Source organism: Pollicipes pollicipes, unplaced genomic scaffold (genome assembly GCF_011947565.3).
Source record: "Pollicipes pollicipes isolate AB1234 unplaced genomic scaffold, Ppol_2.1 Scaffold_2555;HRSCAF=2994_pilon_pilon_pilon, whole genome shotgun sequence".
In the NCBI taxonomy this organism is placed as follows: Eukaryota; Metazoa; Arthropoda; class Thecostraca; order Pollicipedomorpha; family Pollicipedidae; genus Pollicipes; species Pollicipes pollicipes.
Genome location: NW_023596136.1, coordinates 22,386,729 through 22,525,480, shown reverse-complemented (window position 1 = coordinate 22,525,480; position 138,752 = coordinate 22,386,729). Strand labels below are relative to the sequence as shown.

General features: G+C 53.7%; 3 protein-coding genes across 5 annotated transcripts; 2 read left to right on the top strand and 1 right to left on the bottom strand.

Moving 5' to 3' along the window:
- Nucleotides 1–34,916: 34,916 nt before the first annotated feature.
- On the bottom strand, nt 34,917–68,309 carry LOC119099211 (N-acetylated-alpha-linked acidic dipeptidase 2). Its single transcript, XM_037222328.1, has 20 exons — nt 67,877–68,309; nt 66,742–66,929; nt 66,022–66,234; nt 49,254–49,410; nt 48,728–48,862; nt 48,198–48,320; nt 45,652–45,835; nt 44,921–45,011; nt 43,554–43,732; nt 42,979–43,101; nt 42,231–42,377; nt 41,691–41,856; nt 41,257–41,352; nt 40,924–41,151; nt 40,562–40,636; nt 38,630–38,755; nt 38,110–38,231; nt 37,427–37,511; nt 36,656–36,748; nt 34,917–36,074 (listed from the first exon to the last, which is right to left on the bottom strand). Exons 1-20 carry the CDS (start codon nt 67,907–67,909, stop codon nt 35,879–35,881), a joined length of 2,760 nt encoding a protein of 919 aa, XP_037078223.1. The 5' UTR covers nt 67,910–68,309; the 3' UTR covers nt 34,917–35,878.
- A 6,124-nt stretch (nt 68,310–74,433) lies between these two features.
- LOC119099202 (protein lines) lies at nt 74,434–81,142 on the top strand. Its single transcript, XM_037222315.1, has 7 exons — nt 74,434–74,439; nt 74,701–74,907; nt 75,869–76,075; nt 76,406–76,555; nt 77,608–77,621; nt 78,165–78,340; nt 78,575–81,142. The coding sequence occupies exons 1-7, from the start codon at nt 74,434–74,436 to the stop codon at nt 79,939–79,941; spliced, it is 2,127 nt and encodes a 708-aa protein (XP_037078210.1). The 3' UTR covers nt 79,942–81,142.
- Nucleotides 81,143–81,694: 552 nt separating this feature from the next.
- l(3)87Df (cytochrome c oxidase assembly factor COX20 lethal (3) 87Df) lies at nt 81,695–89,333 on the top strand. 3 transcript variants are annotated; one of them, XM_037229856.1, is made up of 4 exons: nt 81,695–81,739; nt 82,968–83,014; nt 83,644–83,816; nt 88,282–89,333. In XM_037229856.1, exons 2-4 carry the CDS (start codon nt 82,982–82,984, stop codon nt 88,433–88,435), a joined length of 360 nt encoding a protein of 119 aa, XP_037085751.1. In that variant the 5' UTR covers nt 81,695–81,739; nt 82,968–82,981; the 3' UTR covers nt 88,436–89,333. The 3 variants fall into 3 exon arrangements, with proteins under 3 accessions (XP_037085751.1, XP_037085758.1, XP_037085743.1); XM_037229863.1 differs by having other exon boundaries at nt 81,703–81,782; XM_037229848.1 differs by lacking the exon at nt 81,695–81,739 and adding an exon at nt 82,141–82,226.
- Nucleotides 89,334–138,752: the final 49,419 nt, after the last annotated feature.

Here is a 138,752-nt window from a genome sequence, read left to right as displayed (position 1 = left end):
CGCGACGCACGGGCAGGACGATTTAGATCCGGTCAGATCACGCGGGGAGTTAGAACGACCAGCCGTCATGCGATTCACGCTCCCATGCAACTCGTACAATGGCTGAAGCGTGACGCGTACGAATTAGCGAACATCGATCCACACCTAGGCCACGTCATTAATCGGAACAAGGCACACTATCACGCATGCACGAGCAAAGCGCACAACAAATGTCGGATTTCTTGACGGGTTTCGCCACGGCGGCAAGATTCACCCATTCGGTGGGATCGAGGTTGACGCCGTGCATGTTTGGTTTATGTACATGTACATTTAGCTCCTGCTGGCTCTGACTGACCTCTCTGAGACGGTCGTCGAGATGACCGTAGTGGCGGTTCTTGCGCGTGGCAGGCGCTTGCTGGAGAAGTCAGACCGGGACTTTCGTCGCCCGGGGAGGCGACCTGCGGCGCCTGTGAGGCGTCTGTTTCCTGCTCGGACGCCTGAGGTGATCGCGGCAGGCGCGTTTGCCGGCCCAGACTCCGCTGCTGGCGGCAGCGGTGGTAATACCTGCCGACTAGGTGAATAAGGTCGGGACAAAAGTGTTTATTTTCACGCAAAGCTTGGTGCCAAAAATGCTTTTAAGTGAACGTTTTCGTGACAGCCACGACAAATATTACAGCGCGCACTGCACAACCAAACATGAAGCTTCAATGATTGCACACTGCATCACACAACACCAGCAAGCATTTCCGTTAAGGCCCCTTCGCAGTACCCTGCGTTTTGAGCCTTCCTCCCATCCCGGTGACAAAACATCTCGTGATTCTCGGTTGGTCGTTCGATTCCGCGACAATTCGGTGGCAGTTCAGTGTTATTTCCTATGGCCCGGCCGGGCGGCCGATTCGCTGTTTTTACCAGCCAGCTTGTTGTGCTTCAAGCTTCACAGTAAAAAATGCCGAGAAAGATTTATATATGGCAATTCATCTGGCCGAAAGTGTTCACATTGTCAAAAGGTTGCGATTGCAATATATTTTATAATATATATATATATATATATATATATATATATATATATATATATATATATATATATGTTTATATTGATGAATGGTGCGCTGGTTTAAATCCTTTCCAATGAAAATTATCGGTTCAAGAAGGCATGGAGGCATTTTGTGCGGAAGGTATTTGTGCAGAAGGCAAAATGCGAAAGGCATTTTGTTTGAATCCGTCCTGGTCCAGGCTACTAAAACCATTCTCCTGCAAATAGCGCAGATAAACGAAAGGCACCTAGCGGATGCAGCTATGTCGCAGTTAGTAAAACTTTTTGCTCAAGACAATTGAATGCGTAAAGGAGAGCGTACAACTGGGAGGACTCCGAGGTGAACGCCATGATGAAAGTGGAGGTGGAGCGCGTCATGCTGGGGGAGTTGCGGCAAATTTACAAAGGTTACCGTTTACAAGGGTCGCCCAATTCTTGTTCTGTCAGGATCCACCTGCTCACATGTTCCTCCGGCTACGATGCCGCACAAACCCTGACGGGGTTGAGCTATAACCCGCAAAGTAACGGCAGTACAACTTCGATTTGCCTCAAAACCGCATTTAATGCCCACATTCTGTTCTTCGGCTCGACCTTGCCATGTTGGAACTATCGACTGTTAAACCAAAGTGAAGCCGCTTTCGCCCATATAAACACATTACGGCAGGGGTACACGATCAGATTATCTATTCCAGTCTAAATTCAGAGTACCCTTGGCAACCTATGTTCGTGGGGTAATTGCAGCATCTCAAAGGCCGCACACTTCTCCAAGGCGATGGTGACGCCCGGCTGCATGCTTCTCAGAGAACATGAGCTTGTTTTGTTTGGGAGGATTTCGTTCTCGTCAGGCCGAGTGCATCCGTGATAGACCCCCAGTTTTCTCCTGGAACGAGCGTGCATGGCTTCCCGGAGAAGTGGCGTGGTTGGGCGAAGCTGGCATATGCTGGGATCCAGAGGCGACTTTTGTGACCGACAAGCTCAGAAACACTTTGTTGCCTGAGGACGGCTGCACAATTTTATTGGGACATCCTGAAGCGCGACAGACGCATTTCGCCAGTTATAGGTGATCTGCCAGTTGACCCATCAGATGACAGATTAGCCATCACCTGGTCGCATCGTCAGCGTAGGCCATTTTGAGCCCGTAATTCCGTACTCAATTTCGAAAACGTGATAAACTACCTAGTCATGAACTTATAGACAGATGATCGAGTGATAGTGGCTAGAGTTCACCCTGGACAGGCGGGCTTCATTGGGGTTTTACGACGCACTCAGCTGCTGAGGCTCTATGGCGTCGCGTGCCTCTCACCCTGGCAGGAAGGACGGGCACCGCAGGAAACCAACCCGTACTTCTGGCTTCCCAGACGCGCAGTGGTTAACGCAGACGCGTTAACCACTACGTTACCGGCGCTCTACACAGGTGTCAACACACGGCACCCCACAGAGACGGGCGTCGTTGAGACAGATGATCGAGCAGCCGCAGCTAGAGTCCGCCCCAGACATGCAGGTGTCGCTGAGACAGATGATCGAGTAGTCGCGGCTAGAGTCCGCCCTGGACAGGCAGGCTTTGCTGAGACAGATGATCGAGTAGTCGCGGCTAAAGTCCGCCCCAGACAGGCAGGTGTCGCTGAGACAGATGATCGAGTAGTCGCGGTTAGGGTCCGCCCTGGACAGACGGGCGTCAACGAGACAGATGATCGAGTAGTCGCAGCTAGAGTCCGCCCCAGACAGGCAGGTGTCGCTGAGACAGATGATCGAGCAGTCGCAGCTAGAGTCCGCCCTGGACAGGCAGGCTTTGCTGAGACAGATGATCGAGTGGTCGCGGCTAAAGTCCGCCCCAGACAGGCAGGTGACGCTGAGACAGATGATCGAGTAGTCGCGGCAAGGGTCCGCCCTGGACAGGCAGGTGTCGCTGAGACAGATGATCGAGTAGTCGCGGTTAGGGTCCGCCCTGGACAGGCAGGCTTTGCTGAGACAGATGATCGAGTAGTCGCGGCTAGAGTCCGCCCTGGACAGGCAGGCTTTGCTGAGACAGATGATCGAGTAGTCGCAGCTAGAGTCCGCCCTGGACAGGCAGGCTTTGCTGAGACAAATGATCGAGTAGTCGCGGCTAGAGTCCGCCCTGGACAGACGGGCGTCGCTGCCAGGAGATCAGAGTAACCACCCGTTCATTAATCTATCCATCATGACAATGGATGAGAGTGGACAGGCCCCAGCGTCTGCCGAGGGGCGGCTGGAAAAGTTGACGGCACAACGGTGCCCAATCGCTGTCACCGTCCAGCGTGACGTAGATAGCCCGCAGGGTCGGGCGGAAAGCCGCCAGCCGTGCTGCTTCTGAGGACAGCTCCCCAGTCAGCTGTCGGCATGCACTAGCTTAACGCGCGGCTTTGTGGCATTGTGCCGGTACCACGTGTCTGCCAAAAGTGAACGAACAAGTCCTGAGATCTTCCAGCTGAAGTACCGGGTCGACAGGCTCTGCATGGGAGTGCAGCCCGGATCCGGTAGACGTTTGGCTGTTTGGCTGTATTAGCTGTTTGGCTGTATCTCTTTCGAGTCGGTGATGTCAGAGCGACTCAGTCATCACTTGGCCTTCAATGGCCCGGCCCGCCTGGTAGGTCAATATAGCCCAGATCTTAGCAGGCAGCAGACGGAAGGCAAATTTGCATATGCCGTTTGACGAACGACTGAAGAGCCACGCTCACAAATATTTTAACACCATGTGTGCGCCCTCACTTTTGTCAGAGCATCTTTTGTCAATTTCGACAGTTGCGATCTACAGCGTTCCACCGCCCAGAGAATACACCCGAACCGAGCGTCACCTCAGTGACAGCGTCCGAGAGCTGGCTTAGCATTTCTTGCAAAAACGTTGGTAGCTTGTATATTTTAGTCGAAGTTCTGAAGTCCCGGACGTTCCCGTCCAGCTCGCACTCAGCTAGAGGGGGCCATTAGCCACCTTTGGGTAGATGGGCTGACTCCATTGAAATTCAGCCACGGAGATTTGTCATCTTGTCAGCTAGTTGTGTGGTTTCACCCAGACACGCGGTTATCGATTCTGCTAACTCCTGCTCCGAACGTTGGGCGTTCCCCAGGGTTTATTCCCTATTTACAGTGTTTTCATGAGAGCACTTGCATCAGCCTTATTCCTGGTTGATAGATGAAATGGAGGTGAAAAATGGGGGTGCATCGATATTTCGACCATACGCTGTAGTCAAAACAGTACAATAGCTGGACGACCAGCGAGTTCAAATCTGCCTACGTTTCGTTCATTTTTTAAATTTCTTGAAACATATTGCCACAATATGAAGATTAAACCGCACAGCAGCAATTTTGAAGACGCCAGAGTCGGCAAGGGCCGCAACAGCAACACCGGCAGAAAACGACAGGTATACGGTGCAGGGTGACGTTTAGGGGGGGGGGGGGGAGCTGCGCAACAGGAGGAAAGGCAGAAGGGAAAGATTTGCTTTTGACGCCCATCCCCCCAATTTTTGGGAACCCGATAAATGACTTAGGTATGACTAAATCGGGCACAGGGAATTTTTTACATCAAGAGGCCCGTTTTCTGGAACATGAGATCCCCTTCATGAACGAGGTAGCCCATGTCCTAAATCAGAACACCCGATGTTGTGTTAAGGAGGTCCTTTACTGGCTAGGCAGGCCTCGTTGTAAACCAGGAGGTCCTGTTCTGGGTTAGGAGACACCCTCTATATTCAAGAGGCCTTTCTGGAACAGAAGGCTCTTTTCATGCATCAGATGACCACGGTTCCGAATCAGGACGCCTTGTTTTGCAATAACGAGGTCCTTTGACTAGATTCGGAGAACCCTTTGTAAGTCAGGAGCATCCTGTTCTGGTCAGGGGGGCCCTTCTGTGCATCAGGAAGCCCTATTTTAGGCTACCAAGACATGCTGCTGGATAATTAGAAGGCTTCCATTCTGTTTTTTAATCGTCGACATTTATTTACCTGGATATAATGCATGCAGCGGTTTGATAAAGGAAAATATGCCTTGGTACTCATCTTCCTTGTGTACGATAATGCCCGGCAGGCCCCCCTCCCTGCGAGGAGTCTCATTTTGTCTAATAGGACCCCTTGAAAGCCTTGCCCCCAACTCAAAATCCGTTGCTCCGCCTCCGACCGCAGAGGTGGCGATGGCTTTGGAGAAGAAGATTCGCAAATGGCGAATGTTAGGTACGGGTGTCAAAGCAGTCAAAGCAGTACCAGAACAGTCAAAATGTGTCGTGAGAAGTTAACCTCCACGCAGAAACTTTAAAGGATCATTCAGAAGATGATTGAAGCTGGCATTGGAAAGAATATCGGGTCAGTAAAGATGCTGTTTTCAAGTTTGCACCGCAGAATCATAGGAAATGTCACATAGCACCAAAAATGAGATGGTTGCCCAATCCGCTATCTTCGCTTCTGCCGTCCTGCCCTCGTTCATCCCAGCCAAATGCGCTGGGCTCGGTCTCCTCCAAGGGAAACGATTTCCAGCGCCCAGATGAGCCGATTTGCACACAACCTGGCGCAAAACAATGTCGGGTCCCACTGACGGGGCACTGTTGATGCCATCTGTACCTGAAGGAGGCCAGATGGCGCTGTGGTCGGCCTGTTCTGAAGCTCCCGTTTGCTGTGATCAGGCTGTTCTGAAGCTCTCCGTTTGCTGTGGCCAGGCTGTTCTGAAGCTCCCCGACTGCCCTGGATTCTGGAAGTATGCCCAATCTTGACATTAACAGAAAACTTACAGATCTTACAGGAATGATCACGAAACTTGAGAACTTACAGCAAACTTTCCGTAAGATCAGACAATTGCCCATTGACTTAAACCGCCCGCAAAATAAAAAAAATCCTCACAATTCTGGAGAGGCGTCTCGGGATGCCAAAAGCACGTCACCAACGCTTGAAAACGTCACCAGGGCGATAAAGACATTTTCAGAACAAAAGGACCCCTAGGTACACATGAAAGTTTTGGCTGACCTTGTTGATGTTGAGGAGCGCCCATGGCGTTTGAAAAATGCGCACGATCTACCTTCAAGTCATTTAAGTTTCAGGACACGTCATAACGGCCACACAAGTCTTAAGACCCAGGACACACAAGTTTGAAAACAGAACATCGAAATACCGAAAGCATCTATGCGGAAAAGGGATACTGTGGTGCTTACTGTGCGAAGGAAGTCGCGTGCATCGAAGGATGAAATTCCCGTCGGTGTGATGCATTTAATTGCCGTCGGGAACCACGGCAAGGGTGTCACAATCTGAAATTGGCTGGCGGGGTGGCCTGAGCCAAAATCATTGACCCTGCCTGCGAACAAATCCTGATTTGTCCCTGCATTTCGGTCACTGTGATTTGAGTCCCTGATGTTAAATTTGAAACATAAAGACATTTGATCGGTTCAGAATATTGTCGTAATGACGAATGTCTTCTGATTTGAAGTCAAGGTTAGAATGGTAATGATGATGTATGAAGACTAGGATACTGATAGTGATGCGTTTAGGTACATAGAATACTAGCAGTTCAAACACTTCCTGCATTTCATTTGCCCGGTATTTCCTTCGCTTGCATTGGATGCTTAGAAGAGCGTTGAGGAGGCTGAGGTCAGGATTGGGGGCTCAGACACTTTATTTTAGGTATACAAAGTGGCGCACCTGGACAACGGTCATACATCAATTAACTCCCATGTGCCGCGCTCAGTTCTGCATTTCGATAGCTTAGTGGTAAAGATTCTGTCCCGCCAGCACAGCATCAAGTGCCCTGTGGACTGAAAACAGCACCATTCGAGAAATGTTTTTGTGCAGCCTATTTTGAAGTTATCCAGAGATTATGACGTCATTGAGACTTAAGACGATCTTCGCTTCCGCAACAACCATAGGTTGTCCAAAGTCTAGACAAATATGACCATTGACTTATTTGTGCCTGGAGCACATCAGCACGAATCGCCGCATCAACCACCAGTAGTTGGCCTTCAACCGGCTTAACACCTTAAATGCAGATCTCGATTACGAACCAAGTTTTGTGGTTCATAGTGCAGGTAGTTTGACAGTTTTACTGGTCATAACGGGCATGGGACTGGGAATCGAACGACTTAAGATTGGCGCAGTGACCTAGCATGAAATACGCACGTCAATACGTGTGAACAATCACAAAATCAAACTAGACAAGCAAAACCAGGCTGATGGAAAGCAAGCAATGTTGATAAATGGCATGGACAAGATTTTGAGAGCCTGTGGCGCGCTTGAATAGGATTTTCTGTGAAAAAGTCATGGACGTTTCCCGCCATTATGAAATTACGACTACGCAATACTAAACGACAGGTGTAGACGGCACCTGCGGTAAAGCGATTGATTGATCGAGGGCTAGGCTCACCCTACTCCGTCTCCCTTTCCTCGCATTCACCCTCTCGGTACAACTCTGCATTTTCAAGATACAAGCTGAAGTATACCTAAATCTGCAAAGCTAATATTTTGACTTGCGGGCTAGCACAGAAACGTTGTGCTATGGGACGTGGAAGCACGTTTAGTGGCTTTCTCAAAAGTAGTAGCAAATTTAGAAGCGGCTTGGTGACAAAAACAGATGGAGGAAGCATCGACAATGCAACATTTATGTTGCTCTGCACCTGATTGGGCTGGAGAGAAGCACTCTGCAATCGAAAGTTTCCCTAACTCCCCCTATCAGAAAAGGTTTGGATGTTCCTTTCAGCGTAATTATTACTTGGAGTAAGTATTACATCGCCGAAAATTACAGTAAAGGCGCTAACAAACGGAAAGAGACCGGACCACGTTCCCCAGCGGTGCTGCTCTCTGAGCTGATGAGTCCGCCGCAGTCTGCTGAGCACGCGGCGGTCTGGCGCAGCTGGCGCCCCCCCCCCCCCCCCCCCATCCCGCTCCCCTCGCACACAGACGCCGAGGCTCGCCTGCTGTGGCGACACCGTCGTCTGACCAGCGACTCGGCGCAGCGTGGGAGGTGGGCAAGGTTGTGCCACTGACACCGCCTCTGATCGCTTGCCCCGCTCGCTTCGCCCACGGCCGCGCGCCGCTACACGGTCCGCTCCACCGCACGCACGCGCGCGCGGCTCGGTCATTAGGCAGATGAGCACTGTGACCACGCGAAGCTTGACCAGTAAGTGGCTCAGCGGCCTGGTGCGTTGCGTCAGCGCCGCCTGATCCGTCATTTGTTGGGATTGGTGGGCTAAAGGATTGCGCTGGCATGCACCAACCTTCCGTTTTCCATCGGTTTTCTCCTTGTTCCGTTGTTTGTATTGTGTGCTCGATTCACCTCGCGATTCTGCGCTATGTTTCGCGCAACGTTTACGCCGAGCATTTTGCATAGCACTTGCACGTACATGACATTTTCATTGAACACAACGCTGAGATCATCGTGGTCGACAGCAGGTGCGACTGAACGACGGGGATTAAGCACATATCCGCGAAATGGGCGCAAGGCCCGAAGTGGTGCGCGAGGTTAACTTAACACGCGCACGGGTGGCCGGCTAAATACCCTTCGCTCGCGTGCGGGGGTCATTTGGACCCCCCGCTGAGATCTCGGGAACTAAAAAAGCTAGAGACACCAAATCTACAGAATGTGTTGAACTGTACATGAACTCACTTAGGTCAATGTTTTAAATGCCTAGGTCATGATCTTCGGGTCAAAAAAGGTCAAACAATGTCAAGTTCCAGGTTGGTCTCCCAAGTGCCCGCAGAGCCTAGATAACCATTTCTTAGCAAAAGGTCATATTCTCATTCAAGGTCAGTGACCTTGTTTGATGTTTTGAAGGTCAAGGTGACCAGATCATACAAGATTGCTTTGAGTTTTGCATTTTACTAAGCGACAAAGATTACGCTAGGCAGTGTGTTCCTAAAACACGATTTTGACCTCGGTCATTTTAGGCCAATGACCCATTCTGACCTCTAAGAAGTCCATGGAAGATGTATAATATGGTTCCTGCTATCAATAAACTCGAAATGAGCACCATAAACTATCCCATACAGCAAGCCCTACAATAACAAAACAGGTTGGTTTTGACCTTGGTGTAACCTTCATGCCTGACCTTAGATCAATTTAATTTGCTCATTCAACTGCTATGTTGCCTAAGAAGGCATCTCAGAGATGTATGGCTTCGTCTAACACTCCGTTGTTGGATCAGATTGAAGGATCCCCTAGAAACTACCTTCGCTGAAACCACGGCCTGACTGACCTGCCATAGGTCGACGACCGTACAAAGTACATCTAAATTTTGGATGCCAAACAATCCGCTATTTATTTGTCTACAGCTTTGCAAAATTCTGTGCGGTTACGCCGCGCTGTTCGGAAACCATTCTGGAAAAATCTTTGGAAGGAGGTCAAGATGACCCCCCACCCGAGTGCTTGTTAACAGCAACACGCTCATGACAAATGACCATCAAATATCTCAACAGGAAGATCGAGGGACGAGGCTGGAGAACATATGTACTGACTGAACCGGATTTGGACAATGGGTCATGGGGAATAGGCAAAATCAAATCCGAGTGAACACACCAGTCACAGCAGTTGTAAGATGGTGTACGTGCACGGCACTCTCGCTGATCTTTTGCCCTTTTGCTTTATCTTGAGTAACGCGATTCTTGAGCGCTTTGCGCTGGAGTGCTTGGGTGCTAATGTGCTTGAGTGCTTGGGTGCTAATGTGCTTGAATGCTTGGGTGCTAATGTGCTTGAGTGTTTGGGTGCCAATGTGCATCTTAAGCGATTTTGTTTTGCGTAAAGAGCTTCAGGTAGAGCGCCCCCCCCCCCTTCCCACATTATATCGACTTTGCAACCAGAAGTATTATGTTTGCCGGTGGTTGAGAGCGTGCAGCGTCAAAGTGCAACAACCCATTGATGGATAACGTTGTCATTTCGGAAGCATGGCTGCTGCCAAACAAAAAGCTGCCCCGAGCTTACCGGTTGGTTGGCGTCAGCAATTTTGCCCACCAGTTGTGGAAATGAGATCAAACGGCTTCCTCACACAGGTCAGGATACCTCAGTGAGCCTAATATGGGATAGCGTATATCATTTGTTATGGCCATGAATGTAACCACCACCGGGGCAGGCACGGCCCGGACTCCAGTGGTTTTGGAGCGAATTGGGTTATCTCTGAATGTTGACCGTATCAAATGACATCAAGCAGGAAACGAACTCCAGTAACTTTAAGCATTCGAATATTTCTGGAGGTCAGAACCCGGGCAGCGTCTACCACTCCCTGATGGGGGCTAGAGATCAGGGAATTCACGAGCTGAGTGAATCCATGGGTGTCAGCGTGGAGCGGGTTATATGGCATGATTGGGATGGGTACAAAGTTTTAAAGTTACGGGGACAAGGTGCATCTTTTGAAATTAAAATTGCAACAATCGCAGAAATAACGATTGCAAACCGGTACAATGTTGGTGTCAGCGCATTTTTTGCAAGTAATAAGATGAATGATTACAGGACTACGGGTATGGGTTGCGAAGTTTTCGAAAATAAAAAAAAACGTTACGTGCTGCAAAAAAATCATAGTGCTACTGCTTTTACGCCTCGTTTGGCTATAATTAACTGCACTCACGCAACTACGAAATTTCCGGAGCGAACGAGCAAGTTTGGGTGCAACATACCTTAAAACTTTTCATAATCTAGTGCAAGGTGCAGGAAGAAATGCAGGCGGGTGGGCAACGAATGAGTACTACTGACCAAGCGTGGGTAGCAGGCGGGTATGAACAAAAGTCCCACGGTAGCGGATGGGCTCGGTAAAGGGAATGCTTCCATGGAAAGTCTGCAGTAAAGACCAAGTTACAAGCATTAACAGCAGTCATCCGTTCTGCTTTGTACGATATTTCTGCCGCGCACACTTTTTCTACTTCGCACAATATTTCTGCTTTGTACAATATTTCTGCTCTGTGCCATATTTCTGCTTTGTACAATATTTTCTCTGAATTTAGAGCAATTTCACTTGCCTTTGATGTGGCTTGCTTCAAAACGCAGCCACAACGTAGGACACATCGGATTAACCAAGGCATTTTTTAGGGGGGGGGACTTTACTCCAGAGAAAAAATCTTTTGCAAAAGCCGAAGGAAAAACGTTCCTTGCAAAGTCAATGGAATGCATAAACCACGAACGCGGATTTTTCAAGATGATAACCGATTTAGTCAATCATAACAAAGAATCTGACAAAAACGGGCAAAACAATGCATTCAACCGGTTGTTGTTTTAGATTTATTAAATTAGATTCATTTTTTAGATTATTATATTTTTTAGATTTAGATATGGTTCCAACATATAGAGCACACATAATTTAAATGTCGTTGCATTCATAACTATATGCTTAACATATTGCAATGATGTGGCAGCTGCTGGGCTGCTGACACTGCTTAAGGCAGCTTTGAAGAGCGTACATTTTCTTTCACAGATGCAGGTTTAAGACGCAGGCACACACAAACATGTCCAACCACCTAACAAACAAACAGCAAACCGCGTCCGAGTGAAATGAGCCTTTGTGACCAAAAATCTTCCGTATTTTTGCATCAGGAAAATCACGTCCAAGACTGGACCGATGGAAGCTTCTGGGCTGTATGAGTGCCTGCGCCCTGACCGGTCCGGGGATCGGTGAGCTGGGCTGATGAGCAGCTGCGCCCTGACCGGTCCGGGGATCGGTGAGCTGGACTGATGAGCAGCTGCGCCCTGACCGGTCCGGAGATTGGTGAGCTGGACTGATGAGCAGCTGCGCCCTGACAGGTCCGGGGATCGGTGAGCTGGGCTGATGAGCGCCTGCACCCTGACCTGTCCGGGGCTCAGCGAGCAGGACTGATGAGCAGCTGCGCCCTGACCGGTCCGGGGATCGGTGAGCTGACTGATGAGCAGCTGCGCCCTGACCAGTCCGGGGATCGGTGAGCTGGGCTGATGAGCGCCTGCACCCTGACCTCTCCGGAGCTCGGTGAGTTGGGCTGATGAGCAGCTGCGCCCTGACCGGCCCGGGAATCTGTGAGCTGGGCTGATGAGCGCCTGCACCCTGACCTGTCCGGGGCTCAGCGAGCTGGGCTGATGGGCGCCTGCGCCCTGACCAGTCCGGAGCTCGGTGAGTTGGGCTGATGAGCAGCTGCGCCCTGACCGGCCCGGGAATCTGTGAGCTGGGCTGATGAGCGCCTGCACCCTGACCTGTCCGGGGCTCAGCGAGCAGGACTGATGAGCAGCTGCGCCCTGACCAGTCCGGAGCTCGGTGAGTTGGGCTGATGAGCGGCTGCGCCCTGACCAGTCCGGAGCTCGGTGAGTTGGGCTGATGAGCGGCTGCGCCCTGACCTGTCCGAGGCTCGGTGAGTTCGTACCGCCATGGGTCGGGTGGCGGCTTGGCCGAGCCAGGGACCCTCTCGACATGTGAAGGTGCACGACTGAACGGCACCGGGGCGGAGAACGGGCCACCGGCGCGCGCAGTTCGCCCTGGGCGCCGACTCGCGCCGCATCATGCGTCTGGAGACCGTGCTGCTTCTGGTCACCGGTGAGTGTAGCTGACTGTCTGATGGTCATGCGCCATGACAGCGTGCTTGCTGCGTTGTTGACGGACGGGAGCTGGATCTTCGGTCAACAGTAATAATTGCTTCGAGTGATTCGCATGCGTGGTTTTGGTTTTAGACCACTTGTGAAGCCACAGGCGCCCTGAGCCTATCACAAAACAAGCCGTTTAGATTGACCGGCTGGTTTTGTCTATGGCTGGAGAGGCTACTTTAGGTCGTTTTGCGTGTTTTGCACTGCTAGACTCTGTGTTAGCCGGCCTAGGTAATGCGCCGATCCTTGGCACTAGTAGGCCGTCACGCTTGATTACGACTCGAGCATCTCTTCCTTAGACCACACAGTCGGCGGGGGGGGGGGGGGGGGTTGTTTGTGTGAGAGATAATCCTGTGCTTTCGACCAGTATACTACATTACCCGTTTAGCTTTTCCTCAAGAATCGCGTTAAGCTTGAATAAATCAAGCTTGCATCGGATCATTCTACAGTTCATTCAGATCAAAACCAAACCGATTGCCGAGCGCAAACCTTAAGGTAAATAAACGTGTCACCGCCAGCGCGCAAACGTATACAAATATGAAAAGACGTGTACTCAGGGGCGACGATAAGGTTGAACGTAGAATTACTTTTTCGAATAGTTCACGCCTAGGACTTAAAACTTTTGCAACGCTGTCGATGGAGCTCCCGCAGTATTTCCTCTAGCTCAGGCAATTGCAAAGGGTCACACTTTTGCGTTAAAAGAAGCCCGCCAGCGCTGTCTCGGTCGCTGCCGTCTCCGACGGTACCTCCGTGAGTCGGCAGCCGTCGTCGACCAAAACTCCAGCTCCGACGCCAGCACCCATGGCCGGCGGAGGGTCGCAAATTTTGCACTTGGTATCGCTTGGCGGTGGTGTTTTGACATCTGGAGAAATGCTTTGTTACAGGTGCATTCTCATTGGCATATTTCGTTTTGGTGTGGGCTCTCTGACAGGCCAGACAATTATACCGAAATATCGATGCCCCGGCTTTAAACGTGATTGATGACATGAACTGGTGGCTGCTTATAAAATAAGTCGGAATATGAAAAAACGATCCCGCAACGGAACAAAGCTAAACCAATGTATTTCTGGTCAAAATAATTTGGTGAACATTATCAGGTAATAACAGCAATAACAGAAGAAATGTCGGAAGTTTAGTGACGCATTCAATATCCCAAATAGTTTCATATTAGCTCCCCCACTCCAGTGGTCACAGAAGGACGAAACAATAGGGCAGGAGCCGAGCTTGAACCGGCGACTTTCCAGCACGTTGTTGTCGGAACTCCGAACCCGTAAGCGTTCGAATGGCGTAGCCTTGCCCATTTAACCAAGTGTCCAAGAGTGCCGATTATTACGGTGAGATGAGTAAGAGCGGAGATAATCCCACGGGTACAAGACTTATTTTGGCACAATCGTCGTACTCTACCATCATGTGTAGTTACGATTTACGAGCTACGATTTTACGTAGCTACGAATCAGCTACGCTGGTCTGTCTTCGCAATGTTATGCGTCGGTGTAGACCACCTTATGTTTCTCTTAGTTAAGGAAACCGTTCGCAAGCATTGCCCAAATTCTTTTTAGCACATAAGTGTAGCCTTTAGCGTCTGTTGGAACTGCATTCCAATACGTTACAACAACTAATGCCTTTTTCAAACATAATTAGCAGTTTGAAACAACGAAAAAACATGATTATTGAGTACGAAAGAGATGTGTGCAGACAAAAGTTCTTTTCCGATCCCCATCAGCGATCAATGTGCGAGAATGTGCTCTGCAGTGTGCCGAGCTCAGGTCTGACCCGGAGAGTGGTGCTCTGCCCCGACGGTGATCAATTACAATTACAAGTCAGTTACAGGCCCAGTGTGTCTTTGGGGTCTGACTCCGGCAACAAAGGCTCATTGTAGTCTCAGGTACCGCCACAGACGCGGCGCGCCATCCACAGAGCGGCGCAGGGCCCCAGAATCGCACAGTTCTCATCACGTGACATCCGCCCTGATCACGAGGGTGACGTAGCATCCCAGAGGCGCCGCGGTCCACCTGATCACGAGGGTAACGTAGCATCCTATAGGCGCTGAGGTCCAGTAATAGGGCGCCAACCAGTACCAGGGACGTCCAAACGCGATCCTTAAAGTACCGGGGTGCCGGGGAGGTGCCCAAAGCCCGGCACCTGGCGCCTAAGTAGTTAAGCGGAGTCAAGTCTGGTGACGTATGTACCACGCTGCGCTGCTCAGCTGCGTAATACGTGGCGTGTCCATGACGTTCCAGAGGAAGTCATACATAACAGAAAACATCAAATCTTGATAGCCGTACCCGCCACGTCAGCGTCACGAGCCGAGCTGCCAGTCGTGCCCCTGGTGGCCGCGCGCCGCAGCTCCCACCGAGAGCGTGCTAGCTGTCCCGGCCAAAGCTCGCGCCAGACCCGTGACGTCATACGATCCTGGGCCGTGGCGCGGACTGATCGACTCTGCAGCATTATGTTCCCTTAAAAAACTCGTTGCTCGTCTTTTTTTGTCTCAGTTCATCTCTGAGCCTTTGACGTAAAACAATCCTTGGTGACGGGAGGGCCATTATCTTTAACAATGCTTGTCACGCAGCTTAATGGGCTGGTATTAAAGGGAGCGCTCGACAGTTATATAGTGTTTTTACTGAAATAGCCATCTTGAATATCATTCGGTGCAGTTCACAGGCATGAACTTCTTAAGACCTAAACCCATCCAGTTTCTGAGCTATAAACCCGCGAATAGATGCAGCCTATTTCGAATAAACTATGTCAAGGTCACCCAGGCGTTCATAACGCCATAATAACGTTATTCGAATCCTGCCGTTCAATCTTTCATACGGCGATCAAAGCCTAAAAAATAAACGTCGAGTGACTGACATCTGCTTTCAGGAGCACGATTCCCAGATATAACGGCCGTCAATTAGCTCTCAATCATATCGCGCAAGGCACGATGACGTATCGTGGAGCATATTTACGGAGCAGAGAAATTGTGCTGTCTAGAACAGTCTTTTCCACTTAAAAGTACACCAGTCGTTGTACGTGAGCTCATTTCACCATATATGTTGCTTGCTCAATATCTTCAAATCTGAAGCATTTTCTTTGAGGTTTCACGAAAAGAGGAGGGTGATGGCCCCGGCTCCTCGGTCCCTACAACTATAGCCGGTCTGCGGCGGTACCATGCCTAACTACAATCGTAGGGGCAACACGCCGTACTGGGGCGCCCGATCCTGATCGCGGTGCTGCCACAGTGTCTAAAGTGAGACATCTATTTCATTAGGAGGGCTTTACCAATGCCCGGCGGATGTCCATTTGCCTCATACTGAGCGCCTCGGAGTCTAAATGTCTTGAATTAAATGTCCGAAATTAAGTGTCCCGGATTAAATGTCTTGAACGAAATGTCTTGGATGAAATGTATAAATCCCGTAAGGCGACCATAACGCCCTCGGCCTTACACGTGTGCCTGGTAGCGGCTTGAGCTCATATTATGGTCGGAAGGCTCTCATTTTCTCTGATCGGGAATGTCTTTACGTAGCTAGCTATGAAATGTGCTAGTGGATAATTGCGTCTTTTGACAGCAAGCTCAACTTAAACGGTGACTAAGTTTCAGCATTGTGTACTTGACTGGGCCGATACGGCGCAGTAGTAAAGCTCCCGGAAAAGTGATACGCATGCAATATATTGTTTTCATGTAGGTTTCAGCAGCAAGAATCGCAACTACTGAGGGATATACTGCTCACATTTTATAGCATTCGCATACCATCCTTTTTGGTCAGACAGGGTTCACGTGCAACATTGCGTAGGGAGCCAAATAAGTCTTTTCCGATTCGATGAGCGCGAATAAAATTTACGAATCGCGAAAAATCTTCACAGCGCGGGTTCAAATTGGAGCCAGATCCCAACAAACTGGTGTCACGTGACCTAGGCTAATGCCGTTTGACGTCACAGAAGACGGGCAGCTGTGCTGACTGCACATGGCTCCATGCACCCATCTGGCCAAACTCTCTCGAGCGTAAACGACGGCTATGTCAGCTGTTGGTGTTGTGGAGCCATCAGGCTTACCGCAGATGATTTTGTTTTATTTGAATTATAAAAGGATTCGGCATGCTTCCCTGGCTCATCTGACGTCCTTCTGTTTTCCAAGATATTTTTTGGCCCTGTAAGAGCGCTGCAAATTTTGACCGCAGGGGCAAACCATGTATTGTTACTCATAGAGGGAGAGGTTTTTTGATGGTGCGAAACCCAAGCGTAACAAAGAGAAGCAAGCGGAATGTGCAGCGTAAAGTTACTCCCCAAAGGTGGTTACAAACCAAGGTAACCTAAAGATATGTTTGGGTTTAAACCTTAAAGTCAAATACCGCTAGCTTCCTCTCATGGCTAGTATTACGATCAAGACGTCGTTTTTTGGCACGTTACGTTACTTTAATGCATCCTAACTAGGGAGAGAGCATTTTCACCCGGCGTAGCAAGTGGGTACCCAGAGAGAGGAAGAAGTGGTCAAAAATGCGTGAAGTATTGTACAGACGGTCCCTTGACACCGGTCCTATGAGAGATCAATGTTGCGTGGTGGTTCTTCCTGATGGCAGTATTTTAATCCAGGGCGTTACGGCCGATGGCGAAGTGCAAGATTGGGAATGTTTCTATTGCCTGGGGTTTTATATCTTCAAGGGGGCTGCCTCGTTCGAGGAATCTTTGCTGGCTCTGAGAAACGTAAGGTAGAATTATAACTTTTAGTATAAGGCTCAATTCGTTTAAGAGTTCATAAAGGCATTAGCAGCCAGAGCAGACCATGACGTGCAAACCAAAGATACCATGTGGACATGCGTACCGCCTATAATTCCCGAGATTATTTCGACACCTTCGAACAATATACGAACGGAGATTGGCTAATTTTACCTTTTCAAAATCCGCTGATAGCACAGCGGCCAAAGTCAATATTTGCATATGATATAATAAAAGCTACACATGTGTGTAGTCTGGATCTCTGTCACAAAATATTGACACAAAAATTGACACAAAACACATTTGCGCCTACTTGACTGCAGCCGGCTAAACCAAACCATTTAACTGTGACCGATTTCTTCGATTAAAATTCGCAGGGTTAAATAGCCCTAGTCAGGCAGTTTTGGTGTTATTCTGAATATGCCGCAAACAGTGCATCTTTGCTCACTAAACCCCCGTGAAATATGAAACTTCCAATATATTGATCTGACCCATTGCTGCATGACCATTTGCAGTCGACGCACCGAAAAACTCCAACCTTCCCCACGTGTATGGAATACAAAAGGTGTCTAGCTCCATTAGCCCGAGGATTTGTATCCCCTCCATTATGATAATTAGCACATCTCACGTCTGTTACCACCTCGCACGCTCTACGCCGCACAAGGCAACTTGCTGTATCCAACGCTTTTCATGTTAATCAAGACGTTTTATGAAATGGTACCTCGGTATGCCAGTTCACTTATGCGACAACACCGTCCCAACACCTGCTAGTCGCCACTGACAGCTCGTGCCGGCCGTGTTTCTGACGTCTGTCGGGCTGCGACCGGCGCCGGCTCGTGCCATCAGCGTAGCTCTTCCCACGACAGTTAATCTCGCATGACGTCACGCAGTCAGGCCGACTGCGACGACGGTGATTGACGGCGCCAAATTACGACGCCGTCCTGATTTGACACGCGAATGCCCGCCGGTGCCGACAGCTCCCACCGGCTTTCAACATAAATGCATTTCATGAGTTGCGGCGGCGTAACCGAATTTAGGGAGCGGCGCCTCTCTCTCTCTCTCTCTCTCTCTCTCTCTCTCTCTCTCTCTCTCTCTCTCTCTCTCTCTTTCTACTTCAGGGCGCCGTGGAACGCAGATACGGGTAACCAAAGAAACAGCCTGAGGTCGTTAGCCAAAGTCAGGAGACTGCGCTCTAAGTCTTGTGACTTGGACATGGGAAAAAGTGAAATTGTGTGGCGAGCATGGGTGGATGCAGGGACCAGCGCTGCGGTCGTCCTCCCGAGACCTGCGGCCGTCCTCCCGGGAGCCGTGGCCGTCCTCCCGGAGCTGCGGCCGTCCTCCCGGGAGCCGTGGCTGCCCTCCCTGGAGCTGCGGCCGTCCTCCCGGGAGCAGTGGCCGTCCTCCCGGAGCTGCGACTGTCCCCCCGAGAGCTGTGGCGTCCTCCCGGGAGCTATGGGTGCCTCGCGCGCGTTCCCCCGCCACCGCCTCCACTAATCCCTCCCCGCGGCTAATGATCGGGCTGCGGCGCACACGATGAGCTCTTGCGGTCGTGAGGAAACCTTTTGTGTGGCTGCGCGGGGAACCAGCCATTTACGTGCATTTACGCAACCGGGGCGAGTGACATCAGAACGGTCATAATGGCGGCCTGCGCGGCGTCTATTACGGCAAGATCGAAAACTGATTGGTGTGTAAGTGAGCCTTCACTGCGTCTGCCGCCCAGGCCTGATCCCGTGATCACAGTGCGGTCGTGGTGTTTTCATACCGCTTGGTCGTGGTGGTGATGCCAATTGGGTCCCGCTTTAATGCTTGGTTACGGACGAAGTTAGTCTTCGCATCATGTAACTTTTCCCATATAAAACAGGCTTTGATCCCACTACGTTATTAGGTGCGCTGTGTTTACGTCATTTCACACTGTGGTTTCGTAGCCATGAACCTCACGTCCCAGATATTCAATCAAAATCTGCCCAGATCGGAATAATCGGGTGATTCAGCGCTTGGCCAATGATGATTGAAATTGCGTTTTTAGAACGAGAGGTACTAAAACGTGCCACTTCGTGTTACCAATATTGGTGAGGACAAAGTAACTTCATTCTGTACAAATAAAAAGTAGCATTTCATCTTAGATCCCCACTCCCCGGTCATTTTGGGCTAGCAAGTTGCAGGACACCTCATCTGTGGACTAGCGAATAACTGATTTCAATTCCCTGTTTGTCATGAAGCTTGATTTATCCTTGCGAATCCTGAGTCATTCTCAGAGGTGAACACAAGTAGAGGCAGACAGCTCTTGCCACTCAATTAGGCGGCACTGGATCCCAGGTGTCGGGTGAACGTATAAAAGAAGAAAACCCGAAGGGAGCCTATGTTCAAATCCATCGCCACAAGACCACAAAACGTTGAGGCCCGAGGCCCTAAGAAAAGACAGAAAAAGCGCTATCGGAGCCTGTAGCTGCTAATGCCTACTCCTCCGAAAACTTCCTTGGAAGAGCTCCTTTGGCACCAATCGTTGAGACCCCCTCAAGGTGGGGGCTTCTTATTGAACAAGGCGTTGTGCACACTCTTACTCATGCTGCATGGGAAGTCAATCGCGTTCACTGAAATCCCGAAGTAATCGAGTTCTCGTCCACCGCCTTTCAGTGTCTTTCCATGCCCGCAGCACGGACCAGGCTGCCGACGAGAGCGTAGTCCCGATCTTCCACCCCAGTTCACGTTGCCGCTCGGTTGCCCACGCTATCGCCGCGTCAGACAGGCATCGCTTCCTCCGCACCTCGCCATAGACCCGATTGGCGACCGCCTTTCGCCGCCGGTCGGACGCTCCCGTGTCCAGCGCGACATCGACCGCCTCAAGCTGGTGGCGCTTCAGCCGCCGCTCTGCCCCGCGGCGATCGCGGCGCGCGGCGGCGGCATTAGAGAGGCCCGCGGCGGCGCCCTGCGACATTAGAGAGGCGCGCCGGCCACCGCGCCGCGAATCGGAGCGGTGCGCGTCGGCCGGTGACATAACGCGGCGCACAGGACAGTGAAAGTGGCGCGCCGCTGCCGGCCGCGCGGCTAATGCGGCGCAGATGGCGGCCGCGTCCGCCGATCTTCCCGCCCGGCGGAGATTAATCGCGCTTCTCCAGGCCGACAGATGGGGGTGACAGTTCGACGATGCTCGACGATCAGCCGTGGCGCCGGCAGCTGGCGCCGAAGTGATCCTCATCGCAGCTCTTCGGCAGCACAGAACTTCCGGTGCCACCGGCGGCGGAACGCTTGTGCCTAACACAGAACAGGACGCCTGAACAGGATTGCATTTCACTTTTGTCCATACCATACCACGCTTGGGGTCAATGTTGAACCTGGCCGCAGTCGGAATTGAAGCTGTGTCTTCTCCGACCCTTAACGCTCGCTCGACGTACCCTTACCCCTACACTCGTCCGACGGACCCTTACTCCTACCCTTACGCGACCCTTAACCCTCGCCCAACAGACCCTTGGCCGCCGTCGCCCGGCGCCGCCATTTGTGCACCCTTGACAGACTAGGAAGGCCCCACAGATCCCCTTAACTCACTTTTAAAATGAGGCAGACAGGGGGTCGAAGCGAAAAAAACGTATTGCCCCTTCCCTAAGCGGTCAGAATATAGCCCTTTTGTGTTTCAGGTTGATAAGTGAGGCTCCAGACCACGCAAATATCCTTAAGCTGTCCATATTGAACACGATATCAAATGATCTTACCGGTATCCTTTCTAAACTATTTGGCAAAAGTACTTCCGTAACACGGCTGTCTTCCTTCCTGCCCTCCGGCTTTTTGAAAATGTACGATGTTTGGGTCTGGGTCAAATGAGCGACCTCCAGGTCACGGGAACATCCCCATCGCCGAAATTTCTAATGGAGGGCGGGGTGTATGGTCCCACTACGGGTAGCTGCCACACTGAACAAGATAGAGTGGGGGAAACGGCCGACGCAGTCATCATCGTCTGAGCTTTCGAACTGTCCTTGTTCTCCGTTGGGCCCATTTGTGACCCCTGAGGTCAAATTAGACCGTCGGTGTCACGCATGCCTTGTATAATCATACAATGCAGGCATTTGTGCTTTGCTCATCAGATAATCGCAAGTTGTAAATTCCGTGGTTTGACTCTGACAGGTCAAGGTCAGACTTGAAACGTTTCTCTATGTCTCTTATGATGACCAACCGTGTTACAAGTACGCGATAAACGGTATTCAGCACGACTTGACGAGCTCTTTCGACCGAATTATATTTGAAACTATTTTTAAGACCTGTGCCTGGCCAAATGAAGTGTCACAATGCAATGCATTATTCGCAATAATGTAGCGCTTACGAAATGAAGAGCAGGAGTGAACAAGCGTATCCAAGCCTTACCTGGACGCACATCGCCACTGAAGTTCATTTTACAGGCGATAGTACGGCAGATCAGATGGTTATGCAGACACTAGCAATTAAATGGCATCCCCTTGCTTGAAATTTGGGAAGTCAGTGTCACTTGCGTGCAAGTAGCCATGAGCAAGGGTAGTTGAAAAATGAGTATTCACGAGCATGCACCTCCGCACCAATCATGGTGCAAACTCTGCTTGGCGGAACACACCCGTTTTACATATCCTCTAACCAGCGCGAGTTTGCATGATGCTCGTCCAAATGATGATCACGTGGGGGTCGTAGCGTAACATTCTTGCAAATGTAAGCGCCAAGAACCCCGCATAAAATGCCAGTCGGACATGCATGACCTGGCCTGAGCTCTGACGACTTCACCCATCACCTTTTGACACTACCAGCCTGACGTCTAAATCATTGACGTTAAAATAGATGATGTTTGTAAAACAAACAAGTAGCATATACCATTACGAGCAAGTGAACTGAACTGTCTATTTGGCGAAAAACCTGGCTGACATGACCTTCACAAATAGGGCATATGTACTCGTTTGAATAGCAGGTCACAAGTGTCTTTTCGAAACAAATGCCGAGAAATTGGCAGACAAAATGACAAGGGCAAATTGGCGGCCAAGTTTTCATAAAACCAGCTGCTGAAAAATCGGCCACAAGTCAGCACAAGTCCAGCCATTCAAGCACCAAATTCCAGCAGTGAGCTATGCAAGAAAGCCCCGTGCTGGCGATGAAGTGAGATGCTCACGCTCCCTCCCCTCCGCCCCCCCCCCCCCCCCACCCCGCCCTGTCCAGCGATGGCTAATATCCGGGCCTGGTTTAGATCAGCCGGCACCAGCCTGCCCAGCAGTCAGTGGCCACATTTGCACCTGAATCGGCGTGAATGAAGGCGTCGTGGGTGTCATTTAACTTCGCTGCTTGCCAGACGTGGGTGCCGCTTAACTGATTGTGAGACGTGGGTGCCGCTTAACTCCTTGTCAGACTTGAAACCGCTTGGCTGCTTGTCAGTCGTGGCTGCCGCTTAGCTGCTTGTCAGACGTGAGCGCCGCTGGACTGGTTGTCAGATTTGAAGCCGATTAGCTTCTTGTTAGACGTGGATGCCGCTTAGCTGCTTGTCAGACGTGGGTGCCGCTTAACTGATTGTTAGACGTGGGTGCCGCTTAACTCCTTGTCAGACTTGAAGCCGCTTAGCTTCTTGTCAGTCGTGGATGCCACTTAGCTGCTTGTGAGACGTGGGTGCCGCTTAACCGCTTGTCAGACTTGGTGGTTCAGAGATAACACGTGCCCGGCAGAAGCAGTTCACGTGAGAGAGCGGGGCATTGCGTTTGGTATTAGTGGGACGCGATCCGTGACCCTCAGAGCTTTCCGTGACCTATGACTCTGAGGCACAGGTTACGAATTGAACGGGAAGGAGTGGCGCAGACACCTTTGCTCAATACGGGTGGATCAAGGGGCGAGGGCATACCTCCTCCATGGCATGTGTACCATAGTTTGTACATCATATTTTCGACATATTTTTACATGAAATGACGCCATATCCCGTAGCGTGTCCCGCAAGCGGACCTCGGCCCCCTCGTGATCTGCTACCAAATCCAGCCCTGCCAGAAACACCGAACGACTGTGGAGCTCGTGGGGGCTAGAGTGGTTACATTTTATCAAAATGGGCCAGGAGAGTCCAACTGATGTTGCAATTACACACTTCCGTGAATGCTGCAAAAACACTTCAGCGTACATATGCAAGCCCCAGGTTAGTCTGGCTTCAGACCAGAGAAGCCAACATGCTGTGTTCACCCCAATGACGGCGCATCGTTCACTTGACAGGTGTTCAGCTGGTGGCTGCTGTGAAGCCACCAGACTACCACCGCGGCCGGCCGCGAAGCCCGCCCTACCCGCGCTACCCCCGCTACCCGCTGCCCTCGCCCGAGGGTGGCTACAGTCCGCCCGCGTACGGAGCGGCGCCGTTTCGCCGTCCGCCGGTGTACCGCCGGCCCGGGCTGTTCGTCACGCCGCATCCGCCCCTCGGGCCGGCCTCCGCGGTCCGGGCGACGGTGGCGCCCCCCGCCCCGGCGACGGCGGACGCCGCAGCAGTGGCGCCACCTGGGCCGACGACGGCGGCGTCGCCCGCCACGTCGCGAGGGACGGCGACGAAGGACGGCGCTGTCCGCTCCGTGTACTTCCCGACGCCAAACCTGGCACCACGGAAGCCAGCCGAAGAGGACGCGGCGGCGGTGGAGAGAGTGGTGGGAGCTCCGACAGCGCCCGACGCCGAGCCAGCGGCCAAGACGCCGGTAACGGGGCTACCTCGCAAGGTGGAACCAAGCGCTGACCCGAGCGCTGAACCGAGCGCTAAACCGAGCGCTGAACCGAGCGCTGAACCCAGCGCTGAACCGAGCGCTGAACCCAGCGCTGAACCGAGCGCTGAACCGAGTCCTGAACCCAGTCCAGAGCCAAGTCCTGGGTCCAACTCTGGGTCCGTCACGACGCCGGCTCCCTCCTCGACTCCTGGACCTTCTGCCCAGTCATCGCCGCGGCCCGCGGCCCCGCCTCTGCCCCGGCAGCTGCCCCACCCGAGGCCGCAACCCCGGCCGCCAGTGAGCGGTGCTTACCGTCCCGTGCATCCCGCCTACCGCCGCCAGCGAGCCCGCTACTACCCCGGCGCCTACCCCAACCCAAAAGCCTACCCCAGGCCGAAAGCCTACCCCAGGCCGAAAACGTACTTCGCCTCTGCGAAGAGGCCGGTTGTAACGCCGGCACCGACCGTCGCGGTGCCCGCGCCGGCTCGCGCTGCGGCAGGCGACGTGCCGTCTCCCCCTGCGACGGCCACCGCAGCCAGGGTCGATCCGCAGGGCCAGCTATCGAGCCCGCCAGCTTCGGACGTCACGCCAGGGCCGCAGCCTGTCCCCAGCCAGCCGCCGACCAGGGTGACGGTTTTCTCCTCCAGCAAGCCACCAACAGGGGCGACGTCATATGCGTCGCAGGTCGTCCCCAGCCAACCGCCGCCGAGAGTTCCCACACAGCACCGGCCGCAGCCGGTCGTCCCCAGCCAGCCCCAGCCCAGCAGACCAATCTACACGCAGAGCTATGGCTCCACGGACGGCGATGACAGCGGCATCCCAGGTACGTGGTGCCGGCAGCTGTCCTGGCGGGAGAGTGCTCTTTTACCGCATACCCGCTACCAGTTTTATAAAAAAAAGAACCACAATGTATTTCCATTATAAGTCGCACTCTACCGTGTGGACCAAGGCATGCTTTGATTTGACAACACTTCCTTTTCATCACCGGCTTTAGCACCAAAAAAGGGTCTCCGGTTCATGCGTTCAACGACGTGAACTGAAAATGGAGTCAGTTGAAATATCGCGTTGTGAACCTTGCCACAGGTACATGCACACGCACGTTCGCCACCTCAATGCGGCGCTTTATCCGCCGTTGCGTGTGCTTTGCCGTCTGCCCAGAGGCACGCGCGGCAGCTCTTCTCGGACCGGCCCTGAGTGGACTCGCATTAATAGTGGAGGCATCAGTCGTTTTCGGTAGCGTGCTGCGAGAAGTGCTACCTGGCGTCAGTATCATATTGCCAAAAAAAAAACCCAGTCTAGGGATGTCCTATTCTGATTATGAGCACAAGCATATGCTTTATACTGTAATACTCTCTCCAAGCTTAAGCAAACTTTGACAGCCAAAATGGCAGGCTGCTGCAGCGTTGTCATCGCTCATTCTCTCTACAGGAAACTGCCAACGATTGTGGTTTCCAACGGGATGTGGGTGACGTTAATGACTTAACAGGTGTCTCTCTTGACGAATGGTGTAGCAATTACGCTCCCTATTATCATCAGTAGAGTCTTTTCATCTAGATTCACATTCCCGAAATATGGTAGCCTTTGTCGTCCCGCCACATCGTGAAAAACTGCTTGTTCACCTTTTCGGTCCTGACACTGACGCCATTGAAAACACGAGTATGTTAAGGTGCTAAACGCCACGACACGGTATGATGTGACTTTTGGCAATACAAATAACTATCAAAGGTTTCACTCATTAAGCACTCGATAGACGGGCAAAACTAAAAAAATGCGGAATGTTAAATATGGTAGAAGACGGAAATGTGCTGCATGGAGAGTCAACAGCATAAGTAACTTTCCATCCTTCCCCGATGCTGCTGTGATGCAAAGGTTCCTGATAAGCATCGGAGACGAATACAAATCATTAGCATTCTTACCAGACTTGGTCTCAAAACGTGGTTGGTCTAAAAAGCACATGCCTTCGACAATGGCTCTGGAAAGAAAAACCTGGTCTTGCCATGGTTGGTTTGGTTTGGTTTCACCATGATTTTATTTCCGGAATCGGCCTGGAACATGGCCGTCATCCACGGGCCCGGGCTCGGTTCGAGCTGACTAAAGGACGAACTCATCAGTAAAAAATCACCTCCTGTGCCGCGAGCTGATTCAGCTTAGAAAAATGCCTTCGGAGTCATAAGCTGAGCTATATCGTTGTGACTAAATATTAGTCAAATGATAAGTCAATAGTTTACAATACTGAGCTGGGATAACTCACATGACCCGAGTATCAAACATACCAGCCATTTTGAGATAAAAAAGAGCGGTCGACATTGGTATGATGATATCCGATATTAAAAGGTAGCATGTCCAAAAATAGCAGAGCTTTCAGGAAGTGCTCCTTGCACAAATGGTTGAAATTTTTCAAAAAGTTCGCCTCATAAATTTTTTGGTTGAAATGTTTCGCTTTCGCAAATGGTTGAAATGTTTCGCTTTTGCTATAGCATGCCTCATTTTGTATTGTGTCGCAGTGCCGTGTGATTTTGTGTTCTAGATTCATAGCTCAATCAAACGCATGGCTCACATGCTCACTAGCTCATCTATCACTTACAATTTGAGGGCTGCAGATATGCTATACATAATGTGCAATGCACTATAAATTTTCCATCATTTTTATATTCAGTCGTTCATCACAATTACAACTATATATAATATTCCACGCCTACCTGTTTCCTAAACGCTTTCTATACAGTCATTGTAAAATAAACACAAACATTTAAAGCGACTATTAATTAACAAACGACATGCATAAGTCATCCAATGAAGGGCGTGATACAGCTTGGGTTCAGAAAAGAACACGAGCGGCACCTTACATATGCTGTGCTCTAATCTAGTGCTGCTCCACCAGGCACTAAAGTTAACGGCTTTCCAAGCAAACCCAACTGTTAAGCGTAAGCTTACAAACACTGTGCCATGATAGTGGCAAGCAAAACGTTTATAAAATTGAGATTTACGCACCTGACATTTGATATTGCACGCCAATTTTTAGGCGTTTGAACGATCTGAGTTGCTCGTCAATCTATTTGCACATTTTCAGGGTGATGAAAGTATGGTATAGGTACATTTTCAGGGTGATGATAGTATGGTATAGGTACATTTTCAGGGTGATGATAGTATGGTATAGGTACATTTTCAGGGTGATGATAGTATGGTATAGGTACATTTTCAGGGTGATGAAAGTATGGTATAGGTACATTTTCAGGGTGATGAAAGTATGGTATAGGTACATTTTCAGGGTGATGATAGTATGGTATAGGTACATTTTCAGGGTGATGATAGTATGGTATAGGTACATTTTCAGAGTGATGATAGTATGGTATAGGTGCATTTTCAGGGTAATGATAGTATGGTATAGGTACATTTTCAGGGTGATGAAAGGCGCCATTGGAATTCAGCCTCTTGCAAATGCGCTCTGAATAGAATGTAGCTTATTCATTACGTCGACGAATCTCACTGATGAATTGAAGGGATCAGGGCAGAGAGGAAATCATATGCCAACGATCCGGTGACATTGTTTCTAGGATCACCTGTTCATGAACAGCAGCAGCTCTATCCTGCGTTTACGCATCTGTGAGCTCAGTGCTTCGCAAGTGCATGCCCATAGTGCACGCTCATAGCACTGCATGCAGTCAAAACTGCCCACAGCTACGAGCGGGCCGCGGAGCGTCCAACAATCCTTTACGAAAAGTAAGACGGCGTTGTGGTTAAGTGAGCGACCTAACCTGACTCAAAACTACCAAGTGCCTTCGGCAGGCGCACAAGCTTTGCATCCCATAAGCGTAGAAGAACGGCGTTGCCATGTCATGCCACGATGGCATATTCAGTGTTTAAAGCACGAGATAGTGCCACTCGAACCTACATTTACAAACCTCCATTTGCTATTTGACGACGCGCACGGTATTGTTGAACGAAATTAATTTGCTTCTCGCGTCATTTTTCAAAGGTTTTATCTGAACATTTTGAATGGATGGGTTCCTGGGATGAGACCTTACGCTGATCACTGCCTGCTGTGTGAGCCTTGACACCTACAATCCGATCGTGCAGTTCCAGGCCAACGGCAGAATTTGACGGCGGAACTTTAACATGTCGTAATGCTTGGTACGGTCCGTCCTACCCTCTGACGTCACCTGACCTTAAGCGGAACAGCTGCCACCAGCTGCAGGCCATAGCTATGAAGGGTAAATAGCGAGCGTCTAAGTTGACTCGAACCCGCTCCACCACGGCTGGGTGGATCGGAAGGCAGGCGGTCTAACCAACTGAGCCATCTGGACGAACAAATGCCAATGGTAATACGGATTCGGAACTTGGCCATGCGGCCCGATTGCAGTGAACCCCGAGAAGTCTTAAGGTTTATTTGACCGCGGTCTAAAGTTCGTAAGCTTTTTCTCCGTTGGCGGGCGCCCCTTGCACAAAGTGCCACCGCGTTCAAAGGACCGACAGATCTTCCGGGTATCTTGATAATGCAACGGGACAACATGACCAGCGTAGCGCCCCGACGCAGCCGTACCCTCCCGCTAGCAGCGCCCTGTCTGACTGACGCGCTCAGCGCTCTCAGCAGCGCCCTGTCTGACTGACGCGCTCAGCGCTCTCAGCAGCGCCCTGTCTGACTGACGCGCTCAGCGCTCTCAGCAGCGCCCTGTCTGACTGACGCGCTCAGCGCTCTCAGCAGCGCCCTGTCTGACTGACGCGCTCAGCGCTCTCAGCAGCGCCCCCTGACCGAGGCGCTCAGCGCTCTCAGCAGGGCCATCTCTGGCCGGGGCGCTTGGCGCTCTCAGCAGCGCTCTCTCTCTGGCCGAGATGCTCAGCGCTCTCAGCAGCGCCCTCTGGCCGGGGTGCTCAGCGCTCTCAGCAGCGCCCTCTGGCCGAGGCGCTTAGCGCTCTCAACAGCGACCCCTGACCGAGGCGTTTAGCGCTCTCAACAGCGCCCCCTGACCGAGGCGCTCAGTGCTTGCAGAAGCGCCCTCTCTGGCCGGGGCGCTCAGCGCTCTCAGCGGCACCCTCTCTGACCGAGGCGCTCAGCGCTCTCAGCAGCGCCCTCTCTGGCCGAAGCGCTCAGCGCCCTCAGCAGCGCCCTCTCTGGCTGAGACGCTCAGCGCTCGTCCACACAGCCTCGCAAACTGTTTGTACTGTCGTCCACGGCTCATGGCTACCCGCTGACAGACACCATCAAAGTCGCCCGTAGCGAGTGACTATCAAGTCCTAAAAACTGTATCTCCCTGTGTGCTGGCTGGTCGAACGCGGGGCGCGAGCTAAGACCGCCGGCTTATGCATAAACTGAAACCGGTTTTGTCGGAAAAGTCTGTGGACCGACATTACCGACCGACGACCATGTTGCCGAGCTTGAAGAAAAAGGGTCTGATTTCAGGCCGAGCAAACGTGGACTACCCGACGCTGACCGAGGTGCCCTACACGAGCTTCACGTGCGCCGACAAGATACCCGGCTTCTACGCGGACGTCGAGGCCAACTGCCAGGTAAGATAAGACAAGGCAGCTGCGTAGCGAAAGGGTTGGCTCGGTGCGAGACCGAGGTCGAATAACTCACCTTGATCTTTTGGTCAAACCAGTTGTCTGTACTGCGAGGCTTACGTTTGGTATGAAGAATGGTGGCGTGTGGGGAAGAGGGGGGAGGGGGAGGGCGGGGCATCGGACAGAAGCCGGTCGGAACTGGTCGGAAATGGCCGGAACTGGTCGGAACTTAGCGAGGCAGGCTGGGATGCAGAGGTGTGGCGGCCCCTTTGACCTTGTGACGCCGCACCTGTAACCCCGCCCTTGTGACCCTATGACGCACCTCTGTGACTCAGCACCACATGACAAAATGCCGTTGCCCCAGTGACCTCATGTTGCCGCTGTGGCCCGCATCGTCGCCCCGTGACCACGTGTCTCGTGAAGTCTCCCCGTGATCCCCACCGTCACCCTCGTCACCCCGTGCCGCCACCCATGTGACCCCGTATCTCCGCTAGGTCTGGCACTACTGCGGCATCGGGGTGAGCCGCCAGTCCTTCGTGTGCCCAGTCGGCACCGTCTACTCGCAGCGCACGCGCGTCTGCGACTGGTGGTTCAACGTCAACTGCGCAGCTTCCCAGTCGCAGTACGGCATCAATGCTGACCTGTACCGGCCGGCGCCGGCGCCGGCCATCTACGGGCAGCGGCAGCACGCGCGCACCGAACGCGGCCCGCTAGAGCCGCAGCCGTACTCACTCGGACCCCACCGCTACCACGCGCTGCCGCCCTCGGGACACCGCTCCTACTGACCGCCTGCAGGCGCCGCTGCTGGCGGCGGCGGGCATGCTGACGCTGCACGCCGGGCACCGCTCCTACTGACCGCCTGCAGGCACCGCTGCCGTGGACGGCAGGGGTGCTGACGCCACCCGCCGGGTTGCTGATGGGCGCCAGATGGCAGCAGCGTTGCGAGTGCGGCCGGATACCCGCTAGTGGTGGTCGTTTTGTTTGTTACTTTCGTCGAGCCAGGCGATCATGTGGATTTAGTTTTATTGTAAAGTTGTTTGATGCCTTCAAGGTGTGTTTGTGTGTTTGCGATAAACGAGTGAGGGTGGCCGGACAATGTCATTAGTTTTTTGTTTGCAAGCTGTGTAGGATTCAGCCGTCGGTCATGTTTTATAGTTACGTTAGCCTGACTTTGTTTTTGTCTAATGGGTTTCAAAGTGTACGGTTTTAGATTATCGCATACGTTCCGCAGGCGATTGGGATAAAAAAAAAAAACAGCTGGCAAATCGACAGAGGACGGATCGACATGAACTGACACAGACTGACAAAAGACCGACACAGATCATGCGTGATGTACTGATGAATATGTTCTCATGACGCTTTTAGCCGCTGTCTAGATATGATATGTCACTTATTCGCTTATGTCATATCTTTGCAGTATGTGGCTAATTTACGTTAACCGTGAGTGCATGCACGTACATAATAGTATCTACCTTCATATCTCGTCAGCTAATCATTTTCAGCCTGCCTGACCATGCGTCACGTCACGCCTAGCCCGGGACCACGTCACGCCAAGCCCGGAACCACGTCACGCCAAGCCCGGGACCACGTCACGCCGAGCCCGGGACCACGTCACGCCAAGCCCGGACCACGTCACGCCAAGCCCGGGACCACGTCACGCCAAGCCCGGGACCACGTCACGCCGAGCCCGGGACCACGTCACGCCGAGCCCGGGACCACGTCACGCCAAGCCCGGGACCACGTCACGCCGAGCCCGGGACCACGTCACGCCGAGCCCGGGACCACGTCACGCCGAGCCCGGGACCACGTCACGCCGAGCCCGGGACCACGTCACGCCAAGCCCGGGCCTGCGCCGGCAAACCGTCACGCACTGTCCACTTGACTCAATGATGTTGAGCTGGTTTAGGACATCCTGCCATGGATAACGAGTATGTCTCGCCTCGCCCCGTGCCGAAATGATTTAATTTGGCACGTCCACGCTGACTGCCATGACTAGAGATCCTCGGGAGAAGCTTGTGGAAGGGAGGTAAAGGGGGGGGGGGGGGGTACCAAGTCTGGTGGTTTTTCACATTGGCCCTATGGTGCATATCTGTAACCATCTGCAAGTGCACTGTACTTTGGACTCCTTGGGTCCCGAACCCTCTCGCTCCGAAAAACTTCCGGCATTGGTGGCTATCTGCCACTTCCATTTACCGGAAAGCTTTTTGAAACGCCCCGAAAAATGCGGAAGGCAGTATTGATATAAGTTAAGCTTGTTTTTAAAAAAGTGTTTAGTTTAGGCCGAAAAGTTAGAAGCCATAATAATATAGCTATAAACATAATGTAATAAGCTTCAGCTTGGATGCAGGAAGGAGTTCCAGTCCCTTCTCAGCCATAGCGCGCCAGGTCGATTCAGGCCGTTATCAGGGACGACGAAAACGAGGATTAGCTGGAGAAGCTAGCCTTTCGTTGATAACATTAGCCTTATCGTGTTGCATGGGTGGAAAAGACGTACATGTGGCGTCTACTGATTCCCATCTTGGAGGTTTGCTATCACCGGCATCCATCCTTTGTGTCCTGGAATTTGTTTAACGTAATGGGTCCCCTCAGATAATTGTACTCTAAGAATGCCGAGCAGCCTACCAGTCTTAACTGTTCAGTTAGCTGCTGTCTTCCTGTACAAACTACACAACAACGCAGGTCGCAGCAAAACGATAGGTTCGCCCTCCCAGTCATCAACCATTGTTCAAAAGTTACGACCATGCATGCTACGTGTTCTAAGCTAAATACACCAGTACAAGTTTGACATCGTATTTGCCTGCGTGTGAGCTGACGCAATATATTTATGTGAATTACGCGGTTCTTGACAGACTGTGCACGTTAGACAGCCAAGGGGTTGGCACACGCCAGCTGGTTTTACGGGTCGATTTCACATACGCAAAACAACACGGGGTCAATCCCACCTAGTTCAGGTCCGGGGCAGCTTCAGCCACCTATTCCTTTCCCCATACGTTACGGATTCTGGCGCAAGTCAAGTCATGGTAATGAACGCAGCTCGAGCCAAACAAGGTTATGCTGCGTGTTTGATTGATGCACGTAGTTTTCGCCATGCATACAGTGTGACGAAGCTGGAAATGAAGGCACCGCGCCGCGTACTACGCAAGTCAGTAGAGCTGGAACCGTGATTGAGGTTGCCACTGCTTGCAACATGCAACATCTTGGCATCATCTACAAGTCCAGGGGATACAATTTGAATGAAATGGAATATTGATCTAGTAACGTCTGGTTTCACTCCTTGTTTGGTGAGGTGGACGAGGCTCTGAATAAGATGCTCAATACCGCCAGAAACGCTGTACACGAATGCCACACCCCGGTAAGTCATCATCTTGACTGGCGAGAGGCAAAAACAAAACAAAACAAAACAAAGAAAAAACACTAAGCACGGCCGGAGTTGAATCACCAGGGCGTTTTTACCGCTGTCCACACAGCTATCGTCGCAAAGTTTGCAGAACAGTTTCAGGACACATCCATCACTAATGCATGACGTGCTGTGTGTCGTTGGCTTCGTGACCTCCTGCGTCACAACACCGTGGCCTCTCACCAATCCTTACCGCAAATATGGATCGACGCCTTCGGTTAACGCCGCGCACTTGGCGTTCCCCTGTCGCCGGCATCCGATGACGCCATGCTGGCTGCGTTCCGACCTTTGCTGCGGCGGCGCGCGTGAGAAAAGCGCCCGTCGAGCACACAGGCTCGCCGGCCGCGTCCGATACCGCGTCCGGCCGCGTCATCCGATCAGAACGCCGGCCGTCGTCAGCAGCGCCGAGCTCGGCTATCAGGCTCGGGCGGCGCCCGGTCCCGCGGGCCACGCCGGCGCTCACTGACGACAAAGCCCTCTGCCAGGCACCATGTGGCGTGTCCTGCTCCTGGCGGCGATCGGCGGCGCGTCCGCGGCGGCCACGACGTGGGCGGCGGCGGCCGACGGCTGGCCGCTCTCTGCGCCGCTCCTGGGTGGTGTGCTTAACACCTCGTGCGTGGCAAACTCCACCTGCAACACATACAGCAGCCGCTCCGTCTGCCAGCTGAGCGGCGCCAGCGGCGTGTGCGCGTGCGCGCTGCCAGCATACCCCTTCGCGGACCTGACGCACGACGTGTGCCAGCGTTGGCCGGGCGGCGGCGACGACCCCTGCCTCAGCGACCTCGACTGCTGGCGCAGCGACACGCTCTTCTGCAACGCCAGCGTCGCAGACGCCAACAGCACGTGCGCCTGCCCTGAGAGCGCGCCCCTCTTCTACAACAACACGTGCTACGAGGACGTGCCCGACTACGAGAACGGCGCGTGCGTGGACACGGAGCAGTGCCGGGCGGCGTTCGGTGCGCACGCCGCGTGCGGCGCCGTCGCCGGCCAGGCGCAGCCCGTCTGCCGCTGCACGGACGGCGCGCTGTTCGTGAGCGGCGCGTGCTGGCTGCAGCACGGCCTGCACGAGCCATGCCAGCAGACGCACGAGTGCCGCGTGCCGTTCTCCGCGTGCGAGGATGGGGAGTGCAACTGCCAGGCCGGCTGGCGTGAGCAGCTGGAGGAGCGCACGCAGACATTCGTCTGCGTGGCCGGCGGCTCGCTGTTGGCAGCGCTGCCGCTGATGCCGCTGCTCCTGCTGGCGGCGGCGCTCGGGCGGCTGTAGCACCGCTGCAGCGCCGGACAGCGCACCGTCGCGCCGGCTCAGCCGTCGCCTGCCGGCTGCAGCTCCGACGACAGGAGATGCACACGGATGTAATCATTCGATGCAGCTACGATGCAGCTCTTATCACTCGGCTGAAGCGATGTCTCCATCGAAGACACCCCTCCTCCTGTTGTCTGGGTCATCTGCGTGAACGCGTAGCAATGTGCCTCTTCACTATACTGTGTCAGCCGGCCACGGTTATATGTACCCGACGATTGTGAGGTATACTTGTCAGGACAGGCCAAGGAGCCCAGTAGTGCTCTTCGTCTTCTTTTTGAATCATAGACTCGATCACTTGACTGCATTCTTGGCCACTGCACTCTTCATACCTGGCGTTACGGAGCCGTGCCTCAGGTTACCAGACTATCCTCTACTCAGGCTGCACGTACGAGCAGCGCAGGCGATGGTACCGACACTGTCGACGTTCTTTGCTTAATGCTCCATCCAATAAACACGTGAGAACGAGACGGGAACTTCTTCATCGAAGGCCGTGCTGCGTACGTGAGCGGGAACGCCGACGACGGCGGCCATTTAGATGTCCAGACGCCGCAGCGTCCGCCGGGTCCCCCACGCCGAAGTGGAGCACACGCCGACCTGAACTATTCCGCTCGCATCTCTCCCCCAAACAAGGTATAAGCGGGACAAACGGGAGAGCCTTGCGAGCCAGCAATGCGCGTGCTTCCAACGCACCACGTAATAACCGCAGCCACACTAGCATTCCCATACCGGGATCTGGTACATTTTCCCCCATACTACATCGCTCGTCGGCAGGTGCCGGGAACAACCCCGCCGCCGTTCTGCACTACACCTCGGGCCGGTGGGAATGAAACCCAATGCCAAATGAAAACCCTTTATTAGTCGCATACAATTAGTTACAATTGCTTCACTGACCAGCAACACAACGGCCGAGGCATCGCCTCCATTAGGTACGAAAACGCGGTCGCGCGGGAAAAAGCAGACTCGCGAGTTCATAAAACTGTATCAAGGCTACAATCGTGCACATCGCGAGGTACACAACACAGCGCACATTTGCAGCAAAGATCTTCATATCAACGCACGCCTTGAACGCTTGCGAGAATGCCCCTGGCCATCTATGAATAGCGGGCTCTTCAACACCCGTAAGCCAGTCATCCTGTTATTCAGTAGCGTTGGACGTCGCATGGCGCATTGTGTGAAAAGGCACCTGGCGACGAGAACCAGACGTCCGGTTCTTACGTATGTATGCTGGAAGTCCGACGGTACCACAACATGACACGCTCGCAGTTATTGTTACATCAGAAGCCCTTACAAAATGCAGGAGCCCTTTCACATGCACTTCGTAAAAGCAGCTCCAGATCCTCAACCGCCTCGATATGTGGTTGCAAGCGATGGTTTCTCGACATCACCCGTCCTAGAAAGGCGCATACCCAGCGACCCGCACGCGCAGCTGCACAACCTGCCACGCTCTTTGATATCACAGTGGATCGTGGACTGACAGGCACTCACCTCAGTTGTACCGCGTATTGCATGAGAAGGCGTCGTTACGCCACGCCCATTCCTACCACAACCACGCGCCGGGCCCTCCAAAGCCCTCGCATCAGCACCGACACGACACACGCCTGGGAGCCAACTCAGAGACTGGCACTTGCCTCCCACCAGCCGGCCACCGCTCCCGACCGATAGATGCACGGCTGCTCCCCGGCCGCGACACGCCACTCCACACAGCGCTTCCCTGCGCGGAGACACCCGCCGCCTGACGACGGCGGCGTTGCTGTGGGGCGCCGGCACCGGCGCCGCCGGTGGCCGGTGGCCGGGCGGCGCTACACGTCCTGCGCCAGCCCGTGCGCGGCGCTCCCGATCAGATAGCTCAGTACGGACACGTGCTGCCGGATCTTCTGCCAGCGGGCGGCGCGCTCCTTGGCCGGCAGCTCCTCCACTCCGTGCAGCAGGTCCACCAGCCCCGGGAACGTCACGCCCGTGTAGCCGTCCAGCGAGCTCGGCGAGAAGATCACGTGACTGCCAGGGGAGTAGCGGAGTCAGACACGTGACTGCCAAGGCAGCGGGCCGAGTCAGACACACGACACAGACACAGACACAGACACACGCCGTGGGAGCAGTGAAAACCGCCAGTGAGTGCACGCCGTTTTTAGGCTTTGACCGCAAGACCTGCGTCAGCTGACTCCTCTCAGCTTTCCCCCAATAGGAAACGCATTCGATATAATGTCCATCTGCATGACCCAACTCTGCTCAGCGGCTGCCGGAGCACGATGTGCTGAAAGATCTCATTTCACTCAGTATGCCAAGCTATATGCGACGCAAAGGCGGGCAATCAATTTCACAAAAGCAAAAGCAATACGAGGCATTTCATTACCCACGCCTTACGTCGCAAGCCTATCATTGCCCACTTGAAACAGCGCAATGAAACCATCAGCATTCAGCACATCAAAAGACAAGTAGCCGAGACCAGCCAGCGCCCAGAGTCAGCCCCACACGGCCCGCGCGGTGGGCGGCCGGTTGGAGGCGCTCGGGCCAGACTGGGCGCCGACCCAGCTCCGAGTGTCGCCGCAGTCGGCCGGGCGCACAGGCCGGCGACGTACTTGAATTCGGGCCGGTCGGGGAGGCCGTGCGGGTCCACGAACGACCGCTCCACGCCCATCAGGATGTCGTTGGCCTGCCGCACTGCCAGCGGACTGCAACAGCGGCGCCGGCCGTCAGCCGCCGCCACCGAGACCCGTCGCAGCCGCCACAGCCGCCACATCCGTCACATCCGTCACGTATGCCACATCCGTCCCAGCCGCCGCAGCCGCCACACTCATCACAGCCGCCACGTCCATCACAGCCACCACAGTCGCCACGGCCGCCACATCCGTCACGGCCACCGCAGCCGCCACACCCATCACGGTCGCCACGTCCATCACATCCGTCACATCCGTCACAACTGCCACATCCGTCCCAGCCGCCGCAGCCGCCACACCCATCACAGCCGCCACGTCCATCACAGCTGCCACAGCTGCCACATCCGTCACAGAAGCAGCTGGTTGACACGCCTCCCAAGGAGATGACGACGAAGACAGCACGCACAGGCCACAGTACGGGCCAACTCGACCCATCACACCCGACTCGATCACACACCGGAAGGGTGCTGGCTGACCGCCACTAGGCTCCAAATACACAGAGACGGACAGCTGCAGCCTTTCCGCGTCTAGTACCGTCACCCAGCCAAGCTCGGTTATGGCTGGAATGATGCCGAATTTAGCGCAGACAGCACTGTATATTTTTTTAGAATTGGCGCCTGTTTTCTGATTTTTTAAAGCTACACCACGCCCGCCCTGTAGTGGGGAGAGGCACCCAGAATGGTCATTACTCACTTGTCTAGATCCAGCAGTCGCAGGAAGTGGTCATGGAAGTGGGACGCCGCCTCGGCGAAGTCATCGATTGCGGCTTTGACGTATCCTGAAAAACGCAACTCCTTCCTGATTCTACCCGTGAGGTTATCGACAAGGTCACGGCTTATTTGTACATCTACAGCTCATCATTCCTGCAGTCAGAACGCGCGTCAAGCGTAGCTGACTTCTTGACGCCACAACTGATGCACCCTCGTTTCAACGGGTCAGCAGCATTGTCAGTGAACACAACCGCCAGACGACATGCTTCGGTTACGGCGAGTTTTGTCGGCAAACACAAATGCCTATCCTCGTGAGAATTCGGCTGCTGCTGACATCTGCGCCTTAGGCACGAAAGCTATAGCGGCATGTCCTGTGTCTGTGAGCCCACCGCGTGCTTAGCACCAAACCATCACTACCACCGAGCCACCAATGTCCTTAACACCAATCCACCACTACACCGAGCCAACATGTCATTAACGCTAAGCCAACATGTCCTTAACGCCAAATCACTGCTACCACCGAGCCCACCACGCCCTTAACGCCAATCCACCACTACCACCGAGCCCACCGCGTCCTTAGCACCAAACCATCACTACCACCAAGCCAACCACACCCAGACCTGCTGGGGGTAGGGAAGAGGCGGGGTGGGGTGGCGGGGTACGTACGCAGCGAGGCGCCATTCTCCTCCAGCAGCGCGCCGAACGTGGTGTGCACCGTCTCGAACGACTTCTGCAGGTAGGTGGCGTAGTTGACCACGTTGAACGGAATCACCGGGTCGTCAGCCAGCCTGCAAGCACGGCCGTCTGAGCGGTCGGTCCCGACCAGCCTCACGAGACCCGCCCGCGTGCGGCGGCCGCAGCCGGCTCGGGACGGGCGCGTGACGCCGCCAGGCTGAACAAAACAGGCGTCAAGCGCCGACCCACTGATCGCGAACGCATTAGGATACAACGCCTGACCGGATCGGCGGTTTGTTTCGCCGTTTCACGACTGCCGTTCGCAGCGAGGTTACCTCGTCACCCCCGCGCCATCGAAAGCACAGCCCAGCCTCATCCAGCTTTCACGACGTGAGCAGCGAACGATACAATGCCGTGTGCGACACCGCCAGCTGCCGCCTCCGTAACTCGGCCCATCGCCCGTCGTGCTCTACCGCTCTGCGGAGCCCGTGACGCGCGCCGGTCCACTTACCGTCGGGCCATCTCGCCCCACATCTTGGCGACGGCGGCGGTGAAGTGCAGACCGCGGTCAGCCAGCTCCGTCACCAGAAAGTACGTCTCGTACAGCGTGTGGTACATGGAGTAGGTGCGCTTTCTCCTGCCGGCGCCGGCGCGAAGTTCACGTCACGCCTCGCTCCCGTTCGGCTCGGGCAGGGACACTGCCCCGCTCCCATCCGGCTCGGGCCGGGACACTGCCCCACTCCCGTCCGCTCGGGCCGGGACAATGTCCTGCTCCCGTCCGGCTCGGACCGGGACACTGCCCCGCTCCCATCCGGCTCGGACCGGGACACTGCCCCGCTCCCGTCCGCTCGGGCCGGGACAATGTCCTGCTCCCGTCCGGCTCGGACCGGGACACTGCCCCACTCCCGTCCGGCTCAGGCCGAGACAATGTCCCGCTCCCGTCCGCTCGGGCCGGGACAATGTCCTGCTCCCGTCCGCCCGGGCCGCGACACTGTCCCGCTCCCGTCCGCTCGGGCCGCGACAATGTCCTGCTCCCGTCCGCTCGGGCCGCGACACTGTCCCTCTCCCGTCCGCTCGGGCCGGGACAATGTCCCGCTCCCGTCCGCTCGGGCCGGGGCAATGTCCCGCTCCCGTCGGGCTCGGGCCGGGACACTGCCCCCGCTCCCGTCCGGCTCGGGCCGGGACACTGCCCCGCTCCCGTCCGCTCGGGCCGGGACAATGTCCCGCTCCCGTCCGCTCGGGCCGGGACAATGTCCTGCTCCCGTCCGGCTCGGGCCGGGACACTGCCCCGCTCCCGTCCGCTCGGGCCGGGACAATGTCCCTCTCCCGTCCGCTCGGGCCGGGGCAATGTCCCGCTCCCGTCGGGCTCGGGCCGGGACACTGCCCCGCTCCCGTCCGGCTCGGGCCGGGACACTGCCCCGCTCCCGTCCGGCTCGGGCCGGGACACTGCCCCGCTCCCGTCCGGGGGCCGGGACACTGCACTGCACTCACAGCTTTGCTGCAACACCGCCCTATGCCGGCGACAGGGCGGCTGACAGAAAACAGGGATGGAATGACACTGCTACTGCCTCGGAGCTATTCAACTGCATGTCTGTACAGCGAGAAACTTTATAAACAATACACCCTGCACTCAATGAGCGGTCACAATACGGACCCCCACAACCCACATGATATTACAATGGACAGAACATTAAGTCACAAACCATGACCAGTGAGCGTAAGATCAAAGCAGGCGAATGTGCTGATGCAAACGGGGATTTTGGACCCGATGAAAACTAGAGCCAATTTACGCCGATATTAGTGCAAGTAGAACCAAACCGAGATATCTGGTTCTGACCGTCGTCATGTTTTTATCTATCACACCTGCAAACCAAAGCCGAAATCAAAATGTACCCATCACCTGGAGCAAAAAGGTAACGATGCCCCTCTATAGCATCACCGCAAGACGGACCGTCACCTGCGGTGGCTCGCGCACCATGCAAACGGACGACCAACGGGCGGGGAGACGCCCGGCACGCGTCGTTAGTTAAGGGCAAAACAGGCACTCGGACCATAAGCGAAGCCTTGTAAAATTCAATGCGGAGGGCGGGGCTCTCTCTCTCTCTCTCTCTCTCTGTCTGTCTCTCTGTCTCTCTGAACTGAGCTCCCACCAAGGGTGGAAGTTGTCATTTTTAACACTTGGTGCAATTGCTATTTCTTAGTCAAACAGTGAGCACGTCAGCACAATCAATGGTAGTCGAAGGCCCCTGCCGGAGGAACAAGGCTCCGCCCATGATCCCTGGGATGCACACCGCTGCCGGGCGCGCTACCACGGCGTCGGACGCCGCGCCGGCACATGGCGTGCCCATGCAGCGGGAGGACGTGCGCCGCCCGCCGGCCGACAGCCCCCGACGGGTGCCGGCTGGCCCCGCGTCCGCCCGGCCCAGTCACCTTAGTATAGTACCGGTGGTCCGTGCTGGGGATGCCCTCCACAGTCAGGAACTGTTTGTAGTCGCTGCCCTTGCCCGGCAGGGGCACCCTGCAGGCCCAGAGCGCGTCAGCCCGGTCCGGGTCTGGGTCGGGGTCTGGGCCTGGGTTTCGGTGTCGACCTCGGTCTAGGTCTCGATTTCGGTCTGGGTCTGGATCTCAGTATCGGTCTGGGTCTGGGTCTGGGTCTGGGTCTAGATCTCAGTCTCAGCCTCGGTCTCGGTCTCGGTCTCGGTCTCGGTCTCGGTCCCGGTCCCGGTCCCGGTCTCGGTCTCGGTCTCGGTCTCGGTCTCGGTCTCGGTCTCGGTCTCGTTCTGGGTCTGGGTCTCAGTTTCGGGCTCGGTCTGGATCTCGGTCTCGGTTTCGGTCTGGGTCTGGGTCTCAGTCTCGGTCTGAATCTCGGTCTCAGCTTCGGTCTGGGTCTGGGTCTCAGTTTCGGCCTCGGTCTGGATCTCGGTCTCGGTTTCGGTCTGGGTCTGGGTCTCAGTCTCGGTCTGGATCTCGGTCTCAGCTTCGGTCTGGGTCTGGGTCTGGGTCTCAGTCTCGGCCTGGGTCTCGGCTGAGGTCCTGGCCGGAGAAAGAGCCCCGGCCGGGATCAGGGCCATGCGATGAGGCTGGGTCGGCTCCCGGCGGCACGACGTCCAGGCTGGGCCGCGGTTGGCTTTTACTCACGCTCCGACACTTACGTCGTAGCACACGTCGACGGCGGGTATGCCCTCGTTGTGGATGAAGCCCTTGTGGTCGCTGCCATCGCCTGGTACGTTGACACTAACGACAGACACCGCACGCCTGCTGAGCCACGACGAGCAACGGGCCAACGAAACGGCGGACACAATTCCGGCGTCCAGCAGAACGAGTGCAAAATCAAGGAGCAGCACAACGCACTAAAAAAAGCACGAGCGCAGGCATGCCGCCGGCACTGCTGCCGCTCCTGCCGCGGAGCCTCGCATGCCACCCTGCCGTACGACCCGCCATGGCGGTCTCTCGGTGAGCGACAGCGGTGGTGACCTGGGACCGGAGCGCCGGAGCGCCGGAGCGCCGGAGCGCCGGAGCGCCGGAGCGCCGGGGGCGGAGCGCCGGAGCACCGGGGGCGGAGCGTCACTCACGCCGGCAGGCCGGTCTCGTTGTCGAGCCGGTGCAGCAGCCAGGTGTCGTAGACGGTGCGCCGGCCGGCCGCCACCTCGGCCGGGTTCGGGTTGGCCACGGCGCGCGCCGACTCGAACAGCAGGTCGTGCAGCAGCGGCACGCCCAGCGCGCGCAGCGTCTCGTTGCCTGGCGGCGCGGGCGGGCCGGCGGCTCAACACAGCGCACTGCCGGCCGGCCGAGCCCGGCGGCACGACCGGTGCCGTTCGTAGCGCATGCCGCTTCGGATCTCGGTGCGACTCTCAAGCATTGCGCAGGCACGTCCTCAAGCCCTATTCCACGCACTGGCCGAACAGTTACACCCGTCCACGACGGTACAACCGTTCTTACCGCTTCACCATTACAACGACCGACACTGACGGGCATTCAAAATGAACTGATGAGCAATGCACGCTTCTGACGCTACGTGCTATGTCAGCTCTCTGTGGGCAGCGTCCGAGGCTACGTATGCCAGCGGGGACAGTCACAGCCGCCGCCGACCGACAGGCCGGCCCGCCGCCTACCGTTTATCGTGAGGTCGACGTTGAGGTAGGCGATGGCGCGCGCGGCCAGCTGCTGGCGCCGGTGCTGCACCCACTCAACGGAGCCCACCAGGCCGTACTCCTCGGCGCCCCAGCTGCAGAAGACAATGGAGCGGCGCGGCCGCCAGCCTGCGGACGGCCGGGCGTCAGGGGGCCGCGCCCGGGAGCGGCTCCCAGGAGTCGCCTGGGAGCGACCGGCGCCGGCGGCTGGCTCTGCCAGCGGCGTGCGCTCCCGGAGAGAGAGGGGGGGGGGGGGGAGGGAGGAGCGGAGCTCGGGGAGGCCGTCCCGCACGTCACCGCCCGGCCGCCAGTCGCGACCAGGCGTGCGCGCACACGGTGCCCGACCGGGTCAGCAATCCCTGGCCGTCGCGTCCCCAGCGTCAGACGTCGACCGATCGCCGTCGCCGCTGCAGCACACGCCAGTGTTCATCTCGATGTCTGTCCGCAGGCAGGTTGTCCCCAGCTAGCTCTACCAGCCCAGTCACCCCACAGCACTGTCAGAACTCACCACTTCAAAATATGCTCACGACTACGAGAGCTCAAAATCACACACATGAGGTCGGTAACTGTCCGCATAAGTACTCAAAAACTCACAATGCCCGGAAGCCAGAAGTTCAGGGCCTTCCTTGCCTCTATCAAACCTTCCCATCTGTGCTGACAGGCTGGCCTTTCACGATCACTCTGCCGGCGGACCCTCCTCATCTGCCTCCGTCCCCGGACGGCCCCTCACCCGTGTCCTTGCGCAGGTTGGCAAGCACGCGGCTGAGCTCCAGCATGGCGGCCGTGCCGGAGGATGGGTCGATGGCGCCGAAGATCCACGCGTCGCGATGGTTGCCCACCAACACGTACCGGTCTGTCGGGAGGGACACGCTACAAAGGCCGGGAGACACGCTGCGGAGGCCGGCAGAGGCCGGGAGACAAGCTACATGGGTCGAGGAGACACCCTACAAAGACCGGGAAGTCAATGTACATAACCCACGGGAGTCACGCTACTGGGCTCTACAAGGACTGGAGAGACACGCTACAGGGGCCGCCCCGCGCCTCCCCAACCGTCCAGCCAGCCAGTCAGTCCACCCCACCACGGCCCCAGACAACACACGACTGTGCACAGCCGGTGGAAGTGTCCACAAAACACTCCAGCAGAGGCGACGCGTCCTGTCTACTTCCGTCCTCCCGGGCATCTGTCTGACATGCCACAGGTCCTAAGCCGCCGCTCACAAAAGGACTGAGCTTTCCGCGACAAATGCCATTGCCCGCCGCCGCGGTCGGGCCGGGGTCGCGCTGGTACGCCTGACCACCACCCACCGGGTTCCTCGTAGCCGCGCAGCGTGGCGATGACGTTGGTGGCGTTGGCACGTCGGTTGTGTGTGTGGATGTCAAGCTGGACCGTCCAGTCGGGCCGCGCCGGGCCAGGGCCCAGGCCGTAGGTCAGGTTCAGGCCGCCCACCCAGTCGGCCGGCGCCGCTGCTGTCGGCGGCATCAGCCTGCGCACAGGCGCACAGTGTCACGTCAGCCTGCGCACAGACGTACAGTGTCACATCAGCCTGCGCACAGGCGTAACAGCGTCACGTTAGCCTGCGCACGGGTATACAATGTCACGTCAGCCTGCGCACAGGTGCACAGTGTCACGTCGGCCTGCGCACAGACGCACAGTGTCATATTAGCCTGCGCACAGGCGTACAGTGTCACATCAGCCTGCGCACAGGCATACAGTGTCACACCAGACTGCGCGCAGGCGTACAGTGTCACGTCAGCCTGCGCACAGGCGCACAGTGTCACGTCGGCCTGCGCACAGACGCACAGTGTCATATTAGCCTGCGCACAGGCGTACAGTGTCACATCAGCCTGCGCACAGGCATACAGTGTCACACCAGACTGCGCGCAGGCGTACAGTGTCACGTCAGCCTGCGCACAGGCGCACAGTGTCACGTCGGCCTGCGCACAGACGCACAGTGTCATATTAGCCTGCGCACAGGCGTACAGTGTCACATCAGCCTGCGCACAGACGCACAGTGTCACGTCAGCCTGCGCACAGACGCACAGTGTCATATCAGCCTGCGCACAGGCGTACAGTGTCACATCAGCCTGCGCACAGGCGTACAGTGTCACATCAGCCTGCGCACAGGCGTACAGTGTCACATCAGCCTGCGCACAGGCGTACAGTGTCACATCAGCCTGCGCACAGGCGTACAGTGTCACATCAGCCTGCGCACAGACGCGCAGTGTCGTATGCGCCCCAACACAGGCGCACAGCACCACGACGAGACACGGACAAACGGCACGGCACAAGTCGGACCACAGCAGCACACCAGCTGGCTCTATCACATGGACTAGCCGTCCACGGGCCCAGGAGGGGGACGGTGGGGGACTCTTGTCTCTCCCTGCAGGCGCCAATGGCTGAAAACAGCCCGATGTGCATCGTTGAAGAAAACATATTGCCCAAAAGCCAGAACACTAAGCCGAGAATAAACAGCAAGCACAAGAGTAGACAGACAGCTGCGTCTGGCCACGGCCTCTGGAGGCATTATGGTTGCGATAGCCAAGGACCGCGGTGCGCTGCGATATCGGAATAAAAGGGAACTATGGAACCCAGAGTTTCCATGTAACGTCATAGGAGACGCATGTTTAAGGCAACTGGAGGGCACAACCCCGCACCCTGGCGCCGGCCTCACCGGAGCAGCTGGTAGGCGTCCTCGGCGCTGATTGGCTGCACGGGAATCCGGGGCAGGGTCGCTTCCGACTCGTTCAGCCGAAACGCGCCCTCTGTCGGCGACGAACGGCGCGTCAGCCACGGCCGCCAGTCGCAGTGGACAGGACGGCGAGAGACTGCTCCCCGCCGGGCGCGAGACGGCCCGGCGGGGAACAACGCTGGGGCGGCGCGTCCAGGGCGCGAGACGGCCGGGCGGGGAGCAGCACTGGGGCGGCGCGCACACGGGCAGCACGACGGAGCTTCAGTCTAGCGGGACCGCACCGGCACACGCCGCCGGGCCACCCAGACGCTCCTCGGCGGACGGCGCCTCCGTCGCGACATCGAATCGCGCGAGAGAAGACGGCCGGCGCGCCACCGTTTGTGTGCCGTGTCCGGACACAGATACAGAAGACACACCACGGACCGCCACAGACACGTGATATGTCCGGGGTTTGGGAGAAGCACGGCTCACGGTTCAAGCGTGGCCATCCGGCAGGGGTCCGTTTCAGTATTGGTAATGGAGCGTAAGTGGATCTTCGCCTGCGTCAATAAGACCCAATCTATACTCGCTATCGAGGCGTCAGTAAATCCCGCATAGGTAAGTGGATCCCCGCCCAGGTCGGTCCCGGGGAGCCAAAGGATCTCCATCCCGATCGGTATCGATGAGTCAGTGCAGTGCTTGGAGTCGGCGCCGCGGTGCGGGCGGCCCCTCACCGATGGACGGGTACAGCGGTGTGAGCGGGTCGCCGGTGCCGGAGAAGATGGTACCCAGCTGGGCGCCGCCGGCCGGCAGGTACACCGTGTCCGGGTAGACGGCGCCCAGGCCGTCCGGCGCTGAGTCGGCCGGGTCGCTGTACAAGATGAGGCCGGCGCAGCCCAGCTGCTCGCACATCGCCACCTGTCGCCACCCCGGACCAGCCGTCAGCACCGCAGCCGGGGCGCACACGCCCGCGGTCGGGGTGGCGCGGCGGCCCGCGGCGCCGCCGGATCCAGGTGCGGAATAGCGGTCGGGTACACAGGCCGGTATGCCTTTAAATCACCTGTGAGGAGTCGGAGCCGGATCGTGCCACAGTGCCGTGTGGCGACCTTGCTTGCGCCGGGCTGGGGTTGTTCGTGAACTTTGGGTCGTCGAGGGCTATGCAAAGGCAAACCGAACTGTGTTCTCGACATAGTGAATTTGGTTAGTTGAACACAAGCATAGTATCTTAGGTGGAATAGAGCCCATATCGACATGTCGACACAAAAAATCTTTTCGTGGATCCTGTTAGTTTGGCTGCTAGAATAAGCAGATCATTGCCTTTTTATAAGCAAGATAATAGAACTGATTCGTTCTCGAGTCAGTCATCAACGAACTATGAAAACGTCTGTCTTTTACTTAGCAAAAGAGTAGCTTATTTCTCCATGGAATCGCCGTCTGGTGTATCTCCCATATCCCATGACCTGTTCACACATAGCCTGCATAAAGGGGGGTAGAGCACCTCACAATGCGCATAAGTCGGCTGTCTGCCAGCGACGATAGCAATGCCGTTGCCAATATACAGCTGAAATACTAGTGGCTGACGAACCCTCAACTGCTGAAAAATCGTCGTCATTGCTCTTTCAGCTTCTTGTGGACACGGGCATTTTCATGTAGTAATCTGAGTCGTGCCCAAAGAAAAATGCGTGCACCATGGCCACCTCCCCCCCCCCCCACACACAGAAAAGCAAGGCACTGGCACACTTACTTCGTAGGGGGAAACCATCAACATTCACCAGCAAAGCAACAGAAGGATTACGTACATTTAAGTGCACGTCATTGGAAAGAAAGACGGGATTTATCTACTGCGATATGATACGCCACGGCTGCAGCATGAATGAGACTTATGCCTTTAATTATTTTTGATGAAAAAAAAAATTATCCCGAATGGTTTGTGTGGGTGACTTCGGATTCAGAGTACCTGCTAAGCATAGCTTGTTGCGTGTACCCCGAACCCACCATCCAAGCGTGCCGTCCAGTTCAACAGCTAATTTTGCCTCCGCCCTTTCGCCAGACAGGAATGCGGAGGGTTTTACGTGCCGCACAATGCTGCGACACGGCCGCCTCGGGTCTGGGTTGAACCTCGTTGACCAGTTGCCAGCAGGCCTTTCCATTTCAGTCGGGTTTAACAATGCGCCCACTCTGGGACTCGTACCCAGCGCCGCTAGATTACGAGTCCAGCATCTTTCCCCAAGACCACGGAGGCGGCCTTAGAATTAATGCTGATGAAATAAAAAAGTGAATGGGAATTCACGTTCAAAGCGTGGAAAGGAAACCGTGGTCTCCGTTTGAGAATGTATAGTAATGCCGCATTCTTCCTGCAAACAAAACTGAAGTTACAGTCAGCTGACTATGATCATTTGTATAAGAAACTAACCAACGTGGGGGCAAACATGATGGATAGAAGCAAGAAATACATGGGGTTCTTGTTTTTCAGCATGACAAGCAAACCGTCTTTCCGAGGACAAAAGCGACCTTCACTGTACCAGGAGGCACAGGTTGAACGACGATATTTAGCAAATGCTGGCTACATTGTCAAAACTCCAAGATAAGTTTTGAACAGATAACAAATGTCTTCTTGATACAATTACTCGACAAATATGTACTGGTATACTGTCTGCATTGTCAGCACAAGAGCTCTAAACTGACGATAAAGAATGATCTTTGGCATACCAATTATTGTATGTTCACCGCAAAATAAGACAAGTCAGAATGGAAACAAGCTTTCGCCTTCTGGCCATTAGTAAATCAGTCCATTAACAATGATCTCGTTCAGCTACTATTCTTTAATTCGTGTTTTAGAAATGCCTGGTTTCAGTTATCATCATAATCAAAACATCACTTTCAAGCAAGACGCTGTATTTTTCTTGTGCGGTCATATCAATCGTTTGTCCGGCCCGATAGTTCAGTTGGTTAGGGCGCCTGCATTCTAATTCACCGCCCATGATCGGATGGGCTGTACTCGCTTAAGGCACTTGCTTTTTGCCCCTGACTGGGATGGCCCGCGGCCGCTAGCAGCGGTCGCGCTTAAGGTCAGGTGACGTCAGATGGTAGGGCGGACCGTGCTCAGCATCGCGGAACGTTCAGCTTTTTCCATAAAGTTCTTCCGTTGGCCCGAAATTTTACCATGTAGATACCTTGGTCAGGGCTCAAACCACAAGGATGCTTAGAGTGGGTGTTGATCCAGGAAACATTTAAAAACAAAAGCCTTCGCCACTGCAAAGCGATATCTTCAAACACGTACCTTATTTCCTCGGAATATTTTCCCGTATCTTGCGATGACGATCAAATCCTTGACAGTGATATTCAAGGACGCCAGAAGAAGGAAATCCTCTTCACGTCCATAATTGGCATAGACGATCTTGGCCTAAAGGAATGAGCTGATTACTGTCTGTCGATATAACATCAAAACCAGACTATCAGACTTCTGTCTTCATCTAGTGCAAACAGGCACGCGACACAATTATTGCAATCGTTGACGGAGAAGCAACAGCGCGCACGAAGGCTGAGGAGACCAGTTGGCCTGGCCCTATGGACATGTGACCGCAGAATGGCAACTTATCCAGCCGTCACAGCGGCAGAACGAGACGGCAGAACGTGCTGGCGTCAAACGTAGCGAGCTTGAGCCTCATGTTTACATGCAACTGCTTAGATCACTAACGTCACCACTCGTGGAAGAAATCCGGGACAGCAAAAGCCGCCAGTGGTGAGAACCGAACCCCAGACACATCGGTCCACGGCTAGCCGCTTCATACCGTTCGGCTACGCACGCACCTCGACCTTGCCGGTGGCCGAGTAGGCGTTGAAGTTCTGCGGCACGGTCGGGTCGCTCTCCTCAGGTGCGCGCACTGGTGGCTGCCGGTGGCGGGCCGTAAACACGGCGCTGCCCGACCCGTCCAGCACGCGCACCTGCCGGCCACGGCCTCGGCGTCAAGGTCAACGGCACATGGGTCCGTGCGGGGACACGGCCTCACCGGCAGGGACCGGAGCAGGGGCCGGGGCAGGGCCGCAGGGTCCGTGCAAGGACACAGACTCACCGGCAAGGGCCGGAGAGGACGCCGGACCAGGGGCCGGAACAGGAGGCGGAGCAGGGCCGCAGTGTCGCTTCGCGGGTCTGAGGGGCTTGCCGAGGATAACGGGGACTAGACTACGTAGTGGTTTGACCTCTACACAGGCGGGAGATGGCCAAGGTCACCGGGACGGCGCGCGGGGGAAACCCGCACACCACCCGCTCGCCCGCCGGTGCGAGTCGTGAATACCAAGCGGCGATGGCAGGACGGGGGGGGGGGGGGGGGCTCACCAGGTTAGCCTTCTGCTCGTCCGGGTATGAGAGCAGCACTTCGTACGGCAACACCTCCACCTTGTCCAGGCCCTGGTCACGCCATGTGTCGGCCACGTACGCGGCCAGCCGGTCGTTCTCGGGCGTGCCGGCCAGGTGCGGTCGCCGGGTCAGCTCCCTGGGGTCGCGGGTCACGGGTCACGGACGGAGGCAGGGGTGGTGCGGCGGCGGGCGCCAACAGAGCGTGGTTCAGGGCGTCGGGCAAGCTGGTGCTCGCTAGCGTATCTTCGCCAGAGCGCAAAGAATTCTGATCTATTTCAAACGGCCAACGCGCACTGCACAGTGACCGATTTGACCAATGACATTGTCGAGCAGTAACACTTCTGCAAGCTGTAATAATTTGCTATCCAACCTGACCTTTATCAACACACACTCGTAACAGCCTGTTTACCCTCAACTGAGTAAGTGTAACACTCAAAAAAGACTTAACCAAGATCACAGCATTAGGCAAATTTCACGTGGCGTGGTCGATTTATGGGGGGCACACGGAGATTAACGACGAAATTAGCAGGCTAGTAACTGCAAAAATGTCCATTTCAGCACACAGGCAGACCCAGCCGCCGGTTCGGATCAGCACACAGCCAGATCCAGCCGCATCGTCGCGCCGCGCCGCGCCGGTGAGACGGGACACATGCACGCATCCGGCGATGCCAGCTGTAGCCCTGCCGACCTCACCGCAAGCAGAGACACACCGAACGCACCCAGGCATGCGCGGAGTATTCGTGCGGGGGCAAGACAGCAGCAACAAGGCATGCGTGAGCACGCGCGCCGAACACGGAGCAAGACCGTCAAGTGGGCCAGAAGAACCGGTCGGGATCGGAACAGGTCCGACAAGGCTGGGCCTAGGCTCGGTGGCAGCGTGCTCAGCGTCGCCCGGAGTCCCCGGCCGCATTCGGGACCGGCGCAGCGCCAGCACAGCGGCGCCACCCGAGCTCCTTCCCTCCCCCCCCCCCCCCCCCCGAGTATCGTTCGTCCTCCGACAGAAACGAGCACCGATCACACAGTGAGCAAGACATCTCATTACAGTGGCCACGCTTTCGCGGCACAAGTTTGATTAAGTACCGCTGATGGTGGATCGCGACCTAGCAAACGCGTCTAAGCAGTGCTGGTCACTTTCTAATCTGTATTACAGGGCGAGGTTGGTCACGCCCCTCCGCACGGCGGGACGGCAACAACCGACAACTCTGCCGATTGTGGCCAACTACAGCTGCATCAGGAATCCGCAACACCACATGGTCCCGATCAGCCGCTCAATGAGTGATGCTCGAGACAAGCTCAAGCTTGCAATGAGCACTCCTGACGGCGGCAAGCAGACATAAACACCCTTCGGCCACGGCGGCAACAACCGCCTCGTTGCACGACTCAAACTACAAGTACCATCTAAGTTATGAAGTCGCTTTCCACATGGAAAAGTGAGCCGATTCAAATGGCGGCCAACGCCTCCATCGGAGAGACTAGTGGTCTGCACGCCCAAGCTCTGGAGCTGCGCCCTGCACCCGCCCGTGTTTGTCGAGAGCTTTCACATAACCCAGCCCAGCTCGCCAAGCTGAAGCCGCCCGAGGCCCGGGCACTGCGAGGGAAATCGCACGTCCTTCGCGTCGAGCCGCGCCGCGTGCCGGGGTGCAGACGGACCGACACACGACCACAGCCCGGCCCACCGGTTGCCGAGCATCCACCCCCAGCTGCGCACGACTCGAGCGGGGCAGGCGGCGGGCCGTGGTCACGCTTCAGGAGACCGGAGCGTGCCGGACATATCGCCACATCGCCGGGGCAGCACGTCAAGATCGCCAGGCTCATCCGCCCGACGCCCGAGGCCCGCGGCCAAGTCCAGGTCGTCAGCTGCCAAAGAGCAGTGTGCAGGAGCCGCCGCGTGCGAGATCGTCTGTGTAGACTTATCCTGGCGGCGTGCTGCCGGACGGCCGCATGCAGGATCCACGTAAATGGCGACGTTATCCTGGTGGAATGTCAGCTGTATACCCAACCAGCTGGGGGTCGAAACGCCAAGGGAGTAAGGTCAGCATGACCTGTGGGACCACGCTTCTACACAGGCACAAGGAACCAGCCACATACAAGTCTCCCTGCGGGTAGCATGCCCATTCTACATCGTCACAAAAACCACCCCAAAATCACGACCGAAACACCACCACTTCTGCGGCTTGTTATTTTGGCGCCAGCCTGGTGCCGGCGCGGTGCGAACGCAACCGCGGCTCCTGTGCCATCTCCATTGGCGCCGGTCCGCGAAGCGAGTGAGGTCAGTGACTCCGACTGAAAGCCACCCCACGGCCGGCGGAAAGCCGGCCACATGTGCTTTCATGAAAGTCGGTCACAGAGCCGCCGGCCGGCTGCTGGAGTCGCCTCCCATTCGCCCCAGCCGACAATCATTTACCGCTGCTGCATTGCATCACAGCGGCGAGGCGGCCGGCCGGCACACCCCGCCCCACCGCGGCGACGCCAGTGGCAACAGCGCGCTGTCGCAGATCGCGTCGTTTGCCTGGCCCGGCAGGCTTTCGCCGCGTCACCCCCGCTCAGACGTCGCTCGTCAGCTGTCAAACAGCTGGCGCCCGTCCTCTAAACGTCGGCTATTTACTTGCACATCGCCAGCGCCGGTAATCGTCCGCCACCCGCATGAACCTGGCAGATCACTGGGCGCTGCCCGTGGACCGACGCCCCCCCCCCCCCCTCTACCATTTCCCCGCACAGCTCGCCCCACCTGCCCTCCTGTATATAAACACCGTCTCGGGGCGCAGCGGGGGACGGCGCCGTTTGTTTGGCCCGCAGCCGGGCGGGTGTCATCCCAGCGGTGGGCAACACACCATCCGGCCGCCGGCTCCCGTTCCACTGATGGCGCTCAAAACATCGGCCGTTATGGCCGGCCATTAACGCCCCCGGTGTCGTGTATCGCGGCGCCGGCAGCACGGCTCAGGACATGTGATCGGCCCCCATGGCCACAGACACGTGCACCGCTGTATTCAGTTCGGAATACAACTGCAACCAAGGTGTGTCACTTTTCAAATAAGTACGGGAGCTCAGCCGGCGAGGATGACCTAACCCTTCACTCAAGACCCGATTTCTCCCGGATTCCAGAGAATTATCTTCGAGTTTTATATGTCAAGGATTGTTTTTAACCAGCCTGCGGCACGCTAACTGCTCATTTGTGACTTGTAATCCCCCCACCCGATTGTAAAATCCCGCGTGCACCACTGCTTAGCAATGCGTCAAGCTAGCAAAAAGGTCGGAGGAAAGGTAAAATAAACAGATTTCATACTTACAAAATTCCCGTATATAGGTGACAAGCCGTGCCGGCAGATGAATGTGATTAGCTACCTTTTACTTAAAAACTGCCGAATATTGGTGCATTGTCCCCAATCCACGTGTTGTTGCGCGATAACCTGTCATTAATTGCAGACTGACCTAGTGTATAAAGAAGTTAGAATGGAAAAAGCAGATAAACCTAAAGGATTCTGTGAGGCAGACAAAATGCACGTGAAAGCAGTAGTGATGTCTTCAGATAGACACCCGGTGTACCTGCATTTTAGAGAAGTGCGCTGCGGTTAATTGGCCCGGTATTCCTTTTTTCCCATGTCAACAGGAGAAAGTACTCGGAGGAATATTGCGGGCTCAAGACAGCACTGCGGGAGAGGGACTCGGGTCCCGAAAGCATATCAATTGGCCCCTGACGGCAGCTCAGCACGCTCGCCGCCATGCAGGGACAGCCGGGTCCACAGGTCCTCGCTCCTATGGCTGTTCCTGGAACAGGCGGACCACAACAGGGGAACACGTTCTTCTGCAGTCCGTGCAGCAGTCCCAGGCGAACATGGCCTGTGACGCACGTGTGACGTGTGAACTTCATATGTGGCTGCGCAGCAGACAGTGGGGGGCCCGAGTGTAACGCCTTGACCGAGTACGGGTCACTCGCCTCACCGGCAGTCGCACATCTCAGCACGGCACATCACCGACCTAAAATCTGCTCACACGGGCGTTTGTTTTTCAGGGCGTCGCACGCGAGTACATAGCTCGGGCTATATAAACTGTGAATGTGCCTACAAGTCATACTTGGCTGAGTGCGTCATACTTCTGCGCAGTTGTCTCTGCACCGGTAATTTGTTTTCGTGTCCTATCACCCGTCTGGTCACGCTGTGTAGTCTTTTAGGAAAGCGGGGCCTCATCAATTTGGGCTGCATGCTTCGATGTCTACTAGCACGCGACTTATTTTCGTCACATTTGTAAAAGACTGGCAGTGGCCTATCGATTGCGGATTTGTTGTATGCCTTAATATTCAAGGCGACTTATTTGGATCCTAGGTATGAGTTACATTGCACCGAGCAAGCCCACCTGGATCTGCGTTTGAACACTCTCGGGCAGGCATTACACGCGACACTTTTTCACAAGAGGTCACGCGCTTTCGACACAACACCGACGTGTTTAGAAAAGGCCCCCCCCCCCCAAAAAAAAAAAGGTTCAAGAGGCGACAAACTGCTTTCTGGAGCCCTCAGTTCCGAGAGGATTAAATACGGCTTCTGGGCCAGCGTGGCTTCAGACTGGGCACATTATGTAGTTTCGACGCCAAACGAGCCCAAGTCATTTCCAAAAAAGGAGCCATCGAGCAGCAGACGCTCCGGTGAGCGCTCGATCTCTGCTCTCTGAAATATGCATGGACGTCATGACCATGACCCTCGTGTTAAATGCTTCCTCTTAGTGCCTGAGAAATATCACCACCTTTGGCGTGTTTCTCGCGTGGTACTGTTTGACAGGCCCAGGACGCGTCTGCCTCTCACCACTGAAAAGCAATACGATGCGACATGCTGTGCTCACACTATAACCTATCTTGTCTCGTCTCGTCTTGATAGCTAACGTTTCAGCCTCTCGTCTTGTCTCATCTGCCTCGGCTCGCGTCGCGTCGGTCTCGTTGTCTCGTCTAGTATCTCGTCCGCCTCTTATCTCGTCTCGTTTGCTGTCCCGTCTCGTCTGTTTGCCTCGCGTCTCTGTGTCTCGTCAACTGTCGCGCCTCGTCTCATGTCTCGTCACAAGCAGGGGTTACGGTTCATCTACCACTGGCAAGGCGACAGATCGCCGTCCTTAAGGGCGAGGACCAGCAAGAGAAGTAATACAAGACCAGGCAGACCGACCGACGGGAGTCGTAAGACGCGGCTGGTTCGTGAGGTCAGGTGAGTGGGGTCAAGAATCCAGCAGACTCGCCGGCATCGGCCAGCGGCCGTATCTAGCGAGGCACACCAGCGACGTAAAGCGCGCCAAGACCGACGCACGCATGCGGACCAGACAGCCAGGAGCGGACGGCACGAGCGCAGGCAGGCCGGGCGGACAGGACCGGACAGTCGGCGCGCGCAGGTCGACCCGGGCGGAGCGTTACCTGAGGAACCGCGCCACCGAGGCGGCGTCCAGCTGCTCGGCGATGTAGCTGGCGGCCCTGCTATCGTCGCGGGGCGCGGCAGGCTCGTCCACCTCCCCCAGGAAGGCGAACCGACCGAGCAGCACGCCTTCGGCACGGGGCGGACGGGCGCGGTTGTACAGCGGTGCACGCGTCACGTTCGCGTGCTGCTCACGCTACGGGCGCAGGGCGGCACCGCCAACACGCGCCAAAGGGGTGTGGGGCCCATGCACTGGCTGGCCTCGGAGAGCTGGCATGAGAAAGTATAGACGGGCGCAGACGGCGGCAGATACAGCAGACACGAGCAGCCGACACTCGACTGCAGACACAGGAGAGGTAGATATAGCGAAAACGAACGGTCGACACCGGGCGGCAGACACAGGCGATGTAGATATAGCAGACACGACTGACCGCCACTGAGCCGCAGACACAGGCGAGGTAGATATGGCAGACACGAACGGAAGATACCGGGTAGCAGATACCGACAAGGTGGACATGCCAGATACGAAAGTTGGACACTGGACAGCACACATGGGCGAGGCCAATCCGGCAGACAAAGACGATCCGCATGTAGCAGACAGAAACGGCAGTCAACAAACATCAGACACACACAGGCGCCAAAGGCTTGCGGACTCACACGAGTCAGACATCAGACACAAACAGTGAACACCGGGAAGAAAGCAGACGGAAACGAGACAAGAAATGACGTTTTGGGAGGTGCGCGTTCACTGGCAGGTGGCCAGCGGCAGTGCACCGGAGGCGGCGATCACTGACGTCAGATTAAATCGAGACACGGGCTGCTGCTGGCGGACGCCAGCGTTGTTTGATGCGGCCGCAGACCTCACGCGCCCCGAGAATGACTACGGAGACCCCTCGGTGAGCGGCAACTCCACAGAATGGAGTTCACCAGAGCTGCTACCGCTGCGCTGGCCGGCTATGCGGTGCGCTCTGCCGCCGGTGGTTTACCATCGCCCACAGTTTTAGTGCGAGACGCCCACCTGGTGGCGGTGTACTGCGCTGGTTGGCTATGCGGTACGCTCTGCCGTCGGTGGTTTACCACCGCCCGCAGTTTTAGTACGAGACGCCCACCTGGTGGCGGTGTACCAATTATCGGCCGGGTGTCCGTACGCAGCCCCCGGCGGCCAAGACAAATATACAGTGCGGGTGTCGAGGGATCGAAGCGGCACACCTTGTCCTCACCACGCAGCCAGCCGACTAATGGATGACGCAGGTGCCGACGAAAAGACAAAACGAAAACCGGCCAGAAGACGCAGGGAGCCACCAGAACCGCAGCAAGATGAAGGGAGCTGCCGCGAAACCCGGATAACGTCTTTCCGTCTGGCATGCCGAAGCGGCATTTTCAGAATTGCCAGCTGGAAAATGTGTGGCAAAGGTAGTTCTAAGCACTCGCGACGCATATTGTCATGTCTGTGTGTTAGTTCGACCCAGGTTCCCCGGCTTCGCTATCCTCCGCAGCATGGCGGTGGGTGAGGAGGGTGGCATAGAAGTGGGGTGGGAAGATACGACTATACGTAAATACACATTAGCTCCAATGGTTGGCCCGTCAAATCTGGTCAAATTACATTTAATACGGTATTTGCCGCAGTTACGTATTTTGCTCGCACCCACGGAGTAAAACTACTGTAAGCCAGTGCATGGCCATAAATGAATTACAAGTGGTCATGGGAGCCCGTTTCAAATAATTACACGACCTTTCATGACATTGACCTTACATGATCATGCCCATACATTTGTTATGCAAGACTGTGATATTGCCACACTCTGAAAGGCACTCCTGAAGATAAACATAAGTTTGATCCTAATTCCCCCAAGTTCACAACGAAAACTTCGGCGCACTTCAATCGTGGCGCAACAGGTTTGGGAGTTTTTATGACGCATATTTTGCGCGTGAGCTGAGGTACCGCTGACCTTGAATGGCCCCGAATGAAGGCCACCAGCATTGCTGAGGTCCACGACGTCACAACTGAACACCTTCAGAGAAGCGGCACAGGAAGATCTGGCGAACACTGAGCCAGTAACGCATCGCGGTGCGGCCATTTTCCACATTCTGCAGCACGGACGTTCGCACGCATTCGAGAATAAACCAGGCCAGTTTGAGCGCGAAACAAGGGTACAGAGCTGCATCGATCCCAGCATGACAAAACTTTAAAAGCAGCAGCCATCACCGAGGTGGTGCAGCCGGCACGAGTGCTTTGGTTCAAGCCTGGCGTCCTCCGGTTTCTTTTGGGTCGGTTCCCACTCACGAGATAGCAACGACTGAGGACTGGTCGCCATGCCACGGGACAAACGCTGCGCCAACCAGTGGTCGCGGAATTCGGGTTCGCGACGCGGCCTGCCTTTAAATAGACGCTCCGGTCCAGCGGCCCGCCCCGCGGCGTCCGGACGTGCTCTACGCCGCTGCCCGGGCATCTCTCCTTCCATCGATCACGACGCGAGGACAACACCATAAAGCTGAGCTGTTTCGAACCAATAAAGGGCCGCACCCGATGGGAGTTTAAAACGCCGTTTACCGTAGCTTCGCTTTATTAGGCCGGGTAATGGCGGGAGGCCGAATTGTCCTCCAGTGCCGAGTGTCTGACAGGGCCCTCGGGGTCACCCAGCGCGCTGGCTGAGCCAGGGGGTAAATAACAGGCGACCAGGGGACCGGGGCGAGCCTACACCTGACACCGCCGGTAAAATTGGAAAACGTACTTTGATACGGCCTGGCCACGTCACGAAATATATGAATCTATGGAAGATACGTCGCCCACTGGCTTATTCACGTCTGTGGCGGAAGCCGAGGTCTTCGCAAATCGCCCTGCTTTTGTGGCTACGCCATATGCTGTAAGAAGCGCACAACACAAGCGGCTTCATTCACCATGCACCACCACACTGAAGGCACACTCGCTGGGCCGACATCCGCATCACACAGACGGCGGGGGAAACGGTCAAACGGGGGCCGGACGGGACCGGAGGAAGGCGAGGAAGGGTCAAACGGAGGCCGAACGGGACCAGGGGAAGGCGAGGAAGGGTCAAACGAAGGCCGAACGGGACCGGAGGAAGGCGAGGAAGGGTCAAACGGGGACCGGACGGAGTCAGAGGAGGGCGGGGAAGGGTCAAACTGGGACCGGATGGGACCAGACAAGGGCGAGGAAGGGTCAAATGGCGACCAGACGGGGATGGAGGAGACCGAGTAACTCAACGGCAGGTTAATACCTGACTCCGCAGGTCAGAGGTAAACACAGACCCACAGCGGTGAAGACATTGGGTGTCGTACAGAGGGCCACCTTTGAGACCATCGGGTCACACAAGTATTGGAAAAGGGTATGGCGGAAGACACCAGGTCATGCCAGACAGCGCAGTAGCATGCCAGAAATCGGCACAAACTAAACCGTCGATAAGAGGACACAACAGAGCAGCAAAAGTTGCTGCAGATCAGCACCAGTCACCACAGAACGCAGCATACAGCACGTCAGTATTCACCACGCACCACAAAACACCTGACACCATGGGATGCAAGGTCGACGAGACGTCATAGACCGACAAGTATCAAGTCACTAGTTGGGGACGGACGAGAACAAATCGCACTGTCCACGAGCCAATGCCGGGAGATCTCGCAGCGCCCTCCTATCCTGCGGCACGTATCCAAAGATGCTGTCCAGCACATTAGCACACCAATCGGCCCAAGCCATGATACTACAGGGAGACAAAGTGACAGGCGGCCGCGAAGACGGCGGGGAGACGGTGGAAAGACAGCGGGAAGACGGCGGGGCGGACGGGGTGGACGGGACGGCGGCGCGGAAGGGGGACGGCCGTGGAGCCGGAGAGGTGGTGGTGAAACAGATGGTGCGATCGAGCGGGCGAGGAGCGGGGAAGGCGGCAGGCACTTCCGCTGAGGGAGGCTGCCTACATCAGGCGAAGGACGCGGCGGCGGGACGCCAGCGCACACCTGCGATGAAGAAGGCGATGGAGGCGGCCAACACGGCCGACCAGAGCAGCTTGCGCGGCACCATTCCGGGCGACATCGTGGCCGAACTGAGCCGGCCGCCGACGTACGTGAGCTCGCGCTGCATCAGGCCGGTGCCGGGCGGTCACGTGACGGCGACAGTGGCGCCAGCTGCCGGCGCCGCGCCCAACTGCGCCCGTCACCGCAGCGACTGCGAACGCCAGGAGCGCAGCGCGCCTGCTTCAGGACGTCTGTCCAGGGACGCCGGCGCTGTGAGGCGGCTGTCCGCTTTATGCCCATCATTTAAAGTCGCGTCCATATGCCAACGCCACAGGTCACGACCAATGAAGTGAAGCCTCGCGAAAAACTAAACAGCAGCCGGAAATTTGAAAGTTCGAACGAACACTATTTTTCTATCGGTACTTTCTGATCCCACTTGCACCTCTTCTGGACAGTATCCAGGAATGAACATCGGCCATTCCTTTGGAATATTGAATTATTTTGTCACCAATGCCGCTGAATAGCTGTTGGCAGGTATGGTAGGACAGGACGCGTAGGACAGGACAGGTAGGCAGGACGCGCGCGTATTCCTTCGGCTGCCAAATGCAATCTTGTTCGCAGCCGCGCTCGTCCTTCCATCAGCAGGAAGCGAAAGCCCACCTGGGAACGCTGGTTTGGCCTGCCGTTCCCGCTGGCCAGGCCCATGCTAGATGTCCCATTACAAAGTGGGCACAGCCCACACTGCTCACAAACTTAAAAAGGCATTCGTGCGGCAAACAAACTATTGAACACTTATGCGGAAGAGCTGCGTCTTGCCACTTACGTGCAGTTCGATTACGTAAGCTTACGTTAACGCTCTCTGTTAGGTCAGTCCAGGTCACGATGATTGGATTAAGTGAGGTTCCGACGTGCCTCCAGGGATCAGTCCGTGCCGAAGATGGATCCAGCAGAAAACCCTGAAGAGGTTAATCCCGACCACCGTGAGATCTCCCGAAAACCGAGCACATTTATGGCTTTCCGCGCGTTGGGAGGGCTCATGCCCTGTTGCCCCGTCGACCATCCCTGTGGCATGCCTCTTACACTGGCGGCACCCCTGTCCGTAGCCCCGCGCGACCCCTTCCTTTTGAGTCTCAGGTGCCGAGTGCGTCGTAAAGCCAGAATGCCAGAGCCAGACGCACACTTGTATGGTATAAACGTGGTCTTCCAGGCGGACAGTTATTCTCGCACCCAGGTTATGGTTAAGTTTCCCCCGCCTCTTCCGGCCCCCGGCTCACACAAAACTGCATAGTTCCGAAGTGGCTAAAATGGCAGCGAATCCAACTTCATAAGATTGTTAGGTTTATTTCTTCATATAAATAAAATCACAAAATCATTAATACGGCCCTCGAGACATCACAATGGGAACCCGAGCCGTCCCAACAGATTCCTTGAGACTAAAACAGGTCCCTTATAGAAATGGAGTGAACCCACTTGGATGAAAGGACCCCTATGCCCTCACCCCGCGGGCAAATCCTGGCCACGCCACTGCACATGGCCACCACAGGCGTAGGTTGCCAACGCACCAAGAAATCACACAATCCACAATACATTTCGACAAACCAGGCGTACTTTGATAGCAGCCGGCGAGCTCCTTATGGTCGGCTGCATCCGCCACTAGCTCTTCCCTTGGAAATAACCATCTGTCTCTCTGCCAGGAGGCGTCGCTTCTGTGGGGAAACTCGTCCATATCAGTCTTAGAGGCATGTGGACCCAAGCCTCTCACCCGCGCCCGGTGTGAAATTTCTGAGAGGGATTCTCCGCGCGAATGCGGACAGTGCTGTCATCTCTCGGATGCATCGTGAACTCCAAATATGAACTCACAAATAGTGAAACAGCCCCTGGTGTGCTTGCCAGTCGTTGTTCAGAAGGCATGGGACTTCAAATTAGTTTTATCACATGATAAGGCATGAGAAAGTCGGAAATTGCAACAGTGAACAAACCGCAAGACCAATAAGGCCAACAAAATTATTCATCCATGCATGCCGAGCTAGAATCTACACGATATGGATCATCAATCAAGCTGATGAGGGCGATACTGTGAGTTCTTTGCGCCACTTTCCTGACACCAATTATGCAGAATTTGGCAATGTGCAACAGACAATAAAAGTACATTTCATCTTGTGACGAGGCCGCAGTGACCTGTGTGCCCGGTCCACACGTGGTCCAGGTCAGGTGGCTGCGTCCGGACCTATCATACCTTCCATTGACTCTTAAGGTTAGCAGCGCACCCTTACCACCATGCAACACCACGCACCCTTGGGCCAACCACATTCGGAGTCCGACGCGTTCAAAAAGCAACACGCGTACATGTTTGTTGTAATCCAGTCCACAACTTGTTATCGGTAGTGAGTTTTGTTTTAACTCAGCTGTCCGTTTTCCCTCATTTTCCCGTCCCTTATTTGTTTTCAGACACCTTTCTGAGATTATAGTTTGTGTTACATCGACAGGTTGCCGAAAACAGGTACACGTCACCACCTAACGCCCCGTGTGATCGCTGTCGATGTTGTTGGTAAAAACATTTAATCAAGACAACCACGGCTGCTTTGGCACCACTCCCAGCGAAGGTCTAGCTTGGTCAACAATGCAACAGCGCGATCTTTACCAGCTAACCCTCCCACACTGGCTGTGTCCGGCTGCTGGTCGAACGAGCAGTCGGAGCGGTCCCGCACATCCCCTCCCCCTCCTCACTCAAACCCTGTCGTCATCAGAAAGTCACCTGCTCGATATTCTCCAGGAAATTTAGGACGTCCCCGGCGCGCGACGAAACACGCCACAACCGCGTCACAAAGCACACCGCTATCGTATCACAAACCACGCCCCGTCACGCAGCACGACCCGCTGGGTCCACGAGCACGCGTCAGGAGGGTCGCGGAGCACAGCCGGGTAACGGAGCACGGCGCGCCAGGTACGGGAGCACGGCGCGGCCGGCGGGCGGCGGCCGACAGAACAGTCCGGCGCCGCCGAGCGCGGCGGCGGGCACGGGGAGGGGTTCGGCGCGAGGGCGAGAGGCCTGCGGGAGCCGCGGCGGCGTCAGAGGCGGCCGCTGTTGTTGTTGGCCGGCCGGCGGCGGCGGGCGGAGCACGCGGCCGCGCGCCGCTCGGCGCCCGACTGGCAGCACCTGTGTCGCGCCGCTGTCAACACTTGCCTCGCAAACCTGGCACCCACTGTATCGTGGAGTTGGCCTCGCTCGTGTCCCAGGCGTCGTGAAGGTGTCAACCATTGTGTCGGCGAGTTGGCAGCAATGGTGTCGGCGAGTTGGCAGCAGTGGTTTCGGCAAGTTGGCAGTGACAGTGATGGCGTCGGCGAGTTGGCGGCAAATGTGTCGAGGAGACGGCAGCACTTGTGTCGGGGAGACGGCAGCGCCTGTGTCGGGGAGACGGCAGCGCCTGTGTCGCGGACTGGCAGCGCCTGTGTCGGGGAGACGGTAGCACTTGTGTCGGGGAGACGGTAGCACTTGTGTCGGGGAGACGAAGCGTTTGTGTCGGGGAGACAGCAGCGCCTCTGTCGCGGATTGGCAGCAGTTTTGTCGCGGAGGCGGTCACGAGTGCGTCGAGGAGATGGCAGACATCGTATCGGAACCTGGCAAAGATTGCGTCGGGGAGGTGGAATCACTGAGGTCGGCCTATCGCTGCCAGTCAGCACGGGAGCCGAGCAGAGTGGTGGCAATCGTGTCAGGCAGGTCGCAACACATGCGTCGGAAAAATGCCAAGGAAAAGGGAAAACACCAATAAAATAACGACGAGAAGGCACAACTGATTGTAGCACCTCAGTCAAGGAAACTTTTGGAACATTTGCAACACCCACCCTACAAACAAAGCGAGCTCATGGTGTAGGCTATTTGATCTTCGACCGAGCCGTGACACACGCCGAGCGCGCCATCTCGGCTCCCCGAGCCGGCGGCCGGCTATTCATCCGTCCGCGCGGATTCGCGGAAGCGCTCCGATGACGGCTGCTAGTGAGCGAGAGGTTGCCGCCTTGCCTTGGCAACGTGCGCTTTTATACACCTAATCACTAACGCATGTCTGTGCATGCGTGCGGTGCTGCCTCCGCTGTCTGACACAGCAGCTGAAGCGCGGCAGCAGCTGCTGTTCATGGGCATGACTCTCAGGCTGGACCCGTCCCGCGCCCGGAGCGAGCTCCTGCAGACCACCGCCCAACGACAGCCGCCCGCCCCTCACAGCGCCGGTCGGACCGGCCGGGTCGACATGGCGGCGCCGCTGCTTGTTCCACAGGCCATCAGGAGCCAGGAGGTGTTCCGACCGGCACGCCGGACGACGGTGGCGCCACCCCGGCTCAGCGGAGATGCCGGGGACCCCGGCCGGGCCCGGTCACCCCACAGCCTCAATTAACGGAAGGTCGGGCGGATCCACTCACTGAACAGCAGAGGAGCACTGCGAACTGTAGCTCAAATATTCCCAGCCCTTCTCGCAGCTGGAATGCCTCGCCCATGACAAGGCTGAAACGAATTTTCTCTAGCTCACCGGGCTATTTTCGGATTTCTAGATCCTGCCCAGAGCAATCGCTTCTACCTAGTTCCGACCCCCCCCCCCCCCCTTCCTCTCGCGCCACCGGTATAGTTTGGAGCGCTTTTTGGTCCCCTTAGGCTGTTCTAATGCCAGTGGTGGCCGTTCTGTCCCATGATTTCCATTTGAAATAGTTAACTCACGACAATGGTAGACGCCCTACGAGTACATGGCAGTAGTAAAAGCAAGCGTCCGGTGCTTCAACGGCGTTCGCCCCCTCTGAGGGGGGAGGGAGAAGGGAAGACGAATGACCTCCAAGCACGCTCCTTCGTGTAAGCCACTGGCCTGTGGCACACCTGTGCTGACCGACAGCTCTTGTTGGTGTCTCTTGAACCGCCGCAGGAGGAAATAGGGTTTTGTGAGGCTCAGTCTAAAACTTTTTAACATGACAACAGTTCACCTCAAGTCTTCATTTTTCACCGCATTGTCCCGATTTTCTGGGAAGATTGTTTCTCCACTATCCACAAGAAAGTTAAAGTCATATCATGCCATAGAATAACATGTATGCTGAATTATCCCCTGGCACCTTCCATCACGTCCATCCTCACAAGCCTGACAAGACTCAGTGTTAAACGCAATGGCACGCGACGTCTGGACAATACATACCGGTCATCCCCGGAAAAACGAGCGACAGTCGCCTTGTAGTGTCCTGTCAGTTTCAACACGGACATCGCGGTACACGTCCGGACGTTCAGATGCGGATACTGCCCGTTCAAAGGTACCCGACGTCGACGATGGCGTCCAAATAGCTCGATAACCTGCGCGATCTTAGCTCACAGTTGGAAGTAAGAGCAGTTCGTAACCGACACATCAGCCGTAGCTGCGCGTACTGTTGAGACAACAAACAACAAAACGAACTAAAACAACAGCCAGTTACGGCAAGACTGCTCCACCACCGCCTCTCCAGTTATCTCCATTTCAGAGAACCAGCTATCGCGTTCAACTTGGGTCCGCACCACTCGACCAATGATATGCGGTTTCGCTAGCCGCTATCAGCCTGGGGACCCCATGATCCGACGACATAAAATTCAAAATCGCTGATAAAATAGTATGATGAGAGTCGAAAATTAGGGTTGCTTTTGAAAGTCAGACCACTCACAAAGTAAGCTAGACTGCGCTTCGATCGCAAAACATGGCCAACGCTTGTCATCATCTTACCAATTACGACAGGGGTGAGCTCCCGTAAATTTCGCAGACAAAAAAATGTACAAAAATGAGTCCTCGTTATAATTTTGGCGCCAAAGTCCCCGGTAAGGCCGCAAAGGTCGTTCGAATGAAGCCTTAACACATTAAGGTGTCGAAGCTTGCCTTGCTCAGCGGGTCAAATTGGACCGCTTTGCTAGCGTTTCAGGGTGCCGACCAAACACAGTATTATTTCAAGCAGCGCCGTTCGAAACTTCGGAAAACCCACGGAAACGGAGCTTTCTGACAGCATCGGCCACCGAACGGCATCTCACGGGCCGGTGGATAAACAAAACCATGGCCTCCACGGTACTCGTTGGTGTTCCAACAGAACGCATGTCCAGGTCGGCAGGCCATACGAACCCAGCCAATTGTCTCACCAGAAAGGACCTACGCGGGTTGACATGGCGGTGCCGTACACGCGACCTACGCTGACCTACGGGGGTACACCGGGTTGACGTGGCGGCGCCGCTGCGTCTTCCACAGACCATCAGGAGCCAGGAGGTGTTCCGACCGGCACGCCGGACGACTGTAGCGCCACCCCGGCTCAGCGGACATGCCGTCACATGTCTCACCAGAAAAGGTACATGCGCCCGCAGTTCTACGCACAATCTCGCCATCCCAATCGCAACGCCGATCCCTGAGCAGACCGCACGCCTGTGGCCACCCTAGGCCAGTCCACAGCAGGCGGCGAGACCGGCCGGGTCCGCGGGGGTCGGACCGGTGTGTCAGAGCAGGGCGCCAGGCCTCGCCGCCGGCGCGCGCCCCTCACCGTCCGCGGCGTCCGGAACTCATCGCGCGACACCGCCGGCTCTAAACCCCGCACGGCACTCTTGTTCGAGGAGCCCAGAGAAGCCCTCCCGTCGCTTGAAGAACTGGTCCAGCGACGGACGGCGCGATGCCTGCCCAGCCCACTCCATCGCCCGCAGCTCTCGATCCCTTGTCCAGCTCTGTCATTTGTCACGTCAGAACTCGTGTGACCACGACAGATCCGTTCAGACCCATAGGACTACGGATGATGGGCGAGCGGTGGGACAACACCACAGTTCTGCCGAGTTATCACCGGCACCGAGTCCTGCCCAGCACAGAGGCCCGATCTCGGCGTGTGTGTGGGGTGGAGTGGGGTGGGGGAGGGGTGCCCGATCGACACTCCAAACCAAGGCGACTTGGCTTGGAATGCCGGTTGCAAAACCCTGACGGCCGCGGCATGCTCCAGGTGAAGAAGGCGTGGCGAGGATGCGACATGAAGCAAAAATCGAGGTAGGAAGGGTGAAAATGTGTGGCTCCTGAGCCAAAGCGACCAAAAGGCGGAAGTCAACGCACCAGCGCGACTAGTTTAGCAACGAAAAAAAGTTTATCAGCGAACTTCTCTGGGAATGGCGAAACTGAGCCTATCCCAGGCGGGAGAAGCGCTCGGCGTCCTCCCGGTGGCAGCATATGTTTGGTTATGCGACGTTCACGTTCGATCTGGAAAGCGCATCACATGTCGCATCAACACGAAAAAGCAGCGTCATCCCTGCCCGGCCTGAAGCAACCCGGCCTTGCACACCCTAGCACCGGCCTCACAGCCGCCGGCCGGCCCGTCCACCACCTGCCAAGCCGCGCGCTTCCCAGCGCCACCACCAGCCGGCGCTGGCGTCGCGCCGGACCCACCTGAGCGTCTGGGCGATGTTCTCCGGCCGGACGTCGCTCATCAGTCGCTGGCGCACGTGGCGCGAGCCCATCAGCCAGACGCGGGAGTGGGCGCACGGCGCCTCCAGCGACAGGAAGAGGCCGTAGGCCATAGTGAAGCCCACCACCAGGCCGATGGTGCCGGCAAACATGACGCCGGAGCAGCAGTACGCCCACCGGCGCGGCTGCACGGGCCTGTGACGAGCCGGCAGGGGTCGTCACAGCGAGAAGGCTGGACGCGACTGCGTGAAAAGGACAGGAGTCGCCCCAGGGGTGGCGGTGCCAGGCTTGGGGGAAACGCACAGGGGTCACAACAGCCGCCATTAGACGGGTCTCAGGGACGAAAAGGTGTCACAGCAGGAAGGCTGCACAGGTCTGAGGGCCGCCGGGGGTCACAGCTAGCGCCAATGTACGTGTCTGCGAATGACTTACAACGTGGTCGCAAGCAGAACCAATCTATGGTGGACGAGTGAGCTCAAACCATCATGCCCTCGCCAAATCGATAAAAAGCGTGGCCAGCTACATCCATCGTCAATACCAGTACATCACACGTTATCGCTTCATCTGTCCGCAAGAGTTCCGTGCGTCGCGTGTTTGCCAGTGTTCATCACCGAAGCCCAGCAGACAGCGTACCGGACAAAAGTCGCGCCGGCACATCACGCCCACACACGGTCGTCGCCAGCGGCGCGCGGCTCGACTCGCCTGTCGCGGATCTGCTTGAGCACGCTCTCCAGCGGGTGCAGCACCATCTCGTCCTCCTCGCTGGTCGAGCCGAAGTCCTCGGCCGACGAGCGTCGGTTGCGGTCCAGGCCATAGCCGCGCTGGCCCACCGGACGCAGCGGCACCCGCAGCCCGTTCGCCTCCTCATCCTCCGGGTAGATCATCAGCCGCTGCCGGACAGACCCGCCGGTCGGAGCGGGCGGGACACGATCGCCTATGGCTATCTCGGCGGCCATAAACCGCGATAAAGCACGCGCAGTCCGTACTGTATGCACAAGATTCCATCTACGCTAGGACAGAAGCCACCCGTAACGTACATTATAATTCAGAAATCGAGCATGGAATTTCACTGTCTCGCTATCTCGGTGGCCACAAGCCGCAGAAAGGCACGCACAGTCCGTACTGTATGCGCAAGATCTCATCCACGCTCGGAGAAAAAACTACCCGTAACGCACGTAGCAATTCAGAAAACGAGCGTGGTATCTCCCGTGGTAGAGGATCCTGTTAAATGCTGGGATCAGATGAGATGACCGAATGTAATGTCTCGTCTCTGTCATAGCGAGGAAAGTATCCCGCTGTGTTCTATGCTGATCCAGTGTAAGCCAACTAAGGCGCATATTTAGCCGCTCTGTTTACCACGAAGTCCGGCAACCCGTTCGAAAGGCTGCGATGTGCAGCTGGAAACGCGAGCATGACGTTACGAGGTGAACACTCCCTGACCAGCACATATACGCACCCCAGCGACAGCACTTGCCATGTCACCGATCGCACGTCAGTACTGTGCATACAGCCATCATGGATCGGTGGGTGTCTCACAAAACACCCGGGTCGGAACACCTGCGGGACCCGCGCCGTCCGGGTTAGTTGCGCGCCGACCCTGCTCGCATCGATCCAATCAAAAGCGGGGGGGGGGGGGGGGGGAGGGAGAGAAGTCCGTCTGCCGAGCGCACCACAAAGCACCGTCCTAGGTGCGCAGCTAAGCAGTGCGTGCGATCTGGCAATTTCACAGTACCCAGATCACAAACAATCTCGTCCTGTCATCCTCACGCGACGTTACGAGACCTAAGTATCGCCCCCCCCCCCCCCCCCGCGCGCGCCTCCATCGTCCGCGGCAGACCTTGGTCCAGGTGCCGTTGACAGACGGGTACATGGCGGACGAGGTCACGCAGACGGTGTCGAGCTCACGCGCCGCAGCGGCACCCCAGCGGCCACCGCACGGCAGCGGCCACGCCGGCAGCACTGTGGCCCGGTCAGCAGCGGGGTCAGTCAGCCCGGCACCGCGTCACCGCCTCGCATGTCATCGCTGTTGTCTGGTCGAGCCGCTGCTGCCGCCGCCGCCACCGCTGACTCGCAGGGCGGTGTCGGTGCGACGATGACCGGAAGAAAAACCAGGTTGGCCACTTGCGTTCCCAAGACGGAAAAGCGGTCTTTCCGAGCCCACAAAAGATCGCGTCACTTGCGGCTGCACCTCGCCATTCACTCCACGGCCGTCAGACCGCCGTGCCGGCACTGGACGGTCAGTAACGCGGCGCCGAACCGTCCCCGCGCCCGCTCCCCTGCGCCGCCGCCGCGTGACTCGGCGCCGGGAGCTGGCGCGTCGGCGGCCCGTCCGCCCGGCTAATGCCGCCGCCGCCTGGCGCCGCCCTGAAGGTGAGCGGAGCCCGGCGGCGGCGGCGGCGGCCAGGTGTGCGTCGGTCCCGACAGCTGCGCACGGCCGGCGGCCCTGTCACTCGGGCCGCCGTGAGCCGTCGGCCGGCACGCCCGGCCGGCTGAGACAAACAGCGAGCGGGAGGCAGGCCCACTCCGGGGCACTGGCAGCGCACAGCCGTCACCAGGCACGGACGGGGCCGGGGCCGAGGCTTGGGATGGTGTAGTCTGGGTAGGGACGGGACTGGCTCAGGCTTCTCACTACTTAAAATAGTCCCATCTAAAACATGACCCACCCTAGTTGGACTGGCCTGACCCAATCCAACAAGCCCTAGTTATAAGTAAGACCTGGCAATGTTCAGTCTTGCCTGGCCCGGCATGACCCGGCCTGGCCCATCTGGTCATGTCTAATGTTACATATTTGCATGGTTCACGAGCAGTAACCAATCTTTCCGGACAACACAGTGATAAAGAAGGCACCAGGTAGAATCAGCCTACTGTGGTGCCACCTTGGTTGCCATGCACACTACAAGCTTCAGTTTCCTTTGATAGACATGTGAATGAGGTGCATTAAAGGCACCCAAAGACATCAACAGCATTACTGCTTATTGCAAAGGGCACTCTCTGACACTCATAATGAGATGTTTTCATACAGGACTCTACCCAAACAGGAGCAGGGAAGCTGTCAGCAAAACCCCCAATGCTTGCATGTGGGAGCAGGTGTGCTGGCAGAATGGCAATTCTACCTGCTTGCTATGCTGGATTAGGACCTCCCCAACCTACCAGGCAGAGGGTGGGGCTGGGGCTCAAACATCATCTCATCTCATCTCAGCTCAACATCATCAGAGGCATCCTACAAGGATGCCAGGACATGGATGAACTCTGGAAGGATGCAGGGACCAACACACTTCATCTTTCATTAGCCATCTACCTGATCAAGTGTCAATCAAGATGTTCACTGTTTACCCTAAGGTGTACTGTCAGGTTCCCAGGCTGCTGACTGTGCCTCTACAGGTCAACATCCATGCCCTGCTCAAGTGGTAGCCACTGGCTGGTGGCCACCTGCCACCTGGTAGCATACAGCATGAACCAGGTCCCTTAGCGAGCCTCACCTGTAATCCACATCACAGCTTCAACTGAAGGCCACTGACTTATTGATGCACAGAAATTGCATCCCCAGTCCCCAAAACAGATCTCAGAATTTTCATGGATTACAGATGTAAGCGCCTCACGTAGATGCTGGAGGTGATTTTGAAGGTCAACCAGATGCTGGGATCATGAGTTGGCCATTTGCCAACATTGACACTTTGACATCTCCAGACTACTGTTGGCTATACAAGTCTGTAGTTTGACCATTTTTGGAGTATGGCAACACCATATGCAGCCCCTTTAGCAGGCTGGATCGACTGGCTGGAGCAGGTGCGACAAGCCAAGCATCTTGTCCACAGAGTAAGGCAATGTCCATATCCTGAGAGGGTCTGACTCCACCTGCTCTCGCTGTACTATTGCCATTGGGGAGTGAGGCATGGTTACAATGCTCTTAATGTTTCATGGTGGCATGTTGCCATTGACTGAGGAGTTCCTGACAAGATGCAACTCACAGGTGACAAGAGGACATGAATGGAAGCCAAGAAAACCTTGAGCTAGGACTCCCACACTTCAAAACTCATTCAGTGCAAGGATCACCAATGACTGGAGTGTTCTTCCACCTGCAATGGTGTCATCAACCTCAGGCGAGCACTTAAAATCTAGGCTCTATTTACATGGGGCTGACATAATGTGACATCTCACGTAGACCACACCCCTAATTGAGACTGTCTAATTACCCGAGTAGGAGCCCAAAGGTACTGGAATCGACATCCCATGCTTTTTTTTAAATTCCCGCTTACCGGTAAGGGAAAATGTATAGCGTAGATGAGACGTTTGGTAATGCGTCAGCAAAATTCAGAACGGGTTTACGATAAGCTAAGAAGAAAACATCACCTGTTTCTGTGTTACACTTACCACAAAATAGGATGTTCAGGCATACAGCACCCCAAATCCCACCGCTTCCCACGGCCGTTTTGTTAGACACGCATCCAAATGTATCTTGACACATGCGCACACACACCAAGCAGCATCCGGATGAGCAGATACGTCCACGCACTAATTGGCACCGTTGCGCCATTGTTGTTGATTTGGTAGCTTTCTTAGAAGCGCTGCATAAAAATAGTAAAGTACAAGTATTTGAGGTGCATGACATTTAGTTCAACACATTTATATAAGCTCAAATAGCCTCTTTGACAACGCAATCAAGATAAACGCTTGCAAGTTTGAGAGTGTTTGGAAATTCATCTCAAATATCTACCAAATTGAAAAAACTTTACTGAATAAATATGTTTTCCGAAATACTCTCTTCCAGCGTTATAGCTACCAAATTACCTTAGACATTCCATGCGCGGCTCCCCGCCTCTTCTGCACGCTTCTGACGCGCTCCTATAATTGTCGGGTTAATACTCAGAGATTAGTGGGAGCGACGGGCGTCAAGTTATTGTTCTAAGGGCCGCTTTTCCGAAAAGTGGTCGCATTTGGGTTTCTGTCGTGCAAAAGTCAGTGTGGTTGTATTTGGGCAACCACTTAACATAGCAGGTTGGCATATTTGGGTTATTTTTCGTTACCTGTAAAGTCCACGAAGCGAACGAAAAGGTGAGTAATGTGGCGGTGTGAAATGCGACAATGCTGTTCTATGAATACAGTCCCCCGATGTGAATTTAGCTTCTGTCTTGTTTTCAAAATGAAGCTGTCTATGTCAGGTGGTTTATATTGTGCATGCAATGCTAATGACAATTACAAAACAATGTGTTGGTATCAAACACTCAAGTTCAAATTTATGGTGATCCCATGCATCCATTCCCTGCAGTATCTGCTTATGCCACAAACTGAGGGCACTTGTCAGCATGAGAAATGTGTAGGAAGTGTAATAATGGGCATTGACCAATGAAAAGAGATTATTACTTGGACTCCTTTGATTGGAAGATATTTTTTGGAGCTTTTTAGTTACAGTTGCATTAAATGGTTATATCAACACATGTGGTTAACATGTTTATCTTTGGTTTATTGTTATGTTTATTTGTCATACACTTACTGCCATTGAGCATAATTATGCTCCTATGATCAAAAATATTTGCTTTTGCCCATATCACAAATTATAAGCTCCCACACATTGTGATGGCAACACATCTCATTGTTTTGACAGCCATGATTTATGTAAGCAATTAGTGAGGAATTTGTCCTGCTGTGTTGGCTCAGTGTGGCTACAAATGCCAGTTGTGTTGCAACATGCTTTGACAAGTGCTAGCTAGATATTGAGAAGTGCAGGATAGGTGCTGAAATTAATTGATCTTTAATGTATGTGTCATTACATCAATTAAATACAGGACAAGGTGCATGTTTCCTGTTTGTTGGGCAGAACCCTGCATGAAAGCCCCAAATAAGGCCTTTTAGCTTGACAAAAAAAACACCACAAAACCCCAGACACCATGCACATGAAAAAATGCAGTCAATGCAAGCTAAGCAAATCATATCCTTTTGAGTGTTCAGAAATTCATCCAGTAAAACATGCAGTGCATAAGCAAGCATTCACTCTGCCAGAATCCTGCCTATCCATCCATCTCTGTACATAATATGTTGGCATTTACCTGTTCCTCTTCGATCTCTGATCCATCAGCCCTGATATCAAAACTGCCCAGAATTGTTAAAATTTGTGATTCCCATACTGAGCATGTAATAGCATGCATAACTGTTAACGCAAAACCCAAGTGCCTGAATACTGAAACACTTCAGAGAACTATTTAAGTTCTCTTGAAGTCACAAGGTGAAATGGTCAGGGTGTACTTTCCTACCTAACGTTAGAAAAAATCATTGTACACCATTCGTCGTGTTAATCTAAAACAGGTAGAATCATGCTCCTACCTTCGAATTTCAATAACTTCGATGGCGGGCCCCCGAGCGCCACGCGCACCGCACCGCCTGGACTCCCTAGCGTCGTTTCTGCGTTGCTGTTGCGTAAATACAATATTTCTGCTTACCAAGAACTCTACAAAATGTACGGGACCAAAGTAAACCATTCGTCGTGTTTAAGGCAGGACATATCGTAAATAATCACAAAACAGGTAGATTCATAATCTTACCTTCAATTTTTTTATAATTACGATGGCGAGCTCCCGAGCGCCGCACACACACAGCACCCGCGACAACGGCGCCATTACTGCGCTGGCCACAACATTACTGTGCATCAAGCAGCATCAAAAACCATAAAAATGTACCGGGCCAAGGTAACAAGAATCCATGAAATTTGATACTCGACGCCAACGGGACCATGGGTTGCAGGGGGATTGGGTGGGGAATGTAAAGCAAAATGAGAACATGACAGCTAAATAAAAGCTCACTATATGGCACCTATATATGGCATGGAACATGGACGCCAATGGGATGCTGGGGTTGAAGGGGATATAGGGTGGGGAGGTTAGGTTAGGTTAGGTTAGGTTAGGTTAGGTTAGGTTAGGTTAGGTTAGGTTAGGTTAGGTTAGGTTGGGTTGGGTTGGGTTGGGTTGGTTAGGTTGGGTTGGGTTGGGTTGGGTTGGGGTTGGGTTGGGTTGGGTTGGGTTGGGTTGGGTTGGGTTGGGTTGGGTTGGGGTTGGGTTGGGTTGGGTTGGGTTGGGTTGGGTTGGGTTGGGTTGGGTTGGGTTGATGTTCTGGACTATTCTGGCCTGTGCGTTTCATAAATGTACCTAAACTCGATAAGAAACGATTTTATTTGCTTTATTATTGTTACCTTGGTCCCGTACATGTTTTATGTTTCTTGATAAGCAGAAATATTGTTCTTTCGCAACAACGCAGAAACGTCGCTTGGGAGTCGAGGCGGTGCGGTGCGGTGCGTGCGGCGCTCGGGAACTCGCTATCGTATTTATTAAAATTCGAGGGTAGGAGCATGATTCTATCTGTTTTGAAATTATTTACGATATGTTCCGCCTTAAACACGAGGAATGATTTACCTTGGTCCCGTACATTTTGTAGAGTTCTTGGTAAGCAGAAATATTGTAGTTACGCAACGGCAGCGCAGAAACGGCGCTGGGGAGTCCAGGCGGTGCGGTGCGCGCGGTGCTCGGGAGCCCGCCATCGAAGTTATTGAAATTCGAAGGTAGGAGCATGATTCTACCTGTTTTGAGATTATTTACGATTTGTGCCGCCTTAAACACGACGAATGGTGTGCAATGATTTTTTCTAACGTTAGGTAGGAAAGTACACCTACAGTGGTGAAATTACCTAAATATAAGGAGAAAATGCACTTGAGTGTAGGCAAGGATGATTGAACCTGATGATGTGTGTCAAAGCTGATGCCAAAGAAGCAAAGTAATTAATTCCCAGGTGACACCCTCCTTAGGTTTTAACTTACTAATCATAGCTTCAGTAATTCACGCACATTATGACACATTTGTGCTGCCATCCACGCATGACTGCTGCCTCTGTGTGACGCCAGCTGCCTGGCAGGCCGCGTCTGGCATGAGGGCGGCAGCCACGCTCGGCTGCGTCGCTGCTCTGGGCACTCCGCTCGCGGCGGCGCTGCTGTGGGCGCTGGTGCGGCTGCGGCGACGGCCGGCGGCGCCGCTCCCCGACCCGGCCACGCGCGTCAGCCGCAGCCTGCAGGCCGAGTACGGCGACCTGCGCCACCTGGTGCCCGAGCCGGTGCTCGGTGCTGCGGCGGACTTCCACCGCCGGCTGGTGGAACTCTGCGTCGAGCACACCGCGCACCTGGTCAGTCGCCGGCGCGCGTCCGTGCGGGGTTCTCTGTGGCGGGGTGGTCTGGTCAGCCCCGGCGCTGGGGCCACTATTTGGTCATGCTCTGACGTGCACCGTGCGCGGCGGGGCTCGTGGCACTCCATGGCACCCCGTCGCACCGTCTCGGCGCTAGGATATTACGCGGTGGCACTCTGTGACCTGGCGGGACTTGCGCACTCGGGTCAGCGCGACACGCGGTGTTTCGCAAGCATGCGGGCACGTGTACAGCTAGTCGACCGCCGCGTCTTGCTTTGCAACTATGCAGGGGAGCCCTGAGTCTTCCAGCCTACGTTCACTAAACCGGAGTCCGGAAGACCGGAGACCGGAGACCGGAGACCGGAGACCGGAGACCGGAGCTTAGACCAAGGGAGGCGGCTTGCCTGTCCCAGGCGCTGACCTGTGGGCCACGCTCCGACGTGATGGGGGCTGCTCGGTTCGTGCGTAACCGGCCTCCGCCGCCGGCAGCCGACGTACCAGCGCCGCGTGCTGGACGTGCTGTCGGGCACGGCTCGCACCAGCCTCGAGCTCAGCCGCAGCTTCGAGCAGGTGGTGGGGCTGGAGCCCGACCGCGACCTGCTGCAGCTCGGCCAGCAGCTGCGCCAGGTCGGCCACTGCGTCTACAGCTTCTCCGAGGAGGGCGGCGACGCGGCCGTTCCGCTCACCGCCAAGCTCGACCACCAGTTCGTGAGTGGTGGCGTGCTGGGGCGGACAGGGAGGCCGGGGGTGGTCCGCCGGTATGAAGGCTGCGGCTGGCGGCGTGATGGCTGTGGCCGTCGCGCGCGGTGACATCTGACCGGACCAGGGTGGTATGGTGCAGCCGTGGATAGAAACCGAGGTGCAGGTGTGGCTGAAAGTCTTGTAGCTTTGCTCAAAGTATTTATATGTGGAATATGGACTCTTCCGCTGTCACATGCCTGCTGTCCATATTTGTACCCAGCTTGTGGGCCTCCTTGCTGACAGTTTTTCATCACTGAAACGGCAACCCCGAAACGTTTGTATGTTCGAGACCTGATTTGTCTTGTCTCCGGCAGCCTATGCTTCATAAAAAGTAACGGAACTGGATTAGTTTGGATGGGATAGTCCGGAGTCAACGTTCTTTGTTGCTTTTCAGGTCCGCTGGTTATGTTGTACTGGTGGAATGATCTATGCATCACGCGTGCGACGCGTTGCGTCTGTTTGGTCGAAGCGTAATGGCATTACGGTTCGACCAAGCAGAGGCTACAACATCAGCCATTGTACATCGCATTCTACAGAAAGGTCGCTTTCAGAAACATTCCCCAATAGGTCTTGTTCTGGTGGCCTTCAGGGATGACGACTCATTCTGTAACGCCCGGCCTCTGACGCGGACGTGTGTGAGCAGGAGTGTAAGCGGATGGGGTTGCGGTGGGACACCCCTGATGTGGGCGGGCGTCGACAGGAGTTAGAGCGGGTGAAGTTGTGTGGCGCCCCTGACGCGGCGGATATGTGTCGGCAGGAGTGTGAGCGGGTGAAGTTGTGTGGCACCCCTGACGCGGCGGATATGTGTCGGCAGGAGTGTGAGCGGGTGGAGTTGTGGGGCACCCCTGACGCGGCGGATGTGTGTCGGCAGGAGTGTGAGCGGGTGGAGTTGTGGGGCACCCCTGACGCGGCCGATGGGTGTCGGCAGGAGTGTGAGCGGGTGGAGTTCTGGCCGGACGACCCGTGTCAGCTACCGCGCGGCTTCAGCCAGTTCGGCTGCGTACTGGTGGCGGACACGCTTACCCAGCTCAGTGCGCCGGCCGACTTCCTGGCGGCCGTGCATCAGTACGTGGTCACCGACGGCTGTCTGGTGATCGCCTCCAACTACGACTGGGGTAGCAGCCACCTGCCCAAGGTACGTGACCGAGGCAGGGACAGCAGCCGCCCAGGGTAAGGGCAATAGCCGCAGTCCGCAGGTACGTCGTTTTATGACTGGTGTTGTACTGACGCATTAGTAGTAGAGTTGATCAGGTGCTTTCTGACAAGGTAAGAATTTAAGTGGGCGCATACGCCTATGGAATCACCATTGTCATGACAGAGTTTCGGACTAGTCTGGTTTGGGTAACAGAAAAGGTATTTCACTCTGAGGTCGCCATAGCCCACTGTCCCTGTGTCGGCATTTAGGGCGCGCCGTCCGCGGTGGCGGCGCCCGGTGGTGCTCACGCGCCCTCCGCTCCGCCTCCAGAGCGCCTGGCTGGCCGTCGGCGAGGACGAGTCGACGTTCTACGCGCTGCAGACGCTGCTGGAGCCGCACTTCGAGTGCGTGGCCGCCCACGAGCGACTATGCCGCCTCCTGCCGCTCACCCTGCGCACGTACACGCTGTCCCTGCCGGAGGTGCGTGCTCCATTTGGCGGGTGCTGCGTTCTCCGGTGGCGCGGCCCACTGCGGACCGGTGCAGGTCGTGACCACGGTCTGCGGATGCTGTCTAGTGTCATGTTGGGCGAGAGGCCTCGTGGATGAGGTAACGCGACATCGTGGGAGGCGATGCTGGAATGCTGGTTAGCTATCGCCACGCCTTGCCGTGATAAACTGGTCATCTGTTTTCACCAGTTATTTAGACTCAGCATTCCTGAACACTTTTTATACGTGCAAAATTTTCCCCGAAGGTTTTCCAAAAAATCATACATATGATGGTCAAATATTAGTCATCATGTGTTGTCTGTCCGGGGTAGGTGTATGTGCCACGCTTCAGGCGCGCTGTGTTAAACTCAATGCCGGTCAGATGTAGCGGGGTCAACCGCCAGTCGGCGGCCTCACTGCGCGTGGAGGCTCTCCGTGATGCCTTGGCTAGATCATGTGAGAGCCGCGATGATCGACTGCCGCCAACCACCTCTCAGCACCGAACAGCGTTGGCTCCGCGCTTCGGAACGCGACCTGACTGCGACTGGGCGCTGAGGGCGCTCAGCCCGGACTGCCCTCACTGCCGCTGCCGGCCGCCGCAGTTGCACGGCGGCTGCGGCGTGAGCGCTCGCCGATCACGGCAGAAATGTCGGCCGGCCGTGACGGCACGCGTCACACCCGGTGGTGCCGGGGCTGCGGAGCGCAAGCTGGGGTCGGGTCTGGGGAAAGACGAGCGTGCGGTCGCGCCCCGCACGGGCAAATCGTTGGAATACGACACGGCGGTGTCTTATGCCGTCGCCTCCTTTGACTTTGATGTGAGTGTGTGCTCTGATCAGGCTTGTAGCCAAAATTTGATTTGGGCTTGGAGGGGTTTGATGAGGTAGATGTGAAATTTTCTCCGAACCCTAGCGAATGACACCAAATTCCTACGAATGCCCGCTATCTAGAGTAAACCTCTTGACTCAGAGAAGTGTGGGGGGGGGGGGGGCGTGACCCCTTGGCCTTCCCGTCGGCTACGTCTGTGACCCTGGCTCTTCCTGGTGCAGGCGGCAGAGGCTCAGTTTGCCCAGAGTCTAGCTATGGTTCAGTTCGAAGCACCCGTATCCCCTTATTGTGCTGACCCATGTGTGGTGTCCGGCTGGATGGCTGAAAAATGTGCTGATCCAATCTTAGCTGCCCAGCATCGTAATGACAGCGGTGGAAACAAGTGAGCCGCCGCCAAATTAAAATGCTGCTCTAAATCGATGTCGCATCGATGTGAACAATCGATGTTGATTGCACTTCTTGGTGATCTATGAAGCGGCCTTAACGAGAGTATCGGCGCGCGTGACTGAGGCTTTCGATCTAAGCTCGGTTTCCCGCGGAAGGGATCGAAGGTGGATTGAGTGGTCCTGATTCGGTCATTGCCGTATAAAACATTCACTGTCCCGACTAACAGTAAGTTAAATAAGCCTGCCCCAAAAGAGCTGTGAGGCGACACTGGTTTATGGCTGTGCTGTAATGAGCCTGACACATTCGCTTACTTGCATGTGTCTCCTGGTTTGCATTCGGCGTAGCTTGCCGCGCCGGTGTGTGACTGTATCACTGCCGTGTGCGTCGGCAGGTGTCGGTGTGGCGGCGCAAACATGACAGAGAGCAGCAGGTGTAGCGCGGCGCCGGCCGAACCGGCGCCCTGCAAGAGGCCGCGCCTCAGCCGGCAGGAGTCCCCGGCCGACGACGAGCCGCGCCGCCAGCTGCACGCGCGCGCCCTGCTGGGCTGCCTGTGCCCGCTGCCGGCTGGCCGGCTGCCGGCGCTGACCGCCGAGCTGGCCGCCGCCGACCATCGGCGCCGCCTGCTGGCGCTCAGCTCCCTGCAGCTGCTGCAGCAGGCGGCGCTGCACCAGCTGCGCCAGGGCAGCATGTGCCGGCGGCTGCGAGGCGCCGTCAGCGGCCAGTGCGAGGCGGACGAGCCGCTGAGCGCGGCGCTGCTCGAGCTGCTTGGCTCGGAGCGGCCGCTGATCAGCTGCGCCGCCGGCCGCTGTCTGGCGCTCACCGCGCTCCTGCTGCCGCCCGAGCGCGCCCAGCGCCTGCTCGAGGCGCTCGTGGCGACTGTGCTCGAGTCGGAGCGGCCGCTCGAGGTGTGCCACGCGCTGAACGCGCTGCAGTGGCTCATCGAGCAGCACGAGGACGAGCCAGACGTCGGCGGTGGCGAGCGGTCGCGGCCGCGGCCGCCGCCGGCCGGCTGCGTCGTGGTCAGCGTGGCGCCCGACGCCGAGGCGCTCACCGAGATCAAGTGCTCGATCACGGCGCTGCTGGAGAACCGATGGGTGCCGGCCACGCAGCGCTTCTGCCGGTTGCTGACGCGGCCGGCGCACGAGACCGAGGTGCTCGCCTTCCTGCGGCTGTGGGCCACCATCATCTCCGTCAAGAACAACCTGAGCATCGTCGAGACCAAGTCGCTGTACGGCCGACTGGAGGGGCTGCTCGGCTCGCTTGGCGCGGACGCGTCGCCGCACGTGTGGCGCGCCATACTCGACCTGTACGCCGAGGTGCTGTGCTACGGCAGCACCATCGCGCTGCAGGACTGCGTGGCTGAGGAGCCGGCCTGCCTGGCGCACGCACTGCTGCGCCAGGCGCGCGCCGGCCGCCTGCTGGAGCTGGTGCCGTACGAGCGCGGCGCGCGCGCCTTCGCCGGCGGCGGCGGCGGCGGCGACGCGGCCGGTGACCGGTCCCTGCTGCAGAAGACGGTGCTGCTGCTGCTGAAGGCGCTGGCCGTGACGGTAAAGGAGACGCGCTGCGAGAGCAGCAGCGAGGCTTCGTCGGCGCGCTCGGCCGGGGGCTCCGGCTCCGAGGAGCAGGACATGGCCATCATCGAGCGCACGCTGCGCGACGTGGTGCGCCGGCTCGACGCCTGGATCAAGGCGCGCCTGCCCTTCCACCCGGAGACGCCGATGAGCGAGTGGGCGGTGCTGCTGCTCTGCGACCAGGACGACTACCTGGTGGAGGCTATGGTGTGCCTACTGGACCTGTGCAACGGCCTGGCGGGCCGCGTGCGACTGCAGCCTGACTTCGAGCGCGCCGTTGACCCGCACCGCAGCTTCGTGCAGTTTCTGGAGACGGTACTGCGCGACCACGACCTGTTGCTCGACTTCCTCGTGTCAAACGAGACGTGCTTTTTGCTTTACCTGCTGCGCTACCTCAAGTACGTGCGCAAACACTGGACCCAGTTCACCGCGGTGTGCTCCGGCAAGTTGGAGGAGGTGATGACCGTGCTGATCCGACTGCGACTCTCGCTGGAGCGGCTGGTGGCGCGCGACCTGTTCCCCTACAACGTGGGCCCGATCCTGCGGCTGCTGGAGAAGTGTGAGGACCTGTACGAACACCACCCGCCGGCCGGATAGCCGCCGGCGCCGGGCCGCGCGCCGCGCGGCTCGCCAAACGAACAAACGGGGTGGCTCGTACCGCGCCACGCCGCCGTGACGTCATCCGGGGGAGGGAGGTCGGCCGAGACCAGCTCGGGGTGATGTTGCCTTGTCTACCTCGTCCTGCTAGACGCTGGCACGTGTCGGCGGTGAGCGGGGTCCGCTGTGTGGTCAGACGGTCGCATCCAAGGTCTGAGTGCGTGGGTGACCCGATGTATGCCGATTGCGGCATCGCGGATTGCGGATTGCGTTCTTGCAACATCCATGTTGGAGATCGGTGTGGTAACCATGCAGTGCAATTGGAGGAAGGTTTGAAACTCAGAAGGTGCGTGGTGAATTAGCTTTCGTAGCCGAGCGTGCTTTTGCTGTCTGTGTAGTACGTGTTTGTCGTGATTGGTGTGTGCTGCTTGCAATAGGTTTGTACGAGGTTTACATCGGAAGTGGATTTGCTGTGTGGTAGGCGCAGACGTTGGATGTTTTCTCTGCCTTGTCCCGTAATATGCTGGCGTATAATCGTCGAATACCGATTTTATAAGCGATTCGTGCAAGGTATCGTATTGTGGCCTTTCGTTGTCTTTTTCAGCCTAAAACTGGTTAGTGTCGGCGCGGCTAGTTGTCTTGTCTTGTCCTTTGGCTTGTACATCTTATCAATCGTGTCCAAGTAATTGCTGCTAGGCATGCATTAGCCTACCTGAGGAATCTTTTGACTGACGTCCGTGAATTCTGAGGTCAGAACCACCCAATCGCCGGAGGACATCATGGCATCTGAGAACCATCGATTGAGGTTCTCGGCATCTGAGAACCACCGAATGGGGTTCTCGGCATCTGAAAACCATCGATTGGGCCAGGCGTGGAACTTGTTCAGAATGATTAAGAAGCACGCGCTGTTTTGAAATGTAATGCTTTCCAAACGACTCATCTGGGTCACACATAAAATTAGTGCTACGAAGGGGGGGGGGGCTGTCTCCCCCTCAATTATGCTGCGAGTTCATCTACACGCGGGAGTCCGCGCATGTCTGTTCCCAATTTATCTCGCCTCGTCTCGTCCACTCTCTACACATCTAGCTGACCTAAATCCCTGCGTATCCTGTTCGGCCTTATGATGCCCACGCTTGTACTTGGCTGCTGAGTGGTGCTCTCTCGTGTCCTGCAGCTGAACAATAGAGCGTTCAATCTGAAAGGATTGGTTTTGTTTGGTGTGGCAACTTGTCTTCGGCAGCTCGGACCGCTGAACGGACTTCCTGGCGGAGAGGATTCAACTTTTGGTGTGGTGGTGACCGACGGCAAGCATGCCAGCTGTCTCAGCTTTAAGACCCGCCACGGTGGCGAAACGCTTATTTCCCTACCCCCGTGATGGTGGAAGCGACGGGTAAGCTGGCAGGGGGTTGGTACATGCTGGTGAGGCTCCGTGTGAGACTGCCTTCACCGAGGTAATGGGCTCGTCAATTTGTGCGTTGTGCAAATATCTGAGAGCGGAAACTCAGCTCAGAAGCCAGCTAGCAGCTTGGATGGCAACACGTTGATGCAGTAGGTGTTGCCAATGCTATTCACCCGCTCGCCCCGACACCAGCTGGTTTTCGGGGGACTGAGCGTTGCCCGTCTAGTCGGCTCTGCGGCCGGGGCTCGCCACTGGTTGGGGGACTATGAAGGAAAGAAAAACCATGGGACTACAAATGTAGCGAGGCTAAGACGTATGTGGTGAAAATCTCACCAGATCGGCGTCCGTATAGCGGGCCGCAGGCCGTATGTGTGTGCGCTACGGGGGCGTTTGGTGGATGTACGTTAGTATTCAGTAGTTAATTAACTGCCACATATTCATGGTGGGGTACTGTTTTACTGTCGAGTTATGCCGAAAACCAGGTGTAGCATTTCTTAGAGATGAGTTGATGGGATGCTGTATTTTAAAGCATCAATGCAGTGGGGATAGCAAGTAGCTGCTTATGTACAGGCCAGGTCTACTACATTTGAAGCTAGGCTTGGGTGTGTTAATATCACCACAAATTGAGATGACATATGGACTATGTTTGCCATGCCACTAAAATATATATGTAGCTGAGTGCATCATGATGATGGTGGCAAGGGGCTTCATGTCAAGACATACTGTAGAATGCAATTGTAACATTCAGAGAAGGATGCAGGTTAGCTCATGCTGGCTTTGCTCTGCCTTTGTCTCTAGAGATTTGACAGAAGAAAGTGGTTAGAAAACTGCTTAACAAACATGTGCTTTGGCGGTCAATTTATGACTACGGGCACAAACCTGCACGGTGAAGTATCTTGTTTTCTGCGTACCTTTCCCTGAAAAATGTCCTGGATTCATGAGTTTTGATATAATTTAAAGCCCTTAGGTATATTGGCAGTGTGGGCTGCTTACAGCCATCTTGCACAAATGATATTTGCATTGTTTTTATGCCATACCAATGTGGTAAACATCAACTGTAGCTGTAAGGTAGATGTCAGTGACATTGATGTCCCATGTTGGTTTCAGGCACATGCCACTCATGCTCCCTTCTGCTTCAGATTTTTTTTAGAGTTGCACATTGCTGTTTGCACATATAACATAGACTTGTACATTTGCTGATGTCCAATTGCCCTGAGTTTGACATGAAGCCCAGGATTGGAATGTAATTGAGTGGCTGTTATCATTATTTACTTTTGCTGGATGCATCAATTGTGATGATTCACACAATATGAAGCTGTGTGATATCCCAGCACATGGCATGATCTCTTTGCCTGATGTAGGTATCACATGGTCATGGGAAATCTCAGTGTTGGTTTTGTATCTTTTGATGCAGTGGCTGTAAGGTGAAAACAATGTGATAGAATGACCATACTTGATGTCTGCCTAACATACAATATTTTGTTATGACATGTTATAGAATCAACATGTTTGATGTCTCTCTAACATGCAATTTGTTATGCTAGCTTGAGAGATATTGTGCAGCCAGCAGCTAAAAAAAAGCTTTGGAGTGACACTTTACCCTTACAAATATACACACATTTTCCAGGTGCCCTGCAGAGGATGGCATCTTCAGATGAGCCAGAGAAGCGAGAGGTGAGCAACAGTTTATACCACAGTGGTGTTTTTGGCAGAAGACATTTGCAACTGGGAGGCTGAGCTTCCCTCTTTGACTATCATAGGCATGGTACACCCAAACCATTCAAGTTTTTTGTGTTGTAGGTGTGCTTTTGTGGCATTTGCATTGGGATAATGTTGCATCTAACTTATTATGTTATTTTATGACTTCTAAAGCTAGTTGGTAACCCATAAAATGGTACTGCTGCAACCTGATAATTAACAAGTGTCAATCCCAGATCTTTGAGGCTTTTGATGTGAACCTATCAAATGTTGTGAGTTCATATAACATGTGCAATTGCTGTCCTTAAGTAATCATGGATATTCAATCTCTGCTCATCAATCACATATATGATCAGTATGATTTGCACACTGCTGATTTTGAACTTGCAAGTGGAAACTTCAGTCATTGTGTGTGTAATTGTGTGTCATCTCACCAATGCAATCAGCACATCCAAAAACTGAATTTATCACTATGTGTTGATTGTTTTGTTCCATGCACTTGTGTTACAAATGAATATGTATTCGTGAACATGAAAACGCCCGTTTTCTAGTGCACTTAGTGACTGGGCGTCGCCTGTAATTATCGTTCGTGTTTTGTCCGGCAGGTGACTCTACACGGTCGGAAGCTGTCCAACATCCCATGCTTTCGTCAGACGTATTTGTATGGCATCGGCTCTGGCATGGTGGCCGGCCTCACCTACTTCATGCTGACCAGCAGGCCAAGGACTGCGTCACACGTCGCCTTCGGCTCCTTCTTCACTGTCTCGCTGAGCTACTGGTAACCGTCGCTTCCTTGGGAGTGCTGGCGTCATGGGCGCAGCAATTAGGGTCGGGGAGGCTGAACGTATGGGAAAACTGCGCATTAGACATATCCCAGTGCATGGAACGAAACGAAGTCACACTGCTTCTTGGCGGTCGGTCCGGTGGGACCGGGAGGCGGCCATGAACGAGCCAAAATGGCCCTCTTCCGGATGCTTTATGAGCTCCCTCATCTGCGGTTAGCGTTACACATTCCCGCGCTGGATAGTACTATAAACTTGGATAGTAAGGCGGAGCGTACGTTATTCTGTTACAAGACAGACATAATGGCATGTTTATGTCTTTCCTGTGCTGATGGCAAGGCTGATGCTTCTCTTCGTTTTCATTGTCCATATGTTTGGGTTCTATCATATCTATCGCATATCTCGGTAAAATGTGGGTTAGGTGGACGGCTTAGAACTGAGTAGGCCATGGACATAGTTATAAATGGCATTACCCCGTGAGCACGGCCATGCGTGACAAGTCATGTGACAGCCCCATCATGACGTACGTTGCATCGACAAGTTATTCACGATTAGCTGATGGTGTTTTCACCACGGAAAATAACGACGTTCAGCGCATGTTTATGTAATACTGGCGGTGCTCAGTACACTGCAGGCGCTCGCCTGTTGAGATGTCCGTCAAGCAAATTCGTTACTATCACGTGGTAAATAATGAATGCTCTCCCGCCATGTGAGCTGCACGTAAAATCAGTGTTTCGGAACATTTCTCTTGGCCATACATATGTGCCGAGTGCTCAGCAAAAAGGTAAATTACGCAATTCGGGAGCAGATGGCACATACTTCTTCACAACTGTTTTAAGATCGGTATCCAAGGCCTTTTGAACGTTTCGATTCAGTTACTCGGTGCCTCGCAGTTCTGCCGTCTGGCGAAGTGGCGCATGCGACGCGAAACTAGGCCTCTGTCCTGTCAATACCGTGTCGCGTCACGACCAAATCTGATGATGTGTTTGAGTGTGTGTGCAGTCTGCGCATTGTTCTAGAAGGCTAGGGAGGCTGCAGCGTCGGGAGGTGGGTTCGTGATTTCGAGTGGGCGCCAGACACGGAACTGGCTCTGGTGTTCCGGGATCTGAGCGGGCGCGTCCAGCGCCCTGCCGGACGTTCCCTTGGCCGCGACGAGAGGTGTCGGCCCCTCACCACTGGGCGGCCGGCCCAGAGGCGAGGGGACGGATAGCAACCTGGGACCCAACAGTCGTGGACGCGAGGAGATGCGCTAGAAAGGTTGATATTGATGTGCGCGCGTGCGCGCGTGCGTAGGTACGAGTGTGTGTTGCAGAGGTTCCAGGGAGTGCTGAGGCGTATGCGACATGCATGCAACATCGAAGCTGGCGTAGCGGTCTTTCGCACGCTGTTGCGTGCATGCAAGAAACATGAATTTTCATTAAAAATAATACGAAATAACCGCGTTAATTCACGATACAACAGTGAAGTTTTATCAAAGGGCGTTGTGAATCCGTTCGCGCCGCCGCTCCCGCCAATCAAACTCAGCGTCAGGATCGACCAAACGCACGCGTCAGTTGGCGCGCGCTGACCGGCCAGCCCAGCGGCCGGAGCCGCGGCCGTTTCCCGAGCTCGCGGGGTCGCGTGCCGTCGCGGCGTGGCGTTCGGCGCCTTTCGTGCGTCTTCCCGCGCTGCCGGCTATTCGCCTGTCGCCTTTCCGTTCTGTCCGTGCCGCGGCGCCATTTCGTTGAGGGACGGACCGCCGAAATAACGGCCTGTCGCGTGCGGCTGCGTCGCAGGCTGCGAGTCCGCTCCCTCACCCGCTTCCGGTCGGGCCACCGATCCCGCCTCCTTGCGACGTTTGCTGTGTGTGTGCGTCTGTATGGGATCAGGGGTTCGGGTATGGAGAATGAAGACTGAATATCAGTTTGGGTGAGCATGGGTGTGTGAATATCGACGACACCTGAGGTGAGAGGGCGTTTAGCACGTGGTGGTAGACGTCCAACTGGCAATATTCGGTCACTTGGATGGCATGGATATTGACATTTTTCATGCCATCATGCCCCGGACTGGCTGTCCATGGCCTGCTGCCAAGCCTGCTGCCCCGCTGGCTCAAGATCGGCCAGTTAGCAGCGAGTCAGACGCCGGCCAACCCAGCATTAATGCGCCTCGGCTTGACCAGCCGGTCGGGAAGCCAGGGCTCAGTTCTTCGTTGACTTACGGCCCAACGGCCCAATCTTCGCCCATTGAGGTAGCAACCTGTGGCGTCACAGATACACGCTAATGAAGAATGGCTTTAATTCAAAATAGTAGGCATCAAGTAGAATCAGCTGATGTAAGCACATGGATATATCTAGCGCACAGGAATGGCGCACTTGAATACCATTCGATTGAATTAAAACGTGGAAGCTCCGTCTCCACTTTGTTATTTGAATGCAACTTCATCCATCTTTTCTGGTCACGACCGATCGGTCGAGCCGAGGCCTCCGTTGGTACGGTGCCAGGGAATCTGCGGAAAATGCTGCGGCGATGAACACTAGTCGGCCGTCCATTCCATTTACCGTGTATGCTGCTGGGATTACCTGTGCGTCGTGGAGGTCACGGCTATGTGAGTTATGTTTTTGTTAGATGTATTTCCCTTGCCTTGGGTCGAACACCGACTAAAGTAAATAATTTGCGCCGAATTCCCACGTAACATCCTCCAGGCAGATCCCCGCCTCTAGGCAGATCCGGAAGATCGCCCGAGGGTAAAAAGAGACTTTGCATTGGCCCACATAAAAGATGGTACAATTATGTGTAAGGCTCAACACATTGTTCATCACGCTACCCACATGCGCTCGAGAGGTGCTGGACGCTGCTATATAAACAGCGACAACTTGTAAACAAACGTACTCGCTCCGCCCCTCGGCCAAGTCGGGAGCTAAGCTGGGCTGTGGCGTCATAGGTAAGCAAGGAGCGTCGATTGGGCTCACACCGAGGTGGGCTTTTGTTTGCCAGTGAAGAACGTGTCCGGATAGCGGGGCCAGAAGTTTAGAAGCGTGCAGCTGTACTGACACATTGTACACGATTTTGGACCCCTGCATGGGATGTGTTTTTTTTTGGGGGGGGGGGACGTGATGAGTGGGATTAGCGTTGGATTGCTGTGACTGTGTGTGGCTGTGTAGTTATGCAGATGAGTTATTATTCGACTGGTTGCTATTGCTGCATTAGTTACCGGCTTTGTGCGTCTATTGCCGTCGCAAGCTCCACCACTGGCTGTTGCTGTGAGGTCAGTAAAGCATTGACGCAATCTGGAGAATCCGCTCCTAGCTTTCTGGATTCAAATCGCAAATGTATCATGTGATTTATGTCATGGCATGCGCCATTCACGGAATCCGTGGGGGGGGGGGGGGGAGACCTTGCGAAACGAGGAGGGAAAAGTCGTGTGAGGGGAAAGACCTCGCGAAATAAGAATGGAAAAGCGCCTCGATACAAAATGCAATAAGGCAGGTGTGTCGGAGAACGCGTTGGCCTTCGCTGGAATTAGTTAAGTTTAAACATTCCACCATGGCAAGTGCACTTTCGTACTGCTCCTTCACAGCGACTTCCCCAGCGTTCCCCAGTCGAGGGCGCGTGGCTCTTCTCCGGTGGCGATCTCATCCCCAACCGAGATCCGAAAATTCGAGAACGCCCCACTCACCACCACGCCTGACGCGGGTTTGTGAATGGGCGCGAATGAGCGGGCGCGAGCGCGTGTGTGTGGAGTTGAATGGCGTTGCCCCTTTGTTCTTACGCTCGTTGACCGGTGCGTTCGCTCGCGGCCGGCCATTAATTCACCTTCCGCGCCATGCGAGGCGTGCGCCCGCCCCATTCACGTCGCCGCCGCGCAAATCATGGACACTCGGCGCGCCGCGCTGTCGGCAGGCGACGTCTCCCAGTAGTTCTGCTTTATGTGCCGCCCCGGTTGGATGGCCACTTGCAAGTTCCAGGGCCGGGCGAAAACTTTCCGAGTGGGACTTTGGGTCGGTGCTCTGCCCCGTGTCGACGACGCGGACTTTTGTAGTCGCTAGTGCCGCAGTTTAAGTGGGTGCCACTGGCGGCGGCCTGTTCATGAAGTATTCACCTTACTTGTGAGGCAATTTGCTTGAGCGTGGGATGGAGAACACCTCGCTTCAGTCATCTCAACTGCCACATGACACAACTTTTAACATCTCGGATGTCATTTCTCTGGTATGCAGTAATATACCCCGTCACTGCTCCAATGATTTGGCAATCCATCCCACTGTTGTTGTCTGTTTAACAAGGCGGACAATTTCCAGTTGATGTTTCCTATGATGCAATAAAACCAAGCCGAGTTGTACCTCAGTGAATGGCATGAACCGTCGCATTGGGCGCTCACGGACATTACCTGAGTGGTGATCCACCTCTGCCTGTACCCCGTCCTCTCCGAGCGCGCTGTTTCGACCGGTGTCGACGCGCTGACCTCCGGCGGCACCTTGCCGACAGGTTCTACTGCCGCTACACCTGGTCGACCGCCAGCTTCCACCATCGGCAGCTCAAGCATGCCATGCAGCAGCAGGTGATGACAGAGGGCACCGAGCGGGACACGGCGGCCGCGGTGAAGGAGAGCGGCGAGCGGCCGGAGGTGGCGCGCGCGTGATGACGCGCAGCCCACGCCCTTGGCCCGGCCGCGGCCCAACAGAGCGACGCGTGTCGCCCCGCTGTGGGGTGGGCGGTGCGACCGCTGTCCGGTCGAGGCGAGACGACGTCTCGCTCGACCTCGCGGCGGTGCGCAGGCCCTTCCCTGCGCCGCGCCAGGGGTGCTGTAGACCTGCAGGGACGCTGGCTGGTGTGCTGCCTCCGACGCCGTGGTCGGTGCCCAGCCGGTGGTTTGGTGAGATGTCCGGAAGCGTCGGTTGATTGCGTGTCAGTTTCTGAGGGTGCCGAGTAGTTCCGTTACCTTAGACCAAATGAGTCTCGCTTGTGGTCCGCGGGGCCTGTCGTCGACTGCAACGTAACCAGCCGATGACGCGCTTCTCGGTGCAGACAGACCTTTGCCCCTTCCAGTCGCTCCGCTCCGTCTCTGTGTGCCGCCGGGGTAGGCCCGCGGTGCCAGCGGTGGCGCCACCTTCGGAAATCTCGCGTACTGAACACTGCAACTGGTGATGCCGGCGTACTCGAACTTGCGCATTAGCCCAGACGAGTCAGCAAGCAACAAGCATTGCACTCTTGACTCCGCAGGGACATGAGGCTGTCCTATGCGGCGAGGAATTATGGAGCACTCGTTCGGGAGCGTGCGCCTTACGTGAGGACGATGGAACTAATACAATGCAAACGGCTTAAGCGTTTGCATAATGCAAAGCAGCGATCACGGCCCGGAATTTGCTGAACTCTGCGTGCCGCTTGTAGCGCTGCAGTATTGACGTGCGGTGTTTCCAGAGGCTCCACGCTCTATGTGGGCACAGCCATCTTGGAATTTCATTCGTGCAATCGAAGTCGGCATCGCTGTGTCAATGCATCAGCCGATGTGTAGTGTGTGCGGTGCAATAAATGTCCACTTTAAATTTGTCATCGTGTGCGTTGCCGGAGCCCCGTCGTTTAAGATGCCAGCATGGTTTTGTGTTCAACCCCTGTAATTGCAACTGCCATTGCATGCAGTCGTGTAACAACGAACAGCGAGGAACGCCAGTTGGGGATCGATGGCGGAGACGGAAGCGTGTAAAGCGCTCGTTCGGACGTTTGTCGTACCTCTCCCTTAACCGGGCGATGTCTGGTCTGGCACGTGAAGGTGTAACGAGCCAACGTCCGTGGCAAGAGGCCCTTCCCAAGCTCGCAGTCGTTGCGTGCCGAGGCGTCTTTTACGGCGGCGTAATCAGGCCGTTAGCGTGCGCCGCTGGTGCCATCTGATGGATTGCGACTGAATTACGAGGCCACAGCGTGTTATCAATTAAGCCATGATGTACATCGCAGTAAATAACCGCGTAACCGGTGCAAATGACACAGCGGGCCTTCCGGTTCCCGGTATGCCGGTTCGCGGGGCTCGGCCCCCAGCGCTCAGGCCGCGGCGGAAATTTCGATTCATAAACAGCGCCGGGCCCGGTGATGAACGGCCGGCGCCGCCGACAGCAAAGAGGCGCATCCGCCGCGGCGTTATTGAAGATTTCGAGCCGCCCGTCCGAGACGTGCGAATGTACTTGCAGCGTGTTTGATGGCGCCGTTTATTCCGGGGCGTCGGCTCTTGACCCGGCAGCGGCCGGCTGGCCGTGCGTCGACTGGGCTGAAGGGCACGGCCACGGCTGCAGTGATCGGCACCTCCGGTCGGCGTCCTCGGCGGCAAGACGGCACGGACCCAAGGCGGGAGATCTTACCATTGTAAGGCAGCGTAGCTAGCACGGCTGCTGTCTTCATTTCCTCACTACTTACGTACTCTGCGCTAATGTATTTTCCTTCCGATGGGGTGAAAGAAGCTTAAAAACTCATGGACAGGTCCCGCTGTAACGACTACAACAGCACACCAAGCGGACATCTCAGTGGCAACTATAACACCCATGGAGCATACCACGCAGGCATCGCCGTAAAGTATTTGCATTTCCCGTCGTTTATGGGATATCAGTCAGGGTCTTTCAGCAAGTTCGCGCCTTGAACGCCGCTCTCGCCTAAATGCATTACTGAAACGAAGACGGGGACGGGACTTGAAGCGGCCCTGCATGACAATTGAAGACGTCCGATTGAGGTCTCGGAGAGGTCGCTGGGTGATAGCGTACTGCAATCTTAAAGGCCTTTCTGCTGTGCTTTGGCCCGTGCACCATATAGGGTGGTGGGTGGCTCTCATAAGAGCGGGGACCAGCAGACGTTTCAATCAAAAGCACTCACTGCGGAAGAGGCATACAATCTCTCACAGCGCTGGCTTGGACGTTTTTAGGCTTTGAACAAAGCACAGGAGCAGCGGTCGCCTGCAGAAGCGTAAAGGGCGACGAGTTTTTACAATGTATAAGACGCAAATGACTGTAATGTTTCTGTCGGCTACGTTGGAACCACATTGATCGACGAGAGAGGACCACGTTGACCGGGGCACGTGACCGAGAGGAAACGCTGAAGCAGACAAGGCCGAAGATGGCGGATGTCACTTGTTCACTGGGCGGTTTACCTCAGCAGAGTCATGAGTCCTTCCCTTCTAGGGCCGTTGCTCTTCCGGATCAGGCTTTAAAGTTTTTGGCAGGTTGTGCGCGCGGCCTTTGAGTATGACAGGAATCCTGGTTGGTGCGATAGAGGCAGCGTTGAAGGGCTTGGAGTTCTGCTAAGTCGTATGAAACTCGTCGTTTGGTCAGTGCTCGTAAATATATGTGACTGAAAGCTAGACGACATGTTATGAGCCGTAAAAGCCTTTCATTTCCGATCCGCTAGACCCTGTTCAACAGCGCATTCCAAAAGCAAATGTTTGCGTCCTCCTCTACGATTCCTGCTGCAAGCGCCATGAGGAATCGCGATGATAACATGATGACAACCACAAATGTACGAATGATAACATAATCAGACCCCTCTCACAGAAATAAACATAAATCCGTTATGGTTGTGACGAAGTGGCTACTGAGGTGCTGCTTATTGGACGACCGCCCTTAGTTCCTGTCATGCACTCGTAAGGTTTGGCGCTACGAAACTGGTGTGCGTGCGCATACAGATGACCACAGAGCACGCTATTATCAGTACAGCTGTTGGATCAAAACCTATAGAGAACTAGCAACAACAAATACGACGAATAACACCCGCCGCTAACTACGGCTCCTTTCAGTTCGAGGCTAACTAGCTCTATAGAGGACCAATTCAAAGAAGCCCTTGAGCTATCGCGGCATCGACCGAGTGTGGAGTCTCTTTGTCACCCCCGACCTCGACGGTGTCGGGCGCCTTCGCCTGTCTGCACCAGGGCACGGCAGCTCGAGCGGCGGCCGTGTCTCCGCCGGTCTGCACCAGGGCACGGCAGCCCGAGCGGCGGCCGTGTCTCCCTCGGTCTGTACCAGCGCACGGCAGCTCGAGCGGCGGCCGTGTCTCCCCCCGTCTGCACCAGGGCACGGCAGCTCGAGTGGCGGCCGTGTCTCCCCCGGTCTGCACCAGGGCACGGCAGCTCGAGCGGCGGCGGGTCTCCCCGGCTCACAGCCGGCGGTCGCGCGGCGGCGGTTCGCCGGTTCGGTCTGCACCAGGGCACGGCAGCTCGAGCGGCGGCCGTGTCTCCCCCGGTCTGCACCAGGGCACGGCAGGTCGAGCGGCGGCCGTCTCCCTCGTCTGTACCGCCGGTCACTCGAGTGGGGCCTGTCTCACCGGTCACCGCAGGTCGAGAGGCGCCGTGTCTCCGGGTCTACACAGGGTACGCGGGCGACGCGCGGCCGTGTCTCCCCGTTCACCAGGGCCCGGCAGGTCGAGCGGCGGCCGTGTCTCCGCCGGTCCTCCGGTCTGCACCAGGGCACGGCAGCTCGAGCGGCGGCCATGTCTCCCCCGGTCTGCACCAGGGCACGGCAGCTCGAGCGGCGGCCGTGTCTCCCCCTGGTCTGCACCAGGCTACCGTAGGTTGAGCGGCGACCGTGTCTCTCCCTGGTCTGCACTAGGGCACTGCAGGTCGAGTGGTGGCTCTCCGGTTGACCAACAGACCAACTCCTTTCCCTCCTGACGGCGATGATGACCGTCTGTCGAAAATGGCGGGTTTGACACTGGGTTTGATGGTGGAGCCGTCCCGTGCAGCTCAGTGCTACAGCAGCCCTGTAACCAATCTGATGCTATGAAGCCAGTTACCAAGTTACATTCTTTGCCAAGCCATGAGCAAACACCAATTCTTACAGGCAAAGCCGCCACCGCGCGTTTCGCCAGAATGCGCGTGGTGTCAGCATAATTTCGTTAGCGGCGACTAATGTGTTTGCGGTGCTGTGTACTGTTTTTTTTTGCGAACCTTCCGCACATTTCATCCATTGGGTTCGTATAAAGGCCCTGTTTGATAGCTTCCACCTCAGTAATAATTACTGTAAAAGTATCGGATGAGATGCTTGGGAGCTAGACAACGTTCATGCAAAGTTATACGCGCTGAAATACACGACACGAGGAATTTGAAATGCTTATTGATTTTGGCGGCATGTATTTTTATGAAGCAAGAAAATGGTGCAGCTTAAGTCTAAACTGAAATGCTGTGGCCAGGACATTTTGAAATATTTAGCTGTGATCTTTCATCGTCTCCAAGGAGTTCACAGATTATTGTTTAAAGAGAATGTTCTTCATACGAATATGTAAAATCACGCATCAGATATGATGAAAAGCTTACTTATAGCTACTGGTTTACTAATAAATTGGTAAGACTACTCTAAACAACACAACTTCTCTGTTTAGTTAATGTGCTCATCAATGCGTCATTGTTTGATTATTTCATCGTACGTCGTACAGTATTGATTGAAAACTACTTGACGGCCGTTAAGTCTGTGAATCGTGCTCACGGATGTCAGATATGAAAGACTCGACAATTATTTTTCTTGGCTATGACCGTCGCATGGCTAATGGACTGACAAAATTTAAATGACGTTATTATGGCGCCATAGATGCCTGGTGATCTTGAAACAGCCTCCGAAATAGTTAACGCATCTTAAAGGGCGCGTAACTGATCTGAGCCGATCAAGTTCGAAACAACCTGATCGGCTATTTGATTGGGTTGAGCCCACGTGAATGACTGTCAGGACAGTCATTTACGTGGTTTGCTGAGCTGAGCCGAACTTGATCGGCTCAGATCATTTTTTGAATAAAAAACGGCTTTCCATTTTTCATCATTGATAACATAATAAAGAGCTTCTTGAATGCAAAAATGTCAACTCCCCTACCGTTTATGAGGTCATAACGCTAGACAAATATTTTGCGTCATCATATTTTGGAAAATGGTAGGTACAAATAAAAATGAGCTTGCAAACCTGCTTCAAGGTTTCTACACTTTGTCATTCCATAGAATCACATTAGTAAACTCTTTTACTGTTGGATCTTTCTTTAAGTTAAAAGGCAGGCTTCCCCAATGTTTTGTCTCTGCAGTCATTTATAACTATTGCTGTGCTTCAGGTGGAACACCTTAAGTGGGTTCAACCCTTCGTAATTTGCATTGCAGAGTGCAGCAGCATTTGGGAAGTTCTGACTGTACAGGTAGCATTCTGGCTGACCCACACCCCTCGCCTATTCCAGAACATTAAGTTGTGACACTCACTTCAACATTGGAAACTTTTCCGTATTAGGACGTTGCAGCAATTCTCTCGATCTTAGGATTTTAAAATCACTTCATATTTACCAACAAAAGCCGCAATTGAATACCATCGGGCCCGCATATTCTTTGGAAATTATAAGGTAACCTTTTTCATACAGAGTCAAAAGTGTATTACGTCGCGTGATTTTTTTGTAATTTTCAGTTTGTTCCGTTTATGTGCAGAGAGGCCATGTGGATTTGTGTAACTGTGACCGTTGTCATGTCGAGCGATGTCGGTTGAAGCTTCTAATATTTCACTGTGACTAGATTGAACTTGTATCATTGTACTTATTCTATGATGATACGCAATGTACTGAAGCCTTGAAAACTGCATAAATGGTACTGTTGACTGCTGTCCTTGCCATTCAGTTCTTTTTTCTTCTTTTTCTATCCGAGGGGGGTCAATATCTAATATTATGTATGTGTATATATATATATATATATATATATACATAAATGCATATATATTCGCCTAAACTTGGTCGAAATATGCTGTATTTTAGTTAAAACTTAGTACAATTAAAAAAGGTTGCATATGGCTACACACACCTGTTCAATGCAAATTTTCGAGAGACTTCGCCGCGCAACATTATCGAAATAATCTGTAGCAAGTGCTTATGAATGTCCCATTACTAGCACCCGGATATTCTACTCCCACGATTGCCTTGAAAAAGCTAACGTGTAGCCCCCGTTTTGCGCGTTTGCCACGCAGTCCCTTTTACCTGCCTTTGGAATAAACAATATTTAGCTCTTCACCTAAACCCTAAACAAAGAGTAATCAGGGCGAATAATTGATGCCAAAATATAACACTGAGTTGAAATATACGAAATGAGGTTCCTATTCAGAACAATTTTTTGCACTTAACACACCACTGCAAAAAGCACCTATATATATATATATATATATATATATATATATATATATCATATATTGTTGACAACCACAGCGGACTTAGCATTGCTGATCCTTTTACATTTTCTCAAATCTGAAGACAGCTTTTGCTTCTTCTAGATGTTCGTTTCAAATGGCACCAAAGCTCATGATACAAAGGATATATATATATATATATATATATATATATATATATACACATATATATATATATATATATATATACATATATATATATATATACATATATATATATGTATATATATATCGTCATATTGCATGACATGGTATTACTTACATTTTCAACGTTTCATCCTACATTGAGCATTTCCTAAAGTGACGACTTTAGACAAAGTCTATACAATCGCATAGTTATAAAATTAAACTTTTCTCGTGACTACTCTGATATGGATCTCATGTCCACATTATCAGTTTTTTGCAACACCAGCATAGCACAAAACATACTACATACGAAGCACAATAGAGGCGTAAGCATTTACGCGTTACTAAACCCATCATTGACAGGCAACAACGTTCATCTGCGACACGCAAAAAACCCAATGTCCACGCACTTCCCGCTCCAATGGTGGCCCTCCGTACAGATGGAGGGTTCCACGCGATTTCGTTTGTTAACACGCGTTGGGTGGCCGCTGAAATGTCCTTCGCTCGTGTGGGGATGGGCGTCAATTTAAGCGCATGATCAGGCTTCAAACCGTGCATGTACAACACGGCGGCCCACGGATATACTCGTAGACACAACACAAAATCCACCCGACGCTTCAAATGCTCAGCAACACAAGAGTAATCGCACACTTCACACAGAGAGGATGACTCGTCGCTTAGACGCAATGCATATCCGCGAATGGGCCAAATGCACATGGAACCCTCCATCTGTACGGAGGGCCAACAATAGGGCGGCGGGTGCAGGGACATTGAGTGTTTTGGGTGTTGCCGATGAAGTTTTCACCTGTCAGTGATAAGTGTATGTAATGCGTCACTGCTGATGTCTGTGATATGATGTCTGTGATATTGTGTATTACATACCTGTATTACAAAGAAGTGATGAACGTAGACATGAGATCAATGTTACAACAGTCACGAGGGAACTTGAATTTTACAAATATCCGACGCATAGACTTTGCATAAAATCATCACGCTAGAAAATTATAAAGTAAGATAAAACGTTAAGAATGAAAGTAAAGCGAGGCCGTGCGATACGGCAATCTGTATCTTCTTTGTATCCTGACCTTTGGTGCCTTTTGAAACGAACATCGAGAGGAAGCGAAAACTGCCATCAAAATTATTCAGAAAACATTACAAACATCATTAAATTTGATCCCACTGAAATTTTAACGATATACATACATATATATATATATATATATATATATATATATATATATATATATATATATATATATATATATATATATATATATATATAGTTACTGTGAATGCGGACGCGCGTGCGTGCGTATGCGTGTATGTGTGCGTATGCGTGTACGTGTGCGCGTGCGCGTGTACACCACATCAACTTGCATCCCGTTTCACAGCCGAGGTCACATCTTCAGGAAAAACAAAGAACACCAGGAAGCTTGATCACACACCAAACAAGCATACACAGCATACAAAAAAAGCCTATGCAACGACGCATGACCCACCCGTACATTTTTCAATTCACCACAGTCTGTAATGAGCATGGCGATGACATTTTATGAAATAGTGATGTCTAAAGGTGTACTCAGAAAGGCTGAACGCAACGCGGGAAATGCCCTGCCTGGAATGATTAGAAGTTCCCGGAGAAATCTGTGGTACCATATGTAAGTGACAGGCTTTGTGTATCTGGCTTGCATGCGTGCATATGTCGTACGCTTTCCCATGTGATCGCAAAAGAAATTGGCCAGCCTGAGAAAAATCACAAGTTTGGATCGGATCGGTGCCATTTGACCGAATGACTTTCCCTCCCCCAAGGCCGAGGACTGGACCCCCCAATGTTTGATGCCCAGCCTACGCGACATTTTTGTTGTGCACCATAATCTCCGCGGTTCAGTGCTGGATTTATGACTGACCTGAAAGGGAGCACGCATTGGTTTGAAGACGACTGTACGATGGACTCGGTCACAGGTCCGTCGCCGGTTTGGACAGCTTTTCTGGATCGTGAAGGGTGAGTGACAAAGCTATGTACGGCTCTCGTCGCAGGACACTTCGTGCGTTGATCACCACACACATTTGCTGCTTATCTATATATCACTCGCCCCGCGGATCACCCTCGCGTGCAGGCCCAACGCAACGAACGCACGCGCTGCACCGTTTCAACCGCGGCGGTAAGCTGCGCGAATGCCCACCGATCACATGATGACGAACGGCACGCAACGCTCACTTCAGCCATGGCCGTTGCGACGCGCCCGTCGTGGCTATGTCGCCAGGGGCCTGGTCGCGCCCATGCACGTGGACTCGCTCGCTTCCCGTTGTGTATGTTTGACGCAGTTTGTGAGCTGGCGTCGTAAGATCTATTATTAACCGGCTCGGCTGCCGTAAACGACCTATCTAAGCGTAACCCATTGGGCGTTATCCAACTACTTTGGTCGTCATTTTCCGGGCCAAATCAAATTGGCCCGCCTGAATGTACCACCATAAAGCCATTATTGGTGTCGTTATTGGACGGCTTTGCCTGGCGCGGGGGGCTAGTGGAATGGACCACAAAATACTCTCTGGGGATTCTGAACCTCTAAGCTGCGGAGGTTCATAAGGCTTGACACTGGTCAGAGACCAGCCAGAGGTGTAGGTAGCGTTTTGAAGTCATACATCGGTTTGGCTGCGAGCACTATTTATTGCTGTATTTTATGTCTCAGGTAACATAGCTGGTCACAGGGCCCCAGTGCAGTCATTTCTTAACAACGCCAATCTTACACCAGATGTTTAGCACAGTTCGAGGTTGTTGGGTCCAACACCTTCGTATCTTCTGCGGAAATCAGAAAGTGTTGTTCTCCTGCGGATTATCCTAATCATGCAGAGATAGAACGCAGCTTGTGGCATACCTACCTATGCACGTGGGAGCCATGACCAAACATTCACGTCGACAGTCTTCACCCTCCGTCCTTAATCGCTCGGAGCCGACCTTGGGGATGATGATACGGCGCCTGACCTCGACCGAACCCGTCCATCTCCGTTGCGCGGGCGTCTGGGCACGCGCCGCTGCCCCCAATGGGCGCGGCCCCACCCACCTGGCACCCTCCTGCCAGTCGACTAGATTGGCCTGAACAGAGCCTCGCCACGGCACACGATCAGAATATCGCCGCTTGAATTCGGCGGCCGCGACCGCCGCTGGCGGCTCATCTGATTGCACGTGCTCGTTGCTTTGAGGCCGTAATCTGAGGGCACGCCGCGGGCGCCGCGGATGATCAGAGGTCAGAGCGGTCACGACCTCCATCGCCTGCGATTCGTCGGCACCAGCTGATCAGCTGATCGATCATCTCCGTCGTTGTCGCTGGCGCCCTACGACGCATACAGCTTCAGAGGATATGTGGCGGCGTCTGCCTTCCACCCTGGCAGGAAGGAGGGCCTTCGCGGGAGCCAAACCCATACATACCTCTGATTTCCCAGACGCGCAGTGGTGACGCAGTTACGTTAGCCACTGCGCTACCGGCAACTCGATCACCTCTTCGCGGAGTGCCAGTGCGCCACTGATCGCCGCACTGACGCTCCGCACCGCAGAACACACATCCTTTCTGCTGCTCCGGTGCCAGCTGCTGTATCGCTCAACAGCGCGACAGTGAAGCGGAATAGGGTCCCACAGAAATCTCCCTTTTGATCAAAATGGTTGGAAGTTTGTGACGTGCTTTCCTTATTCATTGGTCGCCTGCATTTTCCCGGAAGCCTTCTCTTTAAGCTGTAATAATTCTGCGAAACGCTGGCCTTAGCTTGGATCTTACGTGGGCGAGAACGCAGTAACCCCAAAGGTTCTCATCAAGGCAGCGTTTTAGTTCACAGGGTTCAGCTGTGCGAGGCCTGTTGGGGTTGAAAAAGTATTTTCTGGCGTTACGATTTCTTGCTCGTTTTTAGAAATTTGACCTACTGTGATTCACATAAGAAAACCTAGTGTCGCCACATTCAGACAAATCTATTTTCTTATAGTTTCAATCCATCATGCAATTTTTTTTGTTTATAGCATTTATATTCTCTGAGGTGGTAGGGCGGAGGGTCATCACCATCCAGCTTTCCAGCGCGAGTGATTCACGGAGGCTTTCCATTCTCCATGTTCTGGTCGCAATCTGCCTTCTGTGGTAAGGACCCCAAATTGTACTCTGATGGCATTTGATGATGACACTTGTCAATGGTGATGGCATTTTAAGGATCATTTAGCAACCGCTGTAATTTTTGTTGACCGCCCATCCGTGTAATGTGTGTTGACCGGATACTCGTAAAATCCGGCGCCCTCCGCATGTGCGCAATTTCGTGCCAATTTCTGATCTAGCATGATTTGATGCGTGAGATCCGCAGATGTATCCAACGCGTAAAGAGCCCTATGGTTTACCGCCTCAATTTGTGCAAAGATACAGATGCACAGTTTAAAAACCGTTGCGGTCACTTGGGCTGACAATTTATTGATTCCATCCGTTTTTGAAACAACATCCCACAAGTGCGCACAAAAGCTAGCATAAACAATGCATTTGCGTCGCCTATCAAAACAAAGCTTGGTATAGTCTACGTTTTGAGAGCTGAAGTCTGCAAAAGCTTGCCAGAGAGTTTGTTTTAGCGTTCAAAGCATCACTCGTTACTGTGCCTTACGAGCATAAGCATGTTTTTTCAAGCCTCATTCGCCAAGCATTGCTGGTGACGTGCCACACTTGGTGATTCACCATTACATGGGCTTGAATATGCCACGCTAGGAAACGTTGGTGAACTATAGCAATTATGTGATGTTTTTGAGTGAACTCATTTGTTGCATTCGTCTGTGCCATCAGGCAGGGCAACATTAGCGTTAACGTCACGGACACAGTGTCTCGCTGCATTTCCGCCGGCTGACCGCACAGCCTCGCCGCTGCAATCAGCGGGAACTCCCTTATCTATATGAGTTTGTCTCTGTTGGACGGTTGAGTGGTATTGAGGCGGCGGCAGGGGAAGCACAACCGTCGGCTTATTGTCATCCGTCCGCGGATACAATGCTCAGTCGGCCGATTTTAGACGACCATTGTGTCGCGAGCAGACGGTGGTGCGGCACTGTAACACACTGTGCCTCTGGGCCGACCATTCTACGTGCTCCTGACCGTGCATTGTCGGCGCCTGCGGAGTGAGTCAGCCTCCTGCGGCGTATGCCCGCACGAGGGGACCGGCCCGCGCCGTCCCGACAGGCCGCGTGTGGCCGGGCGCGCAGCGGCCGAAACCGCGGGAAAGGCGCCTCGTGGAGCGCGGGTAGGCTGTGGATGGGTCCCTGTACAACGCCGTTGAGAAAAGGAGACATCTACCCCGGACGCACCACTTGACCAATCGGAGCTTTCACCTGAATGTTCTGCTCCGATGGTCTGATCGGAGCCCTGGGGGCGGGGGGGGGGAGGGGGGGGGGGGCACCAGTTTCACTGTATGATCCGTGTGGGTGTCTGGCCAGTTTTGCCAGTTTTGCGCGCGCAGCAAGAGTGATCAAACCAGAAAAACAAGCAAACGAGACAAATTTTCCACTAATGTGTCGCCCGGAGAACAAAGCGCTACGTTAAAGATACTGAACTTGCCAGTAAATTATTTCGAGTTGTGTGCCTAGAAACCTACAGTGCACTCCACTGATTAGTATGATGGCTTTGTAAGAAGGAAGATTTCTCTTTATGCTCTAATAATCTTGCATTTTTTGTTCTTAACACGAGTGTAATGTATGATCAGAATGCGATTGTGGCAACTGCATTATGATAACATTGCATTCGGTAGCACTAGGGCCAAGGACTTACCCCCAAAATGGCAAAATTTCGGATGCTCCGGCTTTGCTAACGTTTAAGGCTGCGTTGCAAATACAAGCTTTGTTGCTGTTCCAGAAGAACGCTAGAAGTAGGAATGTAGCTCCCAGCTCAGTTGAGGTATTCAATCCTCCAAAATTGGGCTCCAGAATCCTTCCCCCACCAACTTTGAGAGGGAGTGGGCCGAATCGGTGGAGAAACGTTTGTCGGCGAATTTTTGGGTAGGTTTCCTCATTGTTCACCGCTCGGCCCCCAAACCCATTTCGGGAAGCTACCCCCTGGCTAGAAATATTATTTCCTTGGGTGAGTTCGCTTAAGTCCTGGTCTGTCAGACTCAGATTCGCGGTTTTCTCACCCCATCACCGGACCGTATCAGCTAGAGGGCTTCAAATCGATGACATTTCCTGACTATCAGATAGCATTTCCTGACACAATTGAGCGCGATACACGGCCATGGAGCGGTTCCAGCAGTGATTGGTGGGAAGTTTGTCAGAACAAGTAGTGATTTTCTTCGCGGCATGCATCGGTGGATTATCTCCTGTTGCCGGAGACTGGTATTCACCATAAGATGTTTTCAGAGTATCTTATGTATGATGAAAAACTACTTATCATTTGACAGCTATAGGTGGTGTTACACCCCAATGCACTACGTGCAGGCGCGTACACCACATGCACATTTTAAAGGGAATGTTCCACATCTGAAAATATTGAGATAAGCATCAGATTTGGCGGAAGAAGCGCATTTGTAACTATTGGTAAGCGCTCAAGCTTCAAAAAACACCCTAAGCAGCAAAATTTCAAAGCTGGTAAAAATGCGCTCCATTAGGTCATTGTCTGATGGCGTCATGGAATGGTTTTGTGACGGCAACAACACCTGGCCGCATGTGGCAGCCAGACCTAAAGAATACCTCGAAACGCACGCAGGCTGAAGCCAACAAGCCATTTCAGTCGCGGGCGCCGTGTTGGGCGGCGGATTGGTGGATGGCTTGTTTGTGGATTTGTTGTCTTGGTACTGATCGTAAGGGAAGCTTTGGTGGGCTGTTTGACATAGGCACCGTAGCGATCGCCAGCTTTTGTGGCAAATCATTCATATCAAAGCACGCTATGCGGTGAAGACTGTTATGAATCTCGTACCGAAAGCTCCCGAGGAATGTTGAGGATGTGAATACTGCTTTGCCGACCTATCTTTGCCTGTGGTGCTGTAGTCCTGACATTGATATCATGTGAGGGGCACAATAGTTACTTCCTTTATTATTTGTAACTGGAAATGCAGTTGCATGCAAAAATGAATAAGTCTGTGACATTGCTATGAATTGATTGCCAAAATATTGTTATTTTTGTGGTAAAGATGGTAAGGTTGAGCTACCAACTTTTTTTTTTTGCTTTAGGATGATTTATGCAATTACTAGTGAACCCTGATATAACCATTGTGGTGCAACAGCATTCTTGCTGTTCATAGTGCTTTGGCATTGTTAGATCAGTTCTTACCAGTCATTCATAAATTACAAGCTGCTGTCTTATAGGCTTGACTTAGAGCAGTCAACCGATGTGGGACATTGTGTAATCGAACGGGCCAACAGTGTCATCGTGGCACTACCTCAGTGCTGTGCTGTGGCATGGCATAATGAACAATGATATGGTTTTTGTATTGCAATCCCTGCTGCTTTCATAATAAATTCCATCATGAAAAAATGGGTCAGCCATGCATTCTTGTATCAACTTCGCACCTGGCATATGACTGACCAAAAACACAAGATACAATATGCAAATCACTTTCAGCAAAGCGCACAGCCATAAGTGACATAACTTGCTCAGCCTGTTTTTGGAGCTCCACAAAACATTGGTGACCAAGATGCAACAAGTCTTCTGCTTCCACAGACATTCAGCATGCTGCAGCCATCAGGCTGCTTCATTCAAAAATATTGTTCACGCAAGTAATAGCACATAAAAGAAGAAAATACTACATGTGAAATGATGCTGCAACCTGCTGACCTCGTCCAACTCTGGAGACATGACAAGTGCATGTAGTTATGGTTAGATCGGCGAAATGCAAGGAAGCCATCACATCAATATTAATACAAGCCACTGGCACGCACCACCAGTGATCACACCGATTTCAAGCCCCTGATTCACACTCTCACTCTTTTGTAAAATAAGTGTGATTCCGCACTTGCACAGCTCGCGGGGCCATCAAATTGCAGGTTTTCTCACAACTTTCGCACAGGTTTCCGGTCACAACGCCGCATTTCATCGTGAGCTCCCTTCCTAACAAAACCCAAGGGGGTTCATGGTAATGCAGCCCAAGAGACTGTACTTGAAGTACACGATTTCTGTTCAAGATTTAAGCTCGTCGTGCAATATGTGTTAAATATTTAGCAAAAAATATATATTTAAAGTTGCTGTAATGCTTTCCCTAATTTCATCACGCCTAGCCAACCCATAAGCCCGTGCAAGTTTCTTTGCTCCGGTGCACACGGTGCCAAGCGAGCTGTCCGTAAGGAATACGTGAGCAGAAGAGAAAACACCAGCAGGAGCAGAAAGACAGAATTGCCGTCGCGCCGTCTTCTGTTTAAAACGTTCGGGAGAGCGCCATCGTTTTTTCGGTGTCACATGTTTTTTTGCAGACAGTGGCGTTCTTTTTTTAAACTTTGGCCTGTGGCCTAGATGTGAGGAAAAACGTCCCGTTGACGAGGAGTGCCGCACAGCCCGAAAGTACTTACGCTTACGTTCGCGACACGCATTCAGCAGCGAAATCCTTCTAACAGCCAACCACCTTCCGCGGATTGTATCATATGTGCCGCATCATCGTTCTTACGAATGTACCAGCGGCCACGCTGTTTTTGAACATAAGCAGAAAGCAGCCTGTAATATCACGGCGATCGTATGACGTTTCTATGACATCATCATTGCGGAGGTGGTTTTGAAATAGTCCCTCAATAAACCTTTTGCCATTTTTGCGGGCGTGTAACTTAGGAACCAGAGAGATTTGGATCTTAAAAGGGCATGGCCGTGAACTGCATCAAAAGGTCCTGAAGATGGCTATTTCCGTCCAAAACCCCATGTAAAGGTAAATCATTTCCTTTAAGTATGCGCAGAGTGTATTTAAGGAAAGCAACACTGCAACGAGTCGACGTTGTGGTTGACGTAATCAGTGCGTGTTTATCCATTTGCCCACTATTTTCCTGTTATCGGCCATGTCAGCGATGTTAAATGCACAATTATTGCAACGTGGGTAGGAGACGCGACAGAGGCGGACCCAGGAAAGGTCTTGAGGAGCCAACTGTTCATACTCAAACCTTGAAGATTCCGAATGGGATCTGCATTGGCGTAAAAATAGCAGTGACTTTCCAAAGAAATTCAGATGTGGGTGATTATTCAAAACACAGGCTCGGTGCCAATCACATAAATATGGAGAGCGGCGACATGCGCGATTTATATGCATCTCAATGCCGTGTCGAACACGCGCTTTCTCTAACCAACGTGATATATCTTGCACCTGCCGCTGATCTGGGATCTTGCCCGAGCCGGATACAAAGTGTATATAAGATAGTGTATAGTGTATATATATATATATATATATATATATAGTGTATATATCATAGCGTATAGTGTATATATATATATATATATATATATATATAGTGCATATATCATAGCGTATAGTGTATATATATATATATATATATATATATATATATATATATCATAATATACAGCGTATAGTGTATCATAGTGTCCGTATATAAGACCATGGCAAATGCCGCTGTTCCCGTCCTAGCATTCCGCCCAATATGAAATGTTTTTATCTATCTCATTTTCAAAATCGTGTGTCTGTCACTGATACAACAGCTACCCGTATATGTGACACTGAGTCCATCACAGTCATGCAATCGGAAGGTAGAAGAATCCAGGGGATTCGAATGAGGGAAGTGTGATTTTCTCCACGTTTTGCCGATTTTAGGCGCCACCAAGGTCTTTTTTTAATCCGTCGCTTAAAAATCCAGTCCCGACAGACAGCAAGGTTTCGCTGCAGACCTGGCCCGTCGCACTCGGCCGATGTGGTTCACGATCTCAGTTGAACGAACTGCCCACCCCGCATGCATGTTAAGCGAAATTCAACGCACGAAAAGTTGGTTTAAATTGGAGGGCATGCAGTCATTCAGCAAGTGACAGGCTGGGCGTGGCAGTTCTGACGATTAAACACTGCAGGAAATCAAGTTAATCAGCCTGTTCCACTCAGCAAAACGTGACGGCAAACCATTACAGATCGGTTTGGAACTGCTCTCCGATGTTTCAGCGGAAACCAGCGCGGAATACATGCACTCTGGGCGAGGAAATCACATTTGCATGCTAAGGCGCGCTTTTATGGTCCACGGAGTGCACTCGCGGTCTGAACGCTCGATGTTCCTCGCCATTACTGGCCACTTGAACTCAATCCGTAAATCATCTACAAGCCAGGTCTTTAGACGCTACCGGCTCACGCAATAGTAGTCGTCACTGTCTCCGCGTGGCTGCTGGGTGAGGTCGGCTTTATCACGTTTGGAAAGGAGCAACGCGCACCTGACCTACCAGACATGTGGAGCAGCACTTCCGACCAGCCAGCATTTCCTGTCAATAGGCGCGATGTTTTTCTTTTACGCCGCCTGTCGTGCTGCGCCCGGGTATTCATGACACCCATCCACTAGCTATCCATAACTCAGCCGGCGTCGTGACGTTGGTCATGATGAGAGATCATGAGAGGGACCGCCCGGCCTGCCCGCTGCTGACGGACGACGCTCATAATTTCCAACTCCCCATGCTGACGCCGTCATGTTAACGTCCTGGATGCTAGAAATGACGGCCGCTTGTCACACAAATTAGCCGCGAATTGATATCGGGGCTAGTCACCGCGCCGTTGCGACACTTTTGCCGTGATGTCGTGAGCTATAGGCTGGAAAAACATGCCGATCCCATCCTGAACCGCCCTGTCAGTGCACGTCAGGTTATAAACAATGGCGTATGTTAGCTCAACGGAGGACGTGCAGACGGTGCGTTAATCCAGAGAATCCGTCACTGTTTTCATCAGGTATAACAGTTAAGTTGAACTGCTTACGTGCAAAGGCAGGGCCTTTCAGAATATTTGTGCAACGTGAACTTTATTGTTTGAGTGGTGCCTTCTATCAGTTCAGACGGATTTCTTCTGCATGACGTTTATAAAATGAAGACATTGAGAAGCATCAGTTCTCGCCCCCCCCCCCTAAAGAGACCTCCTGAACCCTCCAAGCTCGCGTATACTTCTAGTGGTTTTCCCATCACTCGGCCGCATGCTCCCAGACAATTTTTATCTTGCTCTCGTTTCATGCAAGACATCAGACATGATTGTCCAGACAGTTCGTGGCATTGAGTAAAGATCTTAACGCGAGTCGATTACATCACGATTTCACGAAAATATCTAGGCACTGTTACGTGACATAATAATTCAATCAGAACCTTTAATGATCGGGAGCTTCGATGCAGTAATCATCACGTTTGGCTGACCACATGGGTGAGGGTTCTCCTTATTTTCTGACAGAAGTTTTTCAAGAAGGAGAAGTTCCAAGTTTCCTGATACAACGAAGTTCCTGATTGCCACTTAAGCATAGGTCACTGTGCTTGACGGGATGCAATCGAGTCAGCCGGTCATTTCTCGAAAGACCTTAGGCCCGAATAGAATTTCCTGTTTGCTGGCCTGCTGACACTACCTTATTTTCATACTGTCACACGTTGGATTAAAAAAAAGTGGGGATGGACGCGGATGTGTCGGAGGTAGAGCATAAGGGTAGAGAGGTCTGGAGCGAACTCTTCGACAAGCACGGGGTGTTTTCGGAGCCAGCGTTGACGAAGCAGATCGTGCCCGTGGCGGTCTACCGCGCCATGAAGATTGGAAACTGTCACCCCCCCCCCCCCCCCCCGTGACAGCCAAACCTCACCATACCGCCACGTTAGCTCAGAAGTCAGGAGGAAAAACTGGTAGAAATACGACTTGATGTCAATGGGGCCTCAACTACCAAAGCTACAGGTCCAGGTGCAGGATGTTGGTGAACACCTACTGAGGTACATAAGGGCCGGATCAGACAGCTGCAGGTGCATGTGAAGCTGCCAACGTACGAGTTAATATATTGACCGTGTTGTTAATCTGTTGACCGTGTTGACCGTGACGCACTCAGCCTCCAAGCTACATAGCATCGCCTACCTCTCACCCTAGCAGGGAGGGCGGGCAACGAGGAGAATCGAACCCTTTACCTCTAGTTTGCAGACTCACTGCGCCGGACCTTGAGAAAGCGTCACGGCTTGTAACGATAAACTTACACCCAAGTTTGTGCACACATGCATTTGCACACACACACACACACACACACACACACACACACACACACACACACACACACACACACACACACACACACACACACACACACACACACACACACACACACACACACACACACACACACACACACACACACACACACACACACACACACACACACACACACACACACACACACACACACACACACACACACACACACACACACACACACACACACGAACATTGTACACACATAAGTTTGCTTTGGTCCGGTTGGGATAAGAGCCCTTTCCTCTAGCAATGGCCATTTCAGTGTCATTGCCGGCCATCGATAACTGCGGAAAAGCATGACACCGGTTTTAGAACGGCGGAGACAGAAACAAGCCATTTAGCAAAGTGGCTTGTTTTCAGCCACACCGAAAACTTTGACGGTTTCCTGGATAGAGAATGTACGAAGACCTTTCAGCGTGATTCACGTTATCTTACAGGAATTTCCCAATGCAGCGTTCTTCTGGTCCAAATGTTGCTAAAACCAAAGCAGCGCAAGCCTGTTAACTGCCTTGACTCTAGTTCATGATTCGTGTGCTAGTGTCTCCAAATGATGCCCCAAGCGATGAAAGCATTTTTTCCTTACGTATTTGGAGGGTCATAATGCCACCGACGCACATATATCTGTTTGAATAACTTTTCGTCTGCTTTGGTGCCAGCTCTTCCAGCAGTGTTATTGTTGTGGAGCTAGAGTCTCAAGCCCTCTCGAGAGCATTCGATGCTGTTTAGGAGATGAGGGACGATTCCGAGCTGGAAGCGATTAGGATGATAAGACGCCGCCAACGTAAATGATACCAGTTATTGCCAAAACTTGACCTGTTTTCAGTTCAACGTACGCCATTTTTCCCAACTGCTGTGGCGCTAAACTGCACTTGGCGTCAGGAAAGTCGGTGTGCGATTGTTACTTCTGCGTAAAACTCTGTACACCAAACTCTGCAAGCGTACTTTGGCTTATGCTTTTAATTCGACCGTTCAGATACGTCAGAGGATCATGGCGAGTTTCCTTCTAGCAGTCATCACCTGCAATGAGTAACGTAACACAGTAGCGATACCGAGGCAGTCTCCCAACGTTCCTCCACTTTCCATCCCACCATTTCCTTCCAAAGTAAGAGCAATCACTTAAGCGGGAGTACCACGCTTCGCCCAGTATGCAGACCGCACAAGGGCGCGGGTAAACTTCCTTTTTCCTGCCGTGCCCTGCGAAAAGGTGTTATTGTGCTCTCAAATTTTGTACGCGAGCTGTGTTGCAAATAGTTCCATCATCGGTGTGCCGTTCACCTAATTCTAATGGTATACCGGTCCTTGTTATTGAGAGAGCCGCTAGGTATAAAATAACATAATATGGGGCCCAGAGACGAGCGTGCCCTACGATAGACAAGATGAAGAGTTGCTCCGAGTTTGAGTAACTATAGACAATGCGTCCGAACTTTCTCTGGCATTATCACAGGAGCTGTATGGGATCCTTTATGCGCATCGGGCCGCGCACATTTCGTCCCTAAGGAAAACTTGCCAGAACAAACGGACCAAAGTTAGCCTTTGTCTGGGATCTCCGCCGTTATCCGGGCGGAGCATGCCCTGTTCTAATCCCCGAGATGTCGATGCTCGGATCTCAGTCAGCGGCCGCGCAAGTAAACAGCTCGAGACCGAGCCGAGCCGCGCGGCGGTGCAGCGCCGGTCGGTGGTCAGCCCCCTCCCCCGTTACCACCTGGGCCGGAGACAACCGGAGCAACAGTCGACCTCGCCGACCAGCTGATCCATCACGGCCCAACCCTCGGCCGCTCGCCACTCGCCATCGATCGTCGCCTTTGCCTCGGCCGGTGTCGGTGTCGCGGCCGACGTCTCCGTCGGAGTGTACAGACACCGCCTGTCACGTGCGCTCTCACTGCCCGACGCCTGCACGGGCTCCGCCCGATGTGTGTCCGGGCGCCGCCTGACGCTCACGCAGACACTGCCTTTCGCGTGTACAGACACCGGCTGACATGTACACATATAACACCTGTCACGTACGCAGACACCGCCTGGCGCTACCGACACGGACACTGCCTGTCACTTCTACCGACACCGCCTGCCACCTCTACCGACACTGCCTGCTGCGTGTACAGACACCGGCTGACACGCATACATTTAACACCTGTCACGTACGCAGGCACCACCTGGCGCTATCGACACGGACACTGCCTGCCACCTCTACCGACACCGCCTGCCACATCTACAGACACCGCCTGCCACCTCCACCGACACTGCCTGCCGCGTGTACGGACGCCGGCTGACACGCATACATTTAACACCTGTCACTCACGCAGACACCGCCTGGTGCTACCGACATAGACACCGCCTGCCACCTCTACCGACACCGCCTGGCGGGGCTGCCTGGCGAGTGCCTGTCCCATGCGTCACATCATAATCCGCAGTCATAACAGGTTGAAAGCACGGGTGTCGTCTCAGCGTGCGGGAACAGGGAAGTCCCCAGTTCAGAGGAAAGTCCAACTGGAGCCTTCCCCATCCGGCAATTTTCCAGGTCACAGTCACGGCGCCTGTGTCACCAGCTGGGCCCGGATTCGGACTGTAGGTGTCCATGTGCCGGCAAATGAGTGGGACGTGACAGTCCGAACCTGTGCGCATTAGGAAGCCGGCTTCGGTCTCACCGAGTCTGTCAGGCGTATAAATATAAATGTAAGATAAATAAGAAATGAAAGTATAAAACAATATAATAAGAACAATAAAGTAGATATAATAGTCTACTGAATTCGGTAATTGTAACAAAACTTTTACAAACTGCTAATCGCAGTGTAAGACGGTTACGCAAAACACTGACGGAAAGGAAATAGACACAGAAGGGAATAGTGCTAAAACATGTCGTTTGTCCGGTTAACTGGGTGTGAGTCGTACCTGAGGATGACTCTGAAATAGTACTCCACACATGTGTGATGTAGCAGTAGGGTCACGGACACACATGTGTACCGTCAAACTAGCGAGTAAACATCGCTGTCTTTTCTATAATGCTTTCACCACCGCTAAAACATCTGTGCGTTTCATAGCTCTCTCTACGTTTCTCACTTTTTAATAAATGTTCTTGATATTTGAGCCGTGACGTCACGACCATATTGGTCTGCGACTAGCGCCTTGGAGATTGAACGTTAAGCAGGAATCGGCGATATGTCGGCGGTTGGGTTGGAAAGAATTTGGAAATGCCACTTACTTTGGACGATCGTGTCTCAAGCGGTGCGCATTCGCAAGGAAAGGAAGACCCGTTTTGCCCCAGGAGGTACCAGTTTATCACTGAAGGCACCTGATAAAACATTTTTGTGTAACTGTCAACTTCAAGGTTCGAAAGAGCTGGACCAATACCGAAAAGATGGTGAATGCCACTCATCTAACTTCCAGGAATATGGGGTACTGCTGCGAAGACCATGTTAAGTCGTTGAGATTGTGCTTTATCAGCACATCATACGGGACTCTTGTGATTTCGAGCTAACTACATCATACCATGTGTACTTGCATTTATCAGCATTCTGTTGAAACGCCTGGTACATTTCACACATGAAATATATTTCATAATAGCAAGCGCCGGATACATCACCGATGGACTAAATGAACCAGCCACGGAAAGCTGAAGGTACACACTCGCTGCAGCGAAGCGATCCGAACTTTACGCACTCGTTTGCCCCATGCTACAGTAATACACAGGGAAAGTACAGGCATGCAGCCACAGCCACATTTCATCACAATTCCTCTAAGCGACGTAATGGGGTTGAAATAGGGCTCACTGTAGCAACATGGGGAGCGCAGCCGAACACCAATCGGTCCGATGAAACTAGGGCTGAGCTCATCGCAGATGACGCGAGTCACGGCATTGGCCTCGAACTCTGCGTCAACGATACATAGGAGGCCATTGGTGACACCCGTAGCGGGCATTTGCAGCTGCATCCGTCATCACACTATTGTCATTCACATACCGGTCGACGGTTTTCCCGGCAGTGGCGCACTTCATCTCAACTACGCGCGGTACCCCATTGATCACACAGTTCAACTGGGCTCGCTGGAAAAATATGCCTGGCAGGCAAGATGTGAAGACGTGTGGGTTTGATGCTTCAACCCGGCACTTTTCCATTTGGCTCGGCACAAGTGGCTTCAGGGTCGCTCCTCTTATTTTGGCCTTTGAGCCACCAAATGGTACAAAAGGCAGCATCGTCTCCACCAACGAACCTCGCACGGTTGTACATTGCGCAACTTCATGCAGCTTGGACGCTGTAACTCACCCGAACTGCAGATGGAACCACGCTGGTGACTGGGCTTGATTTTCGCCAGCAGCGCACAACTCGGCTACCATAACACTGTCCATTTTCTCCGAGAAAAGTGTCCTTACCTCAGACGGATCCTACCTGCACCCACTACACAGATGCCTCATCTTCATGTGCTGCAACTCGACGTCGCAGGATTACTTTACATGGCAAACACAGCCCCAGCAGGTTGACGGCAGGTTTCTTGGGCTTTCCCCAGCGCATGCCTGAAAAAGCTGGGCTGTGGTAGTACTGCAAGAGGCTTGCTTCTACGCGGCGGGAGTCAGATTGCATATGTTGGACAGCCTTGGTTTCTTCCAGCAGCCCTGGATCTCAGTCACCCACTCATCTGTGCTGCTCCTGTAAAACCAGAAAATAAAGGCCACGCTATGCCTGCATCCACCTCTCAGAACTGCGCGGCCAAGATATCTCGCTGACTTGATCTGCCTCGTCGAGGTGTTGACATAGATTGCCACGGATTGCCATAGAGCGCTTGTTTGAATTTGTGCTCATGGGTAATCCTCACCTTACCACCGACGTGCCATGGGGTTACGGGGCCTGGACATAGGCCACCACGTCGGCGCCATAGTCTTCCTTGTTAAGCTGAAACGAATGGAGAGGGATACCGGAGCCGATTTTTTAAAGTGTCATGAGCTGATCCATACAGGTACGCATATTTAAAAATAAATTTTCCTTCCAAATCAGAGTACACCAGATATTAATAAAGATATATGTGTTAGCTGGGAACTTGCTTTTACCTTAAGCCACTGCATTATTTTATTGGCCTAGCGCACCTTGGCACGCTTTTTTGTGACTCATCTTATGACATCTTATGACTCATCTTATGACTGTGAATCATCATCATACTTAAGAGGCATACTTACTGCACCTGGACAGGTTCTACTCATCATCTGACATAATGCTAACTATACCTTTTTTTCTCGGGTATTTGCAAGCACCAAAAAGGCATAGAACATGGATCAGTCAGGTGGAGATGTATGCCAGATTTTTCTAATGTTGGAACTTGTGAAAACTACCTGATGTAACAGCTTTTGATGGCTGGTTTAAGCAGTTCGAACGGTCCGGAATCACCATTGTCATCATTACTTTCATTATCATGATAAGCATATTCACAATACTGATGATAATGATGGTAATGATAATAATAGCAGTACTAATACTATCGATAATAATAATAATGGTGATAATTACAATAATGATGGTATAGTAATAATAGTAATAGCAATGATCATATAGATCATCATTATCATTATCACCATCACCATAACCCTCATCATCACCATCATCGTCATCATCATCATCGTCATCGTCATCATCGTCATCATACCCGTCGTCGTCGTCATCGTCGTTGTCATCGTCATCATCAACCTCAGCATCATCCTACATATGCCTGCTATTCCTTTTTACACATACATCTGCAAAAGTAACAAAGTTAAAATCTGGGTAAGTTGAGCGGGGTTGACATCTGGCCAGCTTGTTGCAATGTTGACAATCATGGAAACCACGCGCTGCGATAGATTGTGATGGATGGTTCTCACCAGCACGAGTCGCACATAAGCCAACCTGCCATCAATACAACCACTTTGTCAGACGCCTGAGTGCCATTGATGTGCTGACCCTGATGCAGGTGTTGAGGTGTGCTCAGTCCAGGCTAAATTGTTCTTAAGTTCGAAATGGGCATCCTTGCATTACATTAGTATCGCAACTTTCAGCTAATTAGAATGTCCACTAAACATGACCTGATCCAGTGATGTCTATGCACGAAGCTCTCAGATGCTTAGATTTACATTTACATGACTTGACATTGAAGCTTACCATTATGCCATGCATGTTCAGTGCCACATAACTTCAGTCGAGAGGGCAAGTCTGATCACAATAAGTTACTGCAAAAACCTCATCGTAAAAGAGATTATCTTAACGGCAAGAAGGCATGCCAATTGCCAGAAGAGGTGTGTGATATGTGGTAAAGTGGTGCCTTTATTCACGTGTTTTCATTACGTAGGTTGTTAAGCGCGTTCGCAAGGAACATTATAAATGTAGATAAGGCAGTACTAATAGTCTTAAAATATTTGCCATCTCTCCATTCTTCTAATTATTCTGTGAGCAATGAGGCCCTTGAGATTGTCACACGTTTTCATATTTCCAGCTGGACATTTTAGCAATAAGGAATGCTCTGAGCCAATGTATGCAACTGAATGAAATGGCTTGTACACCTTATGGAGTCCATTGCCAAATTTTGCACCATGACAAGTTCATCCTGTTTTTGTTTCCTACATTGCTTAAACACCTCAATCCAAAGAAAATTGTGTTGAACCCGTTGTCAGTGTAACCGTGGAATGAGTGAACAGGATATTGCCATGGCAAAATGGCTTACTACAAAAAGAAGTCGACTTTTATTTCAATTTTCTGGCATCTGAATTCCACAAGCATAAATTCGTCCGAACTTCGCAGGACCTAACGAACTGCCCATTACTCAAGAGATAGCAGATTTTGCGAAATAACGTTATCAAACCCAAGCCTTAGCTGGTTGTAATTGGAGCTCCTAGCCATTTAAATACGCTTACAGATGCAGATAATACTTGCCACTTCCTGACAGGACCCTACTCCCAAACGTCGACATATTCCGTCAACCCCGCAATGTAAATAAAAACTTTGCCAATGCCGCCCAAGAACTGCCGCATTTGTTGTACCCCAATCTCTATGTTTATGACGTCACTAATACATTAATCAATCAGAGGCAAATATGTGTTCTATTGTTTTAATCTATCTTTAGCTTAATTTGAGCTTTCAGCTCGTTTTCATCCAAACTTACATCACCAAAAATCATCACCCATTTTTCGAAAACCAAAATACTGGTGCCTCACAAAATTGTCCGCCAACATGTTGCCGCACGTTGCAGTCCTTGCGATTTGCAAACAGAATACATCACTCATGAATTGCGGACAAAAGGAACGGAAGAAAACCAAGGACACAAGCTTCGGGCGAGCCTTCGCGAGCTTCGTTGAGTTGACAGTCCTGACCTCTGACCCTGTAATGCACCTGCTCGTCACCACACACTGTGGAAACTATACGGCAGTGTCAGGACCAGCAGACTGCACAACAGATGATCTTCGCTGAGAGATTTAAAGTCCCAACTGCACCATCGGATTAGATGTACTGTCCCTGGCGGGCATCTGTTAACGGCTAAGCTTGCTTGACATTCGTGAACACCCAGTGGGTTAAACCAGTCACCTATCAGGGCCAAGGTGTCCCATCGGTGCGCGATCGTCCCAGAGATACACCCCTCGTACTTTCTACCCGAGGTTTGTCAGCGTCCGCCTGCACCGGGTCCCGGCGGCCCGTGTCCCAATCCCAGGCTGGATGTGTCCGGAGGCGCAGGGACGGCTTGCGAAAGCCGAGGAGGACTGCGAGTTCGGCGTCGGCTAAAACTCGGGGTAAATTGAAGCCTTCAAAAGGATTGACGTGTGCATCGTTCTTTTGGCCGAGCCACTGGTCGCGGCGCGCAGGCCGTGAGGTGACGAAGCTGGAGCACCTGGTGTACCGCCCATGTCCTGCTGACGAACTCATGAGCAGGTTCAACCAATAAGGGGGGGGGGGGAGGGGAGGTGACAGGGGAAGCGGACACTGTGAGCGGCGAGTTGGCGGGGCTGATGCCACTGCAAACAGTGAAAGACTGCCTTGATGGCCTAATGTAAAACCTATGTGTCATGATTACGGCAGATTAATAACGAGACTGCCTTTTGGCGACAGCATCCGGAGCTTGGGACCATCCAGTAACCGCTGCTGCCAGTCCGAACCTGCATACGGTTCCCGGCAGTGTTGTATGTGGTAGAATGTTTATAACATAACAAGCTATTAAAGTGGAGTGGGCTGCCAAGCGTCCTCGTATTTTCCTTTCTTATTTCCTCCCACGCTCCCAGCCTGTTTTCGGCAAGCCCAGGTGCATGTAAATATGCATTAGGGCTCTGGTATGCCGCTAGAAGTGTATAATTAGGATCGCATCCGCTCAGTTATCTCTCGCATGGCCAAAGCTAGTCTCCTTTTGTAATTTGCATGGATTTGCTGTGGCATTCGTATAAATCAAAAATGATAACCAGCTAATTAAGCGGGTTAATAGGCATGCACTTATATATTTACCTTGCTCCCAAAACAACGCTTTAACTCAGAATGCTTGGGAACCGAAACGTGCTTTGACAGCACTTGGCTCAATGATGTGCCTTCACAAACGCTTCATAGAAAACCTGTCGCATACCTGCATAACAATGTGTACATACCACGCATGACGAGAATCGCGGACGGGCTTGTTATTTCGCAGATTCGGCATATTAAGACGCCACAGGACGTCGTTAGATGCCCTTTGCTTCTTAATTTCTCATCTTCGTGCCCCTTGGTCTTTGGTATGGAAGTAAAACTCATGGGAAGCGATTTGACCGCCGAACACCACAGTGGTGCTAAGCACGTACAGACGCGGTCGCTGACACGAGCTATGTTCGGAATGTGCAAAGCCAACGAACGTGTAAGACACTCCGCAGCGTGTAAGAATAGTGCAGCCTGCTGGCCGCAACCGCGTGTGAATATCAAGCTGGCGACGTGATCAACTGTAGTCGGCGGCCGCGGTGAATAAACCCGCGCTGGCCCGCCGGATAAGACCGGCGGCGGCCGAACAATGGGCCAGCGAAACTCGCGCACAGCTCTGAAGTGGCCGCCGCGCGCGGGATGACAACGTCATCGACGCGCGCGTCGCCGCATCGACACCTTCTGCAGGGCCGCCGCGCCGCGAGCGCCACGCGCCTGGTGTCCGGCTAATGGTTGCGCTGTGTTGCTCGCGCTCTGTCGTCCCCCGTGCCGGTCTGGAACACGCGGCGCCGCGGCCGGAGCGCGCTGCGCCGTGTTTGTCACCGCCGCACGGCTAACGGAGCTCGCGTTCCGGATTCATTTAATTTCCTGCAGAATGCCGCTCCTTTGCGACCGACTGCAGCCGCCGCGTAATGTGTTCCGGGGTGGGGATTTGCATATGTCGAGGCCGAGGAGCGTTGGATGGGTGAAAGGGCCGGTCAGAACGGGTCTCCTGCACACACACACACACACACACACACACACACACACCACACACACACACACACACACACACACACACACACACACACAACACACACAACACACACACACACAACACACACACACACACACACACACACACACACACACACACAACACACAACACACACACACACACACACACACACACACACACACCACACACAACACACACACACACACACACCACACACACACACACACACACACACACACACACAACACACACACACACACACACACACACACACACACACACACACACACACACACACACAACACACACACACACCACACACACACACACACACACACACACACACACACACACACACACACACACACACACACACACACACACACACACACACACACACACAACACACACACACACACACACACACACCACACCCACACACACACACACACACACACACACACACACACACACCACACACACACACACACACACACACACACACACACACACACACACACACACACACACACACACACACACACACACACACACACACACACACACACACACACACACAACACACACACACACACACACACACACACACACACACACACACACACACACACACACACACACACACACACACACACACATATATATATATATATATATATATATATATATATATATATATATATACATATATACATATGCACGCCCATGCGAATACACACGAACACATACCTAGAAGTGTTCTCGGTCGCCATTAGGACGGTGAACAAACATTTTGATCCAGGATGCGAGATGAAATCGGAGACATAGCCACAACCAATTAAGATTAGCTGCACTTACATAAAAAATGAAAAGCTTCGGGGCTGTGGCCGAAGTTCAGCACGGCAGAAGCGGATGCAAGGAGTTTGAGGCCAGATACTACACGTGATTTACCTGGACACAGGAAAATTGTACGGCCAAATAAGGTAAAAATCCACCACACACTGCCTGTCACGGGACTGCGTGGCATGAGGTGAATTACTTCAGCATTGCTTGTGCAACAGGCTGGGGTAAAATTATCCCCCATTTCGGAACACTCCCGCTGGGTGAGGGGGGGGGGGGGGCGGGCGTCAGTGTCCATATGCGCAAAAGCTATGCTTTGTGTGCACTCGGGACCACTGAAGAATATGGCATGCGCGACTAGAATGCTCGCTCTGAACATCTGACAAGGGCCGGCGTGCCGTGAGCGGTAAAACATCTAAGTCAAACTACTCACCCTCAATGGGGGTCACTCTTTCTCCTCTCCCTTGGTGGGTCAAACAAGGTCACTATAAAAGTAACGTGTTCAAGGCTCTTGATGTTTTCTGAACTAGCTTTGTTGTCATGACGGGAAAGAACGTCATTACAGTGCCCTTTGCGTAATGCATCACACACAAACAATGTTACAATGTTCTGTCACCGATGACACCTGTGATGTCAAATCGGGAGATATCGCTCAAACATTTTGGTGTGCTTTGCGCTGCGAAAAACCAAGGTCAATGACCAAAACCAGCTATTAGGCTTTCAAATGTCATGTAAATCGGACATGGTCTGGTTGCCAAAGTTCTCAGTATCCTGTAATTTGAGCTGACCTTTCGCGTGGAACGGCTCACCCTAAAACCTCACTTGCACAAATTGCATGCAAGTCCGGAATCCTAGACCCAGGTCACGACGCTCGCCGCCGTCCAGGGCCTGGTACGAGGCGCCCAGAAGGCGGCATTTCATCGGTGACATCGATTGACCTCCCCTCGGCCTTAGACAAGGTCAACCACCGTGTTCCGATCCGGCTCTGCTTGTGTGCAGCGTTGACTCTGGCTGTGGCGGACAATACCTGAGTGGGTTAGCATGTACCACAATGCTGGCCGGACACATCGGGAAGAAAACAGATGTGGTAACAAGAAGTGCCACATCAGTCATTGAAATGGTACAGATGTGGTAATAAGAAGTATCGTATCAACCATCGAGATGGTACATATGTGGTAACAAGAAGTATCGTATCAACCATCGAGATGGTACAGATGTGGTAACAAGAAGTGTCACATCAACCATCGGAATGGTTTAGACGTGGTAATAAGAAGTATCACATCAACCAGATGGCACATACATGGTAATATGGAGTACCACATCAAAAAGACAATAGGGTTTTCAGCCAGCTAGACCTCTGGATCAATGCGGTCAGCATTCAACAGATCGGACTAAATCATGAGGTTCAGGTCTACAGAGCACTTTGTTCTCAATGTCGGAAATCCTACACGTTGTGAACGAAGCTGCTTGGCGGACCACGCCGTGTGTACATTACATCTCCTGTGAGTGAGCGCAAAGGTTCTACGTGGGCGTGGCCTGCATGGGAAAGCGCAGCCGCATTCATAATTACTGTCGATTCGGAATGTGGCTGTACTCGTCGTTGGTTGTCTCCAAAACAAAATTAAATGATTCATACGTCCGTGTTCCGCAATGCTTCTGCCTCCGGAATGTATGCCTTCATATTTGAGAGACAGCGTCACGCCGTCACGTGACGGATGTAACCGCTTGTCACGTGACGGATGCAGTTGCATGGACAAGTCCTGCTCAAGCATACACCCACCAGCATATCCATGACATCGACATCACCGAATAGGGAGGGCCGCCGTTCCGAAACCGAACGGTCCATGCAAATCCCTAGCCATGCTCACGACCCTATTTATCCTGCCGTTGGACAACAGCGGCGTGCACTGATGCCGGGCAGCGATACGGCGGCGGTCGCCATGTGACGCTTCGATCCGTCCCCCCCCCCTCGTGCAGGCTCCGGCCGAGATAAGGTCATGATGCGCGGAGCTCGCCCGCGGGGCCAGTCTCGGCCCGGGCCCGCGCGGCCCCTCCGCGGGACGGGGCCGCTATCCGCTGACTTGCGAGCCGGCTGGGTCCCGCGGGAGGCGTGCCGGTGGTGCTCGGTCGGCAGCGCTGGCCGACGGTGCGCGGACGCCCGCTCCCCGCGCGCCGTCGGCGCCAGCGACGCGGCGCGGAGACCTCGACAGCCGTCGGGCCGACCCGGAGACTTCGCGAGCATCCCGTGTTCTCTGCGCGGGTGCGTGTTTGTGTTAAAAAATGAAAAAAACGGGCAACTGTTCGGCGTTGTCAAGGTGCTTAAATTTTATTTTAGAAAAGACAAAGTTTGAAAGAGAAAAAAAGATCAAAATCTCACGAACGGACTAATGCCTCGCGTGCTCCGCGCATGTTACTCACCGGTCATCCAAGTCAACGGACGTGCTCATCAGAAACAAATCCAAGCAAGTTAGGCGTATGGACGAACAGACGGCTGCTGCAACACATCCAGTGCCCGTGGTCGTAGACACAGCTTAGTTCAGTTCAGTTCCTGGTTCAGTTTATTTTATTTATTCAGTTACAGCTCAGTTTATGAAGAGTGTCCTGGATTATGGCCACAGACAAACTCTGGAATAACGGTCTGACCGATGCAACAGGCCTTAGGAAGCCCTCCTATCTCGACCACTCCTCATAAGGCGTGACGAATTATAAACCAGCAATGCGTCTCAGGATGCACAGCAAGTGAGTCACGTAAACTAATGTTGAGTGTAGGATACTCCTGGCGCCCACGGCACAATAATCAGATCATTTTCATACTGCAAGAATTACTCTAACCAAAGAAATAGTAGCCGTGTGCAGTTGATTATTCATCCATGCCTTGGCGCTCCAGCATACTCAAACAGATCGCACCACGTTCTTCTCGCAGGAGGAGCGTCTAAACAACTCCGCGTGTTTCAAAACCCGCTTCTTTCGCCCGGGGTTTGTTGCTTGACTTGGCGATATCCTGTCTGAGGAAGTAAAAGCCGAGCTGAACGTCTATGGGAAGGCCTTTTATTGCAGCGGTGCACGCACACGTATAATATGAACCTCATCTGGGATAACACAAGCATTGTGACACAAGCATCCGGTATGGGGGCTGTCCTGATATATATATATATATATATATATATATATATATATATATGTTTGTGTGTATATACGGATGTTCAGGAAGTGCTTAAACATGGGATTATATTGCAATAGAAGCGCTATCCTTGTACTTCTCTGCTGCGGAACGGTGAGCCTGCTGACAGTCAGCAGGTCGTGTCAGAACGTGTATTTCTGCTGCGAGGCTGTCAGCCTGCCAACAGTCAGCAGATCGTGTTAGGACGTGTATTTGTGCTGCGGAGCTATGAGCCTGCTAACACTCAACAGATCGTGTCGGGACATGTCGGGTCCCTCATTCAAAAACAAATTCATCCTGGTTTTTCCCGGGGGTTTCGCGACCCGCTTGGCGCCTCGCTCGCAATGACAACCACGCCGGCACGTGCTGAACTGCACCCGAGCCGCCGGGCGGCCGAGCGGCGACCACGTGAGTCTAAACAAGCTCTCGTTCGCAGACACCGCTTACTAAATAAGTGGCAACGGACCTCATGCGGAGCTGGTCGTGTCCGCCGAACGGGTCGGGCCTGCTGCGACATACCGTACATGGCCCGCGGGCCACGGGCCACGGGCCGCATTAGCATGTCATTAGATATCCGCGCGCTCGCGGCGCGCCGGCGGGTCGTCCGGCAGCCGGCGTCGTCGACCCCTGTGCCGCTCCTCTTCCCCGCTGATTAGCCGTCACGGTCGATTACCGCCGCCGGTCCTTCTCGCCGCCTTTCTGGAGGGGGCGACGGCACTCAGAGGTCAGGAGAAGCAAGGAAGGTATGCAGACATCGACGGGGCGGGGACGGGCATTTTGCATTCATTTCTGCTGGATGTGAGCGTGATGTACACACGTTTGGCGGCAGACGCCTGCTCCGCCGAGCGGCCGACTGTGATCTGCGCCGAGCACGAGCAAGGCGAGAATTCAGCCTGCAACGTGGCCCACGCGACGGCCGCCCTCTCGTGCAAATGCCTGCTTTAACAGAAGTTTGGCACCAGAGCCCCATCACTTTCACCGTCGCTCATTTCTCCTGGAAAGCAGGCAATGCCACGTGTCAGACCGGTGCAGGACCATTGCCTGGATCGGGTGAGTGATTTAGGGTCGAGGGTCAATCGACCGTGATGGCACCATGCGGCCTGGGGGTGAGCCCGCTGCACCTGCAGTACCTTGCTGTGACGGCCGCTGCCTCTCAAACACCGGGACCACCGGTCCCGCTGCACCGCCGGTACATGGGGGTCGACTTGAGACAGGGTGGCGTGGGCCGCAGCGCTGATGGTGATGCCGTCGGCGTGGTCGCCAGACACGCGGGACTCGCTGATGAAGCGCGCGTGGGCTGGACGGAATGCGCTCTGGAACGCGACGTCCTGGAACGTGACGGATGCGCGTCGCTTTCGTGCGCTTCGCGCCTGTCGTGGCGGTCTGACTCGCATCTCCTCTCCATCCCGGCAACAGCACGCCAATGCGGCGTCCGTGCGTCCTCACCAGCCGGAGCGCCACGAAGCTGGGACCAGCGGCAGTCAGGAGTAAACCAGCGAGGCGGCGGACGGTGGGCCTCCCGGCGTCGGTGCCTGCACTTAGCTCCGGCTCCAGCTCTGCCCTCCAGCTCAGCTCCGGCTCCAGTTTCGCCCTCCAGCTCAGCTCCGCTCCAGCTCCGCCCTCCAGCTCAGCTCCAGCTCCACCTCCGCCCTCCGCATCAGCCAGCTGGGGCTGCTCTGGTCGTGGGCGCTGCCGGACGGTAAAGACACACGCGGGCACGCCGACGGGCCGCCGACCCCTCCCTTCCTCTGAGACCAGAGGCGACCATCGATGTCACCGTGCCACAGACGGCGACCGTCGACCGTGGACCGTCTGAAAAGCGGCCCACAGACGTCTGCCCGCTCCCGGACGGCTCGTCGGTCAGCATTCTCTCGCTGCTGACCATCCCTGCTGGCTATCCGACATGGGAGCGGGCAGGGGGCGGCGAGGGACGCCTCGAGAGCAGGCGGCGCCAAGCGAAGTCATGGGGCGGCGGCCGCGGTGACGATCGCGCGACGCCCGACAGTGGGCGGCAGGGCGAGCGAGGACGGCGGCCGGCGGCTGACAGTGAGGCGGGGCCAGCCTCGCGCGCCGCCCGAGAGGCGCTCATCCAGTGACAGCAGGTCGCCGAACGAACCGCACGGCACGTCCGGTGGCAGCCACGTGTTGGTCGAGCCCACCAGTCACCCGGCCGGCATCAGGGCTCCCATCAGCCAGGCACCACCCTCTCTTACCCGTCTCGCCGAAGCTCGCTGTGGAGGGAGGCCAGTCCGGGGAAGCCGGGCTAGCTGACGCCCCGCCCACAGTCGCTGTCTCACGGGGCATCTGACCGTCCTGGTTCCTGCTGCGCCCCTGCTGAATCAGCTCAGTTGACCGTGGACTAAGCCATGGCATCGCGCCAAGCTAACATCAGCTTACTAAAACCGTGCTGTGCGCACGCTTACCACTTGGCCATGCCTTTTTGCGCCTTTGAGGACGAAAATAGACACAATGCGCACCTTACATGAGCTGCAAGGAGCCGGCCGTAAAAGATGTTCCGTGGAAAACCACTTTGGACTGACCTTGTTCAATATTCAGCCGGTCACTTACCTGCCATAATCTGCCTGGCTTGCTGCACAGGTGTATTCATTATTTATACTTGGCTGTTGATGCCGAGGTGCGGGAGCGTCAGGGAGGGGAGGGGAGGGGAGAGGAGAGCTTGCCCCTTCACGTTTTGTGAAACTGCAGTGATTTATGGGTCTTGATGGTTGTCATGGGTCCTGAATGGCTTAGAAACGTCCCGGCTCTCTCATTCAAGGACGTTCCCATTTCCCAGCTTGATGAATGGGTGTCAGTGCCAGAGAGCAGCAAAGATAAATCAATCAATTGTGTGAAGAATATAGACACAGTACATACCCAGCAGAGGGTCAAGAGCTATGACAACTCTTACGGTGGTTCGTGTACTGTTTTTTTTTCTGCGGTGTCGGAAACATTGGGGAAGGGGAACAACCAGCCAGGCGAGCCCTCTCTCCGACGGGAGAGTGGAGCTGAACTGGAGAAATGGAGGGTGTCACGAGTTCATTTGGAACGGAGGCATTCGGAATTCGCAGAGCACGGCACCCAAGCTGCCGGTTGGCTGCTGCGCCGTAATTTTAGCTGAGCTATCGCGCCGACGACGAAAGAGGCGCATACCAAGTACCCAGCAGTATGTAACCACCGTCTGGTGGTTAGGTGGGCCAATGGCACACGTCCGACGAAGTTTCAGTCAGTTGCAACAGGTGGTCCTGCCACTCAGACCTGCTCACAGCATCATTTCTTGCGTGGTTCTTTTGTCAAAGAACAACAGAAAGCGGCTCGATAACTACAGAGCGCATGTCCTGCGATCACCCGGTTTCATGGTGAGCCGCAATGACGGCATTTACGCCATTCATGTCCTAGCGTTTTAAGCGCCGTTTTGAAAGCGCACTGCTCCACCTTGCTACAAGTTGCGATGTGCACTGGCCGTGGCAGTTCTGAGTTTTAAATCCCTTTGTTCGAACCTTCCATAGCATTTGTATTAGTCCAGTTGGTCACCCCTTCGTCGCGCGCTTTGACAGCCGCGTATTTGGTTCAACGCAGAGAAGTGTTTCCAGTAGGCGGGTGTCATGGCCGTGCTGTATGGGGCGCCATAGGTCCCCGGGGTCAGGGCACCAACCAGGGCACCACCAATGCTAGAGCACTTGACGGATTGATGTTCAGGAACCGGTCCGGTCCGGTCCGGCTAGTCCGGATCTAACGCGCCCGCCAACAGGATTTCCCAGATTTCCCAATCTGATCCGATCCGCTCCGGCTCACTCGAGATAATGGTTATGTAAAACCGTGCCAATCCGCCTCCACATAAACAATTGTTTAAATTGTTTGTTGGAAAATTTGGTTCCTCTGTGTGTCTTGAATTTTAGTCAGTCATAAGTTGCCATAAGGAAAGAAATGCACACTTGGTTGCCATCAATCAGTGGATGCTGAAATACTTAGCCCGGCTTTTGCCTGTTTGGGTTATGACCTCGCATGAACATCAGAATAAACAAGGCTCATGACATCAATGATATCACAGTTATTTTACTCGATATTCTACATGTTCCACCACATCGGAGGGGCAGATTTGTTTGTGGCTGAAATAAATTAAAGGCATGATCATATTACCTCGTGTTGCCCACTCCAAGTCAGCAGCGGCGTGAGCACATTTCCTTACGTTTTCAGACTCCAGTTCAGGGCAGAATCCAGGATATAGTCAATAAAGAGCCACGGAAATCGCGGTATCCCCTGGCATTGGCTATCTCTTAAACATTAAGGTTTTGGTGGTCTTTGTGGTGCCCCCTCGAAATGTTTGTCTCTGGAAAATAATGCCTATAATGGCCCGAAATGAGGATTTTTGGTGCCCCTTCGCAAACGGGCCGACCCAGCATTAAGTCCGTGTGGAATGCATTAAAATCGTGGTGTCCCTGGATTCTAGTCCCCTGTTAGGATTATTGTTTGGATCTTTAAATGGCCCGCCCGGAGTTCGTGCGTCTTCAAAATGACGTCTTCAATGCCATGTAATATGGGTTTTGGTGCCCGTCCCCCCCATAGGTTCGAGCAACGATGCCATCAGGGTACGAGGCACAAGACTGTCGTGACCTTCGAATTTGGTGACCCTTAAGATGATGAGATTCGTGACCCTTCGCGGTGCCGTCTGGAATTGGGTGCCTTTTGAAAATAACGTGCTGTAGTGGCCAAAATGATATGTGAAATATGATATATAATATCATATGCGGTATCAAAAATATAAACGCAACCAAATGTGGTGCTCTTTCGCCAAATAAGCCAATAGGATTTCACCCAAGGACATGACACCGAAATTGTGCTGCCACTGAAATTTGGTGACCCGAAAGTGGAGATTTGATGCTCGTGGTGCCTATGAAATGTGCCTGTTAAAAAATTCAGGTCATAATGTGGTTCCGAATTGAGGGACTTCGTGCCCTTTCACGATGAGATTTTGTGCCCCATCGAGGCACCAAAATGACATGTGGCCGAAAGGGGCTGTCACGGCACCACCCCACCCCCCCCCCCCCTCCCCTCGCTCTGACTCCGCCCCTGCTCCGGGTTAGGTGCAACAAAGTCGCGCATGATGGTCGAAATTTCAGCGGTACCTAATTCACAAGCGCAGGACAGTAGCCATTATGTACGCCTTCTAAATAAATAAAACGACTATCTCACCTCACATATGATGTATCATGCGAGTATCCGCTCTCGATACACCAACTGATGGAACAACGTCAGTTGAGATCATTTTCTGCTAGGTTACTGGCAACTACAAAATTGTAATCCACGCGCGCGAGAATTCACTGGCAGCCTGCTCATTTATCCAAGAAAATGAAACAGTTGCGCCATTTTTGAACCACCTTTCTAAAAAGCCACATGTTACCCGATCTGCCGTCTTTGCTCGTACCGGAAAAGTGCAAGACATATCTTGATCTGCAATCGTGCATCGCACAGTTTCACAAGTAGACATTTTTACAGGTTAGGACTAATTTCTAATACATAAATTGACAATGGCACGCCAATCAGTACCATTTATATTTATATGCTGTGTATTGCTTGTAGAGTCATGTATATATATATATATATATATATATATATATATATATATATACATATATCACAAACTCACATGCACATACATTAGACATACATGTCATGAATATTTTATAAGAAAGCGCAGCGTTTTAGTTATAGTAGTAACGTCTCGTGCGTCGTTGGTGCCTTAGTGCCTCAATGCATCCTGTAATGTCCATAAAGCGTGATGAGGGAGTTAGCCATATGTCGCCCGCCATCCGATATCTCCCATAGCCTCTTTAGCATCTCATATACGTATCGGACACTTTCCAAAGGCTCTGGAGATTGGATAACCTACTCGAAACCTTACCAAATTCTCATTTGATGCATTTATGGACGGCGATAGAGGGCACGTCCACCCGCGTTGCTGTGCTGTCGTTCAGTACAACGTGGCTCCGGCTTTCAGATATTTGTAGAAGAATCACAAGCATGCAACTGCATTGCTGGCGTCCAAATCGTGCCTGAGTTATGCACGTGGGAGTGGAACAGGCAGGAGAGCAAACACTGAGCACAAACGCCAAATCGTGCCTGAGTTATGCACGTGGGAGTGGAACAGGCAGGAGAGCAAACACTGAGCACAAACGCCAAATCGTGCCTGAGTTATGAGCATGGGAGTGGAACAGGCAGGAGAGCAAACACTGAGCAACAACGCCAAAGCTTTTCCTGGATGCAAACAGTGCCTAACTCACATCAAGCAGCTAGCTGCTGGATAAGAGGGCTGCCTTTGATCCCTGTTCGTAACGAACAACATTGGTCATTTAAAAAAAAGATACATTCGTTGCGGGGAGTAAAAACTTAATCTGCTCTGGCAGACAGCTGAAAATTCATAATAAACAACAGCATACTTTATTTGGACCCGGTCGGTGGTAAACGTACTTTAAATATGACTGACTGGGTGAACAGAAACTATGATGTTGTCATGAAGTTAGCGTTTTTGTTTTTCTCAGACAGTAACTCTGCATTCAGGGATGTCACTTTGTGAAATCCATTGGAGTGGGGGCGGGAAGGCTGAGCCGATCAAGTTCACGCAACTTAACCCCGAGGCCTGACATCCCCCGGATTTCGGCAACTTCAATTTGCCTTCTCAATGACCACAAATTATTGTATTGTCGTGATTATCCAAAATTGCTTTGTTGCGGGAGAACGACTTTTCATTTCAAAGCCTAGAATGAAAGGCTTAGAACGAGGTGTGGTTCACGGAAAACATCTTAGTAACTTGAGCTCTTCTAATGAACAAAAATAGCACCGTTCATCGTGCACCGAAAGAGCCCAAGGCACAAAAAGAGAGTTTATTTAGCCTCGTGGACTGACACGTACGGATGATAGCCTATATATATATACATATATATGTATATATATATATATATATATATATATATATATATATATATATACATGGAACATCTCTGATAACGTTGCCACAATGTACCCTCATATAAAAGTAAAACTGAACTTGCACGACCTTCTCAACGGACATGCCGATAGCTGCAGTGGCATAGTAGGTAAACATTTGTGACCGAAGGTGTCTTCAATGTGGCCCTCTTAAAAGTGGTGTGACCAAGACTTTGACGCGTGATGGAAGCTGATATGACCACGAATAATCTTGTATTTTGGCACTCCGGGTGATCAATAGGAAGTTCTCATGCTGAAAATCAGTCGACTGTCACCAAACTAGAAGGTACTGGTTAATGTTATCAAAAGGACATGGATGCATTGGGAAACCGAACGTTCCGAAGCTGTGCTCATGGTAAATGGTGGCTCATGGTGGACGACACCCTGCCGGGCTGTACTTCAAATCGTCTCGTCGGCGAGGTGACGGGTGTGGAATTACTAATGACTATCACTGTCCCCCACTGTGGTTTGCCATCGAATTGGCAGTTGAAAATCGCCACTCACAGCTTGAGCAGTAAATACACTTGCACTGTTGAGCGACACGTGGACCGCCTTCTTTCTGGACCACTTCAACTTCTATCCGAACCACCTTTTACTTTTAAAGTTACCGCATATTGCAGTCATTTGTTCCGTATCTCAATCCACGTGGTATCATGTAAGAAAGTTGTCAAGCTGTGGCAAACTGGCCTTACAAATGAAGGCGTTGGCTTGACAAAAATATTAGTGTCTACGATAAACTATTTGGTACAAAATAGAAGCATACTAATAGTGATGTGCATAGGTGCCTAGTGAACAAAAGTTAAGATACCTGTTTTGCATTTCTGTGGCCCACAACTGAAAGACAACTCTGCATTTGTGATAACTTTTGTTTTTGTATTGTTTAACACTTTGTGTAACATTTTGTCTGCAGCGTAATGAAGACAAAATGGGTCCCAGGGGAATATGAAGCTCAGCATTGGCTGGTGGCTGAAAAAGGCGCAAGACCACTAATTTAGACAATGGCCAAGATTTGTGTGTCGCTGTCTGCGACACGTTGTATGTGATTCAACTGGATCCGACAATATACATTCAGAATTGCGTCCCATGTATATCACAAACGGCAGAAAGAGCATGTGTTCCCAAATTTGTCAGTGAGCTGTTGCAATTCTGGACCGGTCCGCACAAGACAGTATAAGTTAATCCGCTCAAACTCTTAACTTCCGTTTTATCACGCATGCACCCGATAACATTGTCCGCATTCCACGAGCTGAGTTATTAAGCCTATCATTAAAGCTCCTACCAACTCCCTGAACAGCGCACTTTTCCTGCATAGCCGTCACGTACCGCTTCATCAATTACGGGCTCAAAGAAGAGCGCTGCAGGCGAACAGGGCCGTTACCAGCTCCATGTAATTGGTAAGTGGCAGTCCTGGCGCACTGGGGTGCCACAAACAAGGGGTGCTCAGTTACCACAGTCGCATATGTCAGGCACAGGACTCCAGCCAGCCTTCATCCAACACGAGCGAGTGACTCAAGAAAACAGCACACTGCGCAGCTCACCAACCACGGGCTTGTCACGCACCGTTCCTTTTCTTTCCCGTGGTCTTTTTGTTAAAGGCTTCTCCGTTTTGTTGGCACGGCTCCGACGTAACCCCGCGCCACATCACGTGCCATGTCCAATCCGCTTCTGTCCGTGACGGTCCGCAGCTCGCAGTAGCCGAAGTGGCCGTCGCCCATAACATCACGTCTCATTCCACTGCCGCGACCGTCGCTCAGCACGCTCGCCAGGACGGCCGAGACGAAGGTGACGTCACGACGCGCGGCGAGTCCGTGACGGAGCGACCGGCACTCCCGCACGGTGGTGTGCTGTGCCCCAGAGCGCCACGGACGGCACCTGCTGTCCCACCCACGAGACAGGTCATCGACCGGAACGGCTGGGCTGTTTGGTTTGCTCGCGACATTCGCTGCGATTTTCCGCAGAACTTGACTGGAGCTGCCACACCCGAGTATTGAGGTGCGCCCTGTTCATCTGGATACAGTGCACCTGGGATGAAACTATTCTAAAGGGAGCCCTTGGAGACAAACTTCACACTTCCGGCCAGCTGGCCAGCTGGCTAGTCCCTGGCGAACACATCTAGGTTGGCCAGGGCGAGGCCCAACTGGATGGTGGCGAGGCACTGCAGGTTTGACATAACTGTTGGGCCGCCCACAAAGATGCACCGCACCCAGATAGATACACACAGATACACCCAGACCAGCGCGCCGGTTTTCGTCGACACTTTCGCGCTGTATTTTCACCGAGGAGCAAGAGAGATCCTAGCGCTTCTTTCAGCAGATCACATCTCGTAGGAAAACTGTCCGCCCCGCGCCCACGAGTTGGTTCAAGATCCCGCCACTGCCAGCACTCAACAGGTTTGCCTTGTGATCTCTTCCGTCTGGCATGCTGAGGCCGTGTCGTCAGTCGCCCAAATCGGCATCAGCTGCTGTTTGGACCGGCGCGTGCCAGCGGAGGCACTGCTGACCCGTGGGCGTGGCTGGGCTACATGCATTGCATAACACACGGCGCTGCCCTCACGGACGGTGCTCTCGACCCTAGCTCCGGGTCCGGGTCCGGGTCATCACTACAGAGACGCCCCGGACCACGGCAGACCTCATCGCATCTCGCCGGCGTTTCTTCGTGCGGTGCGAGACCCTTCCAAGCCATCAGCGGCAGGTGGCGAACCGTGTTCGTAGACCGTGGTGAGGCGCGCTGAAGGGAACGTGACCCGGGCAGACTGCTCGGCACGAACCAGAGATGCGCTGTTGAATCGCCTTAACGACATAAAACACATCATGGCATAATGAAGAAGGACGGGTGCATAACGTGCTATATCGATAAAAAATAGCAGCGTGGCAACATAACAGCTCAACAACGTGACATAATAACATAGCATTGCAACAGCAAATATGAAGTATGAATGCTGCAATAGGCACCGGATGCCATAAGAAGAGCACAAACTGGAGGCTTAAGCTCACCGGCCTATAATTTGCACTCGGCCCGATTGAAGATAGGCGTGCATGCATAGGACCAGCAGACATGCGATTTAGCTTGAAGCCTTTAGACAACAATGTGACCTTGAAAAATACTAAGCTGTGCGCAGATCCACCCCAAGAACCCAATGCTGCCTAAGAACCCAATGCTGCCTAAGAACCCAATGCTGCCTACATGGTTCTGGAGCGCAATGCTGCCTAGAACCCAACGCTGCCTACATGGGTTCACAGTACGCAATGCTGCCTACATGGTTCTGAAGCGGCCTAACGGCCGCTTCAGAACCATGTAGGCAGCATTGCGTACTGTGAGAGTATATTACGTCAGCCGTCACGAAACTCGCCGCCTGAAGTGATGGTGGTGGTGTGGTGTGGTGCGGGCTTCGCGCATTAGGCCAGCCTCGCTCGAGCCCAACCGCAACGTGAAAGCCCGGCCCGCAAATAGCCTGTCCCCACCACCCCCACCGGCCGATCGGTCACGTAGCAGGACCCCCAGCGTACATACGACCGCCACCCCACCCACGTGCCGGGAACAAAAAGGCGGACACGGCTCCGCGCTCGGCTCGAGACGGCCGCGTCTATCTCGCCGCGCCGCGCCACTTGTGCCGCGGCGGTCGGCGCCAGTTATTAGCCGGCATTTCCGGTGCGGCGCAGTTATGACCGTCAGCCCCCGGCGCCGCCGTGACCCGGGGCTGGCGACCGCTGCCATGAGTATAACGCAGGCGTCTAGCCGAGTGGCTGACGTGGGGTGGCGCCTACAGCCGCTGACGTCAGCCAACTGGCAATGACGCGGCGCGCTGAGATGCATGCTTTTACGTCAGCCGACTGTGCAGGAAGAATGTGTCTGACGTAACTCACTTCCTGCTGCACGGGCGGAAGATCTATGACGCACGATTCAAACCTCCTCCTTCGGGAGTTTTTTCATCTTTGTCCGCCGAGGGGGTCCTCAGAAGCTCAAGATCTCGAAAATCAAGCAACGTAAAGCCGCGGAAAAACGGCTTCGGAAAACTCTTGTCAAACTGCATTAGACTTGTGCGTATGAACAATAACAAAGTGTGCTTTTGACGGGTCAAATAAAGTGAACGGGGTTAGATTTGTTAGCTATAGAATCCTCCGGCACCTCAACAATTTGCAACGACAATGTGAATGGCCACGTTGAAAAGCTCTAGGGAAGGGTTTAGTGTATATCGAAGCATGCCACCTGTTAGATGTCACGCTAGGTCAACGGAATGAAGGCGATTACTTTATTGGCCTGTTCGGCAAAATCAGGGCCTAAACAAGCCACATCAATGAGGAGAACAGGGTTAGAAAAGCCCTCTAAGCCACCATGACATGTGCCATTAAGATTTGAATCGCATGAGTTTGAAGGGACCAATCTGATTGTGCTTCATAGTGGTATAGGTAAGAATGAGAGTCTATAAAATCGCTTTAGACTGCACTCCCTGAGGGAAACAGGCGCTATTTGTCACTTTTCAAGAACACGTCACCGACATGACCTCGAGAAAGAGGTCATAGATCATGAGCGGTCAAGGTCAAACACTCAGGAAATAAATGTTCGGTGTGTAATTTCGGGAAAACAAAGGGAATGGTGTGTGTGTATGGGGGGGGGGGGAGGGCTTTGCGGCCCCTCTTGTATGGCTGGGGACGGGCCGCGCTCATGTTTTGTCCTCTATAAGCCCAGCACGAGTCCAAATCTGGCTAGAGCGTCGGCAGGTGACAAGATGACGAGTGCATCTTTGCTGGTCACGTTCATAACTCCTTTAGAAATAGTATCGCCCTTCTCACCGAGGAAGATCTCGGGCGCCGACGAAGCAAGTCGGCGTACTCGGTCGATACCCGGTGCGCGATATCCACATACGCAATATCCATCCTCGCTGGAAGCTTCATCGCAAAACGAGTGATCATTGAATCATGCCACGACAGTGTTGACGCCATTTCGGTTGCGACGTTTCGGAGGTCTTTGCCTGGTATAGTTTGTTCCGCATGTGTTTCGCGTCATTTCCCACGGAAAGCCACGGACCACGTCGCCTAATAGCGCAGTTACTCCGTACAGCACAAATGGTGACTGGCAGGCGATGTGCGGAAAACGGAGCTCATGCGGAGTGCGGAGCGGAAAATAGCGGAGCAGAGAACAGAGAAGTGTGCGGAGTGCGGAGCTACAGAGCTCTTGGAACCACTGAGACCTCATGGCAAACTTTGGAGTGGCTTCAAAAGGTTACCTGACATAACCGTCGTCACCTTTCCATTCCGCGGAGGGCTGCCGTCAGACAGTGACGTCACTACCCCAGCTGCTGATGTCACCCGTCCACCAGTGACGTCATCCAACGTGAGTCGGTCCATACCTGCATCTGGCGGCGCGGCTCGCCTCCTGCCGCAGCGGCAGCGGCGCCGGCCGTGCTGGACCGGCGCAGGGGCGTCGCGTCCGAGCGGGGCCGGGGACCCGCCGGCCGCCGCCCGAGGACCCTCCAAGACGGCCAGCTGGCGCGGTGAAGTACCGGCGGAGAGGTCAAGTGGCTCCAGCGCCGCGGCCGGCGGGCGTGAGTGGCGCCGGCTCCAGCTAGACGCAAGGGGGGTGATCCAGTGTCCCGCGCTGGTGCCAGGCGCCACCCAGGGATGTTTCGAGAATGTGTCGGGATGTTTCGTCTGAATCTACTTACCACCGCGCTCGCCGCGGCAGGTCGGTATCATTATCATGCAAGGCACGACGTTGTATGCTGCACCTTGTTGTTCTCTTGTTCAATTCCGCGAGCGGAGATGGAGACAATTATTCCGTGTTTGAGACCTGCACAGTTTGGTAAGGCCGGCGGCGTTACGCCTTTTGCAGTCCGTATCGCACCACACTCTTGCCTAAGTCGTTGCCAGAGGACTCTTCAAATGCCCTGCACGTCCACGAAACGAGCGGGCTAATGCACGCAAACCAGCGATACTCGTGCTGGCGCGCCGTCGGCACAGCCTTTAGCCCTCCCCGAGGAATGCGGCGGAAGGTAGTGATCTAACAAGACAGAGTCTAGAGCCCCGCTTGACACCCCCCACCCCCACTCCCTTGACACGCTCTGTCGCCATCTGTTGGCTGGCAGCTATGAGATTAGCTCGCCGCTCCGGCCGCTTTCGGCACCGTTCAGCGTTACGAGGCGGGTGGGGACGGGCTGCTCGTGAAACCGAGTCCACTTCATCCGTTTTTACAGCCGGCTTTAGTGCGGGCTGCTGGATGGGATTTGCCGGGAGGGGCGCCGCCACACGTGACGCCGTCGCTCATCGACACCGCGCCGCCGCCGCCCGCTGATGTGCCCGTGCTCCGCCACCGTGCGCTCGCGGCCGAGGAGCCGGATGAGAGCGGCGCCGGGTGCGCTGGGTACCGCCCTGGGCGCCGCCCATTGGTATGGGCGCGGCGCAGTGAGGTGGATGCGGGCCGGAGCCAAGTCCGTTTGATATCACCCTCTGCAATTACGTGCAAGCGTCATTACGCCTTCCAGGGCAGCTACAGCCTATAACTCAATTAAGCTGGCGATTTCAAAGCCTCGGGGAGGCAAACAACGTTCAGCCGGTTTATTTGCGGCGGACACGAATCATAAACTTAGTAATTCACAGAGGTGTGTAATGCTCCATTAGCCTCTTCTAAAGAATGCGCTTGAAGATTTGTTGGAGGCGTTCTCCCTGTAGCAACAATATCTAGTGTCAGAACACCTTCAGGCAGATGCGCGATGAAAGTTCGAACGATCGGAATGAAATCATCGCTTTCCTGCAGCTTCATCGAGAAGACGTCTGATGACTATCGCCCGTAAAACGTGACGTGCAGTCTTGAATCTTGATGATGTACCGTCAATCCAAGAGGAGGGGCGTCAGACCCGGCACACAGACCGCGCTCGGGGCGCCACTCCTGAAGCCATATCAACAATTTCATCGAAATAAACCCGCTCTCGAATCGAAATGCGTTGATTAGATTGGCGGCATGCATATCAATATATTGCTGTGACTAGTAAAGGCATGCGTGGCATGGATCAAATGCAGTGAATGGTTTCATTCGTTTATTTCAGTACTTCAAATATGCAACGCTTCCCCGCAGTTTCTCCTCAGCTCTATGCTTAGGTACTATACTGAGGAATAGATGATTACAATATCTTTGATATCATGCTATTCTTGGAACACGTGAGAACTTGCAAAACTGATTTAGTTATGCTTACAACGCTATCAACACAAAAATATAGCCCTCCTTCGGATGCTCACCAGCAAGCTCTGCATTATATCCCGGACACTGCCGCGCTGTATTATTCCCTCCCCTGTCCCGAGAAAATGCCTGCTGCCTGCCTGCTGGATGAACACACATCTTAAGCGTCGAAAGCCATCTCTTGTGTGCATTTTTAAGTGGTCAACATAACTGAGTCAGTTTGAGATTTCTAATCTAGCCTTAATACCGCATAATCCGGCCCAAACGGCCGTGGCCAGCTACATCAGGCTGGCGGTGGCCAGAACTAAGATAGATTTGAACACACCAATTATGTGGCGAGAGCTAAAGTCATCAGCTTCCAGACATTGTGCTCATTGAAATAACCATAATGATAAGGAAATGCATTCCAACAATGCCACGACAAGGCGAGATGGGACAGTTACGACAGCGGTCTGAGAGCCACGGCCGTGCAGCACAAGCCGGATCTCGAGGGACTGCGTCTGCTGGACTTACCGCCCCTAACCTGCAGCTGTCAAGTGATCGTCATATCGAGCAGTTTCCTGCCAGCGTGCTGAGAGGAGAATGCTCCGTCCGTCAGCTGCTTTGTCAGCGGCTCCATCGGCGGCTCCGTCAGCGGCTGCGTCAGCGGCTCCGTCAGCGGCTCCGTCAGCGACTCCGTCAGCGGCTCCGTCAAGTGCTCCGTCAGCTGCTCCGTCCATCAGCTGCTCCATCCTTCGCCACAACAGGTCACTTGCGCAAGCGAAGAAACCCCAGGCTCTCTCCAGTGTCAGACGAGACCAGTTTTGGCAAGCAATTGTCAGTGACTGTAGTGTGCTGCCGGCGAGGTGGTTAGCTCTATCACAAGAAGCCAGCACAAAATACGACGAGACGCACGCCGGACCATCATCCGGTGTGCTAACTCAGAACAGTTCGGAACAGGTAAATGCACCACGAGCTTGATGTGACTGGGTCCGCGGGCCAGGGGGCCTTTCCGAATACCATTAGAAGGCATAAGGTCGGGTGTAAATAAAGGCCTCAAGATGACAACAAGAATCAGAAAGGCGTGAGGAGCCCAGACATGTAAGCCACGGGCGTAAGTCTTCTTTGCAGCGCTGTTCGGACGTCGGACATCAGCAAAGATCACGTGACTTGCCCAGCTGCAGGTGTCTGCGGGCTGCGGAGATCGCTCAGGCAGACGTCACACTGCTTCAGGATCAACACCAGGACAAAGGCGGGCCGCTGCCAGACTGCCGCGTCGCAGGCGAGCAGCCCGGGCAGCCCAGCCGGGACGGCCAGTCCGGCAGGCCGCCGGTCCGCAATAGCCCGCACATGGGCTCGGAATTCAGTGCACTGAGGAGCCCGCCACAGACTGACTTGCGAAATTTTAAATATTTTCCAGATCTGGCGCCTATGTCACCGTCTGGGCATGGCGCAAAGCCTGAAGAATTGCCTCCAATTAGCTAACAAGACTGCTGATTGACATGAATTCGGACATGAAAAGTGCCGCTCACCACCACCAAAATGTGATGGTTTCAAGTGCCATGGTATGCAGTGGCTGTGCAATGGCTTTATTTCCCGAGCTACACAAAGTGTGGGGTGGGCCCTGACGAGTCGTACAGGCCGGGGAAAGCGGGGGAAGCACGCCGAGGCCAAGCATGGTCGCCCTCGCGAAGCCGGTTCCACACCAAATAATGCATTTGCATGGTAGAACTAATCCTTACGGGGCTGGGACATCCCATACGTTCCGAGCAGTCGCACCCCTTCTCCCTGCCCACTTTAGCCAAACATTGGTACGGAGCTGACGAACTCGAACAGAAAGATTGATTTAAAATGCCTACCATTTAGATATTTGATTCGTATGTACCTCGCACAGCGTCTTTTTGAAAGACGGTATTATAGACATAGCCACGTGAAGCGTGTGAGCACCTGCATTATTCACCTTCAGAGAAACCTTCAGTGATAGGAAGTATCTTATTGAACTTGTGGTGGCTGCCAATGACGCTGCAAATCGCGTTAGCGAACTACGGGCCACACTACAGCGTTGTACCGAAACTATTTGTAATAAAGCGGGAGAGTGAAACTATGCGCATTTAAAAGCGCTAGAGCAGGGCTATTAAAGCATTCCAAAACATCGAGCCCGATGGGTAGCCGGTAGCCAAAACACCGAGTCCGGGCAGGTAGCCACAATTTTGCTTAGGTGGGGGGGGGGGGGGGGCTAATTGGAAATGTTCTCCAGAATCCTGCATGTCTGGACTTAATTCCTGCAAAATCACTGCGCGTTTGGTGTAAACTTCCTGGTTCAGGGTAAGGGGTGCGGTGGAGGGGGGCTTGGCCCTCCTCCTGGCCATGCACGTCGCCTTGTTCAGGGGAAGAGAAAGAGAGAGAGGGGGGGGGGGGCGACGAAGGCTTGCCCCCCCCCCTGGCCACGCACCTGACCTGGCTCGGCCACCAGGACTGACTCTTTATACCAGGACTGGCTGCTCGGCCACCAGGACTGACTCTTTATACCAGGACTGGCTGCTCGGCCACCAGGACTGACTCTATACCAGGACTGGCTGCTCAGCCGCCAGGACTAACTCTTTATACCAGGACTGGCTTCTCGGCCACCAGGACTGACTCTTTATACCAGGACTGGCTGCTCGGCCACCAGGACTGACTCTTTATACCAGAACTGGTTGCTCGGCCACCAGGACTAACTCTTTATACCAGGACTGGCTGCTCGGCCACCAGGACTGACCTGGTCAGCACGTTGATAAGACGTCAGCAAGGCGTCCCATTGAAACGCGGAGGACGCCTTACTCTTCAAAAGGAAACTCCTGCCTGCGTCCTATGGGTAATCTGCACCTGCATTTGGCACCTGCAGAGAAGCCTGCAGTAATATGGACGTATCTTTAGCCGGCTTGTAGCGCCACCAGTGACGTCACAGACCACATGGAAGCCCCATAAGTGAGGCTACGGGACTATTTTAGAATAATCTCTAATTAAGCATGTGTGAGTGAAAACGTGTGTGTTGCTTAGCACCAGTGCCGGGTTATCACATGATGCCCAAATACCAGGTCCGCAAGCCGCCGTCACTCCTGTTCGTGGCTTAACATGGCTTGCACGGTGTCTCTTTAAAAGGCGGGTGATGACTCTATTCTTATAAAAAAACAATGGTCGAAGCGTGTGTTCACTTCGCACCTGCAGTCAGCAGACGCTGAGAAACGAGCAATGATCAGGGCGTATTTTAGCGTAACACACACGTAACACACACGCGAAGGAGGTAACACATTTTTGAGGCAGTCACTAGTGGCATCACAAGTCACGTGGGAATGTCACGTGAAAGGGAATACGAAGCTGTCTAAAGTCACTTAAAATTAAACATTGACAGTGAAGCCATGTGCATGCCATAGGTTTAGTGCAGGACTATCAAACACCAAAATATCGAGCTTGCACGCCGGTGCCATTCTGGCCAGTAGATTGATATGACACACATACATTGAAAGGCTGGCGTGCGCTCAAACATTATGGGAAAACTAATGTTGGAGGCGTGTCGAAACTTTGCAGCCGCATCGGCCACCTGAGAAGAGCTGCAGTGATAAGGGCGTATTTTGGACAGGCTTGAGGTGGCCGCCTGTCATATCACTAATCACGCGGACCCGAACGGACGATACTATGACACCATTCAAGAGTTATTTTTAATTGGGCGTGGATCAGGCAAAACCGTGTGTGTTTCATTGTGCATACACGCGAGCAAACAAGCAGAGGAACCAGACGAAGTCGGATTTGGTTTCGTCTGTTTGACTGCGTTCGTTCGCTTGCTCCACTCGCTCCTCACTCACAACATTGAAATTATAAACAATGCCCACCATCAGTACCGTCGGTGCGGCGAAGTGTCGGTTTCGTCCACAGCCCATGGCCGGCGGCCCCTAGTTCGAGAAGAGGGAGCACTTTTAGCCAAGGGTGGCAATGTTGAGGCAAATGGCAGCAGTGATACCTGGGAT

Coding starts and splice junctions, on each gene's coding strand:
- LOC119099211 (XM_037222328.1), bottom strand. CDS start 67,909: ATGTACCCGTCTGTCAACGGCACCTGGACCAAG. Junction 41,857..42,230: donor CGTCGACCTCACGATAAACG/GTAGGCGGCGGG, acceptor CCGCGCCGCCAG/GCAACGAGACGCTGCGCGCG. Junction 36,749..37,426: donor CGACTGCTGGATCTAGACAA/GTGAGTAATGAC, acceptor CCGCTGTTGCAG/TCCGCTGGCAGTGCGGCAGG.
- LOC119099202 (XM_037222315.1), top strand. Junction 74,908..75,868: donor CCAAGCTCGACCACCAGTTC/GTGAGTGGTGGC, acceptor GGGTGTCGGCAG/GAGTGTGAGCGGGTGGAGTT. Junction 76,076..76,405: donor GTAGCAGCCACCTGCCCAAG/GTACGTGACCGA, acceptor CTCCGCCTCCAG/AGCGCCTGGCTGGCCGTCGG.